The 144,179-nt window shown below is 42.5% G+C and overlaps 3 protein-coding genes across 4 annotated transcripts in view; 2 read left to right on the forward strand and 1 right to left on the reverse strand.

Annotated features, from left to right (window-relative positions):
• Window positions 1-23,292: 23,292 nt before the first annotated feature.
• LOC100345977 (beta-galactosidase-1-like protein 3) lies at window positions 23,293-94,175 on the forward strand. The gene is made up of 20 exons (XM_008248356.3): window positions 23,293-23,553; window positions 24,151-24,276; window positions 24,476-24,688; window positions 38,570-38,638; window positions 39,264-39,359; window positions 40,594-40,702; window positions 43,352-43,444; window positions 51,150-51,231; window positions 52,100-52,164; window positions 66,058-66,142; window positions 68,057-68,197; window positions 68,757-68,837; window positions 69,465-69,571; window positions 70,875-71,015; window positions 71,327-71,398; window positions 71,888-71,966; window positions 72,386-72,473; window positions 75,239-75,350; window positions 93,546-93,662; window positions 93,804-94,175. The coding sequence occupies exons 1-20, from the start codon at window positions 23,531-23,533 to the stop codon at window positions 93,867-93,869; spliced, it is 1,965 nt and encodes a 654-aa protein (XP_008246578.2). The 5' UTR covers window positions 23,293-23,530; the 3' UTR covers window positions 93,870-94,175.
• On the reverse strand, window positions 60,811-61,499 carry LOC138843704 (diphthamide biosynthesis protein 3). The gene has a single exon (XM_070048414.1). It carries the CDS (start codon window positions 61,435-61,437, stop codon window positions 61,189-61,191), a length of 249 nt encoding a protein of 82 aa, XP_069904515.1. The 5' UTR covers window positions 61,438-61,499; the 3' UTR covers window positions 60,811-61,188.
• An 8,692-nt stretch (window positions 94,176-102,867) lies between the features above and the next one.
• The window catches only part of LOC103345097 (beta-galactosidase-1-like protein 3), an 88,989-nt gene continuing 47,677 nt past the window's right edge, over window positions 102,868-144,179 (forward strand). Inside the window, exons 1-10 of one of the 2 annotated variants that reach the window (XM_051834487.2) lie at window positions 102,868-113,310; window positions 113,979-114,104; window positions 114,280-114,492; window positions 127,531-127,599; window positions 128,217-128,312; window positions 129,576-129,684; window positions 131,728-131,820; window positions 132,602-132,683; window positions 133,401-133,465; window positions 143,352-143,439. In XM_051834487.2, coding sequence (XP_051690447.2) covers window positions 113,201-113,310; window positions 113,979-114,104; window positions 114,280-114,492; window positions 127,531-127,599; window positions 128,217-128,312; window positions 129,576-129,684; window positions 131,728-131,820; window positions 132,602-132,683; window positions 133,401-133,465; window positions 143,352-143,439 — 1,051 coding nt within the window. In that variant the 5' untranslated portion in view covers window positions 102,868-113,200. The remainder of the gene's footprint in view (window positions 113,311-113,978; window positions 114,105-114,279; window positions 114,493-127,530; window positions 127,600-128,216; window positions 128,313-129,575; window positions 129,685-131,727; window positions 131,821-132,601; window positions 132,684-133,400; window positions 133,466-143,351; window positions 143,440-144,179) is intronic. The other variant, XM_008248354.3, reaches the window with a different exon arrangement.

Raw genomic sequence — 144,179 nt, forward strand, 5'->3', positions numbered from 1 at the left:
ATTCCATCCCAAATCCTTTTGAGCTGAGTCCCTGCTGATTGGACAGCCTATAGTTAGGATCTTATGGCTGGGAAGCTGATGATAGCACTGCATGACCTATGTATGTGCTACATTCTGGAGAATGAGGAGGCCATGGGGCTCCCCTTGACCTCTCACAGCCAGCTGTGATTTCCCTAAGGAATTCAAGGTATAATTGATACTGAAATTCCAAATGCTCTAAGTGCTGTCAAACCAAAAAAGTAAAAATGATAAACAAATCAGAAAAACAAAACCCATGACTAAAATCAAAACCCAAACTGTATAACTGGCAGGAATCACAAACACAGAAATGCAACAAAAGTGCATTTCTCTAGCCATCAGAGAGCTCTTTTGACAGGGACTCATGCGCTGTTGAGATCATGGCAATATCTTGCCTTTTTTCTCTATACATTCACTTTTTACATTTTGTTTGATCACTAAATTGCAAATATAGGGTTAGCAGGTAAAAACCTTTACCTCTGTCTCTTTCTCTATTTTCTTTTGCCTATTTTGAATCTGTTTTTTTTTTTTTTTTAGTCATACTCAGATAATTTATTAGCCATGGTTACTCGAAACTCTTTTATCTCAGCCATTCCTAGATAAAATGTAAGCATCTAAAAAATTTAGCTTCTAAACTCATCTGAAACCAGAAAAAGGGGAAAACAACTTTATATGTTGTGAAAATGTAAGACACGTTTTTGGTCAGTAAAGCTATGGGACATACGACATGTTTTTAGTTAAAAAAAAAAGCAAAAGATTTTTAAAAAAAATTCAAGGTGCTACAGGAACTGCTTCATTTTTTTCTCCTGATACATGTGTTTTTATATGTATGTACATGTTATATGCTGTATTTCCATGGTAAAAATCCCATCAGAGCTCTGTTTTGGTTTTGGTTTACAGGTAACTGTAAACAGAAATGAAAAAAATTAATTCAGATGTCTTTTAGCTCATATGACTTATGTAGATATTTTACAAATAAGCTATTGTGGATTTGCATGTAAAATAATAGTGAAGATGTCTTCAGAATTGTTGACATGCATGTGTGCTGCTGGCCAAGCAGGATTATATTTATCTCCGTTAGATATTTAAGATCATAAAAATGTAAATTTGACCTATAACCATGTGAAAGTACAATGCAGTGTGCCGTGTGTCAACCACAGTTTAGGGTTTTTCTCTGACAAATAAATAGCTTAAAATAATGATGGCGCCTATTGCTAAATGTAAATAGAGTAGGTACAAATGAAATAAGTGTTTTAAATATAAACTCCAGTACTCTTAACCTCTTAAATTCTGTAAAAACACAATTTATTTGGGTATATTAATAAATATGTCTTCATAAATTGTTGGTGAATAACAAACAATTCAAGACTGAAAGATCTAAGAGCTAACGTTTGGGGCCGGCACTGTGGCGCAGTGGGTTAACGCCCTGGCCTGAAGCCCTGGCATCAATGGGTACTGGTTCAAGTCCCAGCAGCTCCACTTCCGATCCAGCTCTCTGCTGTGGTTGGGAAAGCAGTAGAAGATGGCCCGAGTCCTTGGGCCCCTGCACCTGCGTGGGAGACCCAGAAGAAGCTCCTGCTCCTGGTTTCTGATTGTCACAGCTCCTGCCATTGTGGCCAATTAGGGAGTGAACCAGCGGATGGAGACCTCTCTCTCTCTCTCTCTCTGCCTCTCCTCTCTCTGCCAACTCTGACTTTCAAATAAATAAATAAATCTTAAAAACAAAACAGAAAACAAAAAAAGAGATAACATTCTTTGTATTTTTTACCAAAAAATTTTGCACAGATTTTTAAAGGATTGTTTAAAATGTACATTAAACCAATAGGTGCGGGAGAAAGAAGTGTAAAGGAAGCTATAACACTGGAATGTATTTTTGGTGAAAATGTTTTTTTTTTGTATATGAAAGTGCCTTATACAAATTTGTTTTTCCTAAAGGAGAGATTGGATTACTCTAGGCTAGAAAAACCAAAGGCTTAAGGAAATGTCAGAAGTCTGAGTTGGTCACAAAAGACTTGAGAAGAACAAAGCGTAGAATAGATTCCTGCGTGATGAAGTTGACCATAATTTAAAAATCATTTCACTAAAAATAGAACATTAAATCAGTAATATAAAACAAGTCAATTCTTTATGTTTAAAACAAGATTTTCTCAAAATATTGCTACCAATACAAATTTGTATAAACTGGCCTAGAAAAAAAAGATTTTGCTTCATCAAGATAATTTCTTGTATTCTCTGCTATTCTTTTTTTTTAAAGATTTATTTATTTATTTGAAAGGCAGAGTTACAGAGAGGCAGAGGCAGAGAGGCAGAGAGACAGAGAGAAATGTCTTCCATCTGCTGGTTCACTCCCCAGATGGCCGTAATGGTTGGAGCTGTGCCGATCCGATGCCAGGACCCAGGAGCTTCTTCTGGGTCTCCCAGGTGAGTTCCGGGGTTAAAGGACTTGAGCCATTTTCTACTGCTTTCCAGTAGCAAAGAGCTGGATTGGAAGTAAAGGAGCAGGGACTTGAACCAGCACCCATATGGGATGCCGGAACTGCAGGCAGCAGCTTTACCTGCTATGCTACAGTGCTGGTCCCTCTGCTATTCTTATTACATAAAACTTTGATTGCTTAAAAATTGAGTCTGAAGAGTTAAGAGTAACAATTTTTGTTGTTTTTATTATAATCTATTTATTTTTCATTATTTTTTAAAGAATTATTTTTATTTTGGGAAATCAGAGTTACCGAGAGAGAGAGAGGGAGAGACAGAGAGAGATCTTCTATCTGCTGATTCACTCCCTAGATGGCCACAATGGCCAGCACTGGGCCAGGCTGAAGCCAGGAGCCAGGAGCTTCTTCCAGGTCTCCCATGTGGGTGGCAGGGACCCAAACACTTGGGCCATCTGCTGCTGCTTTTCCCAGGCCATTTAGCAGGGAGCTGGACTGGAAGTGGAACAGCTGGAACACGAACTGTCATCTAAATGGGATGCCAGTCTTGCAGGTGGCAGCTTTTCCTCCTACGCCACAACACTGGACCCTTTTAAAGTATTTAAATAGCTGTTTTATAACTTTAATTAAACCTGGTATGTAACTCTGGTTAAACCACCCTTATAAAATGCGTGCTGTTTTTTCACAATGATCAGGGATCCTATTTTGACAAAATGTTTTAAGTCTTTTGTCATCTTTGTTAGGCTTCTACAAGGTATTGCAGTTTCATGAACCAGATATTACTGCCTTGACAATTGAGAGTAATTGAGAAATTATTAAGAAAACTGCTTTAAACTAAGTTTCCATCGTCTTATTGCCTTTAACGAATGATTGTAGAATTTAAATATCTGTGTGTGTTTGAATTATAGAATTCAGTTTGCAAGAAACTCCACTGGGGATTTTGGTGCAACTATATGTTTTGGTCCTGGTTTTTGTATCGCACGATTGGGTTAAATGAAAGCCGGAAGTGAAAACAAGTGGATCTAGAAATCTCCCCATTGGTACAATTTGAGCAACACTTGTATTGTATTAGAGATGTTGCTAATGTTACCTACTTAGTGAATTAAGGATCATTAGATCATGTACTGATCTTGGTTTGGCTTGATGGATCTAACACTCCAAGTTGCCCACAGAAGCTACTGATCATAAAATTATGACAGTGTTATCCTGCCAAGCAAGACAGGTGGGAATACATAAAAAGGAAATAATTAAGAGAGGTGACAGTTTTATGAGGGTAGAGAAGCCTTGATCTCTGATCTTGGGAAACTTGTCCAGATCTGGGATGCCTTTGGTTCTGGTGAGAAATAAAACTTCCTTGCTTGGCAGGCACTGCGGCTCACTAGGCTAATCCTCCGCCTGCAGCGCCGGCACCCCAGGTTCTAGTCCCGACCGGGGCGCTGGATTCTGTCCTGGTTGCCCCTCTTCCAGGCCAGCTCTCTGCTGTGGCCTGGGGAGGCAGTGGAGGATGGTCCAGGTCCTTGGGCCCTGCACCCACATGGGAGACCAGGAGGAGCACCTGGCTCTTGTCTTCCATCAGCGCAGCGCACCAGCTACAACACGACAGCAGTAGCGGACACTTGGGGGGTGAACCAATGGAAAAAGAGCTTTCTCTCTGTCTCTCTCACTGTCTAACGCTGCCTGTCGAAACAAAACAAAACAAAACTTCCTTGCTTATCTCCCCCTTAGCGTCTCTAATAAGTGTGCTGTTCTAACAGCCTGGAAGTGCTTTTTTTGCGGTGTGAGATGTAGGCTCAATGTTTGTGAGGCACTCATGAAGTGTGTGTGGTGAGATGAACTTGGGATGGTCACTTGCCCGCAGGATCTAGGTCAGTCTTCCTCTGTCAGTTCAAGCTCAGGGTTCAAGATCATGAATGCACTTAGTGTCCTCAGGCAGTGGATCATAAAAAGCTTTCCTTACAGGATGAAAATACACTTTGGCACAGTGGAGTAAGCCTTGTGGCATTTAGTCATATTGAGTTTGGAAAGCAAAAGATAAATGAGGCTAAATTATTAGGGCCATAAGCCGTCGAGCAGCTGTTTCATAAGACATCAATCTACATATCCCAATGGCACTCAATCGCAATTGGAAATACCTTTGACCAAGGCAACCTTGTTAATTCAGTTAGCTTTGCCTAATGCTATTGTATTTGTAATTGAAGGCCTTACAACTTGGCTATTGAAACAAGTACTTTTATTATTGGGGATTTCACAAGGAATTCACAATGAGGCAACTTTTATCTGCTGTTACAATACCAGTGTGAGACTGGTGGTCAGAAAATATGCATTGAAAATTGCAGTGGTGGGGTTGGTGCTTTGGCATAGTGGGTAAAGCCACTGCCTACGGTGCTGGCATCCCATTTGGGCACAGTTTTGAGTCCTGGCTGCTCCACTTCGGATCCAACTCCCTGCTAATGAGCCTGGGAAAGCAGTGGAGGATGGCCCTTGCACCCCCATGGGAGACCCAGAAGAAGCTCCTGGCTCCTGGCTTCAGATCGGCTCAGCTCCAGCCATTGCAGCCATTTGGGGAGTGAACCAGCAGATGGAGGATCTCCCTCTCTGTCTCTGTCTCTGTCTCTCTCTCACTCTGCCTTTTAAAATAAATAAGTTAATTAAAAAAGACCATGGCAATGGAATGAAATTTATCTCTAAATGTTTAGATGGCTCAACAAGTAACAGAAAAGTACTTGAAATTTTCATTGTTTTCCCATGAATATGGGGCAGACAAGCTAAATGTTGGTCATAAACCATTTTAGCAATTTTAGAATAGAAGCCATGCTAATATGGGATCACTTAATCTTTTCTGTGATGAGTTAAGGAGTGAAGAACTTTTAGTAATGGGAAATTTTAAAAAACATTTTTTTAAAATTTGTTTGAAAGAGTGACAGAGAGACTGAGAGCGAGAGCGAGAGTGAGAATGAGAGAGAGAGGAAGAGAAAGAGAACTTCCATCCACTAGTTCACATCCAAAATTGCCACAATGGTCAGGGCTGGGCCAGTCTGAAGCCAGGAACCTGGAACTCCATCCAGATCTCCCACGCAGGTGGCAGGGACCCAAGTACTTGGACCATCTTCTGCTGCTTGCCCCAGTGTGTTAGCAGGGAGAGAGTCAGAGGTGAACATGCCAGTGTTGCAGTCAGTGGCTTAGCACACTGCACCGCCACTCTAGCCCACAGTGACGGGAGCTTTAAGGTCTCAGGAAGGACCATGAGGTCTTCCAGACTTTTCACGAGTCCATGTTAAACATTGGATTTATAGCCTTAAAAATACCAATTTTGTTTCTCAAACTCAAGTGCACACAATTGTTTATTAAGTAAGTTATCCTTTGTTGTTTGACTTGGATTAATTTTATGGAATGCTTCCAATTGCATATTTTAATAATTTCAGTTTTATCCAATCCTTCCTTCCTTCCTTCTTTCTGAAATCACCTCACAATTAGAAAAATTATTTTTCCTTTTTTCTTTTCTTTTTTTTTAAAGATTTGTTTATAAAGATTTATTTATAAAGATACTTTATTACATTTTTTCTCTTGAGGGTTTTAAAATTTTGCTTTTCACAACTAGTTTTTTTAAAGATTTATTTATTTATTTGAAAGACAGAACTACAGACAGGCAGAGGAAGGAGAGAGAGAGAGAGAGAGAGAGAGAGAGAGAGAGGTCTTCCATCTGCTGGTTCACTCCCCAGATGGCTGCAACGGCTGGAGCTGAGTCGATCTGAAGCCAGGAGCCAGGAGCCAGGAGCCAGGAGCTTCCTCCAGGTCTTCCCACGTGTATGCAGGGGCCCAAGGACTTGGGCCTTCCTCCACTGCTTTCCCAGGCCACAGCAGAGAGCTGGATTAGAAGTGGAGCTTCCGGCACTTGAATCAGCGCCCATACAGGTTGCCAGCCCTGCAGGCAGCGGCTTTACCTGCTATGCCACAGTGCCAGTCCCCAAAATTACTTTTTCTTAACAACAATAGAAACACGTGTACATTCCTTCTTTACAATTTTTATCACAAAACATACTATTTTTATTTTTCCTTTATTATTTATCATTTCATGATCATAAATAGAATTTTTAGCCTGTAACTTTAATCTCTAGTGAAAATCTAGGGAACAAACAACTTTGAACTTTTATAATAGCATTTTCCATAAATCTCAGAAACCTATTTTCTCATAACACATTTTTAAATGAATAAACTTGAATACACTTAGCTTTTCTGTACTGTATATATATATATACAGTATATATATATATATAAACATATTTTATACAGGCATATGCTTCAGCATTTTAAGTTAGAGATAACTCATTTAATAATACCCATTACTTAATTTAACATAACTTGAAGAGCTGAAGTTACTTAAAAAGAATTTTGAAACAACAAGTTTCTTGGGACGAGTATTGTGGTAATACCTGCAAAGCTGGCATCCCATATGAGCACTGGTTTGAGTCCTGGCTGCTTCATTTCTGATGCAACTCCCTGCCAATGTGACTGGGAAGGCAGCACAAGATGACCCAAGTCCTTGAGTATCTGTCACCCACGTGTGAGATCCAGATGGGCTCCTGGCTTTGGCCTGACCCAGCCTGGGCCATGGTGAACATTTGGAGAGTGAACCAGCAGATAGAAGCAGATAGAAGATATCTCTTCTTTGTCTCTGTCTCTCTCTGTCTCTCTCTCTGTAACTCTTTCAAATAAATACATCTTAATAAAGGAATAAAAAGTTTCTCTGTAAACTTTCTTCCTCTCCAGCAAGGGCTTGAGTTAAGGGACTCTTGACTTTTTTTTTTTTTTTTTTTTTTTTTTTTTTTTTTTTTTTTACAGGCAGAGTGGACAGTGAGAGAGAGAGACAGAGAGAAAGGTCTTCCTTTTGCCATTGGTTCACCCTCCAATGGCCGCCGCCGCCGGCGCGCTGCTGCCGGCGCACAGTGCCTATCCGAAGGCAGGAGCCAGGTGCTTCTCCTGGTCTCCCATGGGGTGCAGGGCCCAAGCACTTGGGCCATCCTCCACTGCACTCCCTGGCCACAGCAGAGAGCTGGTCTGGAAGAGGGGCAACCAGGACAGTTGCCAGCACTGCAAGGGTTAGCCTATTGAGCCGCAGCGTAGGCGGGACTCTTGACTTCTCTGATGTTTCTGATTATTGCCTTCTGAAAATAATAACCAGGGCTGGAGTTGTGGCATAGCAGGTTAAAGCCCCAGCCTGCAGCTCTGGCATTCCATATGGGCACCGATTTGAGTCCCGGCTGCTCCACTTCTGGTCCAGCTCTCTGCTAGTAAGCCTGGGAAAGCAGTGGAAGATGGCCCAAGTCCTTGGACTCCTGCACCCATGTGGGAGACCCAGAGGAAACTCCTGCCTCCTGGCTTCAGATTGGCCTAGCTCTGGCCATTCATCTGGGGAGTGAAAAAGTGGATGGATGACCTCTCTCTGTCTCTCTCTCTCTCTCTCTCTATGTGTGTCTATCTCTCTCTGTAACTCTTTAAAATAAATAAAATAAACCTTGAAATAAGAAATTAATAGCTAGGTTGCTCATTGTATATTTTGCTTTTGATTTTTAAAATTTTTCCAAACTAGAATATATCAAGTAAATTGGTCTGTGTCCTTACAATGTTAGTGTCTTAATCAGATTTCCATCATTATCACAAAATACCTGGGGCAACTCACTCCATAAAAATAAATCGTTTATACACCTCGCCGTTTTGTAGGTTCGAGTCCACCACTGGGAGGCCTTGTTGCTTTGGCTCACTCCTCAGGGTGGTGGGTGACAAGAGTGACAGTGTGAATCGGAGGGTTCGGTCATGTCTTGGGTCCGCAAGCAGAAAGAGAGTGGCCTCACACTCAGTCTGTTATAATGATGCTCTCATGAGAACTCAAGGGTCCCATTAGGACCACCTGCCAAGGGCATGCCCTCAGTGTCCCAAGGCCCCCCCACTAGGCTCTGCCTGCCACAGCTTCCACCATCTCCCTAGCAGCACCCGGGGGACCACACCTTTCCTATATGGAGCTTTAGGAGATAATCAGGCTACAATCTAAAACCACAGCAGTGAGGACCAACAAGGCCTCCCTTTGGTCCACCTCACCTTCTATAGAGTTGTACTAAGACATTTATTTTAACCCCAACAATGCTTTTTAAAAATTTGCCTCATTTTTTTTTTGACAGGCAGAGTGGACAGTGAGAGAGAGAGAGACAGAGAGAAAGGTCTTCCTTTGCCGTTGGTTCACCCTCCAATGGCCACCGCGGCCAATGCGCTGCGGCCGGCGCACCGTGCTGATCCGATGGCAGGAGCCAGGTGCTTCTCCTGGTTTCCCGTGGGGTGCAGGGCCCAAGCACTTGGGCCATCCTCCACTGCACTCCCTGGCCACAGCAGAGAGCTGGCCTGGAAGAGGGGCAATGGGACAGAATCCGGCGCCCCGACTGGGACTAGAACCCGGTGTGCTGGCACCGCAAGGCAGAGGATTAGCCTAGTGAGCCACGGTGCTGGCCAGATTTGCCTCATTTCTTTAAAATAAGAATTTTTCTTTCTTTCTTTTCTTTTCTTCTTCTTTTTTTTTTTTTTTTGACAGGCAGAGTAGACAGTGAGAGAGAGAGAGACAGAGAGAAAGGTCTTCCTTTTGCCGTTGGTTCACCCTCCAATGGCCACTGCGGCCGGCGCGCTGCAGCCGGCGCACCGCGCTGATCCGATGGCAGGAGCCAGGTACTTATCCTGGTCTCCCATGGGGTGCCCTCCCTGATGAGTTCTTTTTTTTTTTTTTTTTTTGACAGGCAGAGTGGACAGTGAGAGAGAGAGACAGAGAGAAAGGTCTTCCTTTGCCGTTGGTTCACCCTCCAATGGCCGCCGCGGCCGGCGCGCTGCGGCCGGCGCACCGCGCTGATCCGATGGCAGGAGCCAGGAGCCAGGTGCTTTTCCTGGTCTCCCATGGGGTGCAGGGCCCAAGCACCTGGGCCATCCTCCACTGCACTCCCTGGCCACAGCAGAGGGCTGGCCTGGAAGAGGGGCAACCGGGACAGAATCCGGCGCCCCAACCGGGACTAGAACCCGGTGTGCCGGCGCCGCTAGGCGGAGGATTAGCCTAGTGAGCCGCGGCGCCGGCCCCTGATGAGTTCTTGACACGTCCTTTTGGCTTTTCCCAATTCTCTGTTAATTAACCTAATGCTTTTATTAGTGTTTTAGGAGACTCATGAGAGAGTGAGAGGGAAAATTAAGTCTTCCTTCATTGTATGTAGTCCAGTTCTGTAGCAGTAAATGCTACATGGGGTGCCTATGCAAAACCCCCTTAACCACATTCCCCATAACTTGAGTAGCAGGCCTATTTGGTGGGTGCATAGCCTGGATATCCTAAGACCAGTCCCACGTGGTTTGCATATTAGCATAATAGCTGTTTCACCTAGGTTTTCCACTGGGAATTTATAGGGATTCAACCCTTTCTCTGGCTGAAAAAGACTTTACAGTGGATTTATCTAGTCCACAAATCTGGCTTTTCCCTCAGGAGTCCCGTGTGTCTGGGTGTGCATTCATCTGTGATAATTTCGTAATCACAGCGTGTGTGGGTCCTGCATTAACCCAAACTCGCCCTTCTACTCTGCAGCATTTGAAACCAAAGATACTGCTACTAAATTCACTATGTGCAGCATCAGTTTTACTGAAGGCGTCTCAGGAACTTGATGGGTGCCTATCTACGAAATGAAACTGTCCCTTCACTCTTCACCCTCCAGTTCTTTTTATGTTTTACATTTAAAAATCTATATAAGGGAACAAAGTTCATGTATTTTATCCGTATAATTTTAAGAGGATAATGACACTTCCCACCCTACCCTCTCTCTTTCCCTCAGTCACAGCTTCCCTCTGCTTTCTTTCTTATTTTTCTTTTAAATTTTACAAAGACATACTTTCAATAATACTTTATAATCATAAGCCTAACCCTCCACTAAATAAAGAATTCAACAAGCAGTAAGTAGAAAAACCAGTGTTTCTCAAGAGTATAGACAAGGGCTATAAGCAATAATCAAATCTCAAAAATGTCAATTTCATTCACATACATTTTTGGGTACTCTGCTGTTAGTTATGACAAATCAGGGGAAACGTTTGTATCCCTTTGATTTCTTTTTATTGTCTAATGGTCCTGGTTAAACCTAGTTTCATCTCTCCCCCATGTTGACAAACATCTGGGTTTTCACAGGTCTTAGAGGAACTTTTTTGTTGTTCCTACACAATTTTCCTTGGTCAGTTTTAGGTTGGTGGCCAAATGTCTAAGATCTGAGTTTGGTCTAGCATCAAAGTGCAATCCAGCACTCTTGATTTCATTTTAGCTATTTGAGACAGCAATGAACAATGGAGTGGGTATTCTTACTTTTCCTTATTAGCTTGTTTTTTCTTATGCATTCGGTGAGCCAAACTCCCTGGGAGTTGGATGCATCCCCGAGTTCCACTGGTGACTTTCACCTTGGTGATTGATTGTAGCAGTTACTGTCCATTCCATACCACTGCCCACCCTTTCATCCTTTTTCTCCCCAAACCCTTTGTTTCTATGAGAGAATCAGAACAGCATCTCGTCGTTCTTGTGGGAATTCGGCCCTTTACTTTCTGATGTATGCTGAACATAGACATTTTTGCACATTAAAACCTCCCATGGCAGGCGCTCAGCACAGCACATCTCCTATTAGAGTGCCCTGGTTTGAGCCCCAGCTCTGCGTCTGATCCCAGCTTTATGCTATTTCACAGCCTGAGAAGCAGCTGGTGATGGCCCAAGCGGTTGAGTCCCTGCCACTCACAAGAGACCTAGACTGAGTTCTAAGCTCCGATTTCAACCTGGCCAGGTCATAGCTGTTTCAGGCATTTGAGGAGTGAACTAGCAGAAGTAAGTTTCTGCCTGCCTGTCTGCCTCTCTGCCTTTCAAGTAAATGTGATAATAAATAAATAAAACCTTACTACTGTGGCTATGATAGGTCTAATATGATCAAGTGTAGTCTTATCTATTGCATTCAGCTCTGACCAGGCAATAGGGAGCTGGTTGGAGTCGCCGTGGTTATTTTCAGTTTACAGTTTAAGTCCAGATCTTTATACACACTGAGCAGAACCAGATTACTTTGCAACTTCAGTTGACTTTCTCAAGGGAAGTTTCTGGAATTCTCAGGCAAGCATTATTTATCTGTTAAGATAGACATAAGTCTAATCAGCTGCAGAGTCTGCAACTAAAGTAACTATTTCTTCAATGGACAATGAAAAGAAGGAAACATTCTAATCGCTGTTGAAACTCCCCATTATCAATCTTCTGTTACATTTCTGTGGGAAACAGGTACTGATTCTATCCTGACTGCTTCCTGGTGAATAGGGACATTGTTGGGAGTTTGCAATGAAAGACCCTGACATGATGAAATGCATATTTTTAGTCCCCCCTTTTAAAAAGATTTATTTATTTGTTTGAAAGTCAGAGACAGAAGGAAAGGCAGAGAGACAGAGAGAGAGGTCTTCCATCCACTGGTTCACTCCCCATTTGGCTGCAAGCTGGAGCTGTGCTGATCCAAAGCCAGAAGTCAAGAGCTTCTTCTGGGTCTCCCATGTGGGTGCAGGGACCCAAGGACTTGGGCCATCCTCCATTGCTTTCCCAGCCATGGCAGAGAGCCAGATCAGAAGTGGAGCAGCTGGGACTCTAACAGGCGCCCATATAAGATGTTGGCACTGCAGGCGGAGGCTTTACTGGTTACACCACAGCCCCGGCCCTTTTAATCCCTTTTTAAGGGGACAGGTGGCCAATGGAATTTGGTTGTTTATAACATTTGTGCAAACATAACATAAGCAACTTAAACCCTACATGAGTTTCCACTGCTTTTATCAGGAGTGTTAAACTTCATCTCATGAATATTTGCTTTCACGTGTGATGAGGTGGTGATATAGATGGAGCAGGAAGAATTTGCCACTATATAGACATCGCTCCATTTCATCAGAATGTAGTCTGATACTACGCTATTATCCAAATCCATTTTTTGGGTCAATATTCCATGTTAATCCTGTGTCTAGTGTATACAGAGGTCAAGGGCTTTTTGTTCTTTTCTGCTTGCATGTGGGAGCTGTATTAGATTCTAGCATCAGGGGTGAGAATACTAAGCATTGGATTAGTTAGCATCTCTCTTTTGATCCGGTGACTTCGTAGAGTTTGTAGCTCTGGCAGAGCCTTTTGTGATAGTTATTATCAGGCAATCAGGCTTAAGAGCCTTTTCTTCATAACCTCTTAGCCTCATATATTTTTGCTTAGGGTTGCCATTGCTGACTCAATTTTAATTTTTCAACTTTTATGCTCCTCCCTTGTGATCAAGATCTTTTCTGAAGACATCAGTGATCCATCATCTTCCTGTAGCTCTGCTTCCTTGCCTCTTTCGGGATGAACCTGCTCTGTTTGGTGGTCTTAGTTGCTTCCATGTTGGGAGGAAAGTGATTGACTATCAGGAGTCTGTGTCAAAAACCTTTTACAACTTATTTACCCCCCACCCCACCCCCCAAAAAAGGTTTTAGAAAGAGTGCTTCTTAAACTAACTTTACCCTGAGTCCATCGTTAAATTTAACCCTATCTGTTCTGTAGGCGAGAGTTATCTCAAAGTGCTGGGCAGCATCATGTTGGGAGTTGTACTTCTGTAGAATTCAGAGAGGCAACAGGCATAAAGCTCAAACAACAAACAAACCAAAAAACAAAAATACTCCAACAGTAAAGCTAACCAAAACATGACAAATCAGTTTTCGTCATGAAAACAATGAACAGAACTGCAATCTAAGAGTTTTTTGTAGTTTTGGAGTTGACGACCTAATTTCAGTGCAGCAAGAAAACTTGATTTATCATTATAATAATCTCAGATCTGAAAAACTGTCAAAAATACAGAATCAAGGACGACTTTAGAGTTTCTGCTTCCTAAGAAGTGACAATTTAATTTATTACTGTGAGATGTGAACCCCTGAAATCAGGCACATTGTGTATATTTTTAGATAAACTAGTGTTTCCAACTATGTCTTGTTATGAGGAATATAATTTTACTAAACTTTTGTGAATAATAATCACATTGTCATGAAACACAACAAAAATTAATTTTTTAAAATTTTGGGTGACTTAGAAATAAAATGTAAATAATTTTATCATTGTTTGAAAAAATATACTTTACCAAATTTTTATAGACTGTAGAAAACTCAGGAAAAGTTTCTTTAAGCCTAAAAGAAAAAAATTTAAGTATAGAACTAACATTTTAAATAAAAGAGAGAAACTTGTGAATTTTGTCAGTTTATTCAGTCTTGTGTGATTAATTCTTGCTTTGTTAGGTGTCAGTAGTTTAGGTTTTTAGAATTCTGTATTTAAGGCCGGCGCCATGGCTCACTTGGCTAATCCTCTGCCGGCAGTGCCGGCGCCCCGGGTTCTAGTCCTGGTTGGGGCGCCGGGTACTAGTCCTGGTTGTTCCTCTTCCAGTCCAGCTCTCTGCTGTGGCCTGGGAGGGCAGTGGAGGTTGGCCCAAGTGCTTGGGCCCTGCACCCGCATGGGAGACCAGAAGTGTCCCAAGGTGCTTGATGGGCATCATTTGTTAGGTCTCTTTTTCCCCCATGTCTTTGAGTAGATGTAAATAAGACAATGATTAGAAATATATCCCATCCGAGGTTGGCGGTTTGGAGAAGCAGCAGAAGATAGCCCAAGTGCTTGGGCTCCTGCACCCACATGGGAGATCTGGATGAAGCTCCTCGCTCCTGGCTTAGGCCTGACCCTGCCCTGGCTATTGCAGCCATCTGGGAGTGAATCAGTGGATGGAATATTTCTCTCTCTGTCTCCCTCTCTCTCTGTAACACTTCCAGAAAAATAAAAGAAATCCTTTTTTTTTTTTTTAAAGAAATGTATCCTTTGGGTTTAGTGGTTAAATTACCAGTTCAGGTGCCTGCATCTCATATCAGAATGCCTGGGCTCAAGTCCTAGTTTTGCTCCTGATTCAGGTTCCTGCTAATGCAAACCCGGGAAACTACAGATGATGGCTCAAGTGGTGGGGTCCCTGCCATCCACATGGGAGACCTAGCTTCTTGCTTTGGCCCAGCCATTGTGGAGTGAGCCATCAGATGAAAAACCTCTCTTTCAGCTAAATAACATAATAAAAATAAAAAAGTTATTCCCCACAATCCTACTAGGCTCTACAGCAGACTCCACTGCAAAAGCTTAAGCTGCATCACGGACTTCTCTAAGCTCTCTTTGTAGAATTGTACTGGATCACTTGCCCTAAATTCAGTAGGCTGAGCAGGGAGGAACTTGTACAGTTGTTGACAGGTCCTGTTGCATTTGAATGAATATCTCAGTTATTATAGATAATTGCAGAAGATCAATGAATAGGCTACTTGTCTAAAATGGGTAGATTCTTCTCTCATGAGTGATTGTTTGACCTATTTGATTCTATTGCTTTGGTTCACAGGGACCCTGGATAAGGGGTCTTAGTGTTATTCTTTTTTTTTTTTTTCAGGCAGAGTGGACAGTGAGAGAGAGAGACAGAGAGAAAGGTCTTCCTTTGCCGTTGGTTCCCCTCCAATGGCCGCTGTGGCCAGGGCGCTGCGGCCGGTGCACCGCGCCTATCCGAAGGCAGGAGCCAGGTGCTTCTCCTGGTCTCCCATGGGGTGCAGGGCCCAAGCACTTGGGCCATCCTCCACTGCACTCCCTGGCCACAGCAGAGAGCTGGCCTGGAAGAGGGGCAACCGGGACAGAATCCGGCACCCCAACCGGGACTAGAACCTGGTGTGCCGGTGCCGCAAGGTGGAGGATTAGCCTACTGAGCCACGGCACTGGCCAGTGTTATTCTTGATACTTACAATAGAAGTCTCCCTAGTGGACTGTATTCTCTCTCTCAACAAAAAAAAAAAAAAAAAAAAAAAAAAAAAAAAAAAAAAAAAAACCTGAATGTTTGCATGCAGCTTTCCATAGGGTGTCAAATGGTCTGTCTTTGAAATGACAGAAACTCAAAGAATTGTGTGATTATGAGAATAACATAAACTATGAGTGGTGCATTGAAGCTCTAAACCTAAAATGACCATAACTGAGAGTATTGCTAAAGACTCAAGTTGTGGTCACACTCTCACCTAGGGTCAAAACCTTGCTCAAAGAGGAGAAATTGTTAAAAATTGCTAAAAAATTGTGAGAGGCCATTGTGTTGGACTGAGCTCCTGCACGAGGCATGAACACACTAGACCACAATGGAGGCACTCTTGCTCAGTGTTACACCATCAAACTGAAATTTTAAGAGAGCAGGTAAGATCCCCAAGCACACCAGTTTTTCCCCTGAAAGCTGGTGGTTCTGGTCTGTCTGAGTTAGTATAAAAATTCTCTTCCACTTGAATTTTTAGGAAAAAAACCCTGATGTAACCTGATGTTAAACAATTTCCCCATAATTTTACCCCATCTTATAAAACTCACTGTTCTGCTATTTCCTAGTGTTGCTCCCCGTCTTCGTGGAGGAATGACACAGGACCCTGCGCTGTTCTTTTGTGCTCGGCCCTCCCCGGGTTTGCTGCTGGTTCTTCCCGGCTTGGCTACTGTCCCTTCCACCTCCGTGGAAGGGCGGTTCCCCCTGCCACTTTCCCCACTTCCACGGGGGAGCGGCACACCGCCGGCCGGCTCTCTCGGGGGCTGCTCAGGTGTTCCTCAGGTGTTCCCTTTAGATGTTCCTGGTGCATGTTGTCTCTCTCCTCCTTTATAGTCCTTTTCCACCAATCCCAACTCTGCTACCCACACGCCGAGTACGCTGCTCTCCTCCAATCAGGAGCAGGTCCTACAGTTTATTGGTTGAACTGGAGGCAGCTGTGTAGAAGCTGTTTCTCCCTTCTCAGCGCCATATTGTGGGAGAGCAGATGCATAGAATAAGTCTTAATTCCAGTAACTTAGTCTAGTCCGGGTTGCTCCCCACACCTAGTAGGTTTGAGATCCAACCTACTATTTATGATGGTGACAAAAAGTGACTTCAGGACATCAATGCACACATTTTTTCTCAATTTTTCAATGTAGAAAGATTGACTAAAAGGTAGGAAATAATTGAATTGACTTAAATCTGGCTGAGTCCTACCTCTCTCCATGTCTTAAATTTGGCCGAAACATTTCTCCATACACAGTGAATACAACCTAACTTTGTTTGTAAAACAACCTGTAGTTACTTTTGACAGGTAGCTGAGTCTTTGCCAATCACAAGCATCCAACTGCTCAAATCATGTTCAAATAGGACTCATGCCAACTGTCAACAATTGGTTTGTCTCTGTTCTTCACCCCCATTTCTTTTAAAGATTTTATTTTATTTATTTGAAAGGTAGAGTTAAAGAGAGGGGGAGAGAGAGAGAGAGAGAGAGAGAGAGAGAGAGAGACTTTCTATCTAATGGTTCACTCCAGCAACAGTGGAGCTGATTAAAAGCCAGGAGCCTTCTACTTATTTTTTTTTTAATAATCCCATGAAACTGGGATTTTTTAAAAAGATTTTATTTATTTATTTAAGAGGTAGAGTTACAGACAGTGTGAGAGAGAAACAGAGAGAAAGGTCTTCCTTCTGTTGGTTCACCCCCAAAATGGCCGCTACAGCCGGGTGCTTCCTCCTGGTCTCCCACGCAGGTGCAGGAGCCCAGCACTTGGGCCATCCTCCACTGCCCTCCCAGGCCACAGCAGAGAGCTGGACTGGAAGAGGAGCAGCCGGGACTAGAACCTGGTGACCATATGGGATGCCGGCGTCTCAGGCGGAGCATTAGCCAAGTGAGCCATGGCGCCGGCCCTGCCTTGTACTTCTTCCAGGTCTCCCACATGGCTGCAGGGGTCCAAGGATTAGAGTCCTCTTCTATTGCTTTCCTAGGTCATAGCAGAGAGCTGGATCAGAAGTAGAGCAGCTGGGACTTGAACTGGCACTCATATGGGATGCCAGTACTGCAGATGATGGCTTAACCTGCTAAGCCACAGCACCAGTCCCTCACCCCCATTTTCTGAACATCACTTCCTTTCCTCTTGCTATAAATAAATACAACCTTCCTATGTGATGGATGAAGCATTCTGAAACATTTTTGGCCTAGACTCTTGCCCTACTCCAGAATCGGAAATAAAGCCAACTGTGACTTGCAGAATTAGATTTGTTGTGTGTGTGTGTGTGTTTTTTTTTTCTCTCAATACTAATACTATTCCTATTAAAGCATGTGCACTCATTCTCAGTTTAAAGGTTGGGGTAACCTGACTAAACTACTTTCTTTCTTTCTTTCTTTATTTTGACAGGCAGAGTGGACAGTGAGAGAGAGAGACAGAGAGAAAGGTCTTCCTTTGCCGTTGGTTCACCCTCCAATGGCCACCGCGGCCAGCGCGCTGCGGCCTGCGCACCACGCTGATCCAAAGGCAGGAGCCAGGTGCTTCTCCTGGTCTCCCATGGGGTGCAGGGCCCAAGCACTTGGGCCATCCTCCACTGCACTCCCTGGCCACAGCAGAGAGCTGGACTGGAAGAGGGGCAACCGGGACAGAATCCGGTGCCCCGACCGGGACTAGAACCCGGTGTGCGGGTGCCGCAAGGCGGAGGATTAGCCTAGTGAGCTGTGGCGCCGGCTAAACTACTTTCTTAAAGAATGACTTGCCATCTTTACATTTCAAGGCATGATCAGTCCCGTCCTCTCTGATTTTTGTGACCAAAACTCTGTTTCCCAGATTTTGAGTCTCCCTCATTTTTAGCCCGATGTTTCACATTTCATGTTCACCAAACATTAGGGGAATCCACCTCTCTTCCTCTTGCTGTCTAACCCATTGTACAGTGAAGAAGCACTCATTGAGGGCCTGTTTAATGTCTGGCAGTTTTTAGGTGCTAGCAGGGATCCAATAGTGACCTAGACACCTAAACTCCCTATTCGCATAGAGAGTATGTGGGGATTGAATATAATAAGCTCCAAATACTTCGGTTCAATCTTTCTTAAGGAGTTTACTTGAAATAAATCTCACAATTCACAATGGTGTAAGAGAGAAAGTGAGTGACCTAAATGTCCTTGAGAATCTAACTCATTGGACCGGTATTTCCTTTGTTATTGAGATAATGGAGAAAAAGCTGAGAACATTTATTGCCATTTCTCATAATGGCACACAAAGTGAAGAGCATTAGCCATGTGGGTGCTGGTACTACTTGATTGTGGGCGTTCTCTGTATTTTGTCATAAAATTGATTTTTTGTTTTACTTATTTACTGAGGAGAATGAGATGCTAGATTGCATCAGTTTAAAGACTTATTTCTTTGTTGTTCTCAGAAGCAAAATCTTTAAATTCCTGAACTTGAAAATGCATTTTACCTGGTTATTGTTGGAAAATGTTTGCCCTCTAACTATATTTGTTACAGGAAATTATATATGTTTGTTACAAGAAACTGAAATGGCTCATCTACTGTGCACACCAACTCTATGGTATCACCATATATAATCTATGACCTTACCCAATGTATTCCATAACTCTGTCATTTTATAAATGGATTATTTACCTGCTTGTCATAGAATACCATGTGCTTTATTTTGACTTTCTTCCTGTAAAGTTGATTATGAAAGAATACCATGATTTGATAAATCAACTTCTGAATTCAATGATGAGCATGGTTATTAGTCCATTATAGCCAGAAACAAAACAAAATTAAAGATGAGCACATAAGGAAAGAAAACAATTAAAGATTTGATATAAGTGGTATTTAGTAGATAAGCAACAGAGTCGTCACTAGAGAAAATAATTGAAAGATTCATGTTCCCATTTAGGTTTTTGGAGTCTGCTATAAAAGGAATGCATCATTCAAACAAGGTGAAAAGCCTGTGTAAAAACTTTAAAACAAGAGGGAAGTGGCTAGTTGGTGGTGAACAAAGGCTGGGGTGGCTGGAGGGCAGAATGTGCCCCTGAAATGTCTCCTAAATGTTTTCTCATTCCTAATCATTGCATCTGCTTGCTTCTTGTTTTGACACATATTCTTTTGGATGTTGTATGTTGTGAATTTTACATTTTCCCTTCTTTCTCTTCCTCCCCCCTTCCTCCTCCTTCATCTTCCTTTTTCTGGATTTGCTGTAACTCGCAGCACATAGCCTGGTGTATGCAGAGGAAGGAATTTGAGAACTCGAGGGCAGAAAAATAGATGCTGCCAAATCTGAAAGCAGAAAAAAATAGACTAAACAAATGAAAAGAAAAAAACACAGAAACTCAGAAATCAGTGGGAGATTATAAAAGATCTAATGTTCATATAATTAGAATGACAGAGAGGAAAGAGAATATGGGCTGGAAAGTTACTTGAAAAATTAATGGATATCCTTTCAGGGACATGTCAAGAGGGTTAAAAATGTGTTCATGCAGCAACTTGTACATGAACATTCATGGAAGCATTATGTGAAATAGATAAGAGTGGAAACAAGTCCAATATCCATGAGCTGAATGGATAAACAAACTATGGCCTATTCATACAATAAGAACACTGCTACATGCAACAGTATGGGCAAACCTTGAAAAAATGTTGTTTAGTGAAAGAAGCCACTCAAAATTAACTTCGAAATATTGTATGATTTCATATTTATGAACTATCCAAAGTAGCAAATCCACAGAGCTGATGTATGCTGATGGTCACTGGGGTAGGAGGGAGGAACTGGGACTGATCTCTAATAAATATGAAGCCTCTTTCTGGGGTGATGACAATTTCCTGTATTTACAGATGATGGTGGCACATCCTTAAGAATACTCCCAAGACCCAGAGAATTGTACATACACATTTTATGACTGTGATTTATGACTCAGCTTAAAAAATGGATGAAAAGCTCCACATTTGGCAAAAGATTTAAAACTAAAATTCAAGAAGCAAAATAAATCAAAAAATGAGAAATCCAAAAGAAATATGCAGACAAAGTATATCATAATCAGGCAGAAAACTAAAATCTTCAAAGCAGCCAGAGATAAAGGACATATTACGTTTAAAAGAACTCCATTTGGAGTTTCAATCAATTTCAAGACATGGAATTCAAACCTTTTCTACAGAGGTTAGTAAAAAGAGGTACGATATTTTTGAAGTGCTGAAAGAAAATACTTTCCAACTGAAAATTGTGTATCTGGTAGCAGTACCATTCAGAAATAAAACTAGTACAGAGATGTCACAGAAAATAGGGAAAGAAAAGGTTCAAACACTGACAAACTGCATCACACATTCTGAATAAAAAGCAGCAGCAAATTGAGGATACAAGGAAACTACCTGCTTTGATAAAAGTATATACATAAAGTATATAGCTTAATATCATACTTCATGGTAAACAATGGACATTTCCAATCAACACTGGAAACAAAATATAAATATCACCTCCTGCCACTATTCTTTTTTTTTTTTTTTTTTTTTTTTTTGACAGGCAGAGTGGACAGTGAGCGAGAGAGGCAGAGAGAAAGGTCTTCCTTTTTCCGTTGGTTCACCCCACAATGGCCGGTGCGGCCGGTGTGCCGCAGCTGGCGCACCGCGCTGATCTGAAGCCAGGAGCCAGGTGCTTCTCTTGGTCTCCCATGCGGGTGCAGGGCCCAAGGACCTGGGCCATCCTCCACTGCCCTCCTGGGGCACAGCAGAGAGCTGGACTGGAAGAAGGGCAACCGGGATAGAATCCGGTGCCCTGACCAGGACTAGAACCCGGGGTGCTGGCACTGCAGGCGGAGGATTAGCCTACTGAGCCGCGACGCCAGCTGCTGCCACTATTCTTAAACACAGAAATTTTAGCTACTATAAGAAGACAAAAAATACCATGCATACCTGAAGGGTAGAAATAAAACTGCCCATATTTGTAGACCACATAATCAACTATGTAGAAAAAACAAGAACTCTTCTATCTCCTAACATTAATATGTGAGTTTATCAGAGTCACAGGGCATAAGATCAAAACAAGGAACTTAATTGCATTTCTACAGGCCAGTAACAAATATTTCAAGACATAAATTAAAAATACAATATCCTTTCAAAAATTTCAAAGGAAATGTTTTATTTCTGCCTGTTTTAGGTAGAATAAACCTGACAAAATATTCATAGGCTTTGCGTGTTGAAAAATGACAAAATTCTGATGAAAAATATCCAAATAAATGAAGAGACATACACTATATTTGTGGATGGGAAAACTCAACATGGTGTTAACACAACAGTTATTTGATAACATTTCTTATTAAAATTCCAGCATCAGTTCTGGCAGAGACAGAGTAGCTTATTCTACACTTTAGATAGCAAGTCACAAGCCCTAGAATAGTTTTAAAAATACTGACAAAGAAAAGTATGTTATGTGGCTATAAAACCTACATAGTCATATGGTGGAAATCATAATGGTCACAATAGTGCATTGTTAACAATGTGAGAATGAGGACAAGATAAATAATGTGCAAACTTTTCAGGTGCTTATGGCTCAACGAGGAAAGCATATGTGTAAAGAAGGAAACGACCCATGGTATTCTCTTAGGACTGCATTCTGGGTTTCAATCTATGTTCTTGCTTCGTATGGGAGAGAAGAAGCAAGGCATCCAAGAGAGAACATCAAAAGGTTGCTTTTATGAACATAGGGACCTCAAATCCAGCATTTCTGAAACTGGGCACATCATTCCTCTATTGAAATCTCTGTCTCTCCCTGCCTCGATCTCGGTGACACCCAACAAGAAGTTATTTAGCCTGAAACGTAGTGGTCTCCCAGACTATTTGCTGTGGACCACCCACCTTATGCAGTTATTAAGAGCTGCCACTTTTACCCCTGAATTCACATCCTGCTCTTGCTTCCTATTGCCACCACAGAGCAACCCTCGCCCTCATTCTATAGTCACCAGGTCTATGGGATGACTTGTCTATTTCCCATTTAGCCTCCACAATGTAATCTGCATAAAACCAAAATTTCACTTTATTTCTGCTTGAGATTGTTTAGTGGTCTCCAACCACCCCACTGGTTTCTGCAAAGATACAGAGCTACTTAGCCCTGTACCCACAGCAATGGCCACGCCTGATCTGCCTCCTACCAGGCTCCGAGTACTTCACACCTCAAGATTTCCAAAGTAGGTTGTGCATGTACCGTGCTGTGCAGACACTTTTGAGACACTCCCAAGACAATTCTCACTCTTGTCAAGATTCAATTCGGGGTGGGGGGCTGCACTGTGGTGCAGTAGGCTAAGCCTTTAGCTTACGGCACCAAATGGGTTCCAGTTCATGTCCCAGCTCCTCCTCTTCCTATCCATCTCTCTGCTATAGCCTGCGAAAGCAGCGGAAGATGGCCCGAGTGCATATGAGAGACCTGAAAGAAGCTCCTGGCTCCTGGCTTTGAATCTGCCCAGCTCTGACTGTTGCGACCATTTGGGGAGTGAATCAGTGGATGGAAGACTTTTCTCTCTGTCTGTAGCTGTACCTCTCAAATAAATAATAAATACAATCTTTAATAAAAGGAACTAAATTTGGGAAAAGTGTTACCCTCCTGTACTTCACTGCACTCTGCAACTTTCATGCAGCGTTTACCTATCCCATTGAAACTGTTCTAATTATGTACCCAACTGACTCATCCATTTCTGGTCAGAAGCGCTGTATCTGAACATAATGGGCACTGGGTAAAGTGCGGAACCTGAGGCATCAGGACTTCCTGCTCTGTCAAGTACAGGCGGGCGTCGTTTTCTCCCTCCTGTCCTCCCACTCATCTGCGCGTTTTCTGCAAGCTGGCAATGGACTCGCAGTTCGAACAACCCAGGGCCAGAACGATAACGCAAAGTTCCCAGGGCTGAAGGTCATCTGCACCCGGGCTAGCAGCGTCGACACTCAGGAGCTGTGGGCTCTGCGCTGGTAGGTCGGGAGTTGGACAGTCCCTCCTTGGCACGGCAGGCAAGAGGCCCTGGGATCCCAGGCCCTGGACCGCAGAGGCTGCGGGCAGGCTGCGGCATTGCGGGGAGGTAGGGTCCGGAGCTCTGCCACCCGCGACTGCTCCAAGATCTCGCCCTGACTCCCTTTGCAGAGCGCAGTCGTGAGTCTGCCCCTCCACGCGGAGTCCGGCACGGGCGCTGGGTCGTTTGGGGCTGCTGAACGGAGTTGGAGCAGTACACGGCGTGGAGTCCTCGGTCTCAGCGCGATGGGCTCCCTGCGCTTTCTCAGGTGAGTCCTTCCTCCAGTCCCGCCTGGATCCTCATGGTCCCTGAGTGCTGTCCTTGGACGCCCCCAACCGTCCCCTGATTCTCCTGGTCACAGTCAGGCTTTATTGCGTGAGACCCTGGGCACGTTTCTCGAACCAGGGCCCCTTCCTGGGCCCTCAGCTCTGCAGGAGACCTGCTCTGCTGTGAGCCTCCTCCCTCCCGGGTCTTCTGCGGGCCTTGGCCCCATGCGCTGAGGGTCCCCACCACTGCCGGCTGGAAGGAAACCCCGGTCAGCTCCCCTTGCAGGATACTGTGTCCCTGCGGTTCCTCTGGGATAAAATGCCCCCACGTGTCCTTCCTCCGCTAGGCCTAGACTGTTTCCCCAGTGCCCGGCCCCACCGTGTTCCAGGCTGCTTCAAGCGTCAGGTTCAGAGTGAGGAGAGTGGGATAGCCTGGGCATGGGGAGACTTGTGGGGCAGGTGGAGCCTGATCTTCTTGCCTTCGGGTCCCGTAAGACAGGATCTACCTTCAGGGCCTCCATCTGAGGCTCTGGCCTCTGCAGGGCCGGGGAACAGCTGGCCTACATCTTTCCTGACCCTGTGTCCCTTCCTCCCGGCAGCCACTGTCTCTCCTGGAGCAGGATCCTGGCCATCTTTTTCCTGCCATTTATCTCATCAGGTCTTGCTCCTCGCTCGAAGCTGAGAGAGACCGTTCCGTCCCAAACAGCACAGCCGTCTGAGCCCAGGTTTGCTTGCGGGGTGGGGTGGGGGGGTTTGGGGTTAGGGAGGGCAGCAACTTCTCTCCTCTTGGAGAAATCAATGTGCAGGAACAAGGGCAGAGCGTGTCGGCTCACGGGAGCAGCAGTTTCCCCGAGGGCTCAGCACTCTCCGCTCTCCCCCATCCTCTGTCCCTTTCTGTCCTCCGCCGTCCTGTCCCCTCTCCAGGTACAACTGGTCTTATCTGACCCCTCTCGAGCTGAAGAACCGATCTGTGGGACTTGGCACTGGGAGCACAGTGACGGGTCATGCACACTTCACTCTGAACGGTCACAAGTTCCGGATCTTCGGGGGCTCCATCCACTACTTCCGGGTGCCCAGGGAGTACTGGAGGGACCGCTTGCTGAAACTGAAGGCCTGTGGCTTCAACACTGTCACCACGTGAGTGCAGCCCCCACCCTGTTCACTGGAGACCTCTGGGGAGCCAGCACCTGGTGGCTGCAGCCTGGCTCAGAGCCCAGTGTCTGCTTTGGGGCTCAACGTGAGGACCTCACTTCTGATAGATGCTTCCTGCACCTGCCTGTCGTGTTAAGGCTTCTGTCACCTAGGTCTTTTCCTTTCATTGCTCTATGATCAAATCTTTGGAGGGGGTGTGGGAGAAATATAGGGGTTCTTTAAAAAGGTTTGTTCCGAAATGTCTGTAGGTTTGTTCTAAAGGTCTGTAGTTTTTTTTTTTTTTAAGATATATCTATTTATTTGAAAGACAGAGTTGCAGAGTTATAGAGAGGCAGAGGCAAGAGAGAGAGAGAGAGAGAGAGAGAGAGAGAGAAGTCTTCCATCCGCTGGTTCACTCCCCAAATGGCTGCAATGGCTGTAGCTATGCCCATCTAAAGCCAGGAGCTAGGAGCTTCTTCCAGGTCTCCCACATGATGCAGGGGCCAAAGGGCTTGGGCCATCTTCTTCCTAGGTCATAGCAGAGAGCTGGATCAGAAGTGGAGCAGCTGGGACTTGAACCAGCACTCATGAGATGCCGGCACTGCAGGCTATGGATTTACCCACTATGCCACAGTTTCGGCCCCAAGATCTGTAGTTTTTGATGCAAAGAATCTTGAAATCCATGCATTGTTTTATCCCAGTGTGCACTTACCCTGACCTTTTGCAGGACTCCTCCTGTAGAGGGTGCAGGTGATTTCCTCAGGAATTTCTCATGTCCCTTGGGAGCACTCTATTTAATGACACCCTAGGATTATTTAACAACTGTGTGGAAAACAGAATTAAAATGTAAGTGTGCATTGGAACAAAACCTTTTGGAAGTTCATGTGTAGTTTTTTTCACAGTTAACTTCCCATGGACATTTTGAAGATCCCTTACATGCATGGGCTTCAAAATTCTTTGTTCCAAAACAAATTTATATTTTAATTACGTTTCACAAGCTTTGTGAAGTCCCCTTGTCTGTTCAAGGCATGCTTACAAATAAACATGCTATTACACACAGATAAGTGTTTCTAAAACAATTTTAATTTGTGCATAAGAAGGTGAACAAGTAAAACAGTGACAGCAGTATTAAAGAGTGAAGATGTAAGTGGATGGCAATGTCACTTCAGGGAAGTGTTATGGCCTAAAGGGAATGAGCTCTGTGGGTTAGTGACCTAGGGCTTAGAGACATAAGTATCTGAGAGGCATGGCCATCTATCCAGGCTCTGTGTCTCTGGCCATCACATTGCAAGACCCAGTGCCATCGTCTGTACCTGGGCAGAATACCAATTGCTTCAGAAGGTAGTGTTGGTGATTAGAGGAGAGGAAAGTTTTATCCAACATCTGTAAAGCATGTGTCACCATGTCTGGTATTCAAACTATTGTGTACTCAGCACTTGTGGCCAAAATAAGTGGGTACCAGCGTTTGTCACTAGAAGGATTTAAGTGTGAATGGGCATGAACTGACATTGTATTGTGATAGAGACAAAGGCAACATACATTGAAGGAGGGCTGATTTCCAGGCATGTTTTCAGCATATTCACAAATAATTTTTTTTCTTTAAAAATTTATTTATTTATTTGAAAGTCAGAGTTACCCAGAGAGAGAAGGAGAGGTAGAGAGAAGAGACAGAGAGAGAGAGAGAGAGAGAGAGGTCTTCCATCTGCTGGTTCACTCTCCAAGTGGCCACAATGATGGAGCTGCGCTGATCCGAAGCCAGAAGCCAGGAACTTCCTCTGAGTCCCCCCTGTGCGTGCAGGGGCCCAAGGACTTGGGCCATCTTCTACTGCTTTTCCAGGCCACAGCAGAGAGCTGGATCAGAAGTGGAGCAGCTGGGACTTGAACCAGTGCCCATATGGGATGCCAGCTCTGCAGATGGTGGCTTCATCTGCTACTCCAGCCCCAATCCCTTTGTTGTGATAACTTGTCCTGTGACATGAGTGGTATGAGTTGCATTGTGCAGGGCAAGAATCTGAGTCGCCAGGAATTAATGAACTTGCTCAGGATAAGGGATGTGTGCCCTGCAGTACAGCACATGTGGGTGGTCTCGGAGCCCACACTGGCACACGGCTAACTCCACTGTATGTTTGTGTGAACCAGAAACCACAGGAGGAGCACAGGCTCCTGTGTGTACCTGGAGGATAAGGCAAACACACACCACTCACAAGGTAAAAATGGTGATGGGGTGCTGAGCAGTCAAGTTCTTTTGTTAACAGACCATACGCTAGAATAATCTTTTTTTTTTTTTTTTGACAGGCAGAGTGGACAGTGAGAGAGAGAGAGACAGAGAGAAAGGTCTTCCTTTGCCGTTGGTTCACCCTCCAATGGCCACTGCGGCCGGCGTGCTGTGGCCAGCGCACCACGCCGATCTGAAGCCAGGAGCCAGGTGCTTCTCCTGGTCTCCCATGGGGTGTAGGGCCCAAGGACTTGGGCCATCCTCCACTGCACTCCCTGGCCACAGCAGAGGGCTGGCCTGGAAGAGGGGCAACTGGGACAGAATCCGGCGCCCCGACCGGGACTAGGACCCGGTGTGCCGGCGCCGCAAGGCGGATTAGCCTAGTGAGCCGCGGCGCCGGCCTAGAATTATTTTTTTTGGAATTATCTTAAAGCTACAAAAGCCAGAGTCCTTGCGGGTGGATTGAACTCTGAACCCACAGAAATTTCTGGCAAGTCTCCATAATTGAGACTTTGTGTGTGTGTGTGTTTGTGTGTGTGTGTGTGTGTGTGTGTGTATCCGTATCACATTTCCTGTATTCCATTCACCTATCAATGGGCACCAAGTTTGCTCCTATATTATGCTTAATGTGAATAATGCCAAGGGTGCCTGTAAGGCCTTTAAGGTCATGGGATGGCGGGGTAGTCACCCTCAGAGGAGGAATTTTGCCGTCGCCAGAATTCAGAGGCTAATTCCAATAGATCCAGCACCATAACGTGATAGAAACAATTGTAGTTGTTCAGTGATTGCTTCTCTAATGTTTATACACAAGACTGGAAAACATGAATGCACTTTCTCCCTATAGCAATTCCCTGTGGAGTCAGAAATATTATTATCTTTCATGGCGAGAAAACTGAGGCCAAGAGAGGAAAAGCCATTGTCCCTAAATTGCAAGTGACAAAGGCACACAGGTGGCAACAGTGGAGCTGTGCCACTCAGGGAGGCCTTGGGCACACCTGCTGGGACTGCAGGCTGCTTGGAGACTGAGGCTCACTCTCAGAACTCTGCAACCTTGCTGCAAAGCTTCCGTTGCAAGGACGTTTTATAATGCAGGATATGCATTTCTGTCACCTGCGATTAGAAAGGCTTTTGTGGTGAAGCCATGGGATTTATTAGTTAACAGCAGGGAATTTAAAATTTACCATATAGAATATAAAGGACAGAAAAGTATTATCAAAATATCATGGGGAATCTACCATAAACTTTTTTTTTAAATTAAAAAAAATTTTTTTTGACAGGCAGAGTGGACAGTGAGAGAGAGAGACAGAGAGAAAGGTCTTCCTTTGCCGTTGGTTCACCCTCCAATGGCCACCACGGCCAGCGCGCTGCGGCCTGCGCACCACGCTGATCCGAAGGCAGGAGCCAGGTGCTTCTCCTGGTCTTCCATGGGGTGCAGGGCCCAAGGACTTGGGCCATCCTCCACTGCACTCCCTGGCCACAGCAGAGAGCTGGCCTGGAAGAGGGGCAACCGGGACAGAATCCGGCGCCCTGACCGGGACTAGAACCCAGTGTGCCGGCGCCGCAAGGCGGAGGATTAGCCTAGTGAGCTGCAGCGCCGGCCTCTACCATAAACTTTTAAAGGTACAATTATATTGTGTTAATGCCAAGCTGTTTAAGTCAATATTGTCTTTCTGGGTTAATAGTACTTTGATTGTTAAAGGCATTCTTTTCTGTAACTATTTTTTTACAAACATTTATTTTATTTACTTGAAAGGCAGAGTTACAGAGGTAGAGGTAGAGGTAGAGAGAGAGAGAGAGAGAGAGAGAGGTCGTCCATCCTCTGGTCACTCCCCAGTGGCCACAATGACTGGGGCTGGGCCAGGCCAAAGCCAGGAGTCAGGAGCCCCATCCGGGTCTTCTCCCACATGGGTGCAAGGACCCAAGCACTTGGGCCAGCTTCTACTGCTTTCCCAGGCACATTAGCAGGGAGCTGGATCGAAGTGGAGCAGCCAGGGCTGCACTGGTGCCCAAATGGGATGCCGCTGGCCCCTCTGTGAAGAACTTTTTCAAAGGGATCACCACAGTTGTCTTTATCTGTTTGTTATCTTCACTGACCTGTGGTCCTTCAGGGCCCTGGAATGCAGAATGAGCTCTTTCCTCCTGAATGCCCTCTGCTGCTCCCTGGTGGCAAAGCTGCTCTCTGCAAAGGGAAACAGGATTAACTTCAAGCAGAGGGGCAGTAAACTGATCCCAGGCTAGTGCATGAAACAAATAATTAAATCATAACTAATTAGTGAATTTTACTGGAAGCTGTTACTGCATGTATGTTTTAAATTATTTGCATCTTGGTTTCTAATTAAATCCTATTTTTTTCTTCCTACAAGAGTTTCATAGTTTAAAAAAGTACCATTTCATAATTGTACAACTTTATAGGGTGTAATTCAGGACATCTATGCAGCATGTAGTGAGTTGATCATGGTAATTAGCATTTCCATTTCTTCATATTTAGAGACTTCAAGCTCCTCTCCTTTACTTCTCCATAAAATATAAACGTTTATTGTGAACTAGCCTCACCCCACTGCACAGTGGAACACCAGACCTGTTCCTTCTATCCATGTTTGTGTACCCATTCTCAGCCTCCTTCTATATTTCCACCCCTCCCTTCTCAATCTCTAGTAATCACTATTCTACATTCAGTTGGACTTTTTTCTTTTTTTGTTATATATCTATATGTGACAGAGAATATGTGACAATTGTCTTCCTGGATTATTTCACTTGTAATGTCCTCCACTTCCACCTATTTTGCTGCACATGACAAGATTTCATTTTTCTTTATAGTTAATCTTCCATTGTGTGTGTGTATATCCATATCACATTTCCTGTATTCCATTTACCTATCAATGGGCACCAAGTTTGCTCCTATAACATGCTTAATGTGAATAATGCCAAAATAAACATATAGTTTGGGTATCTCTTTGAAATCCTGATTCCATTTCTTTTGGATAACCTAGAAGTGAGTAGAATGATTTTTAGCTTTTTGAGAAAAAAAAAGCTCAGAAATATTTCCCATAATAGCTATATTAATTCATATTCTCATAGTGTGTAAGGGGTCCCTTTTCTCTACATCCTCACTGATTTGCTATTTTTGTCTTTTTGTTGCCACCCATTCTAACTGGGGTGAGGTGGTATTTCATTGAGATTTTGATTTGCACTTCCCTTATGGATAATCATATTGAGTTGCTTTTCACATATTTTCTGGCATTTTTAATTGTTTTGAGTACTGTTTGTTCATATTTTTTCACTTTTAATTGGGTTATAAATATTTGTGTTTTGCTTATTTTTGAGCTCTATGATTAGTGATGTTGAGCATACTTTTACATACCTCTTGGTTTGAAAAGTGCCTCCATATTTATTGTATATTTTAAAATTGTATTATTTATTCCCGTGTTGTTCAGTTGAGCTCCTTAGATCCTTTGGTTAATAACTTTTGATATTTTGATACTTTTGTTAGATGTATAGTTCTAAAATATTTGCTGCCATTCTGTAGTTTGTCTCTTCAATCTGTTGTTTCATTTTTTTTTGTATTGTTTTATTGCAGAAGCCTTTTAGTTTGGTGAAATCCCATGTGTCTATTTTCACTTTTATTCCTTCTGTTTTTGGAGTCTTATTCATAAAATCCTTGTTCATTCCAATATACTTTATCTTCTGTTTTCTTCTAATGATTTCGTAATTTCATGTCTTACATTTAGGTTTTAATCCATTTTGGATTTACTCCTGCTTATGGCAAAAGGTAGAGATTTAGTTTCTCTATTATTTACTTTTCTCATTTAAAATTTTAATTTACATAAAGGGAACAAATTTCATGTATTTCCCATGTTATCATCTTCCCCCTTTTTCTTTTTCTCTTTCTTTTTGCATTGACATATTTTCAATCACAAGCTTAACCCTTCACTAAATAAATAACTTAGCAAATAATAAGTAGAGAAACTGTTGTTCCTCAGGAGTATATTAAAGGATTATAAATGATAATCAAATGTCAATTTTAAATCAAAATGTCAATTTCACTCATATATATTACATTTTTTTGTACTCTATATATTAGTTACCACCAGTCAGAGAAAACATATTTGTCTTTTTGGGACTTGCTTATCTCACTAAGAACAATGGTCTCCGGCTGCAACTATTTTGTTGTGAAAGACGGGGCTTCATTCTTTTTAAAACTGCTGACTAGTGTTCCATGGTGTATATATACCACAACTCATCCAGTCATTACTTGGTGTACACCTTGGTTGCTTCCAGCTTTTATGCACTGAGCTGCTATAGTCACAGGGGAACAGATAACTCTTGTATGCTGATTTCAGCTCCTTTTCGTAAATTCCCAGGAATGGGATGCAATCCCAAATGTTAATTTTGGTTTTGACTGCCTGTGCTTCTGGGGTCTTTTCCAAGAAGTCTTTGCCCGTACCTATATCTTGCAGGGTTTTTCCAATGCTCTCTAGTAATTTGATGGTGTCGGGTCATACATTTAAGTCTTTAATCCATGTTGAGTGAATTTTTGTGTAAGGTGAAAGGTAGGGGTCTTGCTTCATGATTCTGCACGTGGACTTCCAGTTTTCCCAGCACCATTTATTGAATAGACTGTCCTTACTCCAGGGATTGATTTTGGATCCTTTATCAAATATGAGTTGGCTGTAGATGTTTGGATTGATTTCTGGTGTTTCAATTCTGTTCCATTGGTCTATCCATCTGTTTCTGTACCAGTACCATGCTGTTTTGATAACAACTGCCCTGTAGTATGTCCTGAAATCTGGTATTGTGATGCCTCCGGCTTTGTTTTTGTTGTACAAGATTGCTTTAGCTATTCGAGGTCTCCTGTGTCTCCATATGAATTTCAGCATCATTTTTTCCAGATCTGAGAAGAAGGTCTTTGGTATCTTGATTGGTATTGCATTGAATCTATAAATTGCTTTTGGGAGAATGGACATTTTGATGATGTTGATTCTTCCAATCATGAGCATGGAAGATTTTTTCATTTCTTGGTATCCTCTTCTATTTCTTTCTTTAAGGTTTTGTAATTTTCATCGTAGAGATCTTTAACATCCTTGGTTAAGTTTATTCCAAGGTATTTGATTGTTTTTGTAGCTATTGTGAATGGGATTGATCTTAGCAGTTCTTTCTCAGCCGTGGTATTGTCTGTGTATACAAAGGCTGTTGATTTTTGTGCATTGATTTTATACACTGTTACTTTGCCAAACTCTTCTATGAGTTCCAATAGTCTCTTAGTAGAGTTCTTTGGGTCCCCTAAATAAAGAATCATATCATCTGCAAAGAGGGATAGTTTGAGTGCTTCCTTCCCCATTTGTATCCTTTTAATTTCTTTTTCTTTCCTGATGGCTCTGGCTAAGACTTCCAGAACTATATTGAATAGCAGTGGTGAGAGTGGGCATCCCTGTCTGGTGCCAGATTTCAGTGGAAATGCTTCCAACTTTTCCCCATTCAATAGGATGTTGGCGGTGGGTTTTTCATAAATTGCTTTGATTATATTGAGGAATGTTCCTTCCATACCCAGTTTGCTTAGAGTTTTCATCATGAAAGGGTGTTGTATTTTATCAAATGCTTTCTCTGCGTCTATTGAGATAATCATATGGTTTTTCTTCTGCAGTCTGTTAATGTGGTGTATCACATTGATTGATTTGCGAACGTTGAACCATCCCTGCATACCAGGGATAAATCCCACTTGGTCTGGGTGGATGATCTTTCTGATGTGTTGTTGCATTCTATTGGCCAGAATTTTTTTGAGGATTTTTGCATCTATGTTCATCAGGGATATTGGTCTGTAATTCTCTTTCAATGCTGCATCTTTTTCCAGCTTAGGGATTAAGGTGATGCTGGCTTCATAGAAAGAATTTGGGAGGATTCCCTCTTTTTTGATTGTTCTGAATAGTTTGAGAAGAATTGGAATTAGTTCTTCTTTAAATGTCTGGTAGAATTCAGCAGTGAATCCATCTGGTCCTGGGCTTTTCTTTGTTGGGAGGGCCTTTATTACTGTATCTATTTCTGTCTCAGTTATAGGTCTGTTTAGGTTTTCGATATCTTCCTGGTTCAATTTAGGTAGGTTGCATGTGTCCAGGAATCTATCCATTTCTGATAGATTTTCCTGTTTGCTGGCATACAGGTCCTTGTAGTAATTTCTGATGATTCTTTTTATTTCTGTGGTGTCTGTTGTTATGTTTCCTTTTTCATCTCTGATTTTATTGATTTGGGTCTTTTCTTTTTTTAGTTAGTTGGGCCAATGGGGTGTCAATCTTGTTTATTTTTTCAAAAAACCAGCTCCTCGTTTGGCTGATTTTTTGTAAATTTTTTTTTTTTTGGATTCAATCCTGTTGATTTCTTCTCTGATTTTAATTATTTCTCCTCTCCTACTAGATTTGGGTCTGGTTTGCTGCAGATTTTCTAGATCCTTGAGATGCAGTGAAAGCTCATCTATTTGGTGCCTTTCCAATTTCTTGATGTAGGCACCTATTGATATAAACTTTCCTCTTAACACTGCTTTTGCTATATCCCATAAGTTTTGGTATGTTGTGCTGTTATCCTCATTTACTTCCAGAAAATTTTTGATTTCTCTTTTAATCTCTTCTTTGACCCATTGTTCATTCAGGAGCATGTTGTTCAATCTCCATGCGTTTGCATATGCTCTAGGGATTCCTGAGTTGCTAATTTCCAACTTCATTCCTTTATGGTCTGAGAAGCTGCATGGTATGATTCTAATTCTTTTGAATTTGCTGAGACTTGGTTTATGGCCTAGTATGTGGTCAGTCCTAGAGAAGGTTCCATGTACTGCTGAGAAGAATGTAAATGCTTTCTGTGTAGGATGAAAAGTTCTGTAGATATCTGTTAGATCCATTTGGGCTATAGTGTCGTTTAAATCTACTGTCTCCTTGTTGATCTTTTGTCCTGTTGATCTGTCTATTTCTGAGAGTGGGGTATTGAAGTCCCCCAGTACTATTGTATTGGGGTCTAAGTCTCCCTTTAAGTCCCTTAACAAATCTTTTAAATAAACCGGTGCCCTGTAATTAGGTGCATATACATTGATAATTGTTATATCTTCCTGTTGAATTGATCCCTTAATCATTATATAGTGCCCCTCTTTGTCTCTCCTAACAGTTTTTGTGGCAAAGTTTATGTTGTCCAATATTAAGATGGCTACGCCCACTCTTTTTTCATTTCTGTTGGCATGGTATATCTTTTTCCAGCCTTTCACTTTCAGTCTGTATGGATCTTTATTGGAAAGATGTGTTTCTTGTAAGCAGCAAATAGATGGGTTTTGTTCCTTAAGCCAATCAGCCAATCGGTGTCTTTTAACTGGACAGTTCAGGCCATTCACGTTCAATGTGACTATTGATAAGTAGTAGCTTTGCCCTGCCATTTTCCAAAGATATTTTCTGATATATGTTTTGAACTTCCTGTGATCTTTTGGTGTGAGATTTCCTTCATTTATCTTCTTTCATATTGATGACCGTGTTTCTGTGTTTCTGTGTGTAACACATCTTTAAGCATCTTTTGCAGGGCTGGACGAGTGGCGACAAATTCTTTCAATTTCTGTTTGTTGTGAAAGGTCTTTATTTCACCTTCATTCACAAATGAGAGCTTTGCAGGATATAATATTCTGGGCTGGCAGTTTTTCTCTCTTAGTACCTGGGCTATATCTCGCCATTCCCTCCTAGCTTGTAGAGTTTCTGATGAGAAGTCTGCTGTGAGTCTAATTGGAGATCTCTGAGAGTAATCTGATGTTTCTCTTTTGCACATTTTAGGATCTTTATGTTTCACTGTGGAGAGTTTAATTACAACGTGTCGTGGTGAGGATCTCTTTTGGTCATGTTTATTAGGGGTTCTATGAGCTTCCTGTACTAGGATGTCTCTGTCCTTCTCCAAACCTGGGAAATTTTCTGCTACTATCTCACTAAAAAGGCCTTCTAATCCTTTCTCCCTCTGCATGCCTTCAGGAACTCCTAGAACCCGAATGTTGGGTTTTTTAATAGTATCCTGAAGATTCCCGACAATATGTTTTAGATTTCTAATTTCCTCTACTTTTCTTTGGTTTGATTGTATATTTTCCTGTGCTCTGTCTGCTAAGTCTGATATTCTCTGTTCTGCTTCACCCATTCTGTTTTTAAGGCTCTCTAATGTGTTTGTCATTTGATCTATTGAATTCTTCATTTCATTATGATTCTCGTCACTATCACAGTTTCCTGTTCTACTAGTTGTTTCATTTCATTTTGATTCCTCCTTAATATTTCATTTTCACCAGAGAGATTTTCTATCTTGTCCATTAAGGATTTCTGTAGTTCGAGAATTTGTTTTTGAGAACTTCTTAATGTTCTTATCAATTTTTTGAGATCTGCTTCTTGCATTTCTTCTATCTCATCATCTTCATAATCTTGAATTGGGGTGTCTATTTCATTTGGGGGCGTCATAGTGTCTTCCTTGTTCTTGTTACCTCGGCTTTTGCGTTTGTTTGTCATATTGGAGATATTCTTTGGTTTTTTCTCGTTATACTGTGACTCTGGATTAAGAGGACTGTCTGCTTTTGATGGATCCTTAGAGGCTGTGATGGGTGTGGCCAGAGAGCTCTGGTTCTACAGGGTTAAGGGTGTGCCAAAGGTTATTCACCCTGATTGTTCTCTTGCGCTATCTCTCTCTCTCTCTTTTTTTTTTTTTTTTTTTGACTCAGTTGGGAAGTAATTCTAAACAGCTGAGTGGAATTGAGAGTCGTTAATGTATGAAATCTGGCCCCTATGGGTATTGGTTTGCTTACCAGAGTCAGGTGTTTCTGCTTGGCTAATGAGAGACACCCGCTTTACATATGCAAAATGGCACGCACTGCTTTACTTTTGTAAAATGGCGCCTGCCCTTTGTCTTGCTCGGCTTTGTAAGGTGAGTGGAGAGAGAGGCTAAATGTCCGTGCCGGTTCCCCTTATTTATTCGATTTTTTTCTCTCCTCCAGCCAGCCTGGTGAACTTCCCCCAATGGGGTTTCAGGCCTCGTTCTCTGCAGGCTTTTTCTGCCTTTCCCCGCCAATGTCTCGGGTTACCGAGAGGTTTTTAGCTCACCTCCCCTTCCAGCGCTGGCGCGCAGACTCTGCGGCTCCGGCGGGTCTGGCTGCTCCGGTGGTCTAGGGTTATAGTCACTTATTTACTCCTACTGTGTATTTTCAAATAGCCTCTCTTCAAGCTCACTCATTCTTTCTTCTGTTTCATCTATTCTACTAGTGATGCCTTCTATCATGCTTTTGATTTCACTGCATGCACTTTTCATTTGAAGGATTTCTGTCTGATTTTGTTTAATTACTTATACCTCTCTCTAAAAACAGAGTATTGGGTTATTTCTGTGTTCTCTTGAATTTCATTGCATTTCATTAAAACAGCTAGTTTGTAATCTTCTTTGAGTATTTGAAAAGTTCAGTGCCTAGATGGTTGTTTTTTGGCACCTTATTTTGCTCTACAGGGGAGGGCATTTATCCCCTGGAGGTTCTTGATGCTTGTTGGTAGATGACGTTATGTGTTCACCAAAGGATTATAGTGCTCTGGCTTTGTGGCTACCCTTCCAGAAGTTGTTGGCAGGCTTTTGTTTTCTCTGAGGCTAAGAATAATTTTGATATTTCAGTAGTAGATTACTCCTTAAGTCTAAGTTTCTCCAGGTCCTATGTTGATTTTTTTTCCTGTTTTCAATCCTAAATATTCCCTAAGCTCAATTTTGTTCTAAGTCTGAAGTTGGAGTTTCCTTCAGAATAAACTAAGGAGGTACCTAAAATGGCATAGTCTATCCCTCCAAGCCTCTTTTTATGGCTGGGGTAGGCTTAGCCTCTTAGTCCGGTGTCCCCCCAATGCTGCAATGCTGGTTCAAACCTGAGTCCACAGTTCACTGAGACCAGTGCAGCCTGGGCTAACTCAGGTATGGTCTATCTGCCTCTGAGGTTGAGCAGCTGTCCAGTGCCTCTCCTACAAGCCACTGGTGATACTGACTAGGATATAAGACTGACTAACTGGGTCCATGGAACTCCACTTGGCACTGAAGCAGGTCCAGAGGCTTTGTCCTGAGCACTGGCCTGGGGACAGGACCTTTAGGATCTGCTCAATATTAGATTTTACCACTTTGGCACTGAGTCCCAAAGTAGTCTTATGATTGCTTGCTGTCTGCCTAAGTGTGGAGGAGGGGTGACAGAGGATCCCCTCAGTCACTGAGACATATAATAGGTGGGGGCATATCTTGGTCTTACAGTCACTGGGCCCTGTGAAATTTTGGGGGTGCACACCAGGTCTGCATGAGGCTGGTGGTGATGCATGCTGAAACAAGTTTGTCCCACCAGGGCACAGATCTCTGCCTGATGACTGGGGTGCATTTGGAGGCTGTACACAAGCACTTTCCTAGGTCTAGGGACTATTAGCCTCTGCCTTGTTTTGGAAGTTACCAGCCCAGCATTGAGTCCCAAAATACAGTCTGGTGGCTTCTTACTGCCTGTCTGAGTTTGGTAGAGGGTAATAAAGGCAGCCCTCTAGCTTCTTAGACTACAGCAGTTTGGGTCACATCTGGAACCCACAATCACTAGGCTCCATGAATCCGAGGGGTGCATACCAGGCCTGCCTGAGGCTTGGGTTGACACCTGCCATATGAGCCCATCCCATCAGAGCACAGGTGTCTGTCTGATCCCAGGACAAGTCTAGAGGATCATTGTGTAGGCACTGGTCTGATCACGAGGTTTCAGTGTGCAGTGGGTCAGGCTCTGAATCCAAGGTAGGGTCTTTTTTTAAAATTTTTAATTTTTTTTTATTTTTTGACAGGCAGAGTGGACAGTGAGAGAGAGAGACAGAGAGAAAGGTCTTCCTTTGCCGTTGGTTCACCCTCCAATGGCTGCAACGGCCGGCACGCTGTGGCCGGTGCACCGCGCTGATCCAATGGCAGGAGCCAGGTACTTATCCTGGTCTCCCATGGGGTGCAGGGCCCAAGCACTTGGGCCATCCTGCATTGCACTCCTGGGCCATAGCAGAGAGCTGGCCTGGAAGAGGGGCAACCGGGACAGAATCTGGAGCCCCGACTGGGACTAGAACCCGGTGTGCCGGCGCCGCAAGGTGGAGGATTAGCCTAGTGAGCCGCGGCGCCGGCCCAAGGTAGGGTCTTAAGTTCCCTCTTCTGCCCTCCCCTACAGCAGCTGGAGCCTTGCTCAGCATTCTGCTGCTAGTTGGGGGATGGGTGGAGAACAATGCCTGGCAATGTAGGGTTCAAATACTCTGCAAGTATGGGCCCGGGCAGCAGGGTCCAACTTTAAATGTTATCACAGTGATTCCAGAACTGAACTTCAATTTCCTCTCCCTCTCCTAAGCAGGAAGTGTATCTCTTCATGATGCACTTCTTGGAGCTGGGTGAAAGGAGACACAGGTGATTCTTCCATTCCTGCTTGCTTCTGTGTGATCTTGGAAAATCATTATACTGAAATGAGACACTGCTCTCATCTACCTTCCATTGTAAAGGTGACTTGGTAAACAAATAGCTGTGCACACTGGTGTTTCTGGGGAGAGGTGGTCACCAGAGTGTCCTACTCAGCTGCCATGTTGGTTCTCACACCCATGTACTGTCTAGAAATTTTTTAGGAAAGAACAAAAACAATTCTTAGTCTTCTTCCCTCTTATGTCTTCCAGATACATTCCCTGGAACCTCCATGAGCCAGAAACAGGCAAATTTGACTTTTCTGGGAACCTGGACCTGAAGTATGTGATGTTGCTGCTTCTGTGAGCTGGCCTGGGGGGCGGGGTGGGGAGGAGGCAGAGAGATGGTTGCATGGGGAAGATCAGCAGTGTAGCAGTGTGCTACCTCTCCTTTGACAGCCAGAAGGGGATAGGGCTAGAGTCTCTTCTCAGCACCATGTAAGAGGTTTTGCTTCATAGACACAACCTGATTTCCAGAAGGGATGGGCCTGCAGATTCTAGACCATACTTGGCACTGCAGCCCAGAGGGAGCAAAGATCCTGGGTGTGATCTACCACTGCAATGGGGCTCAAAATCATGGGATGGGGCATATGCTGCCCATTGGGTTCACTGCTATAACTCCGTGTTACCTGCCAGAGGTGGTTCCTCCTCAGGCTCCCAGAAGGGAAGATTTCAAGACTGGGAGTTGGAGAAAATCCAGCTCACAAGTCCTCAGGCCTCTGATCTGCTATATGAATGCCCTATTCTGCTAGGGGTGGTGTGGAGCCTTCCGTCACTCCAGTGTCTGTGGTGGAGAAAGTATGGGGAAGAGACACAGCTCTTTCACCCTGGGGTGCATGTAGGCTCCCTTCCACCTGGCCTCTGCCCTGGACTCATGCTCAGTGCTGAGGGGGTTTTACCTCCACAGGACCTTTGTGACGATGGCAGGGGAGATCGGGCTGTGGGTGATTCTGCGTGCTGGTCCCTACATCTGTGCTGAGATCGACCTTGGGGGCTTGCCCAGGTAAGCTCGGTCCTGACACCAGAGTTGTGGTTTAGTAAACTATTTTGCTTTACCAAAAGTAAAAGTTCAGCCTAGTAATGATGAGAGCAGCCTTCACTGCCTGAGCATGTGTGTCTAGCATTGACTGTGCCCTCTCATCTGCCACCTGAGAGCTGTGGCCAGGGGCTGGTATCATTGCTATCCCCATTGCACAGGAGTGGAGATGGTTGTCCTGGTTCATGAGCTTGTGGCCTTGCCAGGGACTGCAGGGAGGAGGCGGGGCAGGAGGCCCATCCTCGTCTCTCTCCCCACAGGCAGGTGCTATGGCTACCTCTACTGTTCTCATGCGCAGGAAGAAAGGACACGGAAGCTTTGGGGTCTGCACAGAAGGCCTAACCCCTCTGGTCTCTCTCTTATGCTGTTTCCACCTCTGCCACCCCCTGAGACTCGGCCCACTCCCTTCCTTCTCTCTTCCTTGGTCTTATTTGCTCATCTTTGATGTTGGTTCTCAGTCCAGATGTGTGAGGTTTGGGTGAGAATTTGAGAATCCTGTTCTTCACCTGTGCCATCAGATGGGACTCCTGGTTTCCGTCTCGGCTCTGCCGTCAGATAAATACTTGTCCTCCTCAGATTCATATGAAAGCTTTGCTTTTCTGCACGATGGGCTCTTTCTCACATCCATCTCAGGAACACAAAAAGCCTGTGCCCGATGGACATGGAATTTAGGGAAGTGACTGTTCCCTGTGCTGGACAGCTGTGGAGCTGGTACCACCCTGGTGACCAGGACAGGGCTGAAAACCCATAAACACTTAGTACTTAGGTCCTAAGGCAAATGGGACCCTGTCCCCCAAAGAATGGATGCTGTGGTCATGAAAAATGTTCTCAAAGAGCTGAAAAGAATGGATAAGCATAGTCAGTACATGGAAAAGACTCATGAGACGTGGGTGTAGGAGTCCAGGCAGGCTCAGTCCCTCAGGCTGGCCACATGGATCTGAAAGATACTCTAGGTTGCAAGGTGCCTGGGAGATGGAGGTGGTGTTTTCCTGTAAATGCCACAAGTCTGGGAGTGGTCCAAGATACTCAGCTGGTGCAGATCCTTGCAAGACCCCTGGGTGCGGCAGGACTCTGAGAATGAGCTGTATGCCCGGAGGTGAAAGCTGATGTAGGGGGCTCTGAGGAGGGCCTGGAAGCCACGCTCAGTGGCCCCACCCATACTGTTCTGTCTATGCACTAAGCCTCCCTCTCCCACCCCCAGCCGTCTACTGCGAAACCCCAAGGCCATACTGAGGACGACAGAGAAAAGTTTTATTGAAGCAGTGGACAGGTATTTTGATCATCTGGTTCCCAGAATGGCTCCTCTCCAGGTAAGGCCCAGTTTCCCTTTCCATCTTTTTCTCACTGCAGGAAACTAGCATGTTCTGACCTGACTGCTCTGTCACACCTGGATTCTGTACTATCCGCTGAGGACAGGAACTTTGACTTCTGTCCATTGGGTTTCACCCAGGGTTCTGGAAGATCCACACCACACATCACAGGAACTGCACCAAGGGTTGTCTTGGGTATGATTGTGAGTTTAATACTCACTAATGCACTGATATGCATCCTTCCTGTCTTTGCTCTTTTTAAAAAAATTTTTTAATATTTATTTATTGGGCTGGCACTGTGGCATAGTGGGTTAAAGCCCTGGCCTGAAGCGCTGGCATCCCATATGGGTGCCTGTTCTAGTCCTGGTTGCCCCTCTTCAGATCCAGATCTCTGCTGTGGCCTGGGAAAGCAGTAGAAGATGGCCCAAGTCCTTGGGCCCCTGCACCCACATGGGAGACCCAGAAGAAGCTCCTGGCTCCTGGCTTTGGATCAGCACAGTTCCGGCCATTGCGGCCATCTGGGGAGTGAACCAGTAGATGGAAGACCTCTCTCTGTGTCTCTACCTCTCTCTGTAACTCTGTATTTCAAATAAATAAAATAAATCTTAAAAAATATTTATTTATTTGGAAGAGTTACACACAGAGACAAGGAGAGGCAGAGAGAGAGAGAGAGAGAGAGAGAGAGGTCTTCCAGCTACTGATTCACTCCCTAATTGGCTGCATCGGCCGGAGCTGTGCTGATACAAAGCCAAGGGCCAGGAGCTTCCTCCCTGTCTTTCCATGTAGGTGCAGGGCCCCAAGGACTTGGGCCATCATCTACTGCTTTTCCAGGCCATAGCAGAGAGCTGGCTTGGAAGTGGAGCAGCCAGGACTTGAACCGGTGCCCATATGAGATGCTGGAACTGTAGGCGATGGCTTTACCTGCTGTGTCACAATGCCAACCGCTTTCTTTGTGCTTATGTCACCTTTGTTGTTTTATAATTAATGCTTTGTAAATGGGTTCTGAAGGTAGCAAAGAGTGGATGGTGGAAGTCAAGTCTCCCTTCTCACCTGAACCACAGCTACATTGTTATCTGTGCAGCACACAACCAATATCTGTACCATAGCTACATTGTTATCTGTGCAGCACACAACCAATTTGCTTAGGAAATTGTTCAGGAAATCCCTTGTACGTATAGTCCAATTATAGAGCTATGCTAGTAGGCACTGCATTAAGAATCATAATGTTTACCATTCATCAGACACAGGCTGTCCCTGGTAGTCAAGGGAAGGGACAGAACAAGGTTTTGAGCAGGCAGGGAGGTCCAAAGAATGTTTTCCAGAAAGCAACTCTTAGCAGTCACCTGAAGGCTGGACAGGAGTCTCAGTAGAAGAGAATCAGCAGAAGGGAAGAGATGGAATGAGGAGTGTGAAGACCAGAAGTCCAGCATGTCTGGGGCAGAGTGAGGAGGAAAAATGGGCAAATATGGCTTGTCAAGGAACCTACAAACATGGTCATTCTTCCTGTGCCGCTGCAGAGCACCATCCCTTTGCCTGAAGTAGCACATCCCCTTTGTCGTTGGCATCTTTGCTGTGGGCAGTGGGATTCACTGGATTCTGTGGTGGAAGTGCAGAGAATGGATCTCAGCTCACTTTGCTGTCAGTGTCCATAGGCTCCAAGGAGAAAGAAATATGCTGACATTGGGAGGACCCTAAAAGGCTAAACCCAAGTGACTGAAGTTGTGCTTCAGGTTTAGCACAAGCCTTCAGTGTTAGTAGTGCAGGGTGGAGGTTTTACTAACATAGGGTGAGGAGGGATGATCAAAATGTGAGAAAGCAGAGGACATGCAAGCGGATACCTGGTGGAAGATACAGTGAGAACCCCTTGGCACATTCTAGAGACTCTAACTCATTGCTCTCTAATGCAAACATCCTGGATAAGTGTCCTTGATGATGGAGGTCACTCAAGGAAGGGAGAGGTGAAAGGCTCAGCAGTTAGCGGAGCTGTGCCAAGAGCAACATTCCTGAGCAGGTGGAAGTAGTGGGACCTGGCACTCATGGCTGACATCATCTTTGAGAGAGCGGGGAAGAAGGATGTCTCTGTCACTTGTCACTTGTCACTTGTTGTCTCAATCCATTTTATTTGGCTACAATAAGATCCCTAAGGTTGAGTAGTTGATAGATAATGGCAGCTTATTTGGCTCTCAGTTTTGAAGAAGCCCCAGAGCCTGGTGCTGGCATCTGCCCAGAGCATTTGTGATGACCACCCCCATGAGCTTGCCCAAATTCATTCCCAAAGACTCCACCTCCAAATTCCACTACCACAGGACTTGGAGGCTGTTTGCAACACAGGAAAATTTGCATACTAATTAAACTCTTGCAGGTGGGAATGTAGATAGGATGGGCAGGCAGCAAGTGAGTTTTGGGTTCCAAGGCTCATATTCAAGTGGTTACTTGAAAAACAGAGGGAGTCTGTGGCAGCCCTTATCTCTAGAGCACTAGGGACAGCAGGACTCCTGCTGCATCCTATTACCCAGTAGGAGACAGGGGTCAGACTCTAAGGGGCATTGGGTCCAACTATCCAAACCAGATCTCCTCCAGTGATCCTAAAAACTTTCGCATTTGCCCCTGGTAGCCTCATTCTCAAACCCCCATGTGCTTGTCTTTCAGTTCCACCAGGGAGGCCCTGTCATTGCAGTGCAAGTGGAAAATGAATATGGTTCATTTAATAGGGATAAGCGGTACATGTCTTATCTTTACCAGGTAAGAATGCGTGGTGTGTATCCATATTTACCTGTTTCCTTCCTCAATCTATCTCTTTCCAGCATTTGTTTATGATTTCTTTCTGTACAGGTCACTTTGCATTAACAAGGTATTTAAGTTCAAGTTGAATTTCTCTGTAAATTGACAACATAGGATAATCAAGATGTACTTAACTTTTTGATGGGAGAAAGCATGGTTTAAAAATAATCTTTCATTTCTATTGTTATCTCTATCCAAATCCTATCCTTATATGACCCACTATTTTTATTTTTTAATTATTATTATTTTTTTTTTGACAGGCAGAGTGGACAGTGAGAGAGAGAGACAGAGAGAAAGGTCTTCCTTTGCTGTTGGTTCACCCTCCAATGGCCGCCGTGGCTGGTGTGCTGTGGCTGGCGCACCACGCTGATCCGATGGCAGGAGCCAGGTGCTTCTCCTGGTCTTCCATGCAGGTGCAGGGCCCAAGCACTTGGGCCATCATCCACTGCACTCCCTGGCCACAGCACTAATATTAAAGTTAGATATTGGTGAATGTAGATTTATAGTAAATAGTGTTTCAATGACATGACGATGATTGCTACTAGTTGGAAGTTTTTATCAGTGTTCATATCCCATCTTCTGATCTGTTTGCTCCTCCATTGAAAGATAGCTCAGCTCAGGCAATAATTTCCATCCTGTCTGCTGTCTTATCCAGTGGTACACCTCCTTATCTATGAATTTCCACATTCTGGGGCCATGAGGTTCCAGTCTCATTGGAGCCCTGATCAGGGTACGGGGCAGGATGAGGGGGCCTCACGATCCATTCTGACCCATCAGGTTGCCTTGTTAACTTAGCTCTGTGTGCAAGACGACCTTGGCTGAAAGGCTCAGATAGAATGGGGGTCAAGAAGAGGGGGGGAAGCACAGGGTGAGACTCCATGGAGGAGTTGGCTCCTGCCCACAGCTGTGCCTTGTGGTCTTGGACAAGGTCTGTGAGCAATTCCTCCCCCACACTTCTCTCAGGCTGGCACAAATGCTTCAACCAGTCAATTTGGCTACCATTATGTTTTGTTATTTATTATTTGCTACTTGACTACACTCCCAGACTCAAATATGTATAGCTAGAAGAATAGAAGAGATATACCAAGAGGAGAGCCTGGCTCTCTCATCATCCATCTGTTTCCTATACCTTTAGTAAATTTCATTTTTTGGGTAATCCTCCATATATATGTATATATAAATATAAATATATATATATATATACACACACACACACAATGGAATGTTTTTCAGCTATGAAAAACAATGAAGTTAATTTTCAGCCAAAACTATGCAATTGGGGAACATCATGTTGAGCACAATATGCCAGCCCCAGAAATACAAATGTTGCATGTTCTTCCTTATATGTGGGAGCTAAAATTTAAAAAATAAAAAATAAAGAGAAAGGAGAGCAATGTCTGTGTGTATCAGTATTGCTGTCAAGTATAGTTTTGTAAAACTTTGTTTATAACTTTGTCAAACCAGTGGTTAAGAACATTGTACTGCCAGTGCCACGGCTCAATAGGCTAATCCTCCGCCTAGCGGCGCTGGCACACCAGGTTCTAGTCCTGGTCGGGGCGCCAGATTCTGTCCCGGTTGCCCCTCTTCCAGGCCAGCTCTCTGCTATGGCCAGGGAGTGCAATGCAGGATGGCCCAAGTGCTTGGGCCCTGCACCCCATGGGAGACCAGGAGAAGCACCTGGCTCCTGCCTTCGGATCAGCGCAGTGCACCGGCCGCAGTGTGCTGGCTGCGGCGGCCATTGGAGGGTGAACCAACGGCAAAGGAAGACCTTTCTCTCTGTCTCTCTCTCTCACTGTCCACTCTGCCTGTAAAATAGAATAAAAAAAAGAACATTGTACTACCATAGTTCTAATGGTCTATGATTACTTTCAAATTTATGTATATTGCTGAAATGGTCATTTTCCTGTTCAATCATTGTTTATAGCTGTTGTCTATATTTCTACTAAACTAGGGTCTTCTTGCTTTTTACTTGCTAAACATATTATTCAGTGAAGTATTAAGCCTTTTTACTGTAATGTAAATTTAAAATATGTTATCTCAAAAACTAAAAAACAAAAAGAAAGAAAGGGAGGTGGATGGAGTGTGGGAGGTGATGGAGGAGGGGGAAGGAAGGAGGGAGGGAGAGAATATCACCATGTTCTTAGAATTGTATCTACAAGCAATATATTTTAAAAGATTTTGTTTATTTATTTGAGAGGTAGAGTTATAGACAGTGAGAGGAAGATACAGAGAGAAAGGTCTCCCTTCTGTTGGTTCACTCCCCAAATGGCCACAACAGCCAGAGCTGTGCTGATCTGAAGCCAGGAGCCAGGTGCTTCTTCCCAGTTTCCCATGTGGGTGCAGGGGCCCAAGGACTTGGGCCATCTTCTACTGCTTTCCTAGGCCACAGCAGAGAGCTGGATTGGAAGAGGAGCAGCCAGGACTAGAACCAGCGCTCATATGGGATGCTGGTGCCGCAGGCAGAGGATTAACCTACTGCGCCATGGTGCCGGCCACAACAAGCAATACTGAATCTGCGAAATGCTAGTTTAAATTGAAATAAAATACTACACACTCCACACCAAAAATAAAACTTGAGTGCATATAACAGTAGCCCTTTCCCTTCTCCAAGTTGTGGTAAGATTCCTTTCTCAGGGGTTCAGGCAGGACCTACTATTTGTGAAGCTGTTCTCTGTTCCTTTTTAGAGCCCATGGCTTCAGCCTCTCTCTTTAAGAATGAAATGTTTCCCACTTCTCTTTATTTCTGTTAATTATATCTTTCTTCAAGGTGTTCCCTGATAAATTATTGTCTTTTTCCCTGGAGAATTTAACCATGTGGTGTCAGAGCCCACACTCAGCTATTATTAGGGCCAAACTCCCCATGATTAACTCTTGGATGAGACAGACCCAGTGATTCTCCCAATTTTCTAAGTTGCAGATAGCCCTTGTATTAGTTGGCTTCCTACTCTGACAAGACCTACTTGTCGAGTAAGGAGGTTTATTTTGATTCATGGCTTTGGAGGGCACAGTCCAAGATCAGGCATGCCCCATTCATTCGGCTGTCTAATGAGACCAGTGCATCGTTATGGTCTCATGATGAGCCAGGGAGCAGAGAGTGGCTCAGTTCAACTCAGTCTGTTATAGCCTACTTCCCATGAGAGCTGGCTTCTTCATTCACCTCCCACTAATCCCACTTATTAGAAATCAGACTTGGATCAAATTTCCATGCTTTTAGTATCATGAACTTAAGGTTTTGAGATGTAACTGTATGAGGCCAGGAGACATAATATATCCAAGTAGTATCATTTCACCTCTGGCTCCCCCAAACTTAAGTCCTTACATAAAATATGTAATCCTCCCATCCCCAGTAGTTTCATAATCCTACCTCAGTTGAACATTAAGTTAGAAGACTGAAACTCAAGTCAGACTACTCCAGCTGCAAGACTCTAAAAATACAAGTTACATACTTCCAGAATACAATGGTGGGACAAGCACAGGCTGTATATTTCTGTTTCAGAAGGGGATAACAGGCAAGTAGAGAGGATTAATTGGACCACAGCAAGACTCAAACTCATGAGGACCAGTAATTATATTTCTGCTTCCAGAGAGGGCCTGAGGACTTGGGAAGCTGTGTCCTTATAGCTTTCTTGGTTATATCCCATGCTTTAGTTATCACCAGTTGAAGTCTTATGTTTGTTGCTCCACTAGCTGTTTCACTGGCGGACATCTCTGTGTCAGCTTCAATCCCACATTTCTTTTTTTTTGATTTTTTTTATTTAGTAAATATAAATTTCCAAAGTACAGTTTATGGATTACAATGGCTCCCCCCCCCATAATTTCCCTCCCACTCGCACCTCTCCCATATCCTGCTCCCTCTCCCATTCCATTCACATCAAGATTCATTTTCAATTATCTTTATATACAGAAGATCGATTTAGTATATATTAAGTAAAGATTTCATCAGTTTGCACCCACACAGAAACACAAAGTGTAAACTACTGTTTCGGTACTAGTCATGGCATTACTTCACATTGGACAACACATTAAGGACAGATCCCACATGAGAAGTAAGTACACAGTGACTCCTGTTGTTGACTTAACAATTTGTCAATCCCACATTTCTGCTTGGTATTGCCTCACTGTGGGTTCTCTGCTGTGGTTCTGTCCCTGTGATAGGTCTCTGCCTGAGCTCCCAGGTTGTCTGCGACATCCTTTAAAATAAATGAAAGATCTCTGTAAGTGAGATCCCAGTGGAAAGAATGGGCCATCAAAGAAGGAGGTACCTTTCTCTGAAGGGAGGAGAGAACTTCCGCTTTGAATATGGCCTTGTCTAAATATGATCAGAGTTGGTGAACTCAAGAGGCTTCCATAATCTTGGCAACTCATGACAAGAGCCTCGGGTGATTACTGACATCATAAATAAGAGTGTCAATTGTTAAATCAACAACAGGAGTCACTGTGCACTTACTCCCCATGTAGAATCTCTGTCCTTAATTTGTTTTACTATGTGAATTAATGGTAAAACTACTACTCAAACAGTACTCTATACTATGTGTGTCTGTGTGGGTGCAGTCTGTTGAAATCTTTACTTAGTATATACTAAGTTGATTTTCTGTATATAAAGATAATTGAAAATGAATCTTGATGCAGAATGGGATGGGAGAGGGAGTGGGAGATGGGATGGTTGTGGGTGGGAGGGAGGTTATGGGGGGAAAAGCCACTATAATCCAAAAGTTGTACTTTGGAAATTTATATTTATTAAATAAAAGTTGAAAAAAAAATAAAGGTGGAGGATTCCATGCATCCATAGTTCTGTTGGTCTTTGCCAACATGGAGGCTCTCTGAAGCTACAAGCTGATATCTGCAATTTTTTTTTTTTTGACAGGCAGAGTGGACAGTGAGAGAGAGAGACAGAGAGAAAGGTCTTCCTTTGCTGTTGGTTCATCCTCCAGTGGCCGCCGCGGCCGGTGCACTGTGGCTGGCGCACCGCATTGATCCGAAGGCAGGAGCCAGGTGCTTCTCCTGGTCTCCCATGGGGTGCAGGGCCCAAGCACTTGGACCATCCTCCACTGCCCTTCCGGGCCATAGCATAGAGCTGGCCTGGAAGAGGGGCAACCGGGACAGAATCTGGCACCCCGACTGGGACTAGAACCCGGTGTGCCGGCACCGCAAGGCGGAGGATTAGCCTAGTGAGCCGTGCCACCGGCCCAATATCTGCACTTTTCTGCGTAGGCATATGTTGCTGGTTGCTTTACCTTCTTCTTCTTCTTCTTTTTTTTTTAACTTTTATTTAATGAATATAAATTTCCAAAGTACGGCTTATTGATTACAATGGCTTCCCCCCCATAACGTCCCTCCCACCCACAACCCTCCCCTTTCCCACTCCCTCTCCCCTTCCATTCACATCAAGATTCATTTTCGATTCTCTTTATATACAGAAGATCAGTTTAGCATACATTAAGTAAAGATTTCAACAGTTTGCTCCCACACAGAAACATAAAGTGAAAAATAATAGATGATTTTTTAAATGATGATGAAATCAGATCAGAACTATTGTCATGTTTAATCCCAGTGAGAGTCAAGTTGGGAATTGATAATTTCTTTTTTTTTTTTTTTACAGAAGATCAGTTTAGTATACATTAAGTAAAGATTTCAAGTTTGCACCCCCATAGAAACACAAAGTGAAATATACTGTTTGAGTACTCATAGCATTAAATCTCAATGCACAGCACATTAAGGACAGAGATCCTACATGAGGAGTAAGTGCACCGTGACTCCTGTTGTTGACTTTACAAATTGACACTCCTGTTTATGGCATCAGTAATCTCCCTATGCACCAGTCATGAGTTTCCAAGGCTATGGAAGCCCCTTGAGTTCTCCGACTCTTATCTTGTTTAGACAAGGTCATAGTCAAAGTGGAGGTTCTCTCCTCCCTTCAGAGAAAGGTACCTCCTTCTTTGAAGACCTGTTCTTTCCACTGGGATCTCACTCACAGAGATCTTTCATTTAGGTTTTTTTTTTTTTTTTTTTTTCCCCCAGAGTGTCTTGGCTTTCCATGCCTGAAATACTCTCATGGGCTTTTCAGCCAGATCTGAATGCCTTAAGGGCTGATTCGGAGGCCAGAGTGCTGTTTAGGACATCCGCCATTCTATGAGTCTGCTGAGTATCTCGCTTCTCATGTTGGATCACTCTCCCCTTTATTTATTCTATCGGTTAGTATTAGCAGGTACTAGACTTGTTTATGTGCTCCCTTTGACTCTTAGTCCTTTCATTATGATCAATTGTGAACTGAAATTGATCACTTGGACTGCTTTACCTTCTTGAGGTGCTCACATCAGGTTCACTCCCATAGCTTCACTAGATAGTGGCCCATTAGGGGCTCTATGCAGAATCTCTAACTTTGCAGCACAGCTCTGCCTGGTTTTCCCATATTTCCTTTGGGTTCTTGGAGGAAGTGCCATGACCCCAGCACCTTGCATTCTGTATGCTTGCAATAGCAGCATGATGTGGGTGATGCTAAAGTCTTCCTCCAGGATAAGTTATGTCTGTACCCACTTGAAGCAGGACTACAGTAGCCTCAGAACACTTTGCTGGGAAAGAAGGGTGCACCAGGGCTCTTTCCTGAAAGGAATTTTCCCTGAAAGATCTTTGAAACAAATTTGCAAACGAAATCACCAATCTCCTCAACACCTGTGGGATCTTTCTCTCATTGCATTGCCTGTGATTCCTTTGCCCCCTCTCACCTGCGCTACTTTCTTTAGCAAGAGATTTCTTTACTGCAAAATCCGATCCAGAACATTCCTTCCTTTGCTCTTTCTCTGCATGAACAGTAAGATTTTCAAGTATTTCCACTCCAAGTGTTTCTGCTCATTTCTGCTTCTAATTCTCACAGTAATTTTCACTGATAGCAGCCAGGAAAATCAGTGGTGCAGCCTGAGTACCTTGCTGCCTTCAGTTCTCTCTGACCAAAACACCAGTGCGTCATTTTAAGGTTCAGCCTCCCACAAAATATCAGCACCTGGCACCTAGGAACAGACAATTTCTCAGCCACAGTATGAAAAGATTGCCTTTTAGTGCAATAAAAAAATCCCACGTTTCAAGATATAGTAATTATCCCACCCCTAAATATAAAATTTTCTGTACTGGTTTTTTATTAGTACAATGAAATACCTAAGACAAGCTACTTAAGAAGGAAGGAGTTTTTTCTTGGCTCATAGTTTTGGAAATCCGTATTTCAAGATCGCGAAGGCTATATTGCTTCAGTCATCTGGTGAAGGCTCAGGGCGGCAATGGCACAGAACATGTATTGGAAGGACCACATGGTGATCCAGGAAGCAAAGAGAGTGGCTGGGCCTAGCTAATGCTATTACACTAACCGTCTCCTGAGAAAGACTTCCCAAGGGCACACAACTCGTGATGTAAGGACCTATCCCTAGGTTCACCCCTTAGACACCATAATTGAATTAAATTTTAATCCTCTTGGTATCCTCCAAATTATGTCTTGGAGTTGAACTATCTGTGTGAGTTCAGGAGCCACATCCTCTTCAAATCACAGCAGCCACACTCTGAATTCTCTAGCTCATATCAGCCCATTTGAACCCAGCTGTGTAATTTCCCAATTTATTTGTATCTTCTTCTTCCCCTGGGAACAAGGTAAGGAGCTCATTTTGTTGAATTTTCTCAACAGGCTCTGGTGAAAAGAGGGATTGTGGAGCTGATCCTGACCTCTGATAACGAGAAGGAAGTGCTGCAAGGCTCCACTAAAGGAGGTACCAGTATAGCGTCATGTAAAGGGAGAACTAAGGCTCTTATCCAACTGATGCGAAGCTTGATCAGTCCAGCAGCTCTCTAGTGCCTCTGTTGTATGCTATGTGCCCACTGAAATGGACACCAGAGATACTGCAATAGATGAGGATCAAGGTTGTAGCTCAGAGTTCACTGTTGCAGCAGCACTATGGCTTCTCATTGCTGCTACCATTTTTAACAGAGCACAACAGAGCGCCTTGTCCCTAGTGCATTTTCACATCTTTCATGTTTTCTAATAGTCTTAGCTGTGGGCATGCTTAGCGTGCTGACCATCCCCACTAAGCTAGTGGGGAGACTGGAAGAGAGGTATATAAAGAACACTGCCTAGCAAAGCCCAAGGCTGGGAATCCTACAGTGTTGACATTCAGTACGTCCCAGAGAATGAAATAGCTGGACAATTCAGCACAGTATCAGAAGGTGACAATGATTAGGGAAATAGTCGATGTCTGAGCAGGCAGATGTGTCTAGAGGAACATCTGCCAGGTAGCACTTCTCAAAGGCCAACTGCTGCAGTGAAGTGCTGTTTTCCTTTTCAGTGGCCACTTCCCACAGTGGCGTAGTTCACAGGAGATCTGCATACAGTCTGGGTTCTAATCAAGTCATGGTCTCCTGGTCTGTTTCTCTGCACAAAATGTGCTGATGTTAACTGTCTTTCTCACTAAGATGAGTGTCCCTGCGAGTGTGTAGGGGGAAATGTCTACGAAGCAGTGGACGGTGGACTACAAGCAGTATCTCACTATACTTCTCCTCCAGTGTGCAGGCTTGTCCTCCACCCAGTCCCTGATGGCACTTTTAACAATGACTCAGCAGAACCCTTTATTCTCTCTCCAGCATTTGCCACTGTCAATCTGAAAGAAATTAAGAAGGATTCTTTTAATCAGCTTCATCAAGTGCAGGTAAGTCATTTAAGAAAAGAGTGGTGTACTTTTCCTGTCCTGATCCCCCCCAGCACGTGCATCGTGTTCAGTGAAAACAGAAAGCTTGGAATGAAGACTGCAGCTCTTCACCCTGGGCTTCTACTGTGTTCTTAGTCATGTTGGGAGTGTGTTTTACTTTTGGGGGATGAAGAGGAAGTTCCGCTCCTGGATTGCAGTGTGGAAAATATGTGGGGAGGGAATGGGGCTTATTTGAAGTCAAGATGAGAGAGAGATGATTATCTTTTTCCTGTGTGAGCACAGGGCTCAGAAATGTTTAATACTTAATGTCTGGTAAATTTCACCAGGGAAAATATGGATCTGAACTTTTTTTTAAAGATTTTTTAAAATAGAATTTTAATTTTGCTAGTATGTTCGGGGTACTACAGACTGTATCTTCTTGACTCTGTTTCAGTAGTTTGTGTTTTTCAAGGGCTTATTCTATTCATTCTATTTTATTTCATTTTTGAACATAATATAACAGAAAACATGTAATACCTGTCTTTATATCATCTCTGATTTGTTTTACAAAACATACTGGTTTCCAATTCCACCCATTTTAAAATTGCAAATATTAGGATTTCTTTTTTTTTTTGGCAGAGTAATATGTCTTCATATATATATATATATATATCACATTTATCCACTGATGGACATCTTGGCTGATTCTAAAATATCTTCACTGTTGTGAATTGTTCTGCAATAAGCATGAGGGCACAGGCATCTCTTTCATACAGAGCCTTCATTTCCTTGGGATATGGTCCCAGAAGTGGAAAAGCTGGGTCATCTGATACTTCTATTTTTTTTTTTGGGGGGGGGGACTTCCAAAATGGCTGCACTAATTTGCCTTCTCACCAACAGTGTGTTAGCATCCCATTTTCTCCAGAACGTCATCAGATTTTTTTGTCTTTCTAACTGGAGTGAGATGATGCTTCATTGTGGTTTTTATTTGCTTTTCCTTGACAGATAGCAATACCAGGATTTTTTTATTTGTTTATTGGCATGTTTTTCTTCTTTTTGAAAAAAAAAAAAAAGTCTTTTTAAATCCTTTGCTCAATTTTGAACTGGTAGTTTTTTTTTTTTTTAAATTTTGAGACCCTTATATGAGTATTAACATTTTATCATATGCTTGTTTTCAAATACTTTCTCCCATTCTTTTAGTTTTCTCTTCACTTTGTTGATTGTTTCCTTTGGTTGCAGAAGCTCCTTGGTCTGATAAAATCCCAAATGTGTATTTTTGCTTTTATTTTTCATGCTCTTGTGGTCTTAGAAAACAGTCATTGCCTATGCCAATGTGCTAAAGCATTTCCCTCATCTTCTTTTTTTAAAGATTTATTTACTTATTTATTTGAAAAGCAGAGGTAGAAAGAGAGGCAGAGGCAGAGGCAGAGAGAGAGAGAAAGAGAGAGAGAGAGAGAGAGAGAGAGAGAGAGAGAGATCTTCCATCTGTTGGTTCACTTCCCAGATGGCCTCAATGGCCAGCACTGGGCCGATCCAAAGCCAGGAGCCAGGAGCCAGGAGCTTCTTCTGGGTCTCCCATGTGGGTGCAAGGATCCAAGGACTTGGGCCATCTTCCACTGCTTTCCCAGGTGCATTAGCAGGGAGCTGGATTGGAAGTGGAGCAGCCAGGAATTGAACTGGTGCCCTTTGCCCATATAGAATGCCAGCACTTCAGGCTGCAGCTTTACCTGCTACACTTCAGTGCCGTCCCTCCCCCCAGTTTTCTTCTTGTGGTTTCAAAGTTTCAAGTCTTATATTTAAATCTGATTCATTTTTAGTTGATTCTATACAGGGTAAGAGGTAGAGGTCTCATTTCAGACTTCTGATGTGTAAATCCACTTTTCTAAGCAGCATTTATTGAAGAGATTATCCTTCAAGGAAGTAATTTTGACCTTTTGTTGAAGATAAGTTGGTTGTTTCTGTGTGAATTTATTTCTTGGGTTTCTATTAGGTTCTATAGGTATGTTTATCTAGTTTCATGTGAGTATTATATTTTTGGTTACAATATTCCTGTAATATATCTTCAAATCTGGGATTGTGATAGTTCCGGCTTTGTTTTTATTCAAGATGGCTTTGTCCATTCTAGATATTTTGTATTTCTGTATGAATTTTAGGATTGATCATTCTTTTTTTTTTAAGATTTTATTTATTTATTTAAGAGGTAGAGTTATAGACAGTGAGAGGGAATGACAGAGAGAAAGATCTTCCTTCTGTTGGTTCACTCCTCAAATGGCCACAATGGCTGGAGCTGCGCTGATCTGAAGCCAGGAACCAGGTGCTACTTCCAGGTCTCCCACACGAGTGCAGGGACCCAAGCACTTTGCAGGCCATAGCAGAGAGCTGAATTGGAAATGGAACAGCTGGGACAAGAACTGGCACTGATTATGGGATGCTGGCACTGCAGGCAGAGGATTAACCTACTGTGCCATGGCGCCGATCCCCAGATCACTTTTTTTTTTTTTTTTGACAGGCAGAGTTAGAGACAGAGAGAGAGAGAGAGACAGAGAGAGAGAGTTATAGACAGTGAGAGAGAGACAGAGAGAAAAGTTGGTTCACTCTCCTAATGGCCGCTATGGCCGGCACCGCACCAAACCGAAGCCAGGAGCCTGGTGCTTCCTCCCAGTCTCCCATGCAGGTGCAGGGACCCAAGCACTTGGGCCATCCTCCGCTGCCTTCCTGGGCCATAGCAGAGAGTTGGACTGGAAGAGGAGCAACCGAGACCAGTACCTGGCGCCCCGACCGGGACTAGAACCCGGGGTGCCAGCACCGCAGGTGGAGGATTAGCCAAGTGAGCCATGGCGTAGGCCCCCAGATCATTCTAATTCTGTGAAGAATGTCATTGGTATTTTCATGGATGATTGCATTGAGTCTATAAATAATTTTGGGTAATATGGACATTTTTATATTTTTATTTTTATTTTTTTATATTTTATTTTATTTAATGAATATAAATTTCCAAAGTACAGCTTATGGATTACAATGGCTTCCCCCCCAATAACTTCCCTCCCACCCACAACACTCCCCTCTCCCACTCTCTCTCCCCTTCCATTCACATCAAGATTAATTTTCAATTATCTTTATATACAGAAGATCAATTTAGCATATGTTAAGTAAAGATTTCCACAGTTTACACCCACACAGAAACACAAAGTGTAAAATACTATTTGAGTACTAGTTATAGCACTAATTAAACACCTAAGAGTAATTGTGTATTAATTACAGAGTTGAACCAATAGTTTTAAGTAGAACATAAAAAATACTAAAAGAGTAAAGTATTAAGTTCTTTTTCTTTTCTTTTTTTTGTTTGTTAGTTATATAGTTATTTTATTTTTTTATTTAATAAATGTGAATTTACAAAGTGAACTTTTGTATTGTTGTGGCTTCCCCCCCGAAACCTCCCTCCCTCCCGTGGCCCTCCCCTCTCCCACTCCCTCTCCCATCCTGCCCTTCATCGAGTTTCATTTTCAATTACCTTCATATACAGAAGATCAACTTAGTATACACTAAGCAAGGATTTCAACAGGCTGCACTCACACAACCGCACAAGGTATAGGGTATTGTTCGACTAGTAGTGTTGTTTTTAAGTTTCATAGTAGAACACATTAAGGACAGAGATCCTACGTGGGGAGCATGTACACAGTGACTCCTGTTGTTGATTTAACAATTGGCACTCTTATTTATGATGTCAGCAATCACCCGAGACTCTCGCTATGAGTTGTCTAGGCTATGGAAGCCCCTTGAGTTCACCGACTCTGAACTTGTTTGGTCAAGGCTGTATCACAGTGGAGGTTCCTTCCTCCCTTCAGAGAAAGGTGCCTCCCTCCTTGATGGCCTGTTCCTTCTGCTGGGATCTTGTTCACCAGGATCTTTCATTTAGATTGCTTTTTGAATATGGACATTTTTATAATATGTATTCTTATTATATTTATTCTTACAACCCATGAACATGAGAAGTCTTTCCATTTATTTCTTCTTCATCAATTTTAAACATTAGTGTTATTTAATTTTTATTGTAGAGGTCTCTCACATCTCTGGTTAAATTTATCCCAAGGCATCAAATCTCTTGTGGATGAGGTTTCTCTTGCAAGTAGTTTATTACTGAGATTGTTGTTCAGGTATAAAATACTACTTATTTATGTGTATTATTTTATATCCTGCAAATCTGCTGAATTTGCTTATTCATTTTAATGTTCTCTTTGTGGAATCTTGATTTTTCCATGTATGGAATCATAACATCTGCAAACAGGGATAATTTGATCTCTTCCATTTTCATTTGTATGTATTTTACCTAATGGCTCTGGCTGAGTTTCCAGAACTGTATTAAATAATAGCAGTGAGAGTGGAATCTATTAGTTCCAGATCTTGGGGGGCGGGGGGTGCTTTCAACTTTCGCTCATCCAACGCCGTCTTGTCTGTGGGTTTGTCATACAAAGGCTTTCGTGTGTTCAGGTATGTTTCTTCTACAACTAGTTTATTTAATACGTTTTTTTAACCATAAATAAATGCTTTATTTTGTTAAATTTTTATCCACATCTATTAAGATAATCATATCACTTTTGTCCGTCATTGTGTTGATGTGATATATTAGGTTTACTGAGCTGTGTATTGAACCATCCCTACGTCTCCGGCATAAATCCAACACAGTGTGATCTTTTTGATGTGCTGTTGGACTCTGTTTGATACAGTATTTTGTTGAGAATTTTTCATCTGTGTTCCTCAGTACAGTTTTCTTTTTTGCTTCGTGCTTGTCTGATTTGGATCAAGATAGAATGAATTTGGAGGGGTTCCCTTCATTTCAGGTTTGGGAGTAGTTTGAGAATAATTGGTATTAGTTTTTTCTTAAAAGTTCAATAGACTTCAGCACTGAACCATCTGGTTCTGGGTTTTTCTTTTCAGGAGACTCTTTATTATTACTGATTCATTCTTGTCACTAGTTGATTTTTCAGGTTTTCTAAGTTTTTATTCATTTTTAGTAAGATAGGTATTTCCAGAAGCCTATCCATTTCTTTTAAATTCTCCAAATTATTGGCCTGTAATAGTTTATAATAGCTTCTATTGAGTTTTATTTTGAAGTGTCATTTTTAATATTTACTCCCTTTTCTACTCTTACTGATTTGAGTCTTCTCTCTTTTCTTAATCAAGCTAACAATTTGACAATTTTGTTTATATTTTCACAGAACCAATTTTCAGTTTCTTGATCCTTTGTATTGATTTTAATATTATTTCATTTTTTGGACAAAGGTGTTTTTTGCTGAAAATTTCCTCTTAGTATTGCTTTTGCTATATCATATATGTTTTTGTATTTGTGATTGAACTTCTATTATTTATTAATCTATTTTTTTAACTTTTATTTAATGAATATAAATTTCCAAAGTACAGCTTATGGATTATGGTGGCTTCCCAGCCCATAACTTCCCTCCCACATGCAACCCTCCCCTTTCCTGCTCCCTCTCCCCTTCCATTCACATCAATGTTCATATTCAATTCTCTTTATACACAGAAGATCAGTTTAGTATACATTAAGTAAAGATTTCAACAGTTTGTACCCACATAGAAACACAAAGTGAAAAATACTGTTTGAGTACTAGTTATAGCATTAAATCTCAATGTACAGCACACTAAGGACAAAGATCCTACATGAGGAGTAAGTGCACAGTAACTCCTGTTGTTGACTTAACAAATTGACACTCCTGTTTATGGCATCAGTAATCTCCCTATGCTCCAGTCATGAGTTGCCAAGGCTATGGAAGTCTTTTGAGTTCACCGACTCTGATCATATTTAGACAAGGTCATAGTCAAAGTGGAAGTTCTCTCCTCCCTTCAGAGAAAGGTACCTCCTCCTTTGATGACCTGTTTTTTCCACCAGAATCTCATTCACAGAGGTCTTTCATTTAGGTCATTTTTTTTTTTTTGCCAGAGTGTCTTGGCTTTCCATGCCTGAAATACTCTCATGGGCTTTTCAGCCAGATCCGAATGCCTTTAGGGCTGATTCTGGGGCCAGAATGCAGTTTAAGACATCTGCCATTCTATGAGTGCTGTGTAACCCACTTCCCATATTGGATCATTCTCTCCTTTTTTTGTTCTATCAGTTAGTATTTGCAGACACTAGTCTTGATTCTTAGTCTTATCATTATGATCAATTGTGAATGGAAATTGATCACTTGGACTAGTGAGATGGCATTGGTACATGTCACCTTGATGGAATTAAATTGGAATCCCCTGGTATGTTTCTAACTCTACTGTTTGGGGCAAGTCAGCTTGAGCATGTCCCAAATTGTACATCCCTTCCCTCTCTTATTCCCACTCTTATATTTAACAGGGATCACTTTTCAGTTAAGTTTCAGCACTTAAGAATAACTGTGTATCAATTACAGAATTAAACCAATAGTATTAAGTAGAACAGACAAAATAAAATACTAAGAGGGATAACGTATTAAGTTGTTCATCAACAGTCAGGGCAATGGCTGATCAAGTCACCGTTTCTCATAGTGTCCATTTAACTTCAACAGGTTTCCTTTTTGGTGCTCAGTCAGTTGTCACAGATCAGGGAGAATATATGGTATTTGTCCCTTTGGGACTGGCTTATTTCACTCAGCATGATGTGTTCCAGATTCCTCCATTTTGTTGCAAATGACTGGATTTCATTGTTTTTTACTGCTGTATAGTATTCTATAGAGTACATATCCCATAATTTCTTTATCCAGTCTACTGTTTTTTTTTTTTTTTTTTTTTTTTTTTTTTTTTTTTTTGAGCTATATGACTTTATTTTACAGGCCAATAGAATTTATCCTAGTAATAAATATCAGTACAGTTAGGACCAGGGTTGGGTGCTTTCCAAGAAAAATGCTTCTCAATGTATATACAAAAGTGTATATAAAATCCTTTAAGTCATTGATCTTATAAATTTACACTGAAAAGTGTGGTAATACCAAGCTACCAGAGTGGAGTGCCCTCCATAATTCATGATTTCGTTTCTTTATAAAAGGTCTCCATTGCCATTTCAGTTTCTGCAAACTAGCAAGCCTGAGACTGGCTGCTGAGAAAGGACCCGATCCAGGCCCCTAATTGTACAGATGCGAATCCACCAGCCTTGCCAGACTACGAAGCAGCTAAGAGGTGGAGCCGCGATCACTAACCAGTTCTGAGGTGCTCCAGAAATGTCTGTTGGGCTAAACAAGGCACACACACCACACGGGCCTCGAGCCACACTGAGTGTAACTTTCTGCTACACACAGGATTAATTCCCATGGGGTCTTTGGTCATCCACAAAATGGATGTTTCCGCTGCTTCAGAAACGAGATCATCCCAGTTACTGCAGTGGGTCCCTGAACACAGGCTGCCAGTGCTGTTCGTTTCTCTCCAACTGGGATGTTTGGACTTGGGCACCTTTTCTTTCTGTTCTTTTACGCTCCAAAGAGCTACATCAGAGGTATCTGTTCTGTGCAATTCATCAACAGTTATCAGGTTAACAGCGACTACACAACCATCAACAGGAGCATGGCATAGTTCCTTTCTCTCTGCAGCTCGTTCCCACCAGAGATGGCACGTATCTTCTGCTGGTCATCTGAGCAGTCACTGTTTTCTTTGCAAAGCAGTGTAGACGACTTCCAGGGTGTCTGTGTCCTAAACGGCAATGCAGTCTCTCACCACACCAAGAACATGCCGTCTAACGTACCAGGCACTCACAGCATCCATTTCTGGTGCTTTAGTTAAGTCTTGGCCTAAAGGTTGTACACAGCCACCCTGCTGCCAGGGAAAAACTGGCCACTCCAATTAGTGTGTGCAGCACATGTACCAACCAGTAAAACACGCACATTCTAGCAAGCTGTTTTTGTAACTGCACAAGTCACTTCCAAAACCACCTGCCAGGAATTTTTAATATTGTATTTATAAAGCTGGAATATATTTATATCAAGGGAATTTTCTAATTTCTAGGTGATCCTAATTTCTTGCTACTCTCAGCACAGACTGACAGCTTATCTTTACACAGTTCTTTTCTCCCAGCAATAGTTCCCTGCTGAAGCGCATGTCTGGTCTGCTTGCGTGTCACACAGGCTAACCTGAGGTGCCTGTGCAAGCTTATCTGTTTGCACCAGGCCTTCCATTTCCAAATTCAGGCTCTGTCGCAGGCTTTCCCTTCCAGTAGCAGTGAGCTGACACTGTGATACACTGAAATGACTGCAGCCAGCCATGAAGACATCAACCCCACCCACACCCAAAACACAATCACATCAGCCCTATCTAAAATTCACACAAAAACCCAGATCTAAGAGTATCTGCTCTGATCTGGCAAAAATCGTTTTAGCATTTCACTACTAGGTTGGCATGTTCTGCTTTCCTCATTCTATTACCAATGTCCCTTCCTTTAGGGGCTTTTGTTTTTGTTGTCTTTTCAAGGAACATGTAGAATGTAAGGAAACTCCAAATCGTCTGACGATTTCACTTTGGAATTCTCTTTTAGCTCTAGAGAAATTATGAAGAAACTCTGTGCATAAAGTGCAACAAAAAAGCAGGCTGATCAGAGTGTGAACGCAGTAACAATGGCAACAGAGGAGATGGGCTGGACGTGTGATCCAGCATGCTGACAGGAAAAATGAATTTTCTTAAATTTAGAACAGCAGATTGATGTCAAATTTCAAAGGAAGGGCTAATTTTAATTCTCTTAATAGCCACATCAAAAATACAGTCCCCTTTTTTCAGGGAATGCTAATGAATGAGGTAGCTGACAGTTATCAGGCTTCACATATAAAAATGATAAAACTGAGGGAAAGAAAGCACTGATTTGAAATTATCTTCCCTGAAATCCAGATGGACAATTAAGAATACTTCCAATTCAGGGTTCTCACACGAAATCCAGCTATGTCATGCTGCGGACTGGCTCTTTATTTGACGGCGAAGTCAGCACTAGGAAAGAATCCCTGTCCAGGAGCGCTTGTGTTTTGTGCGTCTGATGTTTCCATCGTGGCTCTGGCCCAGCTCTCAGGGTTTGCTTTCCTGAAGGCTTCATTAGCATTTAACCAATTCTTTGTTGGTTGATGGGGCTGGGACTGTTTCTCCACACATAAACTGATCTTTGTCATAAATCACTTTTATAATGAGAGAGCAGCTAGGGCACGTTGCCACGTCTTCCCCATTCTCCAGATCTTCCTTGGTGATGGAGAAGTTATCCCCACAAGGGCAGGGATAGAAATACGTCTCCGAGTCCTCATCATATTGGAAGTCCTCGATCTCCACTTCGTCGTGAAACACCGCCATGGTCACTGGGGCCGGCAAACAACTACTTCATGACCAGTCCGAAACCACTTCCGTCTGACTTCTGGATCCAGTCTACTGTTGATGGGCATTTAGGTTGATTCCAGGTCTTAGCTACTGTGAATTGAGCTGCAATAAACATTAAGGTGCAGACCGCTTTTTTGTTTGCCAATTTAATTTCCTTTGGGTAAATTCCAAGGAGTGGGATGGCTGGGTTGAATGATAGGTTTATATTCAGGTTTCTGAGGAATCTCCAGACTGACTTCCATAGTGGCTTGACCAATTTGCATTCCCACCAACAGTGGGTTAGTGTCCCTTTTTCCCCACATCCTCGCCAGCATCTGTTGTTGGTAGATTTCTGAATGTGAGCCATTCTAACTGGGGTGAGGTGAAACCTCATTATGGTTTTGATTTGCATTTCTCTGATTGCTAGTGATCTTGAACATTTTTTCATGTGTCTGTTGGCCATTTGGATTTCCTCTTTTGAAAAATGTCTATTGAGGTCCTTGTCCCATCTCTTAAGTGGGTTGTTTGTTTTATTGTTTTGGAGTTTCTTGATCTCTTTGTAGATTCTGGTTATTAACCCTTTATCTGTTGCATAGTTTGCAAATATTTTTTCCCATTCTGACGGTTGTCTCTTCACTCTCCTGACTTCCTTTTGAAGTACAGAAACTTCTCAATTTGATTCAATCCCAATAGTTAATTTTGGCTTCGTATTAATACTATTATATTGGGGTAGTCGGGACTTGAACTGGAGCCCTTATGGAATGCTGGCACTGTCATCGGCGGCTTTACCTGTTATGTCACAGCGCCAGAACCTATATGATCTTTTTAATACTTAATCCTATCCCTATGATCACTTTAACACTTACAGTGCTTTTTTTTAAACCACCCCACATGTGGGGATTTGGCATCACATGGCAAATTTCTAAACTGTACCCTAAGAAGTAAGTCAGTAGGAATGTTTGCAGAACTATACAGCTTTATAGTTACAAGTTTCGTATATTTCATACTTACAACTTTAGGAACATGGTGATTCTTCCCATCCTGCCTGCCCTCCCACCCACATTCCCACCCCATTTCCTCTTCTCTCTCTTTTTCCACTCACATTTTTTTACTAAGATCTATTTTCAATTAAATGTATACATATGATTAACTCTATGTTAAGTAAGGAGTTCAATAAATAGTATGAATGAAAAAAATTGTTCCTCAACAGTCAAGACAAGGGTTGTTCAAAGTCATTGCTTCTCAAAGTGTCAATTTCACTTCTACACAATGCCTTTAAGTGCTCTATTAGTTATAACAGGTCAGGGAGAACATATGATATTTGTCCCTTTGGGACTGACTTATTTCACTAAGTATGATATTTTCCAGTTTCATCCATTTTGTTGCCATTGACAGGAGTGATTTCATTTTTTTTTTACCACTTATAGTATTCCATGGTGTCCATATCTCATAATTCCTTTTTCCAGTCTTCAGCTGATGGGTGTTTGCATTGATTCCATGTTTTTCCTACTGTGAATTGAATGGCATTAAACATGGAGGGTACAGATACCTCTTTCATATGCTGATTTCATTTCCCTTGAGTAAGTTCCTAGGAGTGGGATGGCTGGGTCATATGATAGGTCTATATTCAGATTTCTGAGGTATCTCCATTCTGTGTTCCATAGTGGCCTTGCCAGTTTGCATTCCCACCAACAGTGGATTAGGGTACTTTTCCCCCCACATCCTTGGCAGCATTTGTTGTTTGTTGATTTCTGTATGTAAGCTATTCTAACAGGGAAGAGGTGAAACCTCATTGTGGTTTTGATTTGCATTTCCCTGATTTCTAGAGATCCTGAAGATTTTTTCATATGTCTGCTGGCCCTTTGGATTTCCTCTTTTAAAAAATGTCTAAGTCCTTTACCCAATTCTTGACTAGGTTGTTTGTTTTGCTGTTGTTGAGTTTCTTAATCTCTTTATATATTCAGGTTACTAAGCTTTTTATCAGTTGTGTACTTTGAGAATAATTTCTCCTATTCTATCAGTTGCCTCTTCATTTTATTGAGTGTTTATTTTTTACGATACAGAAGCTTCCCAATTTGATGTAATCCCATTTGTCAATTTTGGCTTTGATTGCCTGTGCATCTGAGGTCTTTTCCAGTAACTCTTTGACTGGGCCAATGTTTTTAAGGGTTTCCCCAATGTTCTGTAGTAATTTGATGGTGTTTGTGTCGTTGATTTAGATCTTTAATCCATTTGAGTAGATTTTTGTGTAAGGCATAAGGTAAGGGTCTTCCTTCATACTTCTACATGTGGAGATCCAGTCTTCCTAGCACCATTTGTTGAGGAGACCGCATTTGCACCAGGGGTTGATTTTAGCTCCTTTGTCAAAGATAAGTTGGTTGTAGATGCTTGATTTCTGGTGGTTCTGTTCTTTTCCTTTGTTCTGTCCATCTGTTTTTATACCAGTACCAGGTTCTTAACTGCCCTGTAGTATGTCTTGAAATCTGGTATTGTGATGCGTCCAGCTTTATTTTTGTTGTATAAAATTGCTTTATCTATTCGAGGTCTCCTGTGCCTCCAGATGAATTTCAGCATCATTTTTTTTGTATCTGAGAAGAATGTCTTTGGAATTTTGATTGTTATTGCACTGATTCTGTAAATTGGTTTTGGAAGAATGGACATTTTGATGATATTGCTTCTTCCAATCCATGAGCATGGAAGATTTTTTCATTTTTTGTATCTTATTCTATTTATTTCTTTAATGTTTTATAATTCTCTCATAGAGATCTTTGACAACTTTGGTTAAATTTACTCCAAAGTATTTGATTTTTTTTTGTACATATTGTGAATGGGATTGATCTTAGAAGTTCTTCCTCAGCCATGGCATTGTCTGTGTATACAAAGGCTGTTGATTTTTGTACATTGACTTTATTTCCTGCTACTTTGCCAAACTCTTCTCTGAGTTCTAATAGTCTCTTGGTGGAGTCTTTTGGATCCCCTGTATATAGAATCATGTCATCTGCAAATAGGGATAGTTTGACTTATTTCCCAATTTGTATCCCTTTGATTTCTTTTTCTTGTATAATGGCTCTGGCTAAAACTTGTAGGACTGTATTGAATAGCAGTGGTGAGAATGGGCATCCTTGTCTGGTTCTGGGTGTCAGTGGGAATGCTTCCAACTTTTCCCCATTCAATAGGATTCTGGCTGTGGATTTACATAAATTGTCTTAATTGTGTTGAGGAATGTTCCTTCTATACCCAAATTGGTTAGAGTTTTTATCATGAAAGAGTTTTGTATTTTATCAAACACTTTCTCTGTGATTATATATATATATATATATATATAATTATTGTGATAATCATGTGATTTTCATTCAGCAGTTTATTAATGTGATTTATCACATTGATTGATTTGCAAATGTTTATCCATCAGGGATAAATCCTACTTGGTCTGGGTGAGTGATCTTTCTGATGTGTTGTTGTGTTCTTTTGGGTAGTATTTTTTGAGGACTTTTGTGTCAATGTCTATCAGGGAAATTGGTCTGTAGTTCTTTTTCTCTATTGATCTTTTTCAGGTTTAGGAATTAAGGTGATGCTGGCTTCAGAGAAAGAATTTGGGAGGGTTCTCTCTTTTTCAATTATTTTGAAGAACTTGAGAAGAATTGGAGTTAGTTCTTTAAATGTCTGGTAGAATTCAGCAGTGGAGCCATCTGGTCCTGGGTTTTTGTTGTTGTTGTTGTTGTTGTTATTGTCTATGCCTCTGTGCCTTAGTGGAGTGTCTTCTCCTCCAGTGATTTTCTAGAGTTGTGTGCTGGGTGGTGCTAAGGAACTCTGGTCAGTGCTAAAGTGTGGGGCGAGAATCTAGGGTGACACCAAATTTGAGCATGGTAAATATCTATTTTCAGGCCTGTGCCACGGTTCACTAGGCTAATCCTCCGCCTTGCGGTGCTGGCACACCGGGTTCTAGTCCCGTTTGGGGCGCTGGATTCTGTCCCGGTTGCCCCTCTTCCAGGCCAGCTCTCTGCTGTGGCCAGGGAGTGCAGTGGAGGATGACCCAAGTGCTTGGGCCCTGCTCCCCATGGGAGACCAGGATAGGTACCTGGCTCCTGCCATCAGATCAGCGTGGTGTGCCAGCCGTGGCGGCCATTGGAGGGTGAACCAACGGCAAAGGAAGACCTTTCTCTCTGTCTCTCTCTCTCACTGTCCACTCTGCCTGTCAAAAAAAAAAATCTATTTTCAGCAGGATTTGGGTGCTGGTTTTGTCCTCTGAGACACAAGAGACCTTTATGCCTCAGTCTCCACGTAAGAATTACAGTCAGGTTTCTGTGTATTCAAAGCTGATTCCATGATGGCCGAGGATAGTACAAGTAGAATCATGGGTGCTGCTATCCATATGCAGCAGGGAGGCACATGAATCTAGAAGGAATCAGTAGACAGAGGTGAAATATAGGATCCAAAGCTATGTATGATGGCAAAGATGTAACTGGGGAGAGGGAAGTGAAGAAGTGTGGATCAAAAAGGAAACCTCTGAATTGGACAAAAATGTAGAATGAATGGGATCCACAAGTTCTCATCTGCTTATGGTTTCTCTCTATTTTTTTGTTGTTAAACTTAGTGCTTGATTTTATTTGTTTCTAGGGAAATAAGCCCATTCTGATTATGGAATTCTGGGTTGGCTGGTACAGCAAATGGGGAGATGAACAAAGGTTTCCGAAAGTATATGGTAAGGATTTTGCCATGTCCTACTCCATATAGAGTTAGCCCTGAGTCTTGGATTATTTATACAAGTCTCTGCTAAATAATTCACATATACTTATTTACCTTCTGTTAATTATAGGCACTTGGCTAGACCTTGAATATTTATATGGTGATTACAAATTACATGATTCCTACCCTGCATATAGCTTATAATTTAGAGGAGCTGGAAGATAATTAAAATGTAAAACAACAATATCTAGTTCTACATGTGACAGGTGCTTTGAAGCAATAAACAGGTGTTATGGAAAAGATAAGATAAATCTGCACAGACAAAGCAAGGAAGTCATGGAAAGTTCAAGGAAAAGTTGACATATCTAAAGAAGGTGGTGGATTGGCTAAGTCTCACTTATGTCTGCAGCACCATTTGTAAAAACAATACCAATACCAATACCAACATCAATAATCAACCAATAATGACACTATTACCAGCAACAAAAATGACACCAGGTAACATAATACCACTACCAAGAATAATAGCATCAACCACAATACAACAAACAACAACGGTGAAAACAATAACCTCAGTACCAATAATAATATCAACAATAATAACAATACCACAGGGTGCAACATTACACCAACTCAAATGACACAACAAAAATGTCGATAAGGATATTACCATCAAAAATTACAACACCAACAGCCATAGCAATAACAGCAACACCTATACCAAGAACAAAGCACTATTACAACAAAACACAAAAACAACAAAAGTAAGAGCAAGTACAATATCATCACTTTTACTACCAATAACAGCACTAATAACACTACCATTGAACACAATAGTGCCAACTACAGTAACACCACAATTATAACAACTGAGCAACGGTTTTGTGGTAAAGTCTATGTCAGGCACTGTGCCTTGTTTCTTCCATAGAGCATCTCATTAATTAATTTTTTTCTTCAATCTTGTGAGGTACTAGGAACATACATTTAACAGACTAGGAGGCAGAGGCTTTGAGAGAGAAAGTAGATTTCTTAATGTTATAGTCACAGAAATAGTAGAAAGTTCAGCCAGGATTAACTCTCACATCTAACTGACTTTTTTTTTTTTATTTGGCAGGTAGAGTTATAGACAGTGAGAGACAGACAGAGAGAAAGGTCTTCCTTCCATTGATTCACTCTCCTAATGGTCGCTATGGCTGGCGCTGTGCTGAACTGAAGCCAGGAGCCAGGTGCTTCCTCTTGGTCTCTCATGCGGGTGCAGGGACTCAAGCACTTGGGCCATCCTCCACTGCCCTCCCGGGCCACAGCAGAGAGCTGGACTGGAAGAGGAGCAACTGGGACTAGTACCTGGCACCCCAACCGGGACTAGAACCCAGGGTGCCGGCATCTCAGGCAGAGGATTAGCCCAGTGAGCCACGGCGCCGGCCACATCTAACTGACTTTTGACCCTCCTACTTTTTATTGTGATCACTGGAAAGGGCAGTGTATCTGCTGAAACATGGTGGCAGAATGATAGATTTGGTGGCTGAAGTTGAGAGCTTCTTATGGACATTAACAGTGATCAAAATTATTGTCCCCAGAGTTATTATCTTAGAAATAACAGTGAGCGTATGCTAACTTTAAAAAATTAATAAAAATTAGATACTTAAAGAACATAAGAATTCTTAGGCTATCATTTAATTGATGTAAGTAGGAGTCAAAACATGTCAGTCTTGGCAAAAATATTTTGAGTCTTTTGGTATTGACAGGAATGGTCTGACACAGCATTTCTGTACAATTTCTTTTGTTTTCTGGTTAGAATATTCATGGAGGTTGATTGACAAAACAATTAACTTATTGTGGGCTGGAGTTGGAAATAACAAGAATTAAAATGAGACTTATGCCTTCTAATAACTTCTGATTTTGTCTATGTTCTTGTCTTCTCCCTTCACAGAGGTTGAAAGAACCGTGTCTGAATTTATCAAACACGAGCTGTCCTTCAACGCGTACATGTTCCATGGGGGCACCAACTTTGGTTTCATGAATGGGGCTGCATATACTGATGAGAAGCACTGGGGTGTTGTCACTAGCTATGGCGAGTATTTGTTGGAGTGGTCACTTCCCCAGCACTGATGAGGCTGGAGTTTCAAAAAGAATGCTCCAGAAGTATTCTGGAAAACTGAGGTCTTAGCCTATGACTGATGCTGTGCATTGAGGATTTTCATGTCCATCTTCCTGTTTTCTGGGCTGTCATTCCAGTAGAAGGGGCCGCCTTGAACTTATAGCCTTGCTTTTCTCATCCTGTCCACTGACCCCTTGATTTGGGTCTCAAAACAAAAATGATGGTTGCTGTTAGGTCCAGAGAGCAGAGCTGAGGAATTCGGATTGAGCAAAGAAAGCATATCCATTAGAAGGTGAAATGGAAGGGTGATCCCAAAGTTATTGCATATGCAGTTCCCCAGAAAGAATAGTGGGGAGTATCCTACATTGGTATTCAATGTCTGTCCTTAGCCTGGGGTGAGACATTCTGGAGGCAGGGACATATACCTTCCTTCTGTGTCCCTCTCTGTGGCGTTGGTCCATCCCATCCCTGGCTACCAAGGATATTGTGTAGAGGCTACATGACCCACGACTGAATCCTGGGTGTTTTGCAGACTATGATGCTGTGCTGTCAGAGGCCGGAGATTACACTGAAAAATACTACAGACTTCGGAGCCTCCTTGGATCTGCTTCAGGTACTCAGTAACCACTTAATTGGAAGCTGGGTCTCCTCATGGGGTGTCTGCATTCTGTGAAAGAGTGAGAGCAAGGGCAATCTTAAGTTCAAATCCTGTTTCCCACTTAAAAACTGTGATTTTGGATGAAGATTTCAAAGCCCTTGCATCTAAGTTGCTTCGATGAGACATGGAAATAAAGATACTGGTCTCCCTATTATTACTGAAGACAATATAGGCTCCTGTTTGTAAGGCTCTCAGTGCCTTGTGTGACACACTAACCCCTATACTATAGCAAAAAAACCACTCTGATTAATTTTTATTACTCAAACAAAGTTATTTAATCACCTACTAACAGCTAGAAACTAGGTAAGTATGACATTGACAAAAAGTGTAAAAAGTGATCCCTGAGATCTCTTACTGTAATAGGCAACATGAGCCCATCGTGGGCTGTAAGGTGTGTGTAGATACAAAACCACTAAACAAGTGTCACTTAGTTGTTGCTTGTTGATCATCACTTTTTGAGAACCACATACACATTTCAGGATATGACTCCTGTCACTTGTTGTCATAGAGGGGGTGGAGAGTTTGTGAGAAGACAGTATATGTTTCAGATAATTCTCACACTGTGACTTGTCTTCATTGCAGAAATCCCCCTGCCCCAACTACCTGACACTAATCCCAAGGCTGTGTATCCTACTGTAAGGCTATTACACTATTTGCCGCTGTGGGAAGTCCTAGAGTACTTAAATGAAGTGAGTACTTTCTGGGCACTGGAATAGGGGTGGCAATTGGAGAGAAGCTAAAGAACGACTTGGGCCATTGAGTAGGGATCCTATCAAGGAGCTTTGTTTTTGGAAGTGTGAAAAATAATCCTCTGCATTTTGTCCACACTTGGAACTGTGGACCAGAGACATCAGCTCCTTCCATGTGGACTATGAAGAAGTCTGAACTTGAAGAGTAAGTGTGTGAGAAGTGGAGTATCTGCAGAGTGGAACATCCTGTTTCCTGACTGAGATGAATCAGTCTGGCACATGCTGTTGTTTGGGGCTTCGTGATCCATATAACAAAGTCCTGTGCTTCCTATTTCTGAATCTATGACATCGAGCATCTGTCTTCGTTAACCATCAACTAGACCAAGACCCTGAAGTTCTGGGAGGTTTTGCTCTTCTTTTCTTTTCTTCTCTTCTCTTTTCTTTTCTTCTCTTTTCTTTTCTTCTCTTTTCTTTTCTTCTCTTCTCTTTTTCTTTTTCTTTTTCTTTTTCTTTTTCTTTTTCTTTTTCTTTTTTTGACAGGCAGAGTTAGACAGTGAGAGAGAGACAGAGAGAAAGGTCTTCCTTTGCTGTTGGTTCACCTCCCAATGGCCGCCGCGGCCGGCGCACCGCGCTGATCCAAAGGCAGGAGCCAGGTACTTCTCCTGGTCTCCCATGGGGTGCAGGGCCCAAGCACTTGGGCCACCCTCCACTGTACTCCCTGACCACAGCAGAGAGCTGGCCTGGAAGAGGGGCAACCGGGACAGAATCCGGCGCCCCGACCAGGACTAGAACCCGGTGTGCCGGCGCCGCGAGGTGGAGGATTAGCCTAGTGAGCCGCGGCGCCGGCCTGCTCTCCCTTTCAAATTAGCCCACCCGTACCACTTTGAAAAAAAAAAAAACACAAAAACTATTTGAAAACCAACTCTTGCACTTACACTGGTTTCAGCTTAACCATCACTATCTTAGATAAAAAGTAGTCATTTTCACATTTAGAATGCCAAATGAATATTTGCTTTCTACACAATTTATCTTTGATTTCAATTACTTTAGAATACATTTTACTTTGTTGATCAATTCTGATGGTTATAGTAATTGTTTCTTATCCATTGTGCACTCCCCTTCTCCTGATTCTCCTTGTTAGGGAAAATATAAAGCCCAAGAGTATTATTACATAGCACCCATCCTATTTCCCATTCAAATAACCCTGGAGTACCATTTCATGGTAAAACAAAACAAAACAAAAAGTGACAAGGAAGACTTCTGGCTTCTTATAATTGTGGTTCTTGCCATGTCTCCCTCATAGCCAGTCAAATCAAATAGTCCAATCAATATGGAGAATCTTCCTATAAACAATGGAAGTGGCCAGTCCTTTGGATTCACCCTCTATGAGACTCCCATCTGCTCTGGAGGCAGTCTCCATGCTAATGCTGCAGATACAGCACAGGTAGGTGTCCATGGGCTTCTCTGGTAGGTACACAAAAATTTAGCATATCTCTGTCAATGGGGAGGGTACTTAGTCACTGGTGCACTTTACTACCTTTTGGTGGTATTGGGAATACAAAGTCAATCCAAAAATACTTTGTTTTTTTCTTTACCTAAGTGAAATGCTATTGCAACCTGACAGCTAGCTTTCCAGACATCTGTGAACTTCAAAGCTAGTTCTGTCTTCCTAAAGATCTCCTGCCTAAACCACAGCCACTTTTCTCCCTTTCTTTAGGTGAACCTATCAATCTAACACTGGCTTTTCTTTTGCAGGTGTTTTTAAATGAGACAATAGTAGGATTTTTAGATGAGCATAATCAAATAATGGACATTCCTAAATCCACGGTATGTAATTTTGAGGTCAGGTGGTACGCTAAACCATCTCCTCGGATGCAAAAATAACCTGGTCCTCACACAGACTTTCTCCTTTCTCTCCCACTACCCTGGGTGTTACTGCTCCCTCAGCAGAAGGATGAAGGACCATAAGCATAATGCATATACCAGGCCCTGGTCCATCAGGACCTACACGGCAGCTATTTCAACATGAGTGGCATTTCCCCATTATACTGAGTCAGTCCTGAGTCCCTGTTTGGGTCTCTGATCAAAGGAAAATCTGAGTCTGTCTTTCTTAACAAGATCAGCTGAGGAGATGCAGAAGGTTGAGTATTGAGAAAATACAAAGAGGATGTTTTGGGAGAGGGTTGAGTGTTGGGTTCTGTAAGCTCCTTTTCCTTCCAACTGCTTATCTTTTCATCTGTGACTTGAGGAAGAGAATATGATCCACAGAGCCCTGCATGGTCATGTAGTCTCCATAAACCTTTCTGTTCCAAGCAGAAGTGTCAACATTTGAGGATCCTGGTGGAGAATCAAGGTCGAATCAATTTTTCATGGAAAATTCAGTATGAAAATAAAGGTGGGCTATGGTCTTGAGAAACAAGATTCAGCTTCTCTTCAGTTACTTGGAACCCAATGTTGGACTCTATTGGAGTTCAGGGATAAAAATGAACTCCACGGCACTGATGCTGAAGTTCTAGAATGTAAACGTCTTCTCTCTTCCCTGTTCTGCCTTGTTTAGTTCTACAAGTTAGGAAAGTAGAGCCATTATCTTGGGTGCTGGTTTGTCCAGTAGAGGGCCCAGTCTCCTTTGGGGATTTTAGGTGAAGTTGCATACTAAGTTGGGAACTTTGGCTCCTTTAGCCACAGCGTTTCAGACAAGTGTTTTCCTTTGTGGTTGCACCCTGGTTATGAGGGCATATGCATGCTTGTGTTTCTTTGTCCCACACTGAATGCTCAATCCTTTCTCACTTGCTCCTCTCTGCCTCCATTCTCCAGGATTGATTGGACCTGTTAGCATTGATAATGTTCTCCTGAAGGATTTTACCATCTATCCCCTTGAGATGAAAATGAACTTCTTCAAGAGGTATGCTCCTTCTTACCTCCAATGGGTATTTTCAGTGTCAGTTGTCTTAGTTCATTTTCTGTTGCTATAACAAAATTTCTGAAGCTAGGCTGTTTGCAAAGAAAAGAGTTCTGGAGACAGAAGCCCATGGATTTAGCATCTGGTCCTCTTGGTGGACAGTACAATAACACTGAAGTATGTGTAGAAGGGCCAAATAGGTGGATGACCACTAATTCTCATTAAAACCAATTCATGCTGTGGATCCAGAAGTAGGCTCTACCTTTTAAAGGTTATACCACCTTAATATTGCACATGAGCCAACAAGTTTTTAGCACATGGAAATTTAGGGATCACAGTAGCATTCTGTCCCTGACCCCTAAAGTTCATGTCCATCTCAAAATGCAAAATACGCTGATTCACTCCATGTCAGAGTTCCCCAGATCTTAGCGTTTCCCATCATCCGTCAAAACTCCAAAGTGAAAGTTCCAGCTGAGACTCATCAAAGGCAAACTCTTTCCAGCGATGAACCTGTAAAGTAAAAGGAGTTACATACTTCCATTGTATAATCATGGGACAGGGTTAGGACAGGGGTTCTTATTCCCACAGAGAAGTGGAAATATGAAGGAGCCCAGGTCTCTCCTGAGGCCAGCGTCCAGCAGGGCACTTACTGCATATTAAGATCAAGCATCCTGTGCACACTGAGGTGAAGGTGTGGTCCCACGGCCCACGGCAGCCCTGCTGTTGTGGAATTGCTGGCCCTGCTTGTGTGGCTGTTTCCTGCCGTCTTTGCATGCTGGTGTCTTCAGCTTGTCCAGAGCAGTGTCTCGTGCTGCTGTTGGCTCTGCTGCCGTGGGGTCTTGAGGCTGGTGACCCCATTAAACATTCTAATGGTGATTTCCATGCAGTGGTTCCCTCTTTGTGGGAACCTGGACTCAGGCTTTTCTTTGACACCTTGGGGGAAGCTACTGTGTTACCTAACAATTGCACTGCACAACTGCAGAATTAGCACCACATGGACACTCAGATTTTTCGACTTCCTTTGCTGGAAAGCTGGGAGCAGAATCCTAAGGTGGCCTTGGGCTGAGCATATGGAGTTGCCAAGGCTTGTTTCCTGAAGCCATTCTATATTTGCAGACCTTTGGGCCTGTGATGAGAGGGACAACCTGGAAAGTTTCTGACAAGCCCTCTGGGTCTCTGTTGCACTGTTTTGCAGCAAAGTACCAGGCTTCGTTTCTATCCCATTTCTTTATCAAGGAGCCTCTGCTACTTACACAGTTCTCCTGGCCAGTTTGAAAGTTATCTGAAATTTTACACCCTTATTTCTGTTTAAATATAAATTCTGTCTTCAAGTAACTTTTTCCTCCTTATGTGGACTTAATTGGTTAAAAGTAGCCAAGCAGCAACCTGAACACTTTGCTATTCAGAAATGTCTTCTGCCACTTTTTCATCATTGTTAAATCTAGACTTCCCATGGGCACGGTTTGGCCAAGTTCTTTGCTGCTTCAAATCAAGGGTGCCCCTGAATTCTAACTTACAGTAAAATCCTGATTTCCTTCTGACACCTTGTGAATAACCTTTACTGTCCCCATTCCTATCGGCACCATGGTTAGACTCCTCCCTAGTCTTTTTGTCTTCTGAGTCCTTACCGGAATCTCTCCAGAACTCTAACAATACCGGCCTTTTCTTGCCTCTTTCAGCCAAGTGTTCCAAGACCGCATATTACCTAATTCCAAATTACCTCCACATATTCAGTCCTCTGTACAGTAACAACCCCAGTGCTGAGTACCAATTTTCTGGCTTAGGCTGGTTTTTGTTGCTATGACAAAATACCTGGTTGTTGGTAAAGAAAGGAGATTAATTTAGCTCATGGTTCTGGATGTCTAGTAGCACAGCACCAGGATATTCTCGGCACTGGGGAGGGCCTCAGGATGGGCATGATGTGGTGGGAATGTGGGCAGGGGGCCACATGTGTGGTTGCCTCAGTTTATAACAACCTAGTCTCCTAAGTAATCCACTCTGCAAGACCCGCATTAGCCGTTTTAGTCCCTTCCAAGACTAGGGACCCCATGATTTACTCATCTCCCTCAAGCCTCGCATCTTAAATGTTTCACCACCCTGTGGATGACAAACTTGCACTATATCTGAACTGTGGTATCATAGAGACGTCAGCACATTCACTGTGCAAGTGAGGAGCCCAAGATTTAAAGAACTAAAGGTGCAGACTATAGTAGTCAGGTGTTTCAGCATCAGGATTAGCACCATGGAGCATGTATCCTGAATTATCCTGAATGAAATCTTTTTTTTTTTTAAGATTTATTTCTTTATTTTAAAGAGTAACACACACACACACACACACACAGAGAGAGAGAGAGAGAGAGAGAGAAAGAGAGAGATCTTCCATGTACTGGCTCACTCCACAATTGGCCACAATGGCCTGAACTGGGCAGATCCAAAGCCAGGAGCCAGCAACCAAGAGCTTCTTCTGGGTCCCCCACGTAGGTGCAGGGGCCTAAGCACTTGGGATATCTTCTACTGCTTTCTCAGGCCATAAGCATACAGCTGGAATAGAAGTGGAGCAGCTGGGACTTGAACTGGTGTCCATATGAGATGCCAGCACTGCAGGAGGTGGTTTTACCTACTACATCATAGCATCGGCCCCGTGAATGCAATCTTAATACTTCCCATCTCACTGAGACAGAATCCTGCTCCTGTGTGCAATCTGAGATCAATATTTAGATGAGAGATAGGAAACGTTTTCCTCTCTGATGCCTTGGCTCTTCTTCCAGACTCCGCTCTGCCACCTGGAAGCCTATCACAGGGAGTTATATGGGCCCTGCCTTCTACAAGGGGACCTTAAAAGCTGGCTCTTCTCCCAAGGACACCTTCCTGAGCCTAATGGTAAGTAGGCCTGCGTCTTCTGCCCTAGCATTCAAGCAACTGTTTTGTTTCTTAAAAAAATTATCTCAAAGCAAAGCCATAATTTCCTGCTGAGAATATTTCCCTTTCCTGCTTTCCTCTTCTTTCTCTCTTCCAAACAACAACAACAACAAACCCCGCAATTTTCCGAATTTACCAGTATTTAGAAAATAATACATCAAATCTTAATAGAAAAATTCAAACAAGTTCTTCTTCAAACCCTTGCCCATGTTAATGCACCTCTACTGCTCAGATCGCAGCATTGCCCACAGTTCATTTATATGTATGATTTTGTTTCATCACCCTGCCACCACATGCACACACATTTTTTTCTAGTAGAACTATACCATAAATTGCACTCTTCAACTTGCTTTTATTTGGTGGCAGAGAGGTTGGTTAGCATATCTTTTAGGTGTAAACACACAGAAAATATAACTTTAGAAAATATGAATGAACAGATCAACAAATTATCCCAAAATTGGTATCAGTTATTATTGGGTTGAATTTCCCCCAAAAGTAACTGCCCTCCTGACACTCTAGCTCAGTGTTTCTTATTTTGACTTACTTAAATTCAGTCATAATCATGCATTTTTAAATAATATCTTTTCTTTTGATCACCCTTGTTAATTTTTAGGGAATAGTATTCCTTTAATATATAGAGCAAATTTATTTTCCAATCTACTGTTGATGGATATGTGGATTATTTCCAGTGTTTGAATAGCTTAAATAGTTAGGTTCAGACTTATATTGTTTTTCATGTCGAGAAATTTTTGCAAATTTTAGTATTAATGTTTAGAGATTCATAAATGATTTCAGAAGTTGAGTTTGTGTAAAATATGCACTATGTTTTCAACATTTGGAAGATTTCTATTGAGGTCATCTAGGGCTGGCATTTTCTTTGTGAGAAAGTTTGAAAATGTGAATTCAATTCTGTCAAAGTTAAAGTATTATTAATATTTTTTGCTTGTCTTCATGACTGCTTTGAAAAATATATTTTTCATTGTTTAGAAATTTGTTTATAAAATAGGGACAAGGACTGTAAACAATGATCAAATCTCAAAATGTCAGTTTCACTCATATGCATTTTTGTACTCCATCAGCTACCATAGATCAGGGAAAACATGGTATTTGTCTTTTCAGCACTGGATTATTTCACTAAGCATAATGATTTCCAGTTGCATCTCTTTTGTTACGACAATCAAGATCTCATTCTCTTATATGGCTGAGTAGTATTCCATAGTGTATATATACCATATTTTCTTTATCCAGTCATTGGTGGGTGGGTACCTGGATTGATTTCATGTCTTAGATATTGTTAATTGAGCTGCAGTAAACATGGGGTTCAGATACTACTTTCATATACTGATTTCATTTGGTTTCTATTCTGTTCCTTTGGTCTACATGTCTATTTTTGTGCCTGCACCAGGCTGTTTTGATTATAACTGTCCTTTAGTATGTCTTGAAATCTGATGTCTCCAGCTTTGTTTTTGTTATTTAGTGTTGCTTTAGCTATTCAGGATGTCTTGTGTTTCCATATGAATTTTAGGATCATTTTTTCTAGATCTGAGAAGATTGTCATTGGTATTTTGATTGGGATTGCATTGAATCTGTAAATTGCTTTCAGTGGTATGGATATTTTGATGACATCAGTTCTTACTATCATGAACATGGGAGATTATTGCGCTTTTTGATGTCTTCTCTCTTTATTTTTTATTTTTTTATTTTTTTTTTTTATCTTTTATTTAATGAATATAAATTTCCAAAGTACGTCTCATGGGTTACAATGGCTTTCCCCCCATACCGTCCCTCCCACCCACCACCCTCCCCTTTCCCACTCCCTCTCCCCTTCCATTCACATCAAGATTCATTTTCGATTATCTTAGTATACAGAAGATCAGCTTAGTATACCTTAAGTAAGGATTTCAACAGTTTGTTCCCACACAGAAACATAAAGTGAAAAATAATAGATGATTTTTTTTAAATGATGATGAAATCAGATCAGACCTATTGTCATGTTTAATCCCAGTGAGAGTCAAGTTGGGAATTGATAGTTTCTTTTCTTTTTTTTTTTTTTTATCAGAAGATCAGTTTAGTGTACATTAAGTAAAGATTTCAACAGTTTGCACCCCCATAGAAACACAAAGTGAAATATACTGTTTGAGTACTCGTTATAGCATTAAGCCTCAGTGTACAGCACATTAAGGACAGAGATACTACATGAGGAGTAAGTGCACAGTGACTCCTGTTGTTGACTTTACAAATTGACACTCCTGTTTATGGCATCAGTAATCTCCCTATGCACCAGTCATGAGTTTCCAAGGCTATGGAAGCCCCTTGAGTTCTCCGACTCTTATCTTGTTTAGACAAGGTCATAGTCAAAGTGGAGGTTCCCTCCTCCCTTCAGAGAAAGGCACCTCCCTCTTTGAAGACCTGTTCTTTCCACTGGGATCTCACTCACAGAGATCTTTTTGCCAGAGTGTCTTGGCTTTCCATGCCTGAAATACTCTCATGGGCTTTTCAGCCAGATCCGAGTGCCTTTAGGGCTGATTCTGAGGCCAGAGTGCTATTTAGGACATCTGCCATTCTATGAGTCTGCTGAGTATCTCACTTCCCGTGTTGGATCACTCTCCCCTTTATTTATTCTATCGGTTAGTGTTAGCAGATACTAGACTTGTTTATGTGCTCCCTTTGACTCTTAGTCCTTTCATTATGATCAATTGTGAACTGAAATTGATCACTTGGAATAGTGAGATGGCATTGGCACATGCCACCTTGATGGGATTGAATTGGAATCCCCTAGTATGTTTCCAACTCTACCAATTGGGGCAAGTCAGCCCGAGCATGCCCCAAATTATACATCTCTTCCCTCTCTTATTCCCACTTTTATGTTTAACAGGGATCACATTTCAGTTAATTTTCAACACTTAAGAATAACTGTGTGATAATTACAGAATTAAACCAGTCATATTAAGTAGAACAGACAAAAAAAAATACTATGAGGGATAATGTATTAAGTTGTCCATTAGCAGTCAGGGCTATGCTGATCAAGTCACCATTTCTCATAGTGTCCATTTCACTTCAGGAGGTTTCCTTTTTGGTGTTCAGTCAGTTGTCACCGATCAGGGAGAACATATGGTATTTGTCCCTTTGGGACTGGCTTACTTCACTCAGCATGATGTGTTCCAGATTCCTCCATTTTGTTGCAAATGACTGGATTTCGTTGTTTCTTACTGCGGTATAGTACTCTAAAGAATACATATCCCATAATTTCTTTATCCAGTCTACCATTGATGGGCATTTAGGTTGGTTCCAGGTCTTGGCTATTGTGAATTGTGCTGCAATAAACATTAGGGTGCAGACCGCTTTTTTCTTTATCAATTTAAACTCCTTTGGGTAAATTCCAAGGAGTGGGATGGCTGGGTCGAACGGTAGGGTTATATTCAGGTTTCTGAGGAATCTCCAGACTGATTTCCATAGTGGCTTAACCAGTTTGCATTCCCACCAACAGTGGGTTAGTGTCCCTTTTTCCTCACATCCTCGCCAGCATCTGTTGTTGGTAGATTTCTGTATGTGAGCCATTCTAACCGGGGTGAGGTGAAACCTCATTGTGCTTTTGATTTGCATTTCCCTGATTGCTAGTGACCTTGAACATTTTTTCATGTGCCTGTTGGCCATTTGGATTTCCTCTTTTGAAAAATGTCTATTGAAGTCCTTGGCCCATCTCTTAAGTGGGTTGTTGGTTTTGTTTTTGTGGAGTTTCTTGATCTCTTTGTAGATTCTGGTTATTAACCCTTTATCTGTTGCATAGTTTGCAAATATTTTTTCCCATTCTGTCGGTTGTCTCTTCACTCTCCTGACTGTTTCTTTTGCAGTAAAGAAACTTCTCAATTTGATGCAATCCCAATAGTTGATTTTGGCTTTGACTGTCTGTGCCTCCCGGGTCTTTTCCAGAAATTCTTTGCCTGTGCCCATATCTTGAAGGGTTTCTCCAATGTTCTCTAATAACTTAATGGTGCCAGGACGTAGATTTAGGTCTTTAATCCACGTTGAGTGGATTTTTGTGTAAGGTGTAAGGTAGGGGTCTTGCTTCATGCTTCTGCACGTGGAAATCCAGTTTTCCCAGCACCATTTATTGAATAGACTGTCCTTGCTCCAGGAATTAGTTTTAGATCCTTGATCAAATATAAGTTGGCTGTAGATGTTTGGATTGATTTCTGGTGTTTCAATTCTGTTCCATTGGTCTATCCATCTGTTTCTGTACCAGTACCATGCTGTTTTGATTACAACTGCCCTGTAGTATGTCCTGAAGTCTGGTATTGTGATGCCTCCGGCTTTGTTTTTGTTGTACAAGATTGCTTTAGCTATTCGAGGTCTCTTGTGCCTCCATATGAATTTCAGCATCATTTTTTCTAGATCTGCGAAGAATGTCTTTGGTATCTTGATTGGGATTGCATTGAATCTATAAATTGCTTTTGGGAGAATGGACATTTTGATGATGTTGATTCTTCCAATCCATGAGCATGGAAGATTTTTCCATTTTTTGGTATCCTCTTCTATTTCTTTCTTTAAGGTTTTGTAATTTTCATCGTAGAGATCTTTAATGTCCTTGGTTAAGTTTATTCCAAGGTATTTGATTGTTTTTGTAGCTATTGTGAATGGGATTGATCTTAGCAGTTCTTTCTCAGTCATGGCATTGCTTGTGTATACAAAGGCTGTTGATTTTTGTGCATTGATTTTATATCCTGCCACTTTGCCAAACTCCTCTATGAGTTCCAATAGTCTCTTAGTAGAGTTCTTTGGATCCTCTAAGTACAGAATCATATCGTCTGCAAAGAGGGATAGTTTGACTTCTTCCTTCTTGATTTGTATTCCTTTGATTTCTTTTTCTTGTCTGATGGCTCTGGCTAAAACTTCCAGAACTATGTTAAATAGCAGTGGTGAGAGTGGGCATCCCTGCCTGGTGCCAGATTTCAGTGGAAATGCTTCCAACTTTTCCCCATTCAATAGGATGCTGGCTGTGGGTTTTTTATAAATTGCTTTGATTATATTGAGGAATGTTCCTTCTATACCCAATTTGCTTAGAGTTTTCATCATGAAAGGGTGTTGAATTTTATCAAATGCTTTCTCTGCATCAATTGAGATAATCATATGGTTTTTCTTCTGCAGTCTGTTAATGTGGTGAATCACATTGATTGATTTGTGAATGTTGAACCATCCCTGCATACCAGGGATGAATCCCACTTGGTCTGGGTGGATGATTTTCCTGATGTGTTGTTGTATTCTGTTGGCCAGAATTTTATTGAGGATTTTTGCATCTATGTTCATCAGGGATATTGGTCTGTAATTTTCTTTCAGTGCTGCATCTTTCTCTGGCTTAGGGATTAAGGTGATGCTGGCTTCATAGAAAGAATTTGGGAGGATTCCCTCTTTTTCGATTGTTCTGAATAGTTTGAGAAGAAATGGGATTAGTTCTTCTTTAAATGTCTGGTAGAATTCAGCAGTGAATCCATCTGGTCCTGGGCTTTTCTTTGTTGGGAGGGCCTTTATTACTGTTTCAATTTCTGTTTCAGTTATGGGTCTATTTAGGTTTTCGATGTCTTCATGGTTCAATTTTGGTAGATTGCATGTGTCCAGGAATCTATCCATTTCTGATAGGTTTTCCTGTTTGCTGGCATACAGGTCCTTGTAGTAATTTCTGATGATTCTTTTTATTTCTGTGGTGTCTGTTGTTACGTTTCCTTTTTCATCTCTGATTTTATTGATTTGGGTCTTTTCTCTTCTTTTTTTAGTTAGTTGGGCCAATGGGGTGTCAATTTTGTTTATTTTTTCAAAAAACCAGCTTCTCGCTTGGCTGATTTTTTGTAATGTTTTTTTGGATTCAATCCTGTTAATTTCTTCTCTGGTTTTAATTATTTCTCTTCTCCTACTAGATTTGGGTTTGGTTTGCTGCAGTTTTTCTAGGTCCTTGAGGTGCGCTGAAAGCTCATTTATTTGGTACCTTTCCAATTTCTTGATATAGGCACCTATTGCTATAAATTTGCCTCTCAATACTGCTTTTGCTGTATCCCATAAGTTTTGATATGTTGTGTTGTTGTCTTCATTTACTTCCAGAAAGTTTTTGATTTCTCTTTTGATTTCTTGAATGACCCAGTGTTCATTCAGGAGCATGTTGTTCAGTCTCCATGTGTTTGCATACTTTCTGGGGTTTCCTGAGTTGCTAATTTCCAGCTTCATCCCGCTGTGGTCTGAGAAGCTGCATGGTATGATTCTAATTCTTTTAAATTTGCTGAGACTTGCTTTATGGCCTAGTATGTGATCAATCCTAGAGAAGGTTCCATGTGCTGCTGAGAAGAATGTGAAGTCTGTAGATGTAGGGTTGAAAGTTCTGTAGATATCTGTTAGATCCATTTGGGCAATAGTGTCAATTAAATCTGCTGTTTCCTTGTTGATCTTCTGTCCGGATGATCTGTCTATTTCTGAGAGTGGAGTATTGAAGTCCCCCAGTACTATTGTATTGGAATCTAAATCTCCCTTTAAGTCCCTTAACATATCTTTTAAATAGACCGGTGCCCTGTAATTAGGTGCATATACATTTATAATAGTTACATCTTCCTGTTGAATTGAACCCTTAATCATTATATAGTGTCCCTCTTTGTCTCTCTTAACAGTTTTTGTATTAAAGTTTATTTTGTCTGATATTAATATGGCTACACCTGCTTTTTTTTGGTTTCTGTTGGCATGGAATATCTTTTTCCAACCTTTCACTTTCAGTCTGCATGCCTCTTTGTTAGAGAGATGTGTTTCTTGTAGGCAACAAATAGTTGGGTTGTGTTCTGTGAGCCAGTCAGCTAAACGGTGTCTTTTAACTGAAGAATTCAGACCATTAATGTTCAATGTGACAATTGATACGTAGTGACTTTGCCCTGCCATTTTCCCGGAAATATTTTCTAGTATATGCTTTGAGCTTCCCATGCTCTTTTACTGGTAGGTGTTCTTCCCTTCCCTTCTTTCATATTGATGGCCGTGTTTCTGTGTTTCTGAGTGTAGCACATCTTTAAGTATCTTTTGCAGGGCCGGACGTGTGGCCACAAAGTCTTTCAATTTCTGTTTGCTATGAAAGGTCTTTATTTCACCTTCATTCACAAATGAGAGCTTGGCAGGATATAATATTCTGGGCTGGCAATTTTTCTCTCTTAGCACCTGTGCTATGTCTCGCCATTCCCTCCTAGCTTGTAGGGTTTCTGATGAGAAGTCAGCTGTGAGTCTGATTGGAGATCCTCTGAGAGTAATCTGACGTTTCTCTCTTGCACATTTTAGGATCTTTTCTTTATGTTTCACTGTGGTAAGTTTAATTACCACGTGTCGTGGTGAGGATCTCTTTTGGTCATGTTTATTGGGGGTTCTATGAGCTTCCTGTACTAGGATATCTCTGTCCTTCTCCAAACCTGGAAAGTTCTCTGCTAGTATCTCACTAAAAAGGCCTTCCAATCCTTTCTCTCTCTCCATGCCTTCAGGAACTCCTAGAACTCGAATGTTGGTTTTTTTGATAGTATCCTGTAGATTCCCAACAATATTTTTCAGGTTTCTAATTTCCTCTTCTTTTCTTTGGTTTGACTGTATGTTTTCCTGTGCTCTATCTTCTAAGTCCGATATTCTCTCTTCTGCTTCACCCATTCTGTTTTTAAGGCTTTCTAATGTGTTTGTCATTTGATCTATTGAGCTCTTCATTTCATTTTGATTTCTCTTGACTATTACACTTTCCTGTTCTACTAGTTTCTGAGTTTCATTTTGACTCTTCCTTAAAATTTCATTTTCACGAGAAAGATTTTCAATCTTGTCCATTAAGGATTTCTGTAGTTCAAGGATTTGCTTTTGAAAACTTCTAAATGTTCTTATCATAAATTTTTTGAAATCCGTATCTTGCATTTCTTCTATCTCATCATCTTCATACTCTTGGCTTGGGGTGTTTTGCTTATTTGGAGGCATCATAGTGTCATCGTTGATCTTGCTCCCTCTATTTCTGTGTTTGTTACTCGGCATAGTTAATTCTTCTTGCGTCACTGTGCGCTTTTTTTTTTCTTTTTTTTTTTTTTTTATACTGTGTCCGTGTTAAGTGGACTGCCTGCTGTTGGAGGAGCCTTGGAGGCTTGAGATGGGTGGGGCCTGAGAGCTCTGCCTGGTTCTTCCAGGTTAAGGGTGTGCAAAGGTGACACCCTCAGGTTATGCGTGGTAAATCTCTCTCTTTTTATTTATTTATTTATTTTATTTATTCAGGGGGTAAGTAACACTGCAGGGCAGGGCTGTGCAGAATTGATGGTATTTAGCTTCCAGTCTTTGGCTCCTCTGGACTCCCACTGGGTTGCCTAGGCTACTGAATTGTAGTGACTCAGTTCCTTAGCTCTCCCCCATTGATATGTAAATCCAGAGCGCAGGCCTGCTCTTTGTCTCTTGGGAATTCTTCAAGTCTTGCAGGCTTGTAACCTTTGCAAGGTTAGGGGGAAGAGAAACCCCGAAGCTTTTTTTTTTCCTTCTTTCCGGTAGTGAGTTTGCTGCACTTTCCGGCCCCCCTCTAGATTCTGACCCCCGTTTCCCCACCAGTGTCTCGGGTTATTGAGCTCACCTCCCCTTCCAGCGCCGATGTGTGGACTCGGAGCCCTGAGCGTCTCAAGTCTCCCCGCTGTTTTCTGTGTGGCGTGCACTCTCCTTGGAGCACTGTCGCGCAGACCGTCTTCTCTCTTTAATGTTTGCTGTTTGCACTGTATACATTTTCACCTCCTTACTTAAATTTATACAAAACTATTTAAATTTGTTATGTAGCTATTGTGAAAGAGACCTGTATTATAAGTTCTTTCCTGGCACTGTCTGTGTATATGAAGGCTTTATATTCTGCAGTTTTACTAAACTATGTTATTTATTCATCAGTCTTTTAGTGGAGTCATTTGGTTCTCCTATGTACAGGATCTTGTCATCTGCACACAAAGATAATTTGACTTCTTCCTTTCCCTTCTGTATCCCGTGAATTTCTTTTGTTTTCTTTGCCTAGTGGTTCTGGCTCATAGTTTAGGACTGTATTGAAACCAGTGGTGAAAGTGGGCATCCTTGTCTGGTTCTGAATCTTAGTGTACATGCTTCCTACTTTTCCACATTACATATGATGCTGGCTGTGGGTTTGTCATAAATTACCTTGATTGTGTTGAGGAATGGTCTTTCTATATTTAATTTGCTTAAAGCTTTTATCATGAAAAGTCATTATATTTTATCAAGTGCTTTCTTTGCATCTATTGAGATAATCATATGGTTTTTATTCTTCAATTTGTTAATGTGATGAATCACATTTATTAATTTGCATATACCGAACCATCTTTGTATACCTGAGATAAGTCCCACTTGATCTGAGTATATGATCTTTCTGATGTGTTGTTGAATTCTTTAGCTAGTACTTTGTTGAGAATTAATGCATCAGTGTTCATCAGGGATGTTGGTCTTTAGCTCTCTTTTCTTGTAACTTTTTATGGTTTTGAAATCAAGGTGATGCTGGCTTCATAGAAGGAGTTTGGGAATTTCCCTCCCTTTCAAATTGTTTTGATTTGCTTAATAAGAATTGGAATTAGTTCTTCTTTAAACGTCTGGCAGATTTCAGCAGTGAAGCTATCTAGTCCCAGGCTTTTTTTTTTTTTTTTTTTTTTGTGAACGTCTTTATTACTGATTCAATCTCCACCTTAGTTATTGGTCTGTTTAGGTTTATTTTTTTGAGGGAAAAGCAAGATTTATTTAAATGAGAAACCTCTAGCCAGAGTGGCCTGGAGGAAGGCTCCAAGAGAGGCTGAAAAATTACCACAAAACACACCGAACACCGGAGTGAGGAAAAATGCTTGTCGTCAGGTGGGGGAAACCCCACAGGCTTCCTCCCGCTGAAGGAGAGAGCAGCAGCCTGCACTAGAACAGGTCTTATACAGCTTTGCGGAGGTGAGGAAGCGGCAGCCGCAAATCCCATTAGAGGGTAGGGGTGGAGCTGACGCTTGTGGTAGAGCCATCTGGTAGCCTGACTTCTAGTAAGCCAGCCTGGGCTCAGGATGAAGCTTATAGCACAAAACGGTGACAGGGCCAGAGCCCAAGATGGCACCACAGAGAAGAACATAACCATTATACTAACAGAGGCAAAACCCAAAGAGGTTTTAGGGCTTTTAAGTGCAATTTTGGGGAAAAACTGTCAATCAGTAAAAGGCAGGGACAAACCCATCAAAGCAGCTGATTTGTAATCTTATTTGCCCTGTCTGGCTTGCTTGTGATAAAACAAAAGAGCCATCAGAAAGGTAAAATATGTACCTTGTTTTACAGTAAACTGGGAGCTCAGAAGGGTGGAATCACCACTCCCCTGCTATTCTCATGATAAGATTGTAAGCTCCCAAGGACTGGGGCAGGCACTGCTGAGCTTGCTGAAGATAACTTTTGTGGAACACAAGCTTTTGCACCCTCAGTTTCCTCCAGAACCAACCTGACTGCCTATTAACCCTAACCTGTCTGACTCCTCACATCCCCTCCTCCAGAGGAATGGACCCTAACATCTGTTAGGGGGTATGGGGCAATGGCTGCTCTGACTTCTTCAAGCTGAGTAGGGCTGCAGTAGGGGCAGTCAAGTCAGGGCTCCAGCAGAAGGTGGCCTGTAGGGTGGGGACACAGTGCCAGCTTGCAGAAACTGCTTCCATCCGAGGTTTCGCGTGCATGGCCATCTAGAATTTCACTGTTTCAAGTCCAGAGAAAATGAATCTAACAAGCAGATTAAAATACACAGCATCTAAAAAAAAGACAGAATCATTATTAGAGGACCTATGAAAACTGCTGTCCAAAGCACAGGGAAGTTTTCCAATTGAGAGGCAAATAGAAATGGACACTAGGAGCTTGGTAATAATCAGATGGGCATTAAGGCCTGGCCAGGTCTGAGGCCCAGACCTATCTATCTTCACATGGGGTACTGGATGAGATATCATAAGGGAGGTGAGAACATCCTTAGGGAAGGCACTCTGTTGACTTCCATTACCTAGCTGACCTGGGAGGAGAGCTGGCCTGAATAGAAGGTAGGTGACATCTCTAACAGGAAGTTACAGTTCTGCCTACAATGTCATTGACTTTAGACCACCCCTTGACGGCGCTGTTTACTTTGGAAGCTGGGCAGCATGAAGGGCTTTAGAGTTTAGAGCCAACAAGAGCTGCATCTTTGATCTGGAGTCCTTCGACTCCAGGGCAGTTCCATTTCCAGTGACCCAGCTCTTGGGGGGCAGAGCTGACAGGGCTCTTCATAAGATGACTTCTGTGTGCATTCAAAGCCCTGGCTTTCCACATCCAAAATCAATGCCATTTTGGGTGGACTGGCCTTGTTGGGCCTCCTTGATGGCAGATTAGTGTGTAAAGCTGGTATGAGTTAACCTGCCACCTATCCTTACAGTGCTCCTGCTGCCTAGCTCACTCCTCTGTTTAGGTTTTCTGACTCAATTTTGGTAGGATGTATGTGTCCAGAAATATATCCATTTCTGCTAGATTTTGCAATTTCTTGGTTGCTCCTCTTCCAGTCCAGCTCTCTGCTATGGCCCGGGAGTGCAGTGGATGATGGCCCAAGTCCTTGGGCCCTGCACCTCCATGGGAGACCAGGAGAAGCACCTGGCTCCTAGCTTCGGATCAGCGCGCTGTACCAGCCACGGTGGCCATTGGGGGATGAACCAACGGAAAAGGAAGATCTTTCTCTCTGTCTTTCTCTCACATTGTCCACTCTGCCTGTCAAAAATAAAAATAAAAATAGAAAAAAGAAAATATTCCATGTGCTGATGAGAAGAATGTGTATTCTGCACCTGTTTGATGAAATGTTCTGTTAATGTCTGTTAGGTCCATTTGCTTAATAGTATGCTTCAAGTCCAATGTATCTTTATTGATTTTCTGTCTGGATGATTTGTCTATTGAGAAGATTAGAAGTGTTGAATTCACCCACTGTTACTGTATTAGAGACTATTTCTTCTTCTTCTTCTTATTTATTTATTTATTTGAGAGGTAGAGTTATAGAGAGTTAGAGGGAGAGACAGAGAGAGGTCTTCCTTCCACTGGTTCACTCCCTAAATGGCTGCAAAGGCCGGAGCTGCGCCAATCTGAAGCTAGGAGCCAGGAGCTTCCTCCAGGTCTCCCACACGGGTGCAGGGTCCCAACCACTTTGGCCATCTTCCACTGCTTTCCAGGCCATAACAGAGAGCTGGATTGGAAGAGGAGCAGCTGGGACTAGAACCGGCACCCAAATGGGATGCTAGCTCTGCAGGCAAAGGATTAACCCATTGTGCCACAGCACTGGCCAGAAACTGTTTTTACTTTTAGGTCTACTAGTATTTGCTGTATATATTTGGGTGTTATTTTTTTGGGTGCATATATATTAATGATTGCTAGGTCTTCTTGCTGAATCAAACCATTTATCAAACTACATCTTTATATCATTCTACAGGTTTTGATTTAAAGTCTGTTTTATCTGATACCAAGATAGCGATGCCTGCTCACATTTGATTTCCATTTCTTATTCTAGCCCTTCACTTTTTTTTTTTTTTTTTTTTTTTTTTTTTTTTTTTTTTTTTTTTTTACAGGCAGAGTGGACAGTGAGAGAGAGAGACAGAGAGAGAAAGGTCTTCCTTTGCCGTTGGTTCACCCTCCAATGGCCGCCGCTGCAGCCGGCGCACCGCGCTGATCCCATGGCAGGAGCCAGGAGCCAGGTGCTTTTCCTGGTCTCCCATGGGGTGCAGGGCCCAAGCACCTGGGCCATCCTCCACTGCACTCCCTGGCCATAGCAGAGAGCTGGCCTGGAAGAGGGGCAACCGGGACAGAATCCGGTGCCCCAACCGGGACTAGAACCCGGTGTGCCGGCGCCGCAAGGTGGAGGATTAGCCTATTGAGCCACGGCGCCGGCCTCCCTTCACTTTTTTTTGACAGGCAGAGTGGACAGTGAGAGAGAGAGACAGAGAGAAAGGTCTTCCTTTTTTTTCCGTTGGTTCACCCCTCAATGGCCGCTATGGCCAGCACGCTGTGGCTGGCGCACTGCGCTGATCCGAAGCCAGGAGCCAGGTGCTTCTCCTGGTCTCCCATGTGGGTGCAGGGCCCAAGGACCTGGGCCATCCTCCACTGCACTCCCGGGCCACAGCAGAGAGCTGGCCTGGAAGAGGGGCAACCGGGACAGAATCTGGCGCCCTGACCGGGACTGGAACCCCGTGTGCTGGCACCGCAGGCAGAGGATTAGCCTATTGAGCTGCGGCGCTGGCCCCCAGCCCTTCACTTTCAATCTGTGTTTATCTTTGTTTGTGAAGTGAGTTTCTTGTAGGTGGCATATAGTGGGATCTTGATTTTTTTTTTTTGTTAATCCAGTCAACCAACCTAAGTCTTTTGGGTAGAAACTTTAATGCATTTGCCTTCAAGGTTGTGATTGATAGATAGGAACTAAGACCTATCATTTTGCTACCTGGATACTGATTATACCTGCTCTGTAGTGAATTTGGTGGTGTCATGTTTCTTCATGATATTTTCTTCTAAGGTGATGCCATACAGAATTTCTTTTGAGGCTTGTCTGCTGGTGGTTAATTTTCTCAGTTGTTGCTTATCTGGAAGATATCTTATTTCTCCCATTCTTTTAAAGGATGTTTGCAGGATATAGCATCATGTTTGGAAGTTTTCATTTTCCTTTTAAGGTCTTGAAATTATAATTACACTTTCTTCTTCCATATAGGATTTCCATTGAGAAATATAATGCTATCTAATTAATTTCCTTTATGTGTAGTTTATGCTTTTCTCTTGCTGTCTTTAGAATTCTCTCCTTGTCCTTAACTTTTTTTTTTTTTAATTCAGGCAGAGTGGACAGTGAGAGAGAGAGAGACAGAGAGAAAGGTCTTCCTTTTGCCGTTGGTTCACCCTCCAATGGCCGCCACGGCCAGTGTACTGCGGCCGGCGCACCGCGCTGATCCAAAGGCAGAAGCCAGGTATTTATCCTGGTCTCCCATGGGGTGCAGGGCCCAAGTACTTGGGCCATCCTCCACTGCACTCCCTGGCCACAGCAGAGAGCTGGCCTGGAAGAGGGGCAATCGGGACAGAATCCGGCACCCCGACTGGGACTAGAACCCAGTGTGCTGGCGCTGCAAGGTGGAGGATTAGCCTAGTGAGCCGCAGCGCTGGCTGTCCTTAACTTTTGACAATATGACTACAGTTTAAAAGAAGATCTTTTTTTGGTTGAGTCTGCTTGGGGTCCTTTGAGCTCCTAATATCTGGATATCTGTGTTTATTTGAAGACATGGGAAACTTTCTTTTCTTATTTTTTTATTTAGGATAAACAAATTTCATGCAATTTCTATATACAGATTTAGGAACATAATAATACTTCCCACCCAACCTCCCTCCCTCCCACATTCCTACACTTACATCCTTTCTTTTCCCTCACTTAATTTTTACAATAATCTACTTCCAGTTAACTATATACTCTTAGGATTAGTCCTAAGTAAAATAAAATAAGTAAAGATTTAAAGAAATGATAAGAAATATAAAAGAAAAACAGTTCTCAACAGTAGGGACAAAGGCTGCAAACAATCATTGAATCTAAAAATGTGAATTTCACTCCTATACATTACATTTTTGGTACTTTATTAGTTACTACAGATGAAGGAAACATTATATTTGTCTTTTTGGAACTGGTTTATTTCACCAAGTATAATCATTTAAAGTTTTATTCATTTTGTTGCAAAAGACAGGATTTCGTTCTTCTTTATGGTTGAGTACTATTCCATTATATCTCTCACAATTTCTTTATCCACTCATCAATTGATGGAGATCTGGTTTGATTCCATTTGTTGGTTATTGTGATTTCAGCTGCAATAAACACTGGGGTACAGATAACTCTTTCATATGTTGATTTCATTTCCTTTGGGTAAATTCTCAAGAGTAGGATTGCTGGGTCATGTGGTATAACTGTTTTAACTTTCTAAGCTATCTCCATTCTATCTTCCGCAATGGCTGTACTAGTTTACATTCCCATCAACAGTGGATTTGGCTACCATTTTCCCCACATCCAGTGTTTTCCTCTGGTAATTTGGTGGTATCAGGTCCATTTTGAGTTGATTTTTGTGGGGTATAAGGTGTGCTTCTGCATGCAGAGACCCAGTTTTCTCAGCCCCAGTTGTTGAAGAGACTGTCCCTTCTCCAGGGATTGATTTTAGCTCTTCTGTCAAAGATTCATTGGCTGTAGAAGTGTGGATTGATTTTTGGAGTTTCTAATCTATTCCAGTTCTTCATGCCTATTTTTGTGCCAGTACCAGGTTATTTTGGTTATAGCATCCCTGTAGATTGTCTTGAAATCTGATATTGCAATACCTCCAGCTTTGTTTTTGTTATTTAAGATTGTTTAGCTATTTGAGATGTCTTGTGTTCCCATATGAATTTTAGCACTTTTTTTCTGGTATTTTGATTGGGATCACTTTGAACCTATAAATTCCTTTCTTTAGTATGGATGTTTTGATGATATTAATTCTTCCAATCCCAGAATGTGGAAACTGTTTCCATATTTGTCTTCTTCTATTTTTTTCTTTAATGTTTCTAATTTCCATCATAGAGATCTTTCATCTCCTTGGTTATATTTTATTTTAAGTATTGAGCTTTTCTTCCAGGATTATATTGAATAGCAATGGTAAAAGTGGGTGTCCTTATGTGGTTCCTCATCTCAGTGTAAATGCTTCCAACTTTTCCCCATTCATAATATCATACATCAGTTTGATTGTGTAGAAGAATGTTTCTTCTTTTTTTTTTTAACTTTTATTTAATGAATATAAATTTCCAAAGTACGATTTATGGAGAAGAATGTTTCTTCTATACTTAATTTGCTTAAGGTTTTATCTTGAGAGAGTGTTGTATTTTATCAAATGATTTCTTTGCATTTATTGAAATAATCATTGTGTCTATTCTTCAGTTTGTTAATGTGACATATCACATTTATGTATTTGTGTATGTTGAACCAACCCTGCATACCAAAAATAAATCCCACTTGGTCCATGTGAATGATCTTCAAGATGTATTGTTGGGTGATATTAGTTAGTATTTTGTGAGGATTTTTGCATCTATGTCCATCAAGGATATTGGTCTGTAGTTTTCTTTCTTGGTTGCATCTTTTTATGATTCTGGAATTAAGGTGATGTTGTCTTCATACAAACAATTTGGGATGATTCCTTCCCTTTCAATGTTTTGAATAGCTTGAGAAGAATTGGAAGAAGTGCTTCATTAAAAGTCTGGCAGAATTCAGCAATAAAGCCATTCAGTCCTGGACTTTTCTTTATTGAAAGGGTCTTAATTATTGATTTAATTTCCTTTTTGGTTATTGGTCTGATTAGGTTTGTTTGTGTCTTCATGACTCAATTTAGGTAGATTGTATGTGTCCAGGAATCTATTAATTTCTTCTAGGTTTTCCAATTTTGGCATATGGCTCTTTGTAGCAATTTTTGATGATTCTTTTTTCTGTTATATGTTGTTTCATTTCCTTTTGTTAGTTGGGCCAATGACCCATCAATATTATTTTTCCAAAAAGCCACCTCTTCATTTCAGTGATTTTTATATTGTTCTTTTGGCTTTTATTTTATTTATTTATTTTATAATTTTAATTATTTCTTTCTATTAATTTTGAGTTTGTTTCATTGTTGTTTTTCTAGGCCCTTGAGATGCACTAATAGCTCAGATATTTGGTACCTTTCCAACTTATTTTTTATAAAGCTTTTTAAAAATTTCTATTTTTGTACAAATTTTATGTATTTCAAATATACAGATTTATTAACATAGTGTCACTTTGCCCCCAACCTCCCTCCCATCCATGCTCCAACCCTTCCTCTTCCTCTCTTTTACATTCCCACTCTTAATTTTACAAAGATTTATTTTCAGTTCACTTAATGGTCAAATAACTAACCCTACACTAAGTAAAGGGTTCAACAAATAGTAGGAAGAAAAAAAAATCACTGTTCCTCAATGGAAGAGATAAGGGCTGTAAACAATCATTGATTCTCAAGATGTCTACTTCATTCTAATACATTATATTTCATGCACTCTACTAGTTACCTCACGTCCAGGAAAACATATGATATCTGCCTTTTTGTGACTGGCTTATTTCACTAAGTATAATGGTTTCCAGGTATGTTCATTTTGTTGCAAAAGAAAGGATTTCATTTTTTAGAGCTGAGTAGTACTCCATAGTGTGTGTGTATATGTGTGTGTGTGTGTGTATACCAAAAGTCAACAGTTGATGGGCATCTGGGTTGATTCCATATCTTAGCTATTGTGAATTGAGCTGCAATGGACATGGGGTTCAGATTGATCTTTTGTATGCTGATTTTTTTTGGTTTGGGTAAATTTCCAGGAATAGTATGGTTGGATCATATGATACATCTATATTCTGATTTCTGAGGTATCTCCACACAGCCTTCCACAGTGGCTGAACCAGTTTACATTTGCACCACAGTGGATTAGGGTACCTTTTCCCCCACATCCTTGCCAGCATTTTCAGTTTATGGATTTCTGTATGAGAGCCATCCTAACTGGGGTGAGGGGAAACCTCATTGTGGTTTTGATTTGTATTTCCTTTATGGCTAATGTTACTGAGTATTTTTTCAAGTGTCTGTTGGCCATTTTGAATTTCATTTCTTGAAAAATGCTTGTTCAAGCCCTTTGCCCATTTCTTAACTGGATTGTTCTGTTGTTTTTGAATTTCTTGAGTGCTTTATAGAATCTTGTTATTAACCCTTTATCAGTTATGTGATTTACAAATATTCACTTGCATTCTGTCAGTTGCCTCTTAACTTTGCCAAGTGTTTCTTTTGTGGTACAGAAGCTTTTTTTTTTTAATTACAGGTCAATAAAGATTGTATAGATTTTGTCAGTAGTAGTGTTCATCTCTGAGACTTACCACTTATAGGTCAGAAATAATAGTACCATTACCCATAAAGTGTTGGTTCCATTTATGTTTTTCCTCTTTTTTCCTGGATGGCAGGCTGGGGGTTCTAGAATATAACCTCTTCTAAACTCAATTCTGGTTTTCATTGTTGCAAACATCTAAATCTTGCTTCACTCGCCCCAAATGCCTTATGTTTTACCTGCCTGTATGAACCTGTTCCTATGTCTCATCCCCATTATTTTTAGGACTGGAATAAGGGATTTGTGTTCATCAATGGACATAACCTTGGGAGGTATTGGAATATTGGACCTCAGAAAACACTTTATCTTCCTGGTGTTTGGCTTCATCCAGGAGATAATGAGGTGAGTCAGCTGAACCTGTTTCTTGTGGTCCATACATTTTCAGATTGACCTCCATTGCCAAAATAGGGATCTCAGTGTATTTCTCATCATGTAATAAATAGACTTAGCCTTTCTTACCGTCAATCTTTCTTTTCTACCCAGATTATACTGTTTGAGAAGATGGAGAGTGGTTCATCAATACAATTTAAAGACAAGCCTCAGCTGTGAGACTGTGTTTCAACACATTTCTTGCATAGTTAGAATTTATCTATCAGCAGTAGTTTTTTAGGAAGAAGACTGATGTTAGGAATATCCAGTTAGCACTGTGTATAAAAGTAACAATATTAAAGTGTCCTATAAATCAATGAGGTTTTGAATGTATTTTATAATGTGCCCATGTGCTGCCTATTTTTAGACTTAAAAGGCTTCAATTCTCCAATGACTGGGTTTCCTAGTTAACATTTATTACTTTTCATGTACTTATTCTCTAATAAAATGTGCTTTCATGTTAGCTATGAATAAGATAAGATAAAATTTTTTTCTGCTTCTTCATCCACAACTGGGCAAATGGTAAGGGTCTCTAGACCATTGGAGAGTTAGGATACTACTCTCCTCACACAAAAGAGAGTATTGAATTTCAATAGCGTGACTGGCAAATGCCTGGTGTGTGTGTGTGTATGTGTGTGTGTGTGTGTGTGTGTGTTGTGTAAGAGCAGAGAGGGAAAGTGAAACGGACAATGAACAGTGTCCCTAGGGATTTCTTTGCATTATCTTCAAAGTTACCTGATGTAAAAGTCACCAGAGAAGGAAATGAAAATCGGTTCTTTGTTTCAGACACATACACAGCTAAGGCCAGCATGCAACCCCCTGTGTCATTTGACTCCTTGGCTATCAGGGTATAGTCAAGGCTGCTCCTGAGAGTTGGCAGATATTTGTGATATTAATCACACTTTTATCAATGACAAACCATTCTCAATTTAGCACCATCAGAAGCTAGAAATATTTTTGGGTTTATGTCTCTCAGAAGAATAATGAGGCAAGAGATAACCAGTCTTGGGGAAACAGTAAGAAACATGTAGAAAATATCAGAAAAACCTGTTGTTTAGTTGCAGAAACTTAAGTTCGTTGTTTTACTGGCTTAAAAATGACAGTTCAGGATCCAACATAGTGGCACAGTGGATTCAAACTCCACCTGCAGCACCAGCATCCTATATGAGTTCTGGATCAAGTCCTGGCTGCTCCACTTCAATCCAGCTCCCTACTAATGGTCATGGGAAAGCAGCAGAAGGCCTGAGGGCTTGGACCACTGCCACTTCATGGAAGACCTGGATCCAGTTATAGGTTTGTGGCCCAGCCCTGGCCATTGCAGCCATTTATGGGATAAACTAGTGGGTAGAAGATCTCTCTGAATGCCTCCTTTTCTCTCTGAAAATATTTATACAAATATTTATTTGTATTTCAAATAAATAAATAAATCTGTCTTTCAAAAAATGCCAGTTTATAAAGCAGCTAGCTCGAAGACAACCTTCCTGTTTGCATTAAATGTTAACCAGCCCAGACCAGAAAATTCAAACACAAATGGCTAAACCCAGGGAGGAGACAACTGGATCTAATCTTGGAAAACACACATTGACAAGGATATTACACGAAGAATACAAAAATGCTTTACCAATAGCCAGATGTGGAACCCTGTCAGGAATCTCCTCAGGAACACCTGTGGGAGTGGCATGACAGCCACTGCAGCCATGAACCCTGTCCAAAGTTCCCAGTTCCCAGCAAGATCTCTCGAGGATGTCTGTTCTACAACCATGACATCTAGCAAAAGTCTCTCTGGTAATGACTCTTTTCCATCACGAAAATCTGCATATTGTTTCTCAGTTTGAAAAATCATTAGTGCTCTCTGAGGAGATTCTGATCTGAGTCTTTTTAGACTCTGTGTTGAGTTCCTTCCAGAGACGCACTTTTGCTCACCTGTGGAGTGTACTTTGCTTGCTGCAATAAATCTTTCTGCCTATACTTGCTGCCTCTGTGAGCCTCATTAAATTTATTGTCTGAGATCCAAGGAACCTGTCTTCCACACCTACAACATCAGGTCATATGTACTACTGCTTCCTCATTGTCTTTTTTTTTTTTTTTAGACAGTGAGAGAGAGAGAAAGGTCTTCCTTCCATTGGTTCACCCCCCAAATGGCCACTATGGCTGGCGTGCTGCGCCGATCCGAAGCCAGGAGCCAGATGTTTCCTCCTGGTCTCCCATGCATGTGCAGGGCCCAAGGACTTGGGCCATCCTCCACTGCCTTCCTGGGCCACAGCAGAGGGCTGGAGTGGAAGAGGAGCAACCTGGACAGAATCTGGCGCCCTGACCGGGACTAGAACCCAGGGTGCCGGCGCTGCAGGTGGAGGATTAGCCTAGTGAGCTGGGGCACAGGCCTCCTCATTGTCTTTTAAAGTAATTTACACATAATAGCCAATGGTAAAATGACAATTGGGGCTTAAATTTACCTGTAGGAGAAGCATCTCAGATATCAGCACACTGCTGATCATTTGATGAAACTATCCCTCTGTTTCCTATAGACTTTTTCAGTTTATTTCCTGTTCTACTCTCATATATATATATATATATATATATAGACAGGCAGAGTTAGACAGTGAGAGAGAGAGAGACTGAGAGAAAGGTCTTCCTTTTTCCGTTGGTTCACCGGGGCACCAGGTCCAATGGAACTCCTCAGGGCCAGCCTGGGGAACTTGGGGCCAAGCGGGATGATGAATGTCAGCAGCAAAGGAATCACACCAGAGCCAGGAGATCAGTCAACGCCCAGGGCGCAGCCGGGTTCTCAACTTTATAGACACAGAAAGGGGGCTGTCCAGGGCACAAGGGAACTGAGCCAACCAGTGGAAAAGTAAGGCAGGACGCGAGCCGGGCACGCCCTCAAGGGCGTATCACAGCCGAGAGGACACATACTGTTCACGAATATGGAAGTCTCTTGTCAGGCTAGGTACCTCCCCCGGGGGCCATATTGGATTGTTGGAAACGCTGAGTCACTGGGATGTGGAAGTGCGACAAAACTCGAGTAAAGGCTTAGCAGCCTTGTCAAGCGAAGGCTTAGCAACTTTGTTTCCTTTTCGGTCGGAGCCCCCCACATCAAGTGGCCACTACGGCCAGTGCATTGCAGCTGGCGCTCTGCGCCAATCCGAAGCCAGGTGCCAGGTGCTCCTCCTGGTCTCCCATGCGGGTGCAGGGCCCAAGGACCTGGGCCATCTTCCACTGCCTTCCCGGGCCACAGCAGAGAGCTGGAGTGGAAGAGGAGCAACCAGGACAGAATCCGGCTCCCCAACTGGGACTAGAACCCGGTGTGCCGGCGCCGCAGGCGGAGGACTAGCCTATTGAGTCATGGCGCTGGCCTACTCTCATATTTTCTTAAAGGAAATTTCTTTTCTTTCCATTTAGTCAATCCAAATTTATTGCAATGAGAGCTATTTGCTGGAATTTATATTATATATAACTTACATCCAATGACTTGACACAATCTATGTAATTTTTGTGTGGTATAAAATGCAGCCATATTGACCCAACAACAACCTGGAATCTTTTAAATTCTTTCCAGAGAGTCTGATTTCCATACTTTCAATACTGCTACACAGGTTGGAGGGATGCTTAGAAGAAAAGGATAGGGGATTTAAATATCTTTTAATAGTATCTTTTTCCTCCTGTCTTTTGGAAATGTTATACCCTTTGAGAGGCTTCACTGTGTCTAGATATACCTCAAAATTGGGTGCTTTGTTTAGTGTTGTGAAGCCAACAATGAAACCAAAGCTGATCATGAACAACATATCATTGATAAATGGCCAAAGAATGGAGAAGCAGTATCCTAGCTCATAAACCAGCTTCTCCAGCTGAGGGCCAAGGAGTCATAAACAGAACACAGCAAGAATGAGAAGAAATTTGTTAATATGTGGAAGGAGTGTTCGCAGTTTTTCTGGGTGTAGGGAAGCTTCTTGGGCAATCAGGTAGCCTATGCCTTCTTGTCCTTTTGTGATCTCATCCAGTGAATGCCAACTGTCATGGTGCTGCTGGGAGTGTCACTTGACATGGAAATTAGATGATAATAAAATTTGAGAACTTCTAAAGGTGATTCAAATAATTATAATGCATCAGGCTGGTCCTGGCCTTTAGCCTGATGAATACTTGTTGATTGCAAGGCATCCTCTTCTGAAAGAGAAACAAGATTGGTGTGAAAACTTAACTATGCTGTGTGTCCATTGCCCTAGGTAACAGATATATTAAACCAGACTGAGGGTTGGAATTAAGGGCTAGGCAGAAGAAAGTCTCATCCATCCTAATCTTCAGCTTTTCTAGGAGCCAGTAATCAGAGTCTGGCTGTATCTGATGTAGGCAGGGAAGTAACAAGGGGGCGTTGAGGACTGCACCACCCAAATTCCACCCCTTCCTTGCAAATCCATTATGGCTGAAGACTCAGCACACTACTCCTCATCAGGCATATGAGCTTCATACACAACTTGCAGCACGCACCATGAGAATGCTAGATTCTAATACGTGGTCTGCAGGTACACATGCACCAGAAGCCATGGCACTCCTAGAGATCATTCGGTGCACTTCAGTCCTGTGCCAAACTCTGTTTCCTTTGAATATTTAATTAGGCACTGATCTGGGCAGCCCCACTGTCCTATCAAAGGAAGACTATAAATCTTGTAAATTGCAGCACTCATTTTCTCCTGAGATTGCTCACACTCATCTCTGAGTGTATGTCTTCCTTTTGTTTTGGCTTCCCTACTTCCTTTTATCTAGTTCTCCTCCTTGAGTTCTTTCACCTGTGGAGGCAAAGTGCCTATGGTAAGTCTAGCAAGGGGTCTCTCTCTCTCCACCTGCAATCCCCCGCCCCCCGGCATGTTCTGTTCACTCACACTCTTCATAGACTTGCCACTCAGTTCTGGCATCTTGCTGGTTTGTGACATTTTGCCTTTGCCTGGTTCCATCTCATGTTGGAAATGAAGTGTGTGATGATCATCACTTGTTTATCTACTTACATTCTCTCCTGGGTATTTATAACATTTTTATGATTACCAAAAAATGACTTTTTGGACCCCAATCCTGGTGGTGGTTCCATTGAAATCCCTTTGGGGGAATTTGAAAGGCATAAACTCAAAGTCAGGGCTTGAGCAGTTGGGTGACTGGTGGTACTAATAACAGAATATAAAGAATGGTTGAGAAAAACAGGTGTAGAGGGGAATGTTGAGTTCCCAAGGAGCAAGTCAATGTTATTTTACAAAAAATTTAGAAGTTATTTATCAAAGATTTACATAAGTCATATGAACTGAAAGGCATTTGGGCTAATTTCTTTTTTTTTTTAAGATTTATTTTATTTATTTGAAAGACAGAGTTACAGTGTGAGGTAGAGACAGAGAGAGAGGTCTTCCATCCACTGGTTCACTCCCCAGATGGCCGCAATGGCCAGAGCTGTGCCGATCTGAAGCCAGGAGCCAGGAGCTTCCACCGGTTCTCCCACGTGGGTGCAGTTGGGCTAATTTCATAGGTTTAATTTATGTGAGTACTCGCTTATCAGTCAATTAAACAGAGCTCCTGAGGGATTTCTTTTACTATGGGACAAAATATTCAATATGCATTAACATATAAGACATACCTAGTATATATTATGAAGCAAAAAACAAAATAGTTTCTGTTACAGGCTGTTGCATATTTCTCATGATTCCTGTTCTGCACATCAACTGTACCAATAGGTTTACACTGGGTAATTCACAGGGAATTACAATGATTTCAGAAGATCACTGGGAGCCTCTGGGAGACTCCATTCTTTAAAATTCAAAAATGCATAGCCTTCTCATTCCACCACAAATGCATATGGAGGAAATGCAGTGTTCCAGTCTTTCCATGGGTTTGTTGGAGAAGAACTGCCCCTCACAACTAGTTGTAACTGTTTCTATAGAATCCCCAAACCTGGGTCTGTTCAGCAGATGCACAGAAAACCTAACACTGATATTTGGGGGTGGGGAGGAGTGGATAGATGTAGGTATTTATTGCAAAGTCTAGAGCAAGGAACTGGGTAGTTATTGCTTATTTCAGAGGTTTCCAAAGAAGTTAGGGGTGTAGGTGCTTACACATTGAAATTGGGGCTAAGAGCCACAGGTTAAGCTCATTTCTAATTTCCTGGCTGGTCAGTAGTGCTCATGGCCTTTCTTTGAATGTTTAGTGATGCCTTGCTCCTTGGTGAATGTTTATTATGACCGATCGGGCTTCAGATATTCTGTGTGTTACATGTAAGTGGCAGTAACTTTATGCTCCAAACCTGGAATTTACCTGCCTGGATCTGGAATTCCATTGAACAAACCCCTCACGACAATATTGACCATAATGGTTTTATCTATTAGAGAAGTAATTGATTTCTTGAGTCTGGTGAAACGTTGGGCAAGCTGTATCACTCCCTCAATTCAATTCGGTGAATTCCTTTTGATAAAGAATAGGCAGCTGAGAGGCTGCGTACTGCCTTTACATTATGGGTGTTCTCTCTTAATCTCTTCTATTTCTTTTATTCCTCAATTCTGAAGAAATAGGGACATTGACTGCTATTTATGGGGGCAAAATGTAGTTTTTCAGGAATACGCGAAAGGATGTTGTCAAGAAAGTTTTTAGTCCCAAGCTTAGCTGTGAAGATCCTCTGCTTCGTGATTGAGTTTGGCAGAGCCAATTTCCACACAGCTATTATCTTGTAGATGAATAATTCTTCCACAGCAGCAATAAAGAAAGATACTAGCATCCCTTTACCTATAAAGAAAACCACAAGAATTAGTGATTTTTTTTTTGCCAGAAAATTGTACGTCCCAAACCAAGGGTAGAGACATTAAGACAGTATGGAATTGGACATAGCATTAATACGGGTGTGCAGCACTTTCACTTTAAGACATGTTGAATGTAATTTGTCAGTGCCTTAATGAACAAAATCACATTTTATAATGCTAGCTCCAGAACAAATACAGATAGCAAGTGATCGTGCCAGTGAAAGACATACATTCTATATATGAAGCAACTTTGGGAAATCGTAGACTTTTTTTTCATATTCCTTGAATCCAATGGAGGGGCAAAATATATCTTCCCTCTCTGTCCCAGGAAAAATGAAGGCCACCAAAATTTCTCTTTTTTATATTTAGTGTGAGTGCTTTCTCTCTCTCTTTTTTTCAAATATTTATTTATTTGAAAGACAGAGTTACACAGAGATAGAAGGAGAGGCAGAGAGAAAGAGAGGTCTTCCATCCACTGGTTCACTCCCAATTGGCTGCAAAGGCCGAGCTGGGCCAACCTGAAGCCAGGAGCCAGGAGCTTCTTCCAGGTTTCCCACATGGGTGCAGGGGTCCAAGGACTCAGGCCATCTTCCACTGCTTTCCCAGGCCATATCAGAGAGCTGGATGGAAAGTGGAGCAGCTGGGTCTTGAACCGGTGCCATATGGGATTCTGGCACTACAGATGGTGGCTTAACCCACTATGCCACAGTGCTGGTCCCACTTACTCTCTTAATATCCATAAGGCCTAAAGCCTGGTGAGGGTTTTGAGTTCAGCCTTCAGGTCCAAGATATGGATTGCAATGCCATTGCTACCAAATATTCCTGTATATCCAACCTTGTTTTTTTTTCTTGTGAAGCTGTTCTCATCCATCAATGTTTTAGATTGCAGTCCTAAGGGGACATTGATCAGATCCAGCCTGTGGGATGCCTTGCTAATAATGTATAATGTATAATGTATAGATTTCCCAGAGGCACCTTGGGGCAATGTGACTGAATTAAAAGATGAAACAGTTTTAGAGTAGCAATTGAGTTATCAAGTAATATGGCTCATTATCTGCTAAATATCCTTAAGTGAGCCGGTAACACCCAGTTTACAGCAGCACACACAGAGCTGCATGCATGTGGTAGGCTGCCCACAGTGAACTACTCTGTCTCCTGGAGTACATCACAAGTAGGTATTATTGCCAGACAAATCAGCCAACCCTGGGTGGCGGTGACCAGATGTGACAGCATCAGTCATTTCATTTTTCCCAATTTTTGAGTCATTATACCCAGTCCTAATCCTTGCTTCTCAGCACTTCACTGTGGGTGCTGTATATAGATTTTAGCATTAAGGTGAGAATGCCAGTGTTGTGCCTAGTTGGCTGTTCTCTTTTGAATTGTGGGCGCTCTCTAGAGGATATAATTCTAGCAGAGTCCTGAGACAGCTACTATTAGACAATCATGCTTAAGAACCCCCTCTACTTCTTGTTGACATCAATGACTCCATCTTGACTTTTATTCACTCCTTGTGATCATGATCTATTTTCAAAATTACAGCTGATTGATCGATCATGCTCTATTTGTCCCTGATTGCTTGGTTAATTTGACTGCATTGTTGATCCAGTACCACATTAGTAGAGAAGCATTTGGGACCCAGGAGTCTGTCAATATCCTTTCAGTCACATTGGAGAAACAAAGTGGTTTCAGAAGGACTGTTCCTTAGGCTAAATTTACTAGGAGTCTATTATTAGCCCTAGGTAGATCTGTTCTGTAGATAGAAGTCATCATCCCAAAGTGCCAAGCCAGCATCATCTTCTTGGGAGGTGTACTTCTGTAGGATTCTCACAGGGCTCAAGAGAAAATCATATAACAAAGCACAAAATATAACAAGTTAATTTTTCCTTTAAAAAGCAATGAGCAGATTTACAAGCTAATAATAGACGTACTATGATTGACTATTCACATAAATACAACAGGGAAGATTGACTAATCAGAGCCAGTAAACCCCCAATGTTTGTATGATTAAAAACAATGAAAAATAGGACTGATTATTTTCATTAAGTACATACATTGTCTCGGATTTAGAAACTCTTAAAGTGAAAGAAATAAAAGGCAGAGTTCACTTTTTAAAAATTATAGTGTCTAATCTTTTGAAGTTTTAGGACATACTAAAAAGATTTTTCTCACATCCTTTGGGGGAGTGGTCAGGGTCTCTGTTATCTTCCTGATAACATGAGTTAGTAAATTATCCTATTAATCACTGAGGAAAAATCAGGAAATTATCTTGTCTGGCAGTTAAGAACTATCTTTCTGTAGCTGATGTTAGCGCCTGCTGCTTGTAGTGATTTAGAGTACTTTCTTTTTTTTTTTTTTTTTTTTTGACAGGCAGAGTTAGACAGTGAGAGACAAAGAGACAGAGAGAAAGGTCTTCCTTCCATTGGTTCACCCCCCAAATGGCTGCTGTGGCCAGCACTAGGCTGATCCAAAGCCAGGAGCCAGGGGCTTCTCCTGGTCTCCCATGCGGGTGCAGGGCCCAAGGACCTGAGCCATCCTCCACTGCCTTCCCAGGCCACAGCAGAGAGCTGGACTGGAAGAGGAGCAACCGGGACAAAACCAGCGCTCCGACTGGGACTAGAACCTGGTGTGCCGGCGCCACAGGCAGAAGATTAACCTAGTGAGCCATGGCACCGGCTAGAGTACTTTCTTGTTTCCTGTCTCTCTGCCTGTCTTTTCTTCTTCCTAACTCCTCACACTCTAACAGCTTGAGTGGGTCCAGTGTGCTGCTATGAAAAGTCAGCAGTAGGGTGTGTGAAATCAAGTGTGACAGCCCCTTCCTAAATGGCTCACTGAAAATGGCTCACTTTTGTCACCAAAAGTCCAGTCCTTGTCAATGGTGCCAAATTAGAACAACAAAGAACAAGTTTGATGATAAAGAAAATATCAAGTTTATTCTATCAGTAGAATGAGGATTTAGTAGATGAATGTCTAAAAAACTACCATCCTCCTGAGTTATAACCTTCCAGGAAGTTTAAGGAGCTTAAAAAAGATGCTGTGCTTGGGAGGACATAACTAATAACACATTAAGAATTAGAGAAATGGGCAGAAATAGGAGAAGAAGGAAATAAACACTGAAACTCACTGTAGTTCCAATAACAGCAATTTTTATATTAAATCTCTAACATTATTGTAGTTTCTTGAGACATACTGAAAGAGAACTGAAAGTCTGATCTTAACATTGGCAGAACAGAACAGCACATTCTGCATGGACAATTAGCTACAAAACATCATTTGGCAGGCATCCGCAAGAGGAAATGCATTATGTTCAGAGATTTCAGTGTTTCATTAACCATAATGACGTCTTTGTCCCCTGAAGTCTCTGACTAGTAAGGTTTATTGTGCCCCTGGTCAAATGCATCCTATTACACCCTGAAACAAAAAGACAGCATGTTACATTCCCAGGGGTGGATGTGCACATAAGTCCAGATAAGAAACACCAGGATACCTGTAGCTGGGGCAAAATGTGGGCAATGCTGTTGTTGTGGTGTCCTTGGGAATGACTGAGCAAACTGTGTTGGTAAATTTAGGAATGACTAGTGGGAATAATTCCTGTGGACTTTGAGGTGTGGATACTTACCTTACTTGCCTGGTACTTGGCCCTGGAGTGATAATGCATAGGAAACATTGGCCCTGAGTGTGAGCCTGACGGGGGTGGTCTGTGTGGGCCTCGGGTTGGTTGATTTGTGTGTGAAATGTGCACTTGATGTTGAGTCCTTTACTACTTCAAGGATCTGGCCAGTGTTGATGTGACAGTCTTCCCAGAGTCAGCAAGAGCCCAGAAGTCACAGCACCAGAATTACAGAAAATAAATGGGAATGATCAATAAAGGCAGCTTTTGTGTTCTGGGTCTACTATTTGGGCTACTTTAAGAAATTCTCAAATGCCCCAAGACCCTCTGCACGTATTTATGATATTAAAATTGGAAATTTTTATTCAAAATATTAACAAATTGTATTTCTTACTTCTCTGATTTATGGTGAAAATTCATGCCAAGTCACTGATGTTGAAGTGCAGCCCCTATCCTCAAAGCCTTTGATGTAGACTTTATCAGACCCCAGCATCTCTTCCTCAGCTTGCAGCTCCTTGGTATTTTCTTTGATGGTTACAAACCACTGCTTTGTTACAGACTAACTCACTACATTAAGGGAGTAGTACAAGGGTAAGACCTGGAGTCATAAGATTCCAAGTCCCCAAGGACTTAGGGAACATCAATAATTAACGTTTCAATGCTAGCTTCTATCTGCTTTTAAATTTTTTTAAAAAAATTTATTTATGTAAATGTAACAAATTTCCTATGTAAGTTTTTTAAAAAATATTTATTTATTTATTTGAAAGGTAGAATCACAGAGAGACAGAGGCAGAGAGAGAGAGAGAGGTCTTCCATCCACTGGTTCACACCCCAAGTGGCCACAATGGCCAGAGCTGGGCCAATCCAAAGCCAGGAGCCAGGGGCCAGGAGCCTCTTCTGGATCTCCCACGTGAGTGCAGGCGCCCAAACACTTGGACCATCTTCTTCTGCTTTCCCAGAGAGCTGGATTGGAAGTGGAGCAAACAGGACTTGAACTGGTGCCCATATGGAATGCCAGCACTGCAGGAGGCAGCTTTACCCACTATGTCACAGCTCCGGACCCATATATAAGTTTTAAGAGCAAAATGATACTTCCCAATCTACCCCCTACTTCCCTTCCTCCTTCTTGTTAACTTTACTGGAATTTGCTAGCATTGAACAAAGTAGCAGCAAATCAGCTAGCAGACAACCCATCTTTGCTATTTTAAAAGAAACACACCGAGGCTGGCATCCTGGAGTAGCAGGTAAAGCCACTCCCTGTGATGCCACCATCCCATATGGGCACTTGTTACATTTCTGGCTGCTCCACTTCCCATCCAGCTCCCTGCTAATGGCCTGGGAAAAGCAGGGGAAGATGACTCAAGTGCTTGGGTCTCTGCCACCCATGTGTTAGTGGCGGCCATCTGGGGAGTGAACCAGCTGATGGAAGATTTATATTCTCTCTCTCTCTCTCTCTCTCTCTCTCTCTCTTTCTCTCTCTCTCTCTCTGTCTCCTCGTCACTCTTTCTGTAACTCTGGCTTTCAAAATAAATAAGTAAATCTGAAACAAACATCTCAATGAATCTACTCTCTTTGGTCAAGAATGGGGAAGTGTCAGGTCTTGGACAAGGATGCAGTGGTAACGTCTACCCTTCTCAGCTCCTTCTGCCTCACTCGTTGTTCTCCCTGAGCCCTGGAGCTCACACCATCGCTGTCCTCAGAGACACATGGGCAGACAGACAGTGCCAATAGCCCAGCTGTAGCCCCTGCTGCCACACCCACAGCCCTGGATGCATGCAGCCTTCTCTATTTCTCTCTTTCCCCCCAAAACTGTCTCCTCTTTCTCTCTCTGTAACTCTACCTTTCAAATAAATAAGTCTAAAACATAATAGAAACACACTGACTTCTTTCACTGACAAATCACCCAAGGGCAAGAGCTTATCTGGCACTGCTCAACTCCATATTTATGAAGCTCTGCCTGTAATCTCTGAAAAACCTCAGGAATTGAGTGATAATTACATGACTCCTCGCTATTATTTTCTTCCAGCATGCCAATAGCCATAATTACCTTGCTGGGCAATGGACTAGAGGACTCAGTTTGGGAAAATCCTATTGATATGGGATACACAAGGTGTCATGATGTTTCCTGGGAGTCTTTTGGTAGGTATGGTTGACTCATACATTGGACATCACACAGTAAATGAAATGAGGTTCACACATACAGTAAGTATAAGCAGCAAAGATATATTAATGCAACAAAGTATACTTCACGAAGTGAATGGGAGGGGACCAAGTAAGACAATTTTAGTTTCAGTGAGGAAAAGAGGAAGTTCAGGGGGTTTTAAAGCATTTTCCTGAATTTTCCTCTTTCTTGCCTACTTTCTTGCTTGCCTCAGTTTCTCTGTCTTGCAGCTTTGGGCTTCTAATTCCACCCCATCTATGGCCACTCAATAGTCACTTTCCCATGATGCACCTGTGTCTCCTCCAACATGAGGTTGTAATAATGAATAACTGTATGTTGAATTCCACAGAGATGCCATAAAGACCTTCCCAGAGATCAGCACACACACTGAGCCCTACCCATACTCTATCCCATTTGTATAGTCAATTAAGGCACTGCCAAATAAAGGGGACAGCCAAACCAGGATGCATGTGTTTTCTCCTCATGGCAGGCGTCTCCTCATGGGTCTGTTTATATTCAGTTTTGAATGTGTACTCCCGTTGAATAAGTCCCCCTCCAACTCTTGCACTCTATCTATGTCTCTGAATTCTTATCTCTTGGGGAGGCAAGAACCTGGAATGAACACAGTTGGAGGCACTGTCTCCACTACACTGTAGCAGTGTCTTTTAGATTCAGTGAAGGTGTAGGTTTAGATTATTTGCTGTCATTTCCTTGATGAGTTGGGACATTTTCTGACAGGATTAGGAGAAATATGCTACTTTTATCCCATCATTTAAATAACAGAATTATCATTTATTCCATTTTATTAATCTTACTTTTGTACTTCCATTTTTTCTTTTAGCATTTAGATTCAATTCAACATACCTTGGTTTCTAGAATCTGTGAGGGCTGGGAGGGCAAAAGGTTTTTGAATAAAATTATAGGAAATTCTGAATGTAGTTCATTAATTGAGTTGTCAACAGGGGAAATGGGGTGAAGATGTGTGGGAATTTTTTGTATTACTATTTCATAATTTTTGTGTGGTAACATTGAAAGTATTCTGAAATAAAATGTTAAGAAAGTCCATTATCATGAGATAATTATATTAAGGAGAGTGGCATGTGTTGTGGGGAACACTATTAATGTCTTCCAAGTCCACTGTCATTCTCTGCATTCCACTGAACTTTTGGACAGATTAAATGGGGCTATTGTAAGGATTCTGGTCACATGGATTATACAGGCTCTCTCTAGTTCCTTAATTATGGCTGTCATTTCTTTGAAGCCCCTTCAGCAAGCTCTATTGCTGATGGAGTAGTAACAGTTCAGGGCTCGATTTATCATGCACCAATATACATGGAAATCTCTGGTATTGGTGTCTAAATTTTGTATGGTATACAACCCCAGATGCATTGAGGATATGTATACCAGAAATATCCAAGGAGGCTTTTCTGATTGGCAAATACAAAACCACCAGTTCTACTCTAAGGGTTTGGCCACTATATCCATCTGTTGCTCATGTATTTCCCCACAACTGATTTGGATTTTTGTAAATTGGAATAATTCCAAACTGTATCTACTACAGAAAACAGAGATAGTTTATCTGGGACCAGTGAATAGTGTCACATGTGGCCCATTGCCACTTTCAATGGTCTGCCCGAAGGGGATACACTGGACACTGTCCTCAGCCAGGGACATCAGAAGAATCCACCCCAGTCCCTCACTCTAACAGTAGGAGCATAAGGAGGACCTGAATGCCCTTGATCCTTTGAACTATTTGTCCTTAGGAGGGACCTTACACAACGAAACACAAGATCCTGCCATAGCTGTTTCCAGAACAACCTCATATACCCTTTTCAAATTTCTCACTTCGTTGTTTATCCTACTTTTTATTTTGACAGGCAGAGTGGACAGAGAGACAGAGAAACAGAGAGAAAGGTCTTCCTTTACTGTTGGTTCACCCTCCAATGGCCACTGCGGCCAGTGCACCATGCTGATCCGAAGCCAGGAGCCAGGTGCTTCTCCTGGTCTCCCATGCAGGTGCAGGGCCCAAGGACCTGGGCCATCCTCCACTGCACTCCCAGGCCACAGCAGAGAGCTGGCCTGGAAGAGGGGCAACCGGGACAAAATCTGGTGCCCCAACCGGGACTAGAACCCGGTGTACTGGCGCCGCAGGCAGAGGATTAGCCTATTGAGCCGCGGCACCGGCCTATCCTACTTTTTATTTGCACTGTGTCATGGCTTCTCAGTCTCACCAAAGTCAGAAATCATTGATGCCAGCATCAGGCTGAGGCCATTTACAAACTTAATTCTAATCAAGATGCTGAGGCTAACTGGATAATGTGCTCTTTCATTTCTACCATAAAGAGTTCTTCATGGGGGCCATGAAAATTGAGAAATAGATTTCATGTCTCATTCCAAATTCTCCCCACATCAAATCTTGTACCTCTTCCTTAGATGTCCATCTTTAACGCCGGGAGGTAAAATCACCCTTGTTTGGTCAAGTTAGGTATCTGACAGCCTGATCCCAGTCTGTCAGGCTGACTAGAAAGCATCAGTTCTCCCTGAATGCAATAGCTTATTCAGGGTGGGCTGAGTAGTGCACGACTCTGATTTTGACATCTCTGTGGTATCTAGCATGCTTCCATCACATGTAGTGTCCTCCAGCTGCAGTAACCATGCAGAGATGCTAACCCTGCCTTTTTGTTTAAAGTGGCTACTCTGATCTAAATTCCCTCCTAGTAATCTTTTGGCTTCTCAGAGTATCTTCTCAATCATTAGGTGATGTGGTAGCCTACATCTTGGTTTAAATAAGAGGCTCATCTGCTAAACCAGGTAGTTTCTCAATCGTCCTTCTCCACTCTCTGTGAGACTAAAGTTCCTTTCTCATAGAAGTCACATTCTTGTGGATTCCACCATGCGGGGCACCAGTGTCCTCCAGCTATTACAGTCCAGGCATGGAAATGGGAAATACAATTTTCTTACACCTACACAGCCCAACAGACCATAACATCTAAATTTCCCTTCTGTTTTTGGATTTTATGCATCACTAGGACAGAATTGACAGGGCATGCTTGTCCTTGTGCTCAGTGCCACTTGCATATTCTGCAGCTTTCCACCAGCTTGAAGCACCCAATCTATGCTCTTCCTTAGGGCAGGTAGCAATGGAACTGCCACAGCGCAACAGCAGCTGTGCTGCCCTTCTGTTTTCCTTCCCCATGGATCCTGGCTTCTGTAATGAACTCTAACAGACTTCTTGCTGTTTTCCAGGTGTCCCTAAATTATGTACCAAATCCCCCTACGCTGAGGTTTGCAGATCAACCTAAGCACACACTCCATGTGCTTTCCCCCATCATATTCTTTTGCAGATACATTTTAAGACTTTGTCTCCTGACTTCTCGGTTGTCTGAGTGTTTCTGGGATATATAATTGTCTCCAAACTGAGAAGGAACACTGATACCAAAGGAGAAATCCCCATACAAGTGTTGTCTTTGGGCAGCTTACCGATGGCATTCCAGTCTAAGATGATAGACATTCTAGTTAGAAGCTGAGGTTATGCAGGAAAAAGGTTTTATACACTTTACTGATTCAATAGAATGATGGACAGGCGTTTGATTTACAACAGTCCTTCATGTATGATCCAGGAGACAGCACTTCATGCATCCGGGTTATCTTCCTGACCTTTTCAGGAAGACTTGTGGTAGCAGTCAAGTTTCATGTACTGAAATAACAGTGGGGAGAAAAAAGAATGTGGGCTGAAAGGGTATTTCAAAATCTGAAAATCAGTGGCTATCCAGTCACATACTTCCCCAAGAGGACAGACAAAAATATGTTCACTCAAATCTACTTAAATGTTCAAAGCAGCATTATGCTAGGAAAAAGTAGAAAGAAACCAAGTGTGCATTAGCTGACAAAAGGATAATAGAAAGTGGCATATCCTCACAATGGACTATTATGTGGCTATAAGAAGGACTGGAGCATGGATACATGCTTCAGTAAGAGTGACCTTGGAAAATATGATGCTCCGTGAAGAAGATAGTCACACACCCCCAACATTGTGCAATTTCATTCTTGTGAAAAATTCCAAATAGTGAAATCTATACAACCAGAAAGCAAACTTGGTTACCAGGGACTGTAAGGATGATGAAAGGACCAGTGGCCACCAATGGCAAACGGATTCATCCAGGGGATGAAAATGCCCTGAAATTAACTGCTGATGTTTGTACAATCTTGTGACTATACCAAATACCACTGAACTTTACACCTTGAAGGGGTGAATTTTATGGAGTTGAATTTTAATCCAGTATTTAAAAGACAGTGAATGAAAATTCTTTACATTTAAAAAAGATTTAAGCATATATTTGAGAGTTAGAGCTATAGATACATAACACACACCCACAGAGAGAGAGAGAGAGAGAAATAGAGAGAGGGAGGGAGGGAGAAAGAGAGAAAAAGAGAGATCTTACATCCATTAGCTCAGTCCCCAAATGGCAGCAATGGCTATAGTTGAGCCAGACCAAAGCCAAGAGTCAGGAGTTCCATCCTGGTTTCCTACATGTGTGCAGGGCTCACGTCTTCTGCTGTTTTTCTCAGACGATTAGCTGGGAGCTGGATTCGAAGTGGAGCAACCAGGATACAAACCAGCTTTGGTGGTCAGGGCTATTTGGAGTAAAGCAGCAGATGGAAGATCTCTCTCCTCCCCCTTCCTCCTTCTCTCTCTTTTTGTAACTCTGCCTTTCAAATAAGTAAAATCAATCTTGGGCTGGCGCCACGGCTCAATAGGCTAATCTTCCACCTGCGGCGCCGGCACTCCGGGTTCTAGTCCCGGTTGGGGTGCTGGATTCTGTCCCGGTTGCCCCTCTTCCAGGCCAGCTTTCTGCTGTGGCCTGGGAGTGCGGTGGAGGATGGCCCAAGTACTTGGGCCCTGCACCCCATGGGAGACCAGGAGAAGTACCTGGCTCCTGGCTTCAGATCAGCATGGTGCACCGGCCGCAGTGGCCATTGGAGGGTGAACCAACGGCAAAGGAAGACCTTTCTCCCTGTCTCTCTCTCTCACTGTCCACTCTGCCTGTCAAAAAAAATCAACCTTAAAAAAATTGTTCATATTTGCAGCTGCATGATTATCTATGTAGATAAGACCAAGAAACACATAAACTTCTAGAGTTAATATGTGAGTTCACCAAGGTCACAGAGTACAAAATCAACATAGAAAACCTAATCCTATTCTATAGATGAAAAACAAGCATGTCCAAATAGGAACTAAATATCTAATACCATTTCATATTGCTCAAAAGAAAATGAAATACATAGTTTAAAAACATAACAAAGCATGAACAGAATCTGTATGTTCAAAAATCAAGAATTCTGAAGCAAGAATTAAAAGAAGATGTAAATAAATCAAGAGTCAGATCATGTTCATGGATTAGAAGATGTCACTTCTTTACATTTGATCTGTATGTCTAATGCAACTCCCATAAAAATTACAGTGTGGTTTTCGGTAGATTTAGACAAGTTTATTCTACATTTTCTATGGAAAGGCACAACTCATAGGGCAGTTTTTTTTTTTAATTTTGACAAAGAAGAATTATGCCATATGTCTAAAAAGCCAACCTTGAGAAAGTCATAATAGTGCATTGCTTACAATCTAAGAATGAGGACAAGGTAGATAATCTACAACACTTTCAAGGAGCTTGTGGTTCAAGAAGGAAACAGGAGAACATTATACCACAATATTCTCTGAGGACTCATTCCAGATTTACGTTTTCTTGTTTCAAGTTGGAAAGGAATTGGAAAGGTGTCCAGGAGATCATCAAAAGGTTTCTCTTTTGGGCACAGGAACTGAAATACATAATTTGAAACTGGATCCATCACTTGTCCATTAAAATCTCTGATTCTCCCTGCTCTTATCTCAATCAATGCCAGCAGCAAGTTACTTAGTCTGAACACAGCGGTCATCCCAGAGTGTTTTCTCTGGGCTACAGACCCCATGGGATTATCAAGTGCTACCACTTTCACCCCACTAGACTTTGAATCACAACCTGCTCTTATTTCCACCACAGTTTCCACAACAAACACCCTCATTCAGGAATCTCCAGGTCTATGGGATGACGTGTTTGTCTCCCATTTAGATTCAACCTCCCATCAAGTCATCTGTATGAAACTACAACCAGAATTACTTTCTGCTTGATATCATTTAATGGTCTCACCCACCTCCCCATTGATTTTTGGAAAGAGAGTGAGTTACTTGGCACTGCGCCCACAGCAATGGCCACCTATGATCTGCCTCCTGCCAGGCTCCTGCTACTTCACACCTCCAGACTTCCAAAGTATTTCCATGCACGTTCCATGCTGTGTAGACATTTTCAAGCTAATCCGAAGACAATTCTCACTCTTGTCAAGACTCAATTCGGGAAAACTGCCATACTCCTGAGCAGCCTGTGTCCCCCTCCTGTACCCTCAGTGTTCTCTGTTGAACTTTAATGTAGCATTAACAAACCCATTGAATCTGTTTAATTGTGTGCACAGCTGACAATTATTTCTAGTCAGAAATGCTGTATCTGGACATAATGGGCACTGGGTTAAGGTGCAGAACCTGAGGCATCAGGACTTCTTGCTCTCAGGTACACTGCAGCTGGGTCCTCCGCTTCTTCTCCTCCCACTGATTTGTGAGTTCTGAGCCAGCTGGCAATGCACAGTCATTTCAGGAGATCCAAGGACCAGATGATAAGGCAAGGAAGAACTGTCTCCTTTCCCAGAACTCAAGGGCACTTGCACTGTGTCTGGTAGTGCTCTGGCTTATTAGAGCTCTGGACAGCTCTGGGACTGGAGCACTACAACCTTTCCGCGGCACCACAGGAGGCTTCTGGACTCAAGGCGCTGGGCTGTGGAGGCTGCGGCCAGGCTGGGACGCTGCAGCGGCAGACCCAGGACACTGGTGCTGGCTGCTGTGTGAGGATTTCCCCCTGGTTATCCCTGCATAGCACAGAAGTGAGTCGCCAAGGCCATGTGGACTCCAGGACCCAGAGCTGCGTTTGGGGCTGCTGAAAGCGGCTGGAGCAGCGCACGCCGTGGGGTCCTCAGTCTCAGCATCATGGGCTTTCGGCACTTCCTCAGGTGACAGACACGCTGTTTGCCCATATGTCTGAACAGGTCCACTGCCCAGGGGCCCTGGGGTAGCCCTACCTTCAGTCCCACTTGGATCCGCATGGTCCCCTGTGTGCTCACCTGGGTCTCTCCCAACACTCCCTGGGTTCCACAGGTCAGAGTCAGTCTTGATTGCACGAGTCCCTGGGCACATCCAGTGGACTAGGACCCTACCTGGGCTCTCAGCTCTGCAGGAGACCTGCTCCTCATCTCTGCCATGAGCCTCTTCTCAGCCAAATCTCTAGATCTTAACTGAGCGTTCCCCCACTGCAGGATGGGAGGAAATCCAGGGTTGGCTCCCTTTTTCAGGACCTGGTGTCACTCCTGTTCCTGGGGAATGAAGTGCTTCTGCTTCTCATGGAGGCTCCGTCCTTCCTCCATCAGGCCCGGATCCCTTCCCAGTGTCCCGACTCATCAGGTTCTAGGCTGTTTCCAGTGTCAGGTTCAGAGTGAAGAAGGTCCCGTTACAGCCCAAGTGTGGGGAGACTTGTGGGGCAGGTGGAGCCCAATCTTCTTGCCTTCGGGTCCCCTAAGACAGGATCTACCTTCAGGGCCTCCATCTGAGGCTCTGGCCTCTGCAGGGCTGGAGAACAGCTGGCCTACATCTTTCCTGACCCTGTGTCCCTTCCTCCCGGCAGCCGCTGCCTCTCCTGGAGCAGGATCCTGGCCATCTTTTTCCTGCCATTTATCTCATCAGGTCTTGCTTCTCCCTCGAAGCTGAGAGAGACCGTTCCATCCCAAACAGCACAGCCGCTGGAGCCCAGGTTTGCATGAGGGGGTAGGGAGGGCAGTAACTTCTCTTCGAGAAAATAATGCATAGCAAAAGGGGCAGAGTATGCCCTGCTCAGAGGAGCAGCATTTTCCCCGAGGGCTCAGCACTCTCCGCTCTCCCCCATCCTCTGTCCCTTTCTGTCCTCCGCCGTCCTGTCCCCTCTCCAGGTACAATTGGTCTCATTTGACCCCTCTCGAGCTGAAGAACCGATCTGTGGGACTTGGCACTGGGAGCACAGTGACGGGTCACGCACACTTCACCCTGGACGGTCACAAGTTCCGCATCCTCGGGGGCTCCATCCACTACTTCCGGGTGCCCAGGGAGTACTGGAGGGACCGCTTGCTGAAGCTGAAGGCCTGTGGCCTCAACACTGTCACCACGTGAGTGCAGCTCCCAGCCCCTCAGCTCGGGACCTCTGGGGAGCCAGCACCTGGCGGCTGCAGCCTGGCTCAGGGTGGATGTGGTCCTGTGTGAGGACTTTCCTTCTGAAGACATTCCTGCACCTGCCTGTCCTGTTAAGGCTTCCAACTGTCACCTAGGTCTTCTCCTTTCATTATTCTAAGATCAAAGCTTGGGGGGGGGTGAGTGAGAGTAATATAAGGGCTCTTCAAAAAGGTTTTTGCAAAACTAGAAAAGACCTATAGTGTTGGTGCAAAAAATTTTGAAATCCATGCAGTTTTACCCCAGTGTGCACTTTCCCTATCTTTCGCAGGACTCCTCCTGTAGAGGGTGCAGGTGATTTCCTTAGGACTCTCTGTATCAGAAGAGTTATCAGGTTCCTTAGGAGCATTCAGTTTGTAGGGCTCTGTGACAAGTGTGTGGAAAATGAAATTAACCTATAAGCTTGCACTGGAACAAAAACTTTTAGAATTCATGTATAGTTTTTCAAAACACTTTGAAGATCCCTCATATGCATGAGTGTCAAAACTCTTTGCACCAAGGCAAACTCATATTTTAATTCTATTTTCCACAAGCTTTGTGAAGCCTTCTTGTATGCTCAAGAACTCTTACAAATAAATACACCATTACAGATACAAATAAGTTTCTAAAACAATTTTTGCTTGTGTATATGGAGATGGACAGAGCAATGACAATGGTATCAAAAAGTGAACATGTAAGCAGATATTAGTGTCACCTCACTGACATTTTGTGACTTAATAAGCCATGAACCTAAATGATTAGTGACTAAGCACAAAGGGATACAGTATCTGAGAGGCTGGGCCATCCATCCCGAAAGTGCCTCTCAAGTCATCACACCCCGGGACCTCGTTTGTCATCTGCACATGGGCAGAATATAAATTGCTTCAGTATGTGATATTGGTGATTACAGGACATGAAACTTCCATCTTATTTCTATCTTATTTCACTTCTGGCATTGATATTGGTATGTAGCCAGCCCTGATGGCCAAAACAGGTGGAAACTGGGCCTGGTCAATAGAATTAAGTGTGAATGGACATGAATTGAACATGAGTGTGTGATAGAGACAAAGGCAGCGTGTGGCCCGATGGACAGGCGTGTTCTAAGCATATTCAGGGACAACTCAGTACTAACAGTTATCCTGTGACATGGGTCATACCATTCCTATTGTGCAGGAGGAGAAACTGAGCACCCAGAGGCTAATGAGCTTGCTCAGAAGGACACAGGTTCTTTGCATGGTTGCAGCACAGGCGTGTGGCTGTGGATCCCACAGTGCACACTGGCACGGGGAACAACCACCTGTGCATTTGTGTGAGACAGGAATCACAAAGGAGCAAAGGCTCCATGCCTGTGCATGGGTGATGGGTCATAATACAGAAACCATGCTCAATGTAACAGCCAAATCAGAGGCAGGAGCAGTAAAGTTCCCTTCCAAACATATCAAATTCTAGAAAAAAAGTAAAACTCCAAAAATCATGGGTCTTTAAAGTGGACTGACGGTAAACCCTCCAAAGCCACTTGGCAAAGCTGCATTGTTGAGGCTGCCTAGAACAGGACCTGTGGTTCCCTTCATGGGAATGTTCATCCTTAAGATCATATGAAGACATGCGGCTCACTAGGCTAATCCTCCACCTAGCGGCACCGGCACACCGGGTTCTAGTCCTGGTCGGGGTGCTGGATTCTGTCCCGGTTGCCCCTCTTCCAGGCCAGCTCTCTGCTGTGGCCTGGGAGTGCAGTGGAGGATGGCCCAAGTGCTTGGGCCCTGCACCCCATGGGAGACTAGGAGAAGCACCTGGCTCCTGCCATCGGATCAGCGCGGTGCACCAGCCACAGCACGCCGGCCGCAGCGGCCATTGGAGGGTGAACCAGCGGCAAAAGGAAGACCTTTCTCTCTCTCTCTCTCTCTCTCTCTCTCTCTCTCTCTCTCACACACACACTGTCCACTCTGCCTGTCAAAAAAAAAATCATATGAAGACAGAGCAGAGGCCATCAGCAGACTGTTTTTGCTATTACCAGAACTCAGGTGTTGATTTCAATATATTCACCTTTATGAAGTAATAGAAATTATTTTAGTTGTTCATTAATCATTCATCAATTGTTTATTCACAACTTGGTATGCTCTAAAGCCTGGAAAATTAATGTATATTCTCCCTATAGCAGCCTCCTGTGTGGTGTAGAAACATTATCTTTATTTTTTAAAGTTTTATTTAAGTTACACAAGTTTCATGTATTTCATAATATACAGATTTAGGAACAGAGTGATACTTCCTACCCTACCCTCCCTCCCACCTATGCTCCAACCCTTCTTCCTCCTCCCACTCTTATTACCTCTCGATTTTTTACAAAAATCTATTTTCAGTTTATTTAATACTCCTAAGGTTAACCTTACACTAAGTAAAGTGTTCAACAAATAGTAGGAGGAAGAAAACACAGTTCCTCATTGGAAGAGACAATGGCTGTAGACAATCACTGAAGCTTAGCATGTCCATTTCACTCCAATACATTGCATTACCTTTCATGATGAGAAAACTCAGGCCAAGAGAGGATGAGTCACTCTCCCAAGTCCCGGAGAATAACAGAGCTCAGCTGTCACTCAATAGGTGCAGGGCAGCTGTCGACCTGCTATGACACAGCGCTTGTAGACTTTCCAATTTGTTGACATATAGCTGTTTATAGTACCTTCTGATATTTCTATCTTATTTGTGGTGTCCATTGTTATATCTCTTCATCTCTGATTTTATTGATTTGTGTCTTCTCCCTTTTTTCTGGTTAGTTGGACCAATAGTGTATTAATTTCGTTTTTCTTTTTTAAGAAAAATAGCTCTTCATTTCACTGATCTTTTTTTATTCAAATCTTGTTTTTTTTTTTTCTTAATTTTAATTATTCCTTTCCTCTTCCTAATCTTGGGTTTGTTTTGTTCTTGTTTTTCTAGGTTATTGAGAGGCATTAATAGCTCATTTATCTGATGTCTTCCCATTTCTTTATGTAGGTACTAATTGGTACATCTTCACTTTTAGCCCTGCTTTTGTTGTATCCCTAAGTTTTGATATATTGTATTGTCATTTTCCTTCATTTCCAGGAATTACAGATAGAAAGAAGGAGAGACAGAGAGAAAGGTCTTGCATCCACTGGTGCACTCCCCAATTGGCCACTACACCTGGAGCTATACCTATCTGAAGCCAGGACCAGGAGCTTCTTCTGGGCCTCCCACATGGGTTCAGGGGCCCAAGCAATTGGGCAATCCACCACTGCTTTCCCAGGCCATAAGCAGAGAGCTAGATTGGAAGTGGAGCACCCAGGACTCAAACCAGTGCCCATATGGGATTCTGATGCCACAGGCAGAGGCTTAGCCTACTATGCCACAGTGCTGACCCCATACACTCAAGGTTATTATTGATAAGTAATGACTTGGCCCTGCAATTTAATGTAAATGTTCCTATTGTTTGCTTTGGATTTCCTTTGCACTTTTACCAAGAGATTTTCTGCCTTCACACTCTTTTGTAAGGATGACTATCTTTCTGTGTTTTTGTGTGTAGTGCATCCTTAAGCCTCATTTGTAAGGCTGGATGAGTGGTGACAAATTCTTTCAATTTATCTTTGTCATGGAAGGTCTTTATTTCACCTCATCCATAAATCAGTGCTTTGTGGGGTATAGTATTCTGGGTTGATTTAATGTTTTCTTTTTAAGCTTAGACCATATCTGTCCATTCTCTCCTGGCCTGTAGTGTTTCTTATGTGAAATCAGCTGCCATTCTAATTAGAGATCCTTTGAAGGTAATCTGATGTTTCTCTTGTGAACATTTTAGAAACTTTAAAAAAATATTTTACTGTTGACAGTTTGACTGGAATGTGTTGTGGTGAAAATCCTATCTGGTCATGTCTACTGGGAGTTCTATGAGCATCTTGTACATGGATTTCCCTTTCCTCATTTAAATTGGGTACATGATTTCTCATTATTTCACTGGATAGGACTTCTAATCCATTCTCTCTTTCCACACCCTCACCAACTCCTATCACCCACTTGTTGTGTGTTTGATTCCTACAAATCTCAAACACTGTTTTAAATTTTTCTTATTTCTTGTTCTTCATAATTTTTTTTGTTCTGACTGAGATGTTTCCAGAGATTTGTCTTTTAGCTCAGATATCCTCCTTCTGCCTTACCGCGTCTGTCGTGAAGGCTTTCTACTGTATTTTTTAGTTAATATATTGATTTCTTTTTTCTAATATTTCAGTTTGATTTTTCTTCATAATCTCTATCTCATGGGAACATTTATCATTCACATCATTTATCAATTTCCTTAACTCATTATTTTGCTTCTCATTGTTTTGAGTATTCCTATGATCATTCTTTGGAATTCATTTTTAGGCTTTTCATTAATTCTTCATCTTCACTCCAAAATTGAGTTATTTTGTTCTGTTAAGGGAGTCATATTGTCTTTGCTGTTCTTTTTTCTTGTATTTCTGTGTTTATTTTTTTTAAAGATTTATTTTATTTATTTGAAAGACAGAGTTAGAGAGAGAGGTAGAGACAGAGAAAGGTCTTCCATCCACTGGTTCACTCCCCAGATGGCTGCAACAGCTGGAGCTGAGCAGATCCGAAGTCAGGATCCAGGAGCTTCTTCCAGGTCTCCCACGTGGGTGCAGGGGCCCAAGGACCTGGGCCATCTTCCACTGCTTTCCCAGGACATAGAAGAGAGCTAGATCAGAAGAGGAGCAGCCAGGACTAGAACCAGCGCCCATATGGGATGCCAGGCCTTTAACCCACTGTGTCACAGCACCAGCCCCTCTGTGTTTGTTTTTACACTTGTGTAAGCACTTTTTCTTTTCCTTACTCATGGTTTTACCTTTTTAACTATGCCTCTGTGGCCTAATGGAATATCTGGTCTCTCATACTCAGATGCTTGTGCTGGGTGTGGCCAAGGAGCTCTGGTCTGTGCTCCAGGGTGAGGCGAGTATCCAGGCTGACACCCGAGCTGGGCATGGCTGATCTCTTCTGTTGTCAGCAGGGGAGAGGGCGTGATCGCAACCTCACCTCCTCTCTTCCACAGTGATCAATGCCCTGAGTTATCCCGCCCTGTACCTCCTCAACCACACTGGTGCACGCACTATACCAAGGATGTGTGCAGACCTCAGTGTGAGAATGGAATGGTGTGCAATGATTCACCCCAGGCAGGGAGTTCTGAGTCTCTGACATTAGACACAGTGATCGCCCAGAGACCGAGCTACAACCCACACCCTGTGGTGAAATCATGGAATTCCCACAGTCACAGTGGCTCAAGGTTCCTACAGCCATGGGGTGCAGAAGATCTCCCCCCCAGCCCAGTGAGGCTGCCCTGTCCACAGAGAGAGCAGAGACGTTCCCAAAGCCAGCTGCCTCTGGGTGCCCCACCCTGGCAGCTTGAGCCCTGGTGCCTGTGATAGGTTGAAGGGATTGGAGCACCTCACGGTCCTAAGTGGGTGCCCAGCCCCTTGCCGACACTCCCAGCCAATCAAAGTCTGTGGGAAACGCGTATTTTTTTCCTCTGGAAAATCCTGTGATTCGCTCCCATGCAGGAGCCGTCATACCCTCTACTGGCCCTAAGATGGCACCTTCTCCCCTCCGGTCGCCAGACACCCTTGTTAAGGGATGAGGAGCAAGAAATGTGTTTTGTCTTGGCTGGATTAGATGGGCACCCTGCCCTCTACTAGGGCTCCAGGCCAGGCTTAAAGTCAGTGTGCTCCGTAAGTTTCTCCCTCATGAAATATCAGCAGTGGTACAGGCTGCCACAGTCAGCTTTTACCTCACTCAGAAGCTGAAGTTTTCTCCATCTCCCAGCTATGGGAGCCATGTGGTGACTTGCACATCCACTCTTTCCACACTGATCCACGGCATCCCCCTTTTATCTGTGGAATGTTCACTGCAAACGTCTCTCCAGCTCTCCCCTGGGAATACACTACCTCCACATTTCTTCTACTGTCTTACCCTGGTCAAAATCAACACATCTTCCCCCTGTTCACCATCTTGGAATTCCCCGTAGTAAGGAGCTTGATCCAGAAATTCAACCTACTCTTTCTGGTGTTGGACAACGGCACCTTCACCACTAGAATAAATTCCTACATCTATTTTTTATTTCTTTAATATTAACCACTCTCACTGCTGCGAACTTACCTCTTTGTGAATTTTAAAAAGATGTATGTATTTTGAAAAGCAATGTGACAGAGAGAGACACACACATACAAACATGTGCGTGGGTGTGTGGGCACACACACACACACACACAGAGACAGCGAGTGAGAGAGAGAATTTCCATCCCCTGGATCTTGCCTCGCATGGCTTCAACAGCCTGGTCTGGGCCGGAAGCCAGGAATTACATAATAATCTACATGTATGTGGCAGGGTCGCAAGTACTCGGGCCATCTGCTGCTGCTTTCCCAGGTGAATTAGCATGAACTAGAGCAGAAGCAGAGCAGTCAGGACTCAAACTGCACTATGATATTGGATGCCAGCTTTGCAGACAGTGGATTAACCACTCAGGACTCACTCAAGCCACTCAAACCACAATGCTTGTCCCCTTACTATGGTTTTGGTATGCATTTCTCTGATGGCTAATGATACTGATAATTTTTTCATATATATGCTAACCATTTTTGGGGTAAATGTCTATATTTAAATTGAGTTGAAAACACTTGTTGGCCAGTGCCATGGTTCAATAGGCTAATCCTCCACCTAGCAGCGCTGGCACACCGGGTTCTAGTCCCGGTTGGGGCGCCGGATTCTGTCCCGGTTGCCCCTCTTCCAGGCCAGCTCTTTGCTGTGGCCCAGGAGTACAGTGGAGGATGGCCCAAGTGCTTGGGCCCTGCACCCCATGGGAGACTAGGAGAAGCACCTGGCTCCTGCCTTCGGATCAGCGTGGTGCGCCAGCCGCAGCATGCCGGCCGTGGCGGCCATTGGAGGGTGAACCAACGGCAAAGGAAGACCTCTCTCTCTCTCTCTCTCTCTCTCTCTCACTGTCCACTCTGCCTGTAAAAAAAAAATAAAGAAGAAGAAGAAAAAAGAAAGCACTTGTTAAGTGTTTTGAGTCTCTTATATATTCCGGATTAACTCCAGGTTTCTCAGATGAGGAGTTGGAAAATATGCATTCCCATTTTCGAGTTGCCCTTTCAGTCTGCTGATGATTGCTTTGCTATGCAGAAGCAACTTGGTCTTATGTAGCCTTATTTGTTGTTGTTTACTTTTGCTATCTGTGCTTTGGGGTGTTTCCCATAAATCGTCATTATACCAGTCTTGAATTGTTGTTGTCCTAGGATTTCAGTTAGTAATTGCATCATTCGAAATCCTCCATTTCTGTTGTTGATTCACTTTTAGTTTTGGAAAGGGTAAGAGGTTGGAGTGGGGTCAAGTTCCATCTTCTGTATCTGAAAACCCAGTTAACCAGCAACTTATTGAAGAGGCTGTCCCTTTTCCATGTTGTTTTTTTGGATTTAACATTTTAGAAACTTTTTTAGAAAAATTTTTTTGTTTTAATTTTTTTCAACTTTTATTTAATAAATATAAATTTCCAAAGTACAACTTTCAGATTATAGCAGCTTTTCCCACATAACCTCATTCCTACCCACAACTATCCCATCTCCCACTCTTTTTCCCATCCCATTCACATCAAAATTCATTTTCAATTCTCTTTATATACAGAAGATCAACTTAGTATATACTAAGTAAAGATTACAATAGTTTGCACCCACAAAGACATACAAAGTACAGAGTACTGTTTGATTAGTAGTTTACCGTTAATTCACATAGCACAAAACATTAAGGACAGAGATCCTACATGGGGAGTAAGTGTACAGTGACTCCTGTTGTTGATTTAACAAATGACTCTTATTTATGACATCAGTAATCACCCGAGGCTCTTGTTATGAGCCTCTTGAGTTCATCAACTCCGATTTTATTTAGACAAGGCCATAGTCAAAGTGGAAGCTCTCTCCTCCCTTCAGAGAAAGGTACCTCCTTCTTTGATGGCCCATTCTTTCCACTGGGATCTCACTCACAGAGATCTTTCATTTAGGTCATTTTTTTTTTCCACAGTGTCTTGGCTTTCCATGCCTGAAATACTCTCATGGGCTTTTTAGCCAGATCCAAATGCCTTAAGGGCTGATTGTGAGGCCAGAGTGATGTTTAGGCCATTTGCCATTCGATGAGTCTGCTGTGTATCCTGCTCCCCATGTTGGATCATTCTCTCCTTTTTAATTCCATCAGTTGTTATTTGCAGACACTAGTCTTGTTTATGTGATCCCTTTGACTTTTAATCCTATTATTATAATCAATTATGAATTTAAACTTATCACTTTAACAAGTGAGATGCATTGGTACATGCCACCTTGATGGGATTGAATTGGAATCCCCTTGCACGATTCTAGCTCTATCATTAGGGGTACGTCCGAGTGAGCATGTGCTGAACTGTACATCTCCTCCCTCTCTTATTCCCACTCTTATATTTAACAGGGATCACTTTTCTTCAGTTAATTTTAAACGCCTGAAAATAATTGAGTGTTACTTAAAGAGTTTAACCAATGGTATTAAGTAGAACAAAAATACTAAAAGGAATAAAATAGTAAGTTATTCTTTTTTTTTATCTTTTATTTAATGAATATAAATTTCCAAAGTACGACTCATGGGTTACAATGGCTTTCCCCCCCATACCGTCCCTCCCACCCACAACCCTCCCCTTTCCCACTCCCTCTCCCCTTCCATTCACATCAAGATTCATTTTCGATTATCTTAATATACAGAAGATCAGCTTAGTATACCTTAAGTAAGGATTTCAACAGTTTGTTCCCACACAGAAACATAAAGTGAAAAATAATAGATGATTTTTTTTAAAATGATGATGAAATCAGATCAGACCTATTGTCATGTTTAATCCCAGTGAGAGTCAAGTTGGGAATTGATAATTTCTTTTTCTTTTTTTTTTTTTTTTACAGAAGATCAGTTTAGTGTACATTAAGTAAAGATTTCAATCGTTTGCACCCCCATAGAAACACAAAGTGAAATATACTGTTTGAGTACTCGTTATAGCATTAAGCCTCAGTGTACAGCACATTAAGGACAGAGATCCTACATGAGGAGTAAGTGCACAGTGACTCCTGTTGTTGACTTTACAAATTGACACTCCTGTTTATGGCATCAATAATCTCCCTATGCACCAGTCATGAGTTTCCAAGGCTGTGGAAGCCCCTTGAGTTCTCCGACTCTTATCTTGTTTAGACAAGGTCATAGTCAAAGTGGAGGTTCTCTCCTCCCTTCAGAGAAAGGCACCTCCCTCTTTACAGTCAGGACAAGGGCCGATCAAGTCACTGTTTCTCATAGGGTCCATTTCACTTCAACAGGTTTCCTTTTTGGTGCTCGGTGAGTTGTCACCGATCAGGGAGAACATATGATATTTGTCCCTTTGGGACTGGCTTATTTCACTCAGCATGATGTTTTCCAGATACCTCCATTTTGTTGCAAATGACAGGATTTCATTGTTTTTTACTGCTGTATGGTATTCTATAGAGTACATATCATATAATTTCTTTATCCAGTCTTCTGTTGATGGGCATTTAGGTTGATTCCAGGTCTTAGCTATTGTGAATTGAGCTGCAATAAACATTGAGGTGCAGACAGCTCCTTTATTTGGCAATGTAATTTCCTTTGGGTAAATTCCAAGGAGTGGGATGGCTGGGTTGTATGGTAGGGTTATCTTCAGGTTTCTGAGGAATCTCCAAACTGACTTCCATAGTAGCTTTACCAGTTTACATTCCCACCAACATTGGATTAGTGTACCTTTTTCCCCACATCCTCACCAGCATCTATTGTTGGTAGATTTCTGCATGTGAGCCATTCTAACCGGAGTGAGGTGAAACCTCATTGTGGTTTTGATTAGCATTTCCCTGATGGCTAGTGATCCTGAACATTTTTTCATGTGTCTGTTGGCCATTTGGATTTCCTCTTTTGAAAAATGTCTATTGAGGTCCTTGGCCCATCTCTTAAGTGGATTGTTTGTTTTATTGTGGAGTTTCTTGTTCTCTTTGTAGATTCTGGTTATTAATCCTCTATCAGTTGCATAATTTGCAAATATTTTCTCCCATTCTGTCGGTTGCCCTTTCACTTTCCCTACTGTTTCTTTTGCAGTACAGAAACTTCTCAATTTGATGTAATCCCAGTTGTTAATTTTGGCTTTGACTGCCTGTGCCTCTGGGGTCTTTTCTAGAAGTCTTTGCCTGTGCTTTTATCTTGCAAGGTTTTTCCTATGTTTTCTAATAATTTGGTGGTGTTGAGTCATAGATTTAGATCTTTAATCCATGCTGAGTGGATTTTTTGTCATGCTTCATGCTTCTACACATAGAAATCCAGATTTCCCAGGACAATTTGTTGAATAGACTGTCCTTGCTCCAGGAATTGGCTTTAGATCCTTGATCAAATTTAAGTTGGCACTGCAGGTGGTGGTTTTATTGGCCATGCCACAGTGTTGGTCCCATTGATATACTTTCTTTTACCTAATTCCCGTAAACTTTTGAGGAATATGCTTTATTTATCTAAAAATCTTGTAAAAACTAATTTATTTGAGAGTCAGAGAGAGAAAGAGAGGAGGAGGAGGAACACACACAAAGAGACATAGAGATCTCCCATACTCTGGTTCACTCCCCTAACCCCATGATGTTCTGGCCTGGGCTAGGTGAAGCCAGGAGACTAGAATTCATGTAGGGTCTTCCAAGGGGGTATCAGAGACCATAACTGCTGCCTTGCAGAGTATGCACTAGTAGAATGAGAAGAGAGCCAGGAATCAAACCCATACACTCCAATATGGGATGCAGGCAACTCAAGTGGCCTCTTAACCACTTTACTACACACACCTTCCCATTGATTTTTATTATTTGTATCAATCATTTTCTATTCCAATTGCAATTATCTTGGGGAAATGGGGTATGTAAAAGAGGATTTTGAAGTTTGTTGAAATGCATTTTGTAATGTAGTATAAGTCAATATTTTATAACTTTTCATTGCAATTTCTCAAGAATGTAAATGCTCCACCTGTTGGCCATTAAATTCCTTCTCTATAAGATTCAGAAATCATTATGCTCTCCAAACATATACCCTTACATTTCATTTTTGTTATCTTTGTTACTTTCATAAGTATTTTCAGTCTTCCTACGGTGACTGTTTGCCTATCACATCTCCAATCAGCTTCTCCTTACCAGAACTTGTGCTCCTGAGTACAAGTCCCACTGCTGTTGATGAGTCATTCTTCTCTTTTCACTTGGTTCCACTTTTTATACCTACTTGTGAACTTTCTTTTAAAGTATATTTGCCTTAAATTAGTATTAGTAGGATGACTTAAACTATCTATATCTGTTATTTCTTTTTGATCTGCTTTTTCAGCCATTTTACTGATTTTTTAAAAATTTATTATTTATTTTTTAGATAACATGTTTTTAAACTTACTTTGTACTCTAAGGTTTTATGGATTTGCTAGATAAAAAAAGTTCAAATAAAAAGTGGAAAGATCATAGCCCAGCAGGAAAATAACCCGGACTGTAACTAATATCATGAAAATCTTGCTTCTTTATTCTTTTTCTTTTTATGAGAGAGTAAGAGAAAGGGGACGAGAGAGAGAGTCAGATCTTAACAATTTTCAAATGCACAAAACTGCCAGTGCTGGGGCAGGCTGACCCTAAGAGTTAAGAACCCAACTGTGTCTCTCATGTAGGTCCAAGGAACCAAGTTCTTGAGTCATTGCTGGAAGCCTCCCTGGGTGCACATTAGCAGGAAGCTGGACTGGAACAGAAGTAGCCAGGACTTAAACCAAAGAGTCCATTCTGGGATGCAGGCATTTCAACTAGGAACTTAACATTTGTGTAAAATGCCTGACCCTGAAGTCGCTTGTGCATAGCAGTTGGATAAACTTGTTCCTCTATTCCCTCAATAGAGAGTCTAAGTTGTGTTGTGTGTATTTAATGTCTGCTGCAAACCAGCTGTTCATTCCTGCTTATGAAAAACTCTTCAAATCAGTTCTGCTATATTGCAGCGCATGTATCTTCAAAAACCTTTGCAGTGCACAAAATTATAGAAAAACCATAAAGTTTATTGGAAAAAGGATGATAGAGAAATGATCCTCAAACTCTTATGCCAGGAAAGAACAGCAGGCACATCCCTCTCACTCTACACACTCAGATTAATGTGAGTAGAAAGCAGGCAAGGGCTCATCTTAAATTCCAGTATCCTGTACTGTAGCTCCAGAATCCTTTAGAAACTCCTCATTTGCTTGTATTTTTATTAATTCTGAGCAATAATTGTATGCATATGGATCATTTTATTTTATTTATATCCCTTTCCTTATATTTTTTTGTGGAAGTGATATAGAATGAGACAGTGGACCAGCGCCGTGGCTCACTAGGCTAATCCTCTGCCTTGCGGCGCTGGCACACCGGGTTCTAGTCCCAGTCGGGGCGCCAGATTCTTTCCCAGTTGCCCCTCTTCCAGGCCAGCTCTCTGCTGTGGCCAGGGAGTGCAGTGGTGGATGACCCAAGTGCTTGGGCCCTGCACCCCATGGGAGACCAGGAGAAGCACCTGGCTCCTGGCTTCGGATCAGTGCGGTGCACCGGCCGCAGCGCGCCGGCTGTGGCGGCCATTGGAGGGTGAACCAACGGCAAAGGAAGACCTTTCTCTCTGTCTCTCTCTCTCACTGTCCACTCTGCCTGTCAAAAAAAAAAAAAAAAAAAAAAAAAAAAAGAATGAGACAGTGAGTGGGAGAATTTACACAAAAGCCGAGGAAACTGGAACCATAGGACCACAAATGGGTAACAGAGGAGGAAACTACCGAAGATTTAACTGTTTTGAGAGAGAGGTTTAATTCCATTGGTAATTTCTTCTTATTGCACAGCACAGTGCAATTATCCCTGTTTTTAGGCTGGGTTTGGGGTTGACCTAACAATGTGAAAGTAAGAAATAAGATTCTTAGGCTTCTTCCCTTTTATGTCTTCCAGGTACATTCCCTGGAACCTCCATGAGCCAGAAAGAGGCAAATTTGAATTTTCTGGGAACCTGGACCTGGAGTACGTGGTGATGATGATCCTGGGGTTAGAGGAGGAGGCCAAGAAGTGGCTACATAGGGCAGATGAGGAACCCTAGCCATGCCCTGCCTCTGTGTTGAGAATCTTGTTCTTGGCACCCAGGATATGATACTCCTCTGCTTTGACCTGTCTCCTCAGATGTGCAGAGCCAGCAGCTTCTGCGGTCCCTTGTGCACTGCAGGCCAGAGGGGCCAACAATCAAGGACCAGTAGGTCTGACCAGCTGCTGCAATGAGCTCCATTCATTTGCAAGGGGACAGTGCTACCCTCTAAATAGGCAAGGCAGTTGGGGTCAGGATTGGTGCAGTGCACGCTGCACCATGGCTGATGCCCTTTTCCCTCGAATACCCTCTGGATCTATGCAGATGACCCTGAGGCTGGGAACTAGTGGGAACCTAGCTATCAGGACCTCTGGCCTCTGAATTGGGGTGGGGATGCCTAACACTGCTGGGGTTGTGGTTGCGCTTTTCCTCACCTGTTTCCCTGATAGGATGGGGAAGAGGCAGGCAGCTACTACAACAGGTGGTGTGTGCAGGCTCCCTCCTGCCCAGACTCTGCCCTGGACTCATGCCCAGTGCTGAGGGGGTTTTACCTCCACAGGGCCTTTGTGCTGATGGCTTGGGAGATGGGGCTGTGGGTGATTCTGCGTCCAGGCCCCTACATCTGTGCTGAGATCGACCTTGGTGGCTTGCCCAGGTAAGCTTGGTTCTGACACCAGAGTTGAGGTTTAGTAAACCATCTTGCTTTACTTAAAGAAAAATTTCAACCTAGTAATAATAACAACCTTCACTGACCAAGTGCATGTGTCTAACATTGATTCATGGGGAGTAGGTGCATCTGCATGCATGCAGTCCACAGCCGTGGCAAGGGGCAGGGGCCTCTGTTATCCCCACTGCATGGAACAGGAGTGGAGATGGCTGTCCTGGTTCTTGAGCCTGTGGCCTTGCCAGGCTGTGAGGGGAGGAGGAGGCCTATCCTTGTCTCTCTCCACAGGCAGGTGCTATGTGCACCTCTACTGTTTTCACGTTGTGAGAAGAAAGGGAATGGAAGCTTTTGGGTCTGCACAGAAGGGTCTGATCCCTCTGATCTTTCCCTTAAGTTGTTGCAATGTCTCCAGCACCTGAGACCCAGCCCACTCCCCTCCTTCTAACTACCCAAGTTTTGTTTGCTCATTTTTCATGTTGGCTCTCAATGCAGACACGTGAGGTGTGGGTGATTATTTGAAAATCCTGTTCTCTCCCCATGCCATCTGACAGGATTCCTGTTTTTTCCTCTGGTTGTGCCTCCAGATGAGCATTTGTCTGTCTCAGATTCACAGGAAATATTTGCTTTTCTCATGATGGGATCCTTCTCCCATCCAGCTCAGGAGATTGAAAAGCCTGAACTGGAGGGAAGTGGAATTTGAGGGAAGTGGGAAGTGACTAATCCCTGTTCTGTTCAGCTGGGGACCTGGCACCACCCAGTGACCAGGAGAGGAGGGATTTATGGGCTTGTAGCTCCCACCCAGAAACTGAAGTCTTAGGTCTTTGTAGAAATGTGGCCCTGCTTTCCAAGGAGCAGATGCTGCGGTCATGAAAAATGTTCTTAGAGTGCTGTAAAGCGTGGGCAAGAGCAGTTAGTGAATGAGAGAGAAAACACTCAAGTATTTAGGGGTCTTGGCATGCTCAAGCTCTCAGGCTGGTTAAGGGGATCTGAACACTTTCCTGAGTTGTAAGGTGCCTCGCAGCTGGAGGTAATTCTTTCATGTAGATTCTGAGAGTCTGGAAGTAGTCCAAGAGGCCCCCTTTGTGCAGATCCTTGGAGGGCTTTTGGGCACAGCAAGACTCGATGTGAGCTGGATATACAGAGGTGATAACTGATGAAGGGTCTCTGAGAAAGGCCTGGGATCACGCTTTGTGACCCCAGCCACTTTTAACCTGCCTTCTGTCTCTACACTGAGCCTGGCTCTCCCAACTCCAGCTGGCTACTGCAGGACTACAAGTCTCGAATGAGGACAACAGACAAAGGCTTTGTTGAAGCAGTGGACAGGTATTTTGATCATCTGGTTCCCAGAATGGCTCCTCTCCAGGTAAGGCCCAGGAGATGTTTTCTTCATTCTCTCACTGTAGGGAACTAATTTGTTCCAGCCCAACCACTTAATCGGCCACATCCAGTGCATATGAAACACGAAGCTGACATTCCTGGACCTTTAGATTCTGCACCATCAGCTTAAGGACAGAAATTTTGACTTGACTATGGGTTTTCCTCATAGCTTCTGGAAAGACCCACATCGTGCAGGACAGGAACTGCACCAGTGTTGTCCTGGGTGTCAGCGTATGCCTGATACTCACAAATGCCCTGATGTGTATCTGACCTGTCTGCTCTGATGCTACTTTCATTGTTTTACAGTTAATGCAAGTGCTCAGTAAATATACTCAAAAGGCAGCAAAGAGTGATGGTGAAAATCAAGTCTCCCTTCCCTCCTGAAAACAATCCACGTAGTTGTCTGTGTAGATGACAAACAATTTGTTTAGATTCTGCTTCATTGTACAGGGAATTTCCTACACATATATAATCATATCATAGATCTAAAGGAACAGACACTACACTTAGGATGATGATGGCTACAGTGGTTCAGGCCTAGGCTGTTCCTGTGAGATGATGGATCAATATTTTCCAAAAACAGAGAGATCCAGGGCATGTCTTCTAGAAGGCAATCAGAAGGTTGGTCAGGTATTATCCAGGCCAAGCTTTTGGTCCTGTGTCTTCATGGGAGAGAATAGATGGAAGGAGATGGAATGGGGTATGTGAAAAACAGAAGAACAGTATGCTTGAGGCAGCATGAGTAGGAAAAGACTCCAAATTCGGCTTGTAAAGGAACTCTTCAGCCCCCCTCTGCCCACTCCAGAGCCCAGTCCTTTCGCCAGAAATAGCATATGCCCTCTGTGATTGGCATCTTATCTGTAGGCAATGGGATCCATGAAACTCTGCGTTGGGAGTTACTGTCAAGAGCTCACCCTACTGTCAGTGTCCAGAGGCTACAAGGAGAAGGAAATTCACTGACAATGGGTAAACACTGAGTGACTAAGCACTGAACAGTGCTTTAACTTGAGCACAGCTCCTCAGTGGTGATGGACGAAGTGGCAAGGTGGGCTAGAGGCTTTGCCAACATGGCTTGGGGAGTGATTACAAAGTGAGAGCACAGAACATCCATGAAACATACCTGGTGACCTTGGTAGGAAGAGGTAGCGAGAGTGAGCAATCCATTACTGGTGGGGTATTTTCTCCAGACCGCTACCCTACGATGTGAATGAAGATCTTGGATAAGAGCCCTTGATTCGAGAGGTCACTCAAACGGAAGGAGAGATCAAAGGCTCAGAAGGTAGAGGAGCTGCACCACAGACATGCTCAGACATGCTCCTAGGCTGGTGGTGGAAGCATTCGGACCCAGCACGCAGGGATTATATCACACTGAGAGAGAAAGCAGGGGGGAGGCATGACTCTTTCTGATCACATGGCATTTCAGTCCATGTTCTTTGGCTATAATGAAATTCCTGAAATTGAGCAGTTGACAGAGAATGGCAGGTTGTTCGTCTCTTGGTGATGGAGGTGTTCTTGAGCATGCTGCCAGCATCTGCTAAGCACCTTGTGATGACCTGCTTGCTGCTGTGCAGCCTGGTGGGAAACATCACGTGATGAGACGTTAGTGCTACCACTGAAACTGCTAATGCTGGCCACTACATGACTTCAGCCAATCCTAATTCACTCCCGATCCTCAATCTCCAAATCTGCTACCACTGGACTTGGAATCTGTTTCCAACACAGGGAATTTGGAATATGAATTAAACTTTTGCAGAGGGCAAGAAGGAGGTGAATTGTGGGTTTGAGAGTTCATATTCAAGTGATTACTTGGTATGAGAAACAGAGGGAGCTGTGGAAACTCATCTCTATAACACAAGAGACAGCAGGACTTTTGCTGCAGCTTGAGTGTCTAGGAGCTGAGTGGTCAGATCCTCAGGGAATTTGGCTCCATGTGCCCACAACACCTGTGTTACCTTATCCAGCAAACTCAGACACTGAAACTTTCAATTCTGATAGCCTAATATTTCAACCCCCTGCCTTTGTTTCTCAGTACCGCCAGGGAGGTCCTGTCATTGCATTCCAAGTGGAGAATGAATATGGTGCATTTAATATGGACAAACACTACATGCCTTATCTCCAAGAGGTAAGAACATTTGGTGTGTCTCTACATTTACATGCCTTCTTCCTCAATCTGTCTCTTTCGAGTACCTATTTCTGTTTTCTTTCCTACACTGATAGCGGCAATGTCTGTGATAAGAATATTTAACTTGCATTCAATTCCTCTATGAATTTACAAAATCATTAGGACAATCAGTATATACTTAACACTATAATGAGAGAGCATGGTATGAAATATTATTCCTTTTTTTTTTTTGGCTAATCATTATGACCAAGAGTTCTCATTGAAATCGGAGGTTGGTGAACGTACATTTATGGTAAATAGTGATCTGTGACTTGATGATGTTTGCTGCTAGTTTGCTTCTTCGGGGTCTGTATAATCATTTTGCTCCTCTGTACAGGTGCATCTCAGACTAGGGAATGACTGCAGTCCTGCCTGTTGTTCTGTGTAATGTTTCAGGCCCTCCCTGTCCCTGAATTCCTGTATTGAAGGGCTGAAGAGGTTCCAGTCTTGAATGGAGCCCTGATCAGGGTGCTGAGCAGGATGAGGAGCCTTGTGATCTGGCCTGACCCTTCAGAGTCTGCCCTGTCACATTAGCTCTGTACACCAAAGGACTTGAGTTAAAGACCTGGATAAAATAGGGTGGTGGTGCTCACCAGATCGGCAAGGAAGAGGTGGAAGGCACAATGTAGGGCTCCATGGAGGTGCTGGCTTCTGCCTGACAGCTGTGCCTTCTGGAATTGGACAAAGTCTGTGAGGAATTGCTCTCCTAAATGGGACTCATTTTATTCAATTTTCACCACAGGCTCTGTTGAAAAGAGGGGTTGTGGAGCTGCTTTTGACCTCTGATGTACCGACTGAGCTGCCAAAAGGCTACATCAAAGGAGGTACAAGTTAGAGCTGCTTGAAAGGAGAACTAAGACTCTTACTCAGATGATGTAAACTTTGAACAATCCGAGTGACTGTTCTATGCCTCTCTTTCCTATGCACATTATATTGGATCAAAAAGACTTGTATTACAGCAAGTGAGGAACAGTGGGCAGAGCTTAGCATCCTGGCCATCCTCACCAACACAGGGAACCATAGAAGATGGTGAGAAAGTAACCCAATTTGAGCTATGAGCCTACATGCTGAGATTCAGTGTAGACACTCAGTGAACCCTTAAGAATGAAGTAGCAGGAAAATTCAGGACAGAATCTCCAAGTGTTAATAGTAAGAAAAATGACTGGATATCAGTAGGCAGATGGGTCCAGTCACATAATGTTTAACACAGTATCATCTGCTGCAGTAGAATGTTATTCTTGCCTCTTTTAATGTGTTTTCCATATTATAGTGGTACCCTGGAAAGTGTGCTGAACTTTGGCCTATAAAAGCTGCATAAAATACTAAGATTGAAGTAGCTGAGATTGCACTGGTACACAAAATATCTTTTGCATAAAGTGTCCTAGCAAGTGTTTGATGTGGAGAAAGTCACTATGGCTACAAGCAGTGTCGCACTATCCATACGGCTCAGCATACTCCTGCTTTATGTGTAGAAGGGGCTTCCATCTCTTCCTTGATGGCACTTGTCACAGTGTCTCAGTAGATATTTCTTCTCTTTACAGTACTGGCGACCATCAATATGAGAAAATATTTTAAGGATATTCCTAAACGGCTGTATAGAGTGCAGGTAAGATGTCTTAGAGATGGAGAGTTGCACCCTTCTCCTTCCACAATTCCATAGCCAGTGCATCTGGTGTCAAGAATGGGCTTGATAGTGTCCGAAGCCATTTCAGGGTATGTTTGCTTTTTTTGTGTGGAAAAAGAGGAAGAACTCCTGCCCTGTCATTTCTGCTTATGGATCACATTGTGGAAATGGTTGAGAGTAGACTGAAGGATTAAAGATGTACAACATTATCAGCGAATCATAAACAGAAGATGTTCTCTTTCCTCTGTGTGAACAGAGCTCAGAAATGGACACCTTGGCCAGTGCCATGGCTCACTAGACTAATCATCTGCCTGCGGTGCCGGCACCCCAGATTCTAGTCCTGGTTGGGGCGCTGGTTCTGTCCCGATTGCTCCTCTTCTAGGCCAGCTCTCTGCTGTGGCCTGGGAGGGCAGTGGAGGATGGCACAGGTCCTTGGGCCCTGCACCCACATGGGAGACCAGGAGTAAGCACCTGGCTCCAGGCTTCAGATTGGCACAACACACCGGCCATAGTGGCCACTTGGGGGGTGAACTAATGGAAAAAGGAAGACCTTTCTCTCTGTCTCTCTCTCTCACTGTCCACTCTGCCTGTCAAAAAAAAATAAATAAAGAAGCAAATTTTAAAAAAAGGAATAAATGGACACCTTGTGTCATGTATGAAAGATAAATATCTTTCTTTGGTTGTATTGTTTTCATCTGGACTCTGAGAATCATGAGAATGGGTGGATATTTCTTAGTAATTTAATTACAAAGAGGAATCGAGCAGCTTCTCCTTTTCTCTCTGCGTATGTCCCCTTTGACAGTTTCAGTGGACTAAGCACAGGGAGCATATCCTGTCCCCACTGCACAGCCAGGTGCCACTCTTCAGTTATCAAATGTGGATCATTGTCCTCTCCGCTTCATCTGCTTTCCTAGCTTCCCTGGGGCCTGCCATAGCATCCAACTCCGCTGACAAGTCCTGATCGTCCTGTTGTGACTTCTTGTCTGCTTTCCAGTGCCAGTCCATACTCAGAAGGAAGCTTTCTTTCCATTCCTGTCACATGCAGAGACCTCATTTGGCCAAAGCTTCCCACATTTCTCATTCCATTGTGTTTCTCCTACTCCTCTATAAGTTTTTAACAAAGATAAAAATGAAAACTTTGTTTTCTTATGTATTTCTGCACATTTTCCAACTTAGTAACTAGAAGTACCCAGAAATTTTTGTGCTATGCATTCATTAATCTTCCTTTTATCTTTCTTTTTCTGTTGTTACTTGTTTTTAACATCTTCATTGAAATTAAGTTTTTCATTTTTAAACATTTATTTGTCTTTTCTTTTTAAAAATATTATTTAAGTTATACAAGTTTCATGTGTTTCATAGATACAAACTTTGGAACATAATGATACTCCCTACCCTACCTTCTCTCTGGCCTATGTACCAACCCTTCTTCATCCTCCCTTTCCTAATCCTACTCTTAGTTTTTTTGATAATATACTTTTTAAACAGATTTATTTATTTGAAAGGCAGAGTTACAGAGAGGCAGAGGCAGACACAGAGAGAGGTGTCTTTCATTACTGGTTCATTCCCCAGATGGCCGCAACGGCCGGAGCTATGCTGATCTGAAGCCAGGAGCTTCCTCTTCTGGGTCTCCCATGTGGGTGCAGGGGCCCAAGGACTTGGGCCATCTTCTACTGCCTTCTCAGGCCATAGTAGTGAGCTATATCAGAAGTGGAGTAGCCGGTACTCGAACCATAACCCAAATAAGATGCCGGCACTGCAGACAGTGGCTATTACCTGCTATACCATGGCACCATGCCCCCCCCCTTCTTAATTTTTTCTTTCTTTCTTTCTTTCTTTCTTTCTTTCTTTCTTTCTCTCTCTCTCTCTCTCTCTCTCTCTTTCTTTCTTTCTTTCTTTCTTTCTTTTGCAGGCAGAGTTAGTGAGAGAGAGAGACAGAGAGAAAGGTCTTCCTTCCATTGTTTCACCCCCCCAAATGGCCACTACAGCTGGCGCGCTGCGCTGATCCGAAGCCAGGAGCCAGGGGCTCCCTCCTGGTCTCCCATGTGGGTACAGGGCCCAAGCACTTAGGCCATCCTCCACTGCCTTCACGGACCACAGCAGAGAGCTGGACTGGAAGAGGAGCAACTGGGACTAGAACCCGACATCCATGTGGAATGCCAGCGCCACAGGCAGAGGATTAATCAAGTGAGCCATGGTGCTGGCCACAAAGATCTATTTTCAGTATACTTTATGCTGATAAGGTTAATCCTACACTAAGTAAAGAGTTCAACAAATAGTATGAAAAAAGAAAAAAACACTGTTCCTCAACACAAGAGACAAGGGCTATAAACCATCACTGAATCTCAAAATGTCCATTTTACTCCAGTACGTTGCATTTTAGGTACTCTATTAGTTACCCCAGATCAGGGAAAACATGATATCTACCTTTTGAGACTGGCTTATTTTACTAAATATAATTGTCTTCAGTTGTATCTGTTTTGTTGCAAAAGAAAGCATTTCATATTTTTTACAGCTTGGTAGTACTCCATAGTGTATGTGTGTGTGTATAAACCATAATTTATCCAATCATCAGTCATCAATTGATAGACATCTTGGTTCATTTCCTATCTTATCTACTGTGAATTGAGCTGCTATAAACATGCGGGTACAGATAATACTTTCAAATGCTAATTTCTTTTCATTTGGATAAATTCCTAGGAGTGAGATTGCTGGGGCAAATGGTAGGTCTATGTGCATTTTCTAAGGTATATCCATATTCTCTTCCACAGTGGCTGTACCAGTTTGCATTCCCACCAACAGAGGATTAGGGTACCTTTTCCCTCACATCCTTGAACAACATTTTTTGTTTGTTTATTTCTGTATGAGAGTCATTCTAACTAGAGTGAGGTGAAACTTCATTGTGGTTTTGATTTACATGGCCCTCATGTCTAGTGATCCTCAACATTTTTTCAAGTGTCTATTGGCCATTTGAATTTCCTCTCTTGAAAAATGCCTGTTCAAGTCCTTTGCCCATTTCTCAACTGGACTGTTTGTTTTGTTATTGTTGAGTTTTTTGAGCTCATTATAGATTCTAGATATGTCTGTTATCAGTTTCATAGTTTGTAAGTATTTTCTCTCATTCTGTTGGTTGCCTCTTCACTTTGTTGAGTAGATCCTTTGCAGTGCAGAAGCTTCTCATCTTGGTATAATCCCATTTGTTTATTTTGGTTTTGATTGCATGTGCTTCTAGGGTCTTATCCAAGAAGTCTTTGCCTATTGCCAATAGCTTGCAGAGTATCCCCTTTGTTCTCTAGTAATTTGATGGTATGAGGTCATAGATTTAGGTCTTTGATTCATTTGAGTGGGTTTTTGTGTAAGGTGTAAGGTAGGGGTCTAGTTTGATACTTCTGCACTGGGAGATTCAGTTTTCCCAGCACCATTTGTTGTAGACTTTCCTTTCTCCAGGGATTGATTTTAGCTACTTTACCAAAAATAAGTTGGTTCACCTGGTCTCTAAGTCTGCTGAGAAGTGTGTCATTAATCTAAGAGAGATTTCTTATCTTTACAATTCTCTAGTTCATATTTTTCACAGTTCGACTAGACTATGTCTTGAAGAGGGCCTTTTGGTTTGGCCTGTGAGCGGTCTTTGAGCTTTCTGTGTCTGGAAGCTCATATTTTCCCCCATTTCAGCAATTATGTCATTAAATAAGTATTCTATGCATTTTTCCCTTTTCTTCTCCATCTGGAACACCCATAGGGAGGATCTTGCTCACTTAACAGCACTCTACAGGTCTTCAAGGCATCCTTCATTTTTAAAAAAGTTTTATTTATTTTTTTATTGGATAGCATTATTTCAAAAGACCTGTCTTCCAATTCAGAATTTTTTCAGGTGGCTCAGTTATGCTGTTGTGGGTTCATTTATTCAGTTCTTTAGCTCCAATATTTCTGATTAATTCTATGCTAAATTTCTAATTCATATGCTCTCTTTTCAAGAGAGTCTGTATTCAAGTCTGTATTCTCTTAGGTATCACTAATTTTCCTTCAAATCATTGTTTTTAGATTCTGTAAAGTACTTCACTTCTCTCTGGTTCCTTGTGGTCTGTTGCTAGAGTTATTCGGTTCCTTTGAGGAATCATATTTCCTTGTGTTTTTTTTTTTCATGTGTTTTTGTTCTTATACTGGTTTTTGTGCTTTGGTCCAGGTGATCACTTCAGTGTGTGTTTAGCTTCTTGAACTGTAACACTGACATTATGTCAAGTGTTTGCAAGGAGTGTGAGATTGCACCACAAGCTGGGAAGCTATTTCCTTGGTTGCAGCAAGTTTGAAGCAGCTCTGTGCACAGTGCACTTCACTATGTGTGCTGGGCCATCTTCAGTTTCTGCAGGTTGTGTGGGAGAGAGGTCATGGTGACAGGCCCATGGTGATAGGCCATGTGGCACATCATGAATGTGGAAAGGTGACTATCAGTGTCTAAGGCTCCATGGGGGCATGTTGAACCAGGATGCCCTCACGGAGAACCTTCCCAGTATTTGGGGGTTGCGTGGGTAACTTCATGGGGGCATGTTGAACCAGGATGAACGGAGAATGGAGAACCTTCCCAGTATTTGGGGGTTGCGTGGGTAACTTCATGGGGGCATGCTTGCTCAGGGAGGCCAGTTGCCATGCTGCTTCCAGGACTAAAAGAAGCTTGCAAGTGCTGATGGTCTGCTTTCCAGAACACAGTAAACAGGTTCTGAGAATGGGCCACTCAGTTGCTTCATTTAAATCTTTAAAATATTTATTTATTTTCATTTTTATTTGGGAGAAAGAAGTACACAGAAGGAAAAATATTTTCCATTTCCATTCATACCCGGAATCCCTGCAATAGCAAGGGCCTCCATCTGGGTTTCCCATGTGGGCTACAGTGAACAAAGTCTGAATAATCACTGCTGGCTCCTAGGTCACACACATGTGCAGGGTTAGAAGAAGAGGAGCAAGGGAGCAAACAATGCACTCCAATATGGATTGCAAGCACCCAAAGCAACAGCTTAAAAAAACTACACCGATGCTTGTCCCTCAGCTGCATCTCAGTGCCACAAAAAGGTGACTGGGAGACCCACTCATTTCCTGGGACCTTGGTGAGCCAAGCCACTCAGGAAAGCTTTAGAGTTGCATTCCCAGGTCATGGATGGATGGGTGGGTGGTACCACTGCCTGCTTCACTGGGCACTGTAGTCAAAGCTGATCAGGTCTAGTTACCATTATTATCAATTCATGATATTATAATATGATTGATTCAATTCAATTACCTCCATTGTATTCATTTTTTCTTGAAGCTGAAATGTTGTTTTTCTTGGCTAATTGGCTGCCTTTCAAACTGGTTACTACTTCCTTTTGTCATGACACCCTCTGTCTCTGACAGTTTCCAGCCAATTAAGATGTCCCAGACTCTCCTGATCTACTTCAGTACTATACATGTTGTCAACTATTCCTCCTAGGGGCCTGCTGTCACCTGTGGGACACAATCTGAGATCAATATCAAACAGCTGTTGCTTCTAGGTATTCTCAGTGTGCAGATCCAGAATTGTGGTGTGTGTTCAAAGGGGACAGCCATGCTTCCATCAGGTTTTTTTAAAATACCAGTTTAAAATTATAGAATTTATATGAACATCTTTGCTTTACACCTTTTAGTCTAATCTGAGAAATGATAGCTAACAATACTAATCATTTCATTATTTAAGTCTAAAACATGCTTATAACATGTCTAAATGAGCTTTGTATCTCTTTAATTGCCTTATGTTTTTATCTCCTGAACTTACTTTTAAATATATCTCCAGATTTATCTTCATATCCATGAATTTCCTTTTAAGCTATTTCTAAGGTGACGTCATATTATATGCATTTTTGATACTCATTGAAAAGATTGGTCCAAATAACACAGATCACCCTTATGGGAAATTGTTAGTTTTATTTCTTTACACATGTTTAAAATGTTTTGTTTATTTCTTTAGGGACACAAATTATGTATAATGCAGAATTCTGTCTAACTCCCATAGCTCTCTTAAGGTTTTCTCTTCTACTCCTTTGTACTCCATGTTCGTTTATATTTAATTTTGCTCACTTTTCACTCCATTTACTTTAATGTTCTTTGCCTGTTTATTGTCCTGTTAATGCTTTATGGTTTTGACATAGTGTACTCCATTTAATAAAACTCCCTCAGGTCCGATTTTTATTTTTTCCTCTTCGTACGTCTTCCTATCATGTGTTCCTTGAGCAATTTCCATGTTCCTTTATGCTCTCAGTTTGGACAGGTGCTTGCTTCATGGAGATTTTTAAGTTTACAAGATTACTTTGTCCTGTGCAATAGGAAGGTTTGGGCATCTTTCCTCTGGCTTATTTTCAAATTTAAAGAAACAAACAAGGATTCACTCTTTGACATAGTGGTTAAGACACCTGTTGGGAGGCCCAGCTGGATGCTAGGTTGAAGTCCTCTCTTCTCTCCTGCTGACTCCAGCTTCCTGGTGATGTGCACTATGGGAGGCAGCAGGAGATGGCTCCAGGAATTGGGTCCCTGCCGCCAATGTGTGTGAGCTGAACTGAGTTCCTGTCTTCCATCTCACCCTGGCCTAGCCATGGTTCACAGGATTTGTGGAGAAGCTGTCTCTGGTCTCTCACTCCCCCTCTGCCTCTAAAATAAATAAATAAATAACCAAAATTTTTAAAAGAGGCAAAATTATTTTTATTGTTTGTAAGTATATATTTTTGTTTTTAAAATTTTATTTTATTTAAGGGATATAAACTTCATGCATTCAATATATACAAATTTGGGAATATGGTGATTTTCCCTCACTCCTGCCCACACTCCCACCCTTCTTCTTCCTCCCTCTCCCATTCCCATTCTTATTTTTTATAAAAATCTATTTTCAGTTAATTTTATATTCATAAGATTAACCCTACACTAAATAGAGAGTTCATAGAATAGTATGAAGAAAAAGAACACAAACATACAAAAATTGTTCCTTAAACACTCAAGACAAGGGCTCTTCAAAATCATCACATACCAAGGTGTCAGTTTCACTCCTACAGGTTACCTTTTAGGTACTCTATTAGCTACCACAGATTAGAGAGACCATACAGTATTTGTCTTTGTGAGACTGGCTTATTTCACTAAGTATAATGATTTCCTCTTTTATTATTACTTATTGCTGATCTAGGTGAACTTGTGTTGGCCCAAGTACTTAGGAGATGTTCCCGTGACACAGAGCACATGATGTGCTCCAGAATAGAAATAGATCTTGGTGGCACACTGTGGTATGAAGATCCACATTCTCGCCATTACTCATTTCTTTTTTCTCTTTCTCCTCATCCCAGAATTCTGGCTTTGAGATTCCCAAAAAGTCACAGACTTTTCTCATTATTCTTATTTATGCTTCAGTAATTTCTCCTTTCCAAGCTTTAGATTCATTGAATTATGCAAAGCGTATGCCTTTCACCAACTTGGGTATGTTAATCCATGATTGTAAATAAGAGGTTATTGGTAAGCCGGTGCCGCGGCTCACTAGGCTAATCCCCCGCCTTGCGGCGCTGGCACACGGGGTTCTAGTCCCGGTCGGGGCACCAGATTCTATCCCGGTTGCCCTTCTTCCAGGCCAGCTCTCTGCTGTGGCCAGGGAGTGCAGTGGAGGATGGCCCAAGTGCTTGGGCCCTGCACCCCATGGGAGACCAGGAGAAGCACCTGGCTCCTGCCTTCGGATCAGCGCAGTGCGCCGGCTGCAGCGCGCCAGCCGCGGTGGCCATTGGAGGGTGAACTAATGGCAAAAAGGAAGACCTTTCTCTCTGTCTGTCTGTCTCTCTCTCTCTCTCTCTCTCTCACTATCCACGCTGCCTGTCAAAAACAAACAAGCAAAAAAAACCAAGGAACTCAGGGGAAGGAAATTACAAACAACATAAGAATTCCTTTAACTGAATGTTATATATGTATCCATTGAAGGTAGCGCTCTAATAACACCGAAAATGGTAAAAAGGACCCACATAGTGAAATTAACAGCCTACAGGGAAAGTGATCATTATCTTACACAGAGAACAACAGGAAACAGAATTGTGTAGGATTACAAAATACTGATTTGGGGGCTGGCACTGTGGTTCACTTGGTAATCCTCCGCCTGTGGCACCAGCATCCCATATGGGTGCCAGGTTCTAGTCCCGGTTGCTCCTCTTCCAGTCCAGCTCTGTGCTGTGGCCTGGGAGGGCAGTGGAGGATGGCCCAAGTGCTTGGGTTCCTGCACCTGCATGGGAGACCAGGAAGAAGCACCTGGCTCCTGGCTTTGGATATGCGTAGCTCTGGCCGTAGCGGCCATTTGGGGGGTGAACCAACGGAAGGAATACCTTTCTTTCTCTCTCTCTCTCTCTCTCACTGTCTAACTCTATCTATCAAATACATAAAAAAATACCGATATGGTATAGTAGGAAGCAATGGGACACAAATTTGAAATTTGAGGGTAAATGAATTCTAACTTAGAATTTTATAACCAGCTCAAATATTGATCAAATGTGTTGATAGAATACAAAATAAAGATATTTTCAGTCATATAATGACTCAGAATATTTATTTTCCATTTACCTTCCCACAGAAGTGTTTTGAGGGTGCAGAAATTGAAAGATTAAACCAAGATGAAAGAAGACAGGACATCTAAACCACACCATGTCCAACCTAAAAATTAGATGTTCAGGCTTCAAACTCTGGGGTCATAGCAGGATGTGACCAAGAATGAATGCACTCTGTGAGTGTCTAGCATATCAACCAAGAGTAGTTCAGTTGGAACCTTCCAGGTTTTATGCACAGTGACAGCTACCCCTGCTCTGGGGAGACTTCGCCCGTTACCAAAGGAGCCTGAACTAATCGGCAGCCTTGGAAATGTTACAATAGAAGTGGAATGTAGGCATCAGGATGAAAGCCTAGGACATAGAGCAGTTTGGGCAAGTATAAGGAGAATCTGAAATGAAGTACCTCTGTATGTAGACAAGAGTTAGTTCAGATGTCTTGAGAAATATTTATTTTTTTACTTTGGCACAAGAATTTCTGTTTTAGATAAGACATTTGCAATCCACAGGCAACAGAGAGTGAAGGTTAAAAGGAAGCATTCTGTAACTTGGCAGGGAAGTTAAAGTCTCAGTGAATTTGGACAGCTTTCCTAACCTTAATTTACTCATTTTATAAAGGAGACTCATAGTATCCTGGGGTAATCAATCAGTACCAAGCATAATGGAAAGTTTGAATGATGACTAGGAATTAAAAATATGCAGTTATTGTCAAAATAGCCTGGTACTTTATGTACTATGTTTACCAACAAATCTATTTTAAGTAAGATTATGCAATAAAGAAATAAATAGAAATGCAACTTCAGCACACTTGAGGTAAAGTGAAATGGAATAAACTCATACAGAAAATGAACAAAAATTGACTGAGTAAACCCTAGGACTAGTATCTAATCATTGCACACAGACCTGAGTTGGAGTGATGGTTCTGTGCTCAGCAGAAGTGTGATCTCTGAACGTCACTCTCCATAAAAGGTTTTCAGTCGGGGTTCTCTGTATCCAAAGCTGATTCTTTCAAAGCCAGCCTAGGATAACACAAGTTTGGAATCATGGGTGCTTCTGTCCATGTACTGTAGGCAGGCGCACAAAGCTGGGAGGAACCAGGAGATACTGGTGTAGTGGAGGAGCCAAAGCTACGGATAGTGGTGAACATGTGATAGGTGAGGAGGAAGTGAAAAATCATGGAACAAAAAGAAAATGTTCTGAATTTGGAAAAACATGGAAAGCATGAGATTCTTAAACTCTCCCCTGCTGCCATGAGGGCTTATGACTTTTATTTTTTCCATACTTAACTGTTTGATTGTATTTATTTCCAGGGAAATAAGCCCATTCTGATTATGGAATATTGGATTGGCTGGTTTGACTGCTGGGGTTTAGGGCCACACCAATTTACAAACATACGTGGTAAGTGTGAAGCAACGCTGGACACCAAGGAAAGATGGCACTGCATCACGGAGCATTTCAATGGTTCACTGTTAATTTGTTTATTCATTCAGATGTGAACATTCACCAAAGTCCATGCTTTCAGCCAGGCCTTAAAGAAATGCAAGTGAATAAAAATTGGGCTTTTCCTATCCTGACAGAAGCTGCTGTTTTCATAGGCCATTAGCAGGGAGTTGGATCGGAAGTGGAGCTGCCAGAACTCAAACCAGCACCCATATGGGATGCTGACACTACCATCAGAAGCTTAACCTACTATGCCAAGCATTGGCCTCTGTGTTCACTTTTTAAACGCATGTTTCTACTAATGGTATCTTGTTGCAGCTGTTATTCAAACAAGCTCACTTGTATTTAACTGAAAAAAATTCAAAAACACTTGCTTACTGAGACAAGTCTGCATACAGAACAAGTCTGTCACATACTGAGACAAGACTGAACACAGAATGTACAAAAGAAAATCTCACTAACATCACCAGTCACAGCATAGCAATAACATCAGTGTTCCCACCAACAGCAGCCAGACGAACTACAATCAGCACCATCAACACAACAAAAATGCCAATGCCACTACCACGAACAAACTATGAGAACACTGCCACGGCCAATAAAAATGGCATCAAAAATAACAATGATACCAGTAACAATAACACCAATAATGTTTATAAGGACAGCTACAATATCACCACCATAAGCACTAAATAACA

This window comes from Oryctolagus cuniculus, chromosome 1 (assembly GCF_964237555.1).
Source record: "Oryctolagus cuniculus chromosome 1, mOryCun1.1, whole genome shotgun sequence".
Classification (NCBI taxonomy): domain Eukaryota; kingdom Metazoa; phylum Chordata; class Mammalia; order Lagomorpha; family Leporidae; genus Oryctolagus; species Oryctolagus cuniculus.

Coding starts and splice junctions, on each gene's coding strand:
- LOC138843704 (XM_070048414.1), bottom strand. CDS start 61,437: ATGGCGGTGTTTCACGACGAAGTGGAGATCGAGGACTTCCAATATGAT.
- LOC100345977 (XM_008248356.3), top strand. CDS start 23,531: ATGGGCTCCCTGCGCTTTCTCAG. Junction 71,967..72,385: donor AATTCAGTATGAAAATAAAG/GTGGGCTATGGT, acceptor TCCATTCTCCAG/GATTGATTGGACCTGTTAGC. Junction 72,474..75,238: donor AAAATGAACTTCTTCAAGAG/GTATGCTCCTTC, acceptor CTCTTCTTCCAG/ACTCCGCTCTGCCACCTGGA.